This window comes from Emys orbicularis, chromosome 2, assembly GCF_028017835.1.
Source record: "Emys orbicularis isolate rEmyOrb1 chromosome 2, rEmyOrb1.hap1, whole genome shotgun sequence".
NCBI lineage: Eukaryota > Metazoa > Chordata > Testudines > Emydidae > Emys > Emys orbicularis.
Genome location: NC_088684.1, coordinates 248403161 through 248516461, shown reverse-complemented (window position 1 = coordinate 248516461; position 113301 = coordinate 248403161). Strand labels below are relative to the sequence as shown.

General features: G+C 41.3%; 1 protein-coding gene across 1 annotated transcript; it reads left to right on the top strand.

Moving 5' to 3' along the window:
* Nucleotides 1–20629: 20629 nt before the first annotated feature.
* Nucleotides 20630–103710, top strand: GLCCI1 (glucocorticoid induced 1). The gene is made up of 8 exons (XM_065398216.1): nt 20630–21146; nt 48002–48153; nt 66364–66450; nt 79305–79421; nt 83771–83923; nt 92149–92359; nt 101606–101726; nt 102841–103710. The coding sequence occupies exons 1-8, from the start codon at nt 20630–20632 to the stop codon at nt 103187–103189; spliced, it is 1707 nt and encodes a 568-aa protein (XP_065254288.1). The 3' UTR covers nt 103190–103710.
* Nucleotides 103711–113301: the final 9591 nt, after the last annotated feature.

The window sequence follows — 113301 nt, the reverse complement described above, 5'->3', positions numbered from 1 at the left end:
TTGGCTTCTTCTGCTCTGTCATTATTGTACATAACTATTGATCCTATCCTTTTCTGAGACAGAAATGTCCTTTACTGTTGTGAACATCTCATTGTTAGGATGATGGGACATTAAGGGAACAGAGAGGAGAGAACATTTCTTACCTGAGAATTTCCTTGCTTAGACCCTTCATGTCCTAGAATCAGATTCCCACAGAAGATTATTTCTGAATAGTTGCAGAATTAATGTCCATGTCTTCAGGCCTGTTATTGATAATGAAAGGCCCTGTTAAAAATGGAAATTAGTTTACTTTTATTTATAATTAAGTATTTTGATAACAAGAAGTTTAAGTATTTTGTACCCCTGAAAACTACAATTCTGGGAAAGCATGGTGGGATGATCTTCTGCCCTCAATATGATAAAAGGCCTGGTCTGTTGCCAGCCACCTAGAAGAGAGGAGAAAATCAGTCAAACACTGTTCCAAGAAAATAAATTCTCAGGTAAAACAGATTTTCCATTAATTAATACTATATACTCAAAATGCAGTGGACAACACTAAAAGATGGAATGGTTTGGAGGAAGACTAATTCCTAATGATCTGTATCTCTGAAGTGGACTCATCTGAAAAAAATTTGCATTACCGTGTGTAACTGAAAGACAATGAAACCAACCAAACAGTATTTGCAGTTTAGTGTCCTGATTTTTTTCAAAGATGCTGAGCACTCACAAGTCCCATTTATGTTAATAGAGCTGGGTTTGCTCAATACTTCTGAAAATCATGCAAAAGATTCTTGCATCTTTTTTTCACTCTAGAGGAGATCTTTTGAGATAGCGGAGCAACTCCAAAAGGGCAAAACATTCTAGCTCAAATTTTGACTTCAGCAAAGTTACTCCAAATTTACACTTGTTTAACTGCAAAATGATCAATTTATGCCAGTGTATAGAGCAGGGACACTTCTCTACCAAGGAATGAAGTTGATCACTGAGGGCTAAATTCTGCCACCTTTACTAACATTCTGTAATAGTTTGTTCCTCATACTGCACCACTGAAATCAATGGGGCTACTCAGAGTGAGTAAAAGTTGCAGAATCTGGCCAGGGATACAGTGCTCACTAATTAATGGCAGGGCTAGGATCACCGCCTATTATTAAGGTTGCCCAACTCTTCCCATGATAAGTTTTCAGTTGCTTATAACTTAGCCAAACTTTAACCATTTGGTCTGAAGTTTTCCATGCTAAGTATTTGTCTTAGGCTGAATGTGTTGAAAATTTCAGCCAAAATGGTTCCACTATTTCCAAGAATGAAGCTAAGAGAAAAGTACATTGTTTTGCCCATTTAAAAACATTCTGATTATCATTTCTTTAAAAAGCTCTCATCCCCCTCTGTCCCCTTCCTCCCCCCCCCCCCCCATTTTGGAACAGGGATTTAAAATTTGTCAAGATGGCAGCCTCTGTGTCAGGGATGTGGCTTCTGTTGTCCCCATGAAAATCTGCCCAAATTTCACTAGTTGTAAGCTTTTGAAAAATCACAATTTGCACATGCTCAATAGAGACTTAGATTTTTACAACTAAATTCCTTGAAGATTCCATGTGTATAACTATGCACCAGCCCAGGGCTGAGCAGGACTTTTTCTGCAACTGCAGTTTTGGGCTGCCACAGGCCTTGCCATATCTGGGTTTGAGCATCTGAACTTAGGAAAGAGCATTCCTTCTCTATCTGTTTTCTCAGTAACCCCCTCTTGGCCCAGGCAGCAAGGAGGATGAAGCTGCCTGGTCTAAATGCAGAGGAGACAAGAGCCAGATGTGCAGGTGAGTGGAAGGAGTAGACTAGAGGGGGAGGCAAAAACTGAGATTAGAGACTGGTGAGGGGAAAGGCAGGAGAGACCGAGACAGGTTGGGAAAGGAGATTGGGACTGAAAACCAGTGGGGCAGAGGTAGGAGGTAAGGGAGAGGCATAGGTGGGGATGGAGAATTATGATTGACTGGGCGGGGAGCTCCCGGCCCCTCCCCTGCTGTCCCCTCTCCCCCATAGTCACGCTGCCACGCGGGCAGCACTCTGGGCGGCGGGGTTGTGTGCTCCTGCCGAGCAGCGCAGCAGCATGTCTGGCTCCGACCGGGCAGCGTGGCTACCAGACATACTGCTCTGAGCAGCATGGTAAGAGAGCTGGGGCCGGGGGGTTGGATAAGGGGTGGGGGGGTCCCAGAGGGCAGTCAGGGAGCAGGGGGCAGTTGGATGGGGCGGAGGTTCTGGGAGGGGTGAGGATAGGGGATGGGGAACGGGGGAGGGGGGTTGGATAGGCATGGAGTCCCGGGGGGCCTGTCGGGGTGGGGGTGTGGATAGGGGTTGGGGCAGTCAGGGGACTGGGAGCAGGGTTGTGGATAGGGGATGGGGTCCCGGGGAGCGGTTAGGGGCGGTCAGGGGACAAGGAGCAGGGGGGGTTGGATGGGTCAGGCGTTCTGAGGGGGGCAGTCAGGGAGCAGGAAGTGGGAGGGGGCGGATAGGGGGCGGGGGCCAGGCTGTTCGGGGAGGCACAGCCTTCCTTACCCGGCCCTCCATACAGTTTTGCAAACCCAATGTGGCCCTCGGGCCAAAAAGTTTGCCCACCCCTGACTTAGATGCTTAAGCCACATGACTCCAGGAGAGGGGATCTGGTTGTGGAATGCTAGCAAAGATAGGTGCCTCCTTGCAGCCCAGACTTAAGCACCTAACTTCATGAGAGGGGGAGGGCTTAGGACATGTCCTCTTATCAGCATCTCCCATTGGCTAACTTAGGCAGCTCCCCACCAACCTTGCTGACTTTTGTGGATCGCATTCTTAGGTGCCAGAGTAGCAGCCATGTTAGTCTGTATCCGCAAAAAGAACAGGAGTACTTGTGGCACCTTAGAGACTAACAAATTTATTTGAGCATAAGCTTTCGTGGGCTACAGCCTACTTCATCGGATGCATGTAGTGGAAAATACAGTAGGAAGATATATATCTACACAGAGAACATGAAACAATGGGTGTTACTATACACACTATAAGGAGAGTGATCAGTTAAGGTGAGCTTTTATCAGCAGGAGAGAAAAAAAACCTGTAGTGGTAATGAAAATGGCCCATTTCCAGCAATTGACAAGGAGATATGAGGAACTGGGGGGCGGGGGGGAGAACTAGAGGGGGCGCGGAAATAAGCATGGGGAAATAGTTTTACTTTGTGTAATGGTCCATCCACTCCCAGTCTTTGTTCAAGCCTAATTTAATGGTGTCCAATTTGCAAATTAATTCCAATTCAGCAGTCTCTCGGAGTCTGTTTTTGAAGTTTTTTTGTTGTAATATTGCGACTTTTAGGTCTGTAATCGAGTGGCCAGGGAGATTGAAGTGTTCTCCAACTGGTTTTTGAATGTTATAATTCTTGACGTCTGATTTGTGTCCATTTATTCTTTTACGTAGAGACTGTCCGGTTTGGCCAACGTACATGGCAGAGGGGCATTGCTGGCACATGATGGCATATATCACATTGGTAGATGTGCAGGTGAACAAGCCTCTGATAGTGTGGCTGATGTGATTAGGTCCTATGATGGTATCCCCTGAATAGATATGTGGACAGAGTTGGCAACAGGCTTTGTTGCAAGGATAGGTTCCTGGGTTAGTGTTTTTGTTGTGTGGTGTGTGGTTGCTGGTGAGTATTTGCTTCAGGTTTGGGGGCTGTCTGTAAGCAAGGACTGGCCTGTCTCCCAAGATCTGTGAGAGTGATGGATCGTCCTTCAGGATAGGTTGTAGATCCTTGATGATGCACTGGAGAGGTTTTAGTTGGGGGCTGAAGGTGATGGCTAGTGGCGTTCTGTTACTTTCTTTGTTGGGCCTGTCCTGTAGTAGGTGACTTCTGGGTATTCTTCTGGCTCTGTCAATCTGTTTTTTCACTTCAGTAGGTGGGTATTGTAGTTGTAAGAACGCTTGATAGTGATCTTGTAGGTGTTTGTCTCTGTCTGAGGGGTTGGAGCAAATGCGATTGTATCGTAGACCTTGGCTGTAGACAGTGGATCGAGTTGTGTGGTGGTCTGGATGAAAGCTGGAGACATGTAGGTAAGTATAGCAGTCAGTAGGTTTCCGGTATAGGGTGGTGTTTATGTGGCCATCGTTTATTAGTACTCTAGTGTCCAGGAAGTGGATCTCTTGTGTGGACTGGTCCAGGCTGAGGTTGATGGTGGGGTGGAAATTGTTGAAATCATGATGGAATTCCTCAAGGGCTTCTTTTCCATGGGTCAGATGATGAAGATGTCATCAATGTAGCGCAAGTAGAATAGGTGCCTATCTCTCCCCATTCATTGTATAGGGAGCCTAAGTGCCTAACACAGATTTTGTGGATCACGTTGTTCCAGTGATTTTTTAGGTGCCTAAGAGTTAGTCGTTTCAATGCTCAGTTTCATCACCCAAATCCCTTTGTGGATCTGGGACTAATTCTGCCTCTGAAATACTCTGCCAACTTTTGTGGTTGTACAATCACATTTTCCTATGGTTGTTTTTTTATTTCTTCTTTGTTGCTGTGTGAAAGACCCACAAAGGAAACTGAGTGATTATAAAGAAGAAACAATGAAACTACCTAGGTTTCAGAGTAGCAGCCGTGTTAGTCTGTATCCGCAAAAATGACAGGAGTACTTGTGGCACCTTAGAGACTAACAAATTTATTAGAGCATAAGCTTTCGTGGGCTACAACCCACTTCTTCGGATGCATCCGAAGAAGTGGGTTGTAGCCCACGAAAGCTTATGCTCTAATAAATTTGTTAGTCTCTAAGGTGCCACAAGTACTCCTGTCATTTTTAATGAAACTACCTAAACTAAAAGAGATATTAAATGCTCAAAGTAAAGAGACTGAAAAAATAGAGGAATATTTTGGATCTGATATTTTAGTTACAGTAATCTCAAGTGTTACTTGGATCAGCTACATAAAGTTTTCAGACAGAAGTGTAATTAAGTTGATGTTATGTCTAATCGTTCTTTGGAACTAATCTGAAGTTGTGTTTCCTTTTGCCAGTTACTTCCTAAGGCCAAATTTTTAAAGATATTTAAGTGCCTAGAAATGCAGATAGGTACCTGTCTGCATCTTTAGACACCTAAATACCTTTAAAAATCTGGCCCTTTGCCTCTGTTGTTACCATTCCTTTACATTTTCCCACCAGACCCTTGATGCCTTTCCATTTTAATCTTTGTTTCTCTCTTAGTGGCCTCTAGTCCCCCTGCTGCTTCCTCATGGAGCCTCTATTCTGCTGCAAACCACGCCCTGAGATGTTGGCCATCTATTTACCAACCCTATATTGGAATTAGCTATCCTCACTAGTTATGATGAAGGACAAGACTTCTTCTGGTACAGACATCTTCCATGGATTTCAACTATGCTTCCTTCCCCAGTCATTCTTCCATACTCTTAAACCGTTAGTCCATGGCTGCTCAGCTCTGCCAGTATTCTCGTGTTCTGCATGCTGCTTCCATCCTCCTTTTCTACCTCTCAAAGATTTTCTGGGCCCACAGGCACCTTCACAGAAGACTGCATATGCATCTCATTTTGCTTTTCCCTTGTACTCCTACTTCCCGCTGGCCTGCTTCTTGATCCTATCAATTATATCTATTGGTGGCTCCCAAGGGAGTGGGATGCCACCAACTACTAGAGGATAAAAAACATGGAAAACAAAAATAGAACTGACAAAGTTTTCCAATATTTTGTTCCTATCGGCCTGTTTCTGAGCGAGTAATAGAAATACAGAGGCTTCTGTACATAGAAAAGCCAAAATTATTAAATGGAGAAGCCAAGTGCTACTCTAGCCAAGAAAGGACCCTAATTAGCAAATTAAAGGGGTCCAGTGTCTAAGGCACAGAAGTGCACACAAGGCTGCAGAAACCATGGTTTATAAGTATGAAAGGAGGATGTGTGTATGTATGTATTTTGTTAAATCCTAAGGCTGGTGAAAATAAAGGGAGAATTAAATGAGTTACAGGGCTTTGTTTGAAAGGCATTTTTATAAAACAAAATAACAGTAATATCCAGGCACATAAACATGAGAGCTTTAAATATTGCTACTGTCAATAACTACCCCCCTCTTCTTCCTGCCCCCAAAAAGAAAAAAAGCAGCAACCACGTAAATGTGTCAGTGAGGAATAAAAGTGATAAATAGTTTGTAAAGTGAAGTCAAGTGGAAAATTACCATGAGAAATATATCAAAAATGTGTTCAATAATCTGGTTTAAGATATCAAAAAGTCTGTTTTGACCTTCAAATGATTCTTTCCTAAATAAGAATAATAGGTTGTAAAATGTGCAAAGCTGGATAAGATTAAAGAAAACTAAAATGTTACATGTTACACATTTAGACATTAAACTGCTTGCAAGATAGGGCTTTAGAATGTAGGTTCAATTCCCACTTTTTATAAAGTTTTGTCAGCATAGCTTCCTCTAGCCAAATGACTTATTCTTTCAAAGCTGATATTTTTTCCCAAAAATATTTAATTGTTTTAACATGCCAGTAAATTTATATGCTGACATTTTGTTGACGTTGTTGAAATGCACTGCTAAAGATCATGTTCGTGTTTCCATAGTGTATTGATCGTTTTACACTCTTATTTTTTTCCCATTACAGGCTTAGTCACATGGGCCTTTAAGCAAATTAACATAAATTAATATAAATCTTCATCAGAAAGAATGATCTATGGAGATGAGTAACGGTAGTAGTGTGAATTATTACACTGTTTACAGAGATCACATCTAAAAGCAAGATTGAACCAATAGGAGTGTGCCTAGAGAAAACAACTGTAACACTATGTAGATTGAGAAACTAAATCCTTCCTCTTACCAGCTACTAGTCTTAATACACAACCATTATAATAGACCTTATTGGTCTTGGTAACACAATGTAACAGCATCAGACTGAGGAGGCAGTCTCCAGGGAAAGGAAAGAATAGGAACCTCTGAGGGAGGTGTAAGGCAGTGATGGGTCATGTTGAATTTACCTTCTACCTCCACAACTGGTAGGGTTCAGAGGCCTGAGAACAGTATTCTTTTTTTCTCTCTCCTCAGATGAGGGGGTTGGAAGCATGGGTGCCATTGCTTCATGTTCTGATTCTCTAAACCAATTCACCTGTCATTTCTAGTGTTCCTTTTTGCTCATCAACAACAAAACTTTAATTAACTACCAAAGCTAAATGCTGTTTTCATTTTCAACCTGTGCAACCCCACTGAAAACAAAGGAGTGGCACAGGTATAACTGAGTTGGAATTTAAGACTGTACATTGCACAGGTGTAACTGATGACCTAATTTGCTATGTTAAATATAAGAAATTCTATTCTATAATCTATACCTGCCTTTTAGGGCATGTCTCCAATTGAACTGGGAGGTGCATTTCCCAGCTCGCATAGATATACGCATGCTATCTCCACTCAAGCTAGCGCCTAAAACTAGTAGTGTGTTGATGGCAGCATGGGTGGCAGCTCAAGTACATACCGAGGGGGTTGGACGGTATTGTACTTGGGGCAGCTGCCTATGCCACCACCGACACACTGCTATTTTTAGGTGCTAGCTTGAGCAGAGCTGGCACAGGTATGTACATGAGCTGGGAATCGCAACTTCCAGTTCAAATGCTGACATACTCTTAGAGTTTGCAGAAAAGGGGCTTTAGCTTATGGAAGAGGGAAGTTTCCTGCTGGTCTTGATAAGGGATTAAATAGGGAATCACCATCCTGATCTTGGAAAAGTCACTCAAGTCTTTATTTGAGCAATCATCTGAGAGACAAGGTGGTTGAGGTGATATCTTTTATGCAAGCAATTTCTGTTGGTGATGGAGATAAGCTTTTAATATTACACAGAGCTCTTCAGGTCTGTGTAAGCTTGAAGGCTTGTCTGTTTTACCAACAGAAGTTGATCCAATAAAATATTACCTCACCCACCTTGTCTCTCTAATATCCTGGGACCAACATTGCAAAAATCATAGAGCACACTTAATTTGTAGAGACCTAATTGCTTGTAATTTCCTAAACTAGGAAAACAACCTTTTTTCCATTAAAATAATCTGACTTTGACCAATAGCTCTGATAACTCCTATGAGATAGGTGCTGGTTGCTGATGGATAAAGTTGCCACTATGGGCCCACATGTGTCAACAAATATATGCCACATATGTGTTTTGATGAGTAAATTCATCTAACTTGTTGTTTACAATTCATGTAAATTGGTATTGTTAATTAGCTAGAATTCTCCTGCACACTTAAATATCCATAAGGATGATGAAGTATGTATAGGACAAAATTCACTGACAAAAGAGGTGGTATTAGAGTGAAAATAAGAATAGGCTAACCAACAACCAAGTTATTCCTTTGTTACTTTCTTATAGTGCAAGCTACCCCTATGGTGTACATTAATAGTGCTGAAGGCATTTGTACTGTGATGTATTTCTAAATTGGAAGCCCCTACCAAAGCACTGGTCATGGGTCTGAGATTAGGAGGATGAACCTCCAGTTGTTCACAGTACGATGTTTTTTTCCCATAGCCTGCTTAAAGAGATGGAATTTGAGGTAACTCTTTCTAGCATGCCGGATGAGATTGGAGAAGGGCAGATGCTACACTGATCAGGGATATGACCTTCTGCAAGGCATAATAGATACCTTATGTGTCCATCCATAATGAATGTAAATCTGCTGCATGTGGGGTAGTGTATTCCTCAGCCAAGAGGTAAAAGGAGGTCTTGACATTGACCAATAAGCTGGGAAAACTAAGGCTAAAAAAACGCCGACGGGACACTATGCCAGGAGTGGGGATGTACACAGACAAACATTCCACAGGACCACTGTAGATGCTTACTGTAGGTAAGTAACTGTTCTTTACCCTTCCAAAATAGACAGTACGAGTTACCAGTGCCAAAGACACTCATGGTGTCAGCTGTAGATGTACATAATGGAGAAAATGGGTAGTCACATGTCCATATGTGGTTGATTTGGTAACGTTTATTCAAATCAGAATGCTTCTTAAATGAGATCCACTGCTGTGCATTTTACCTATGCATATAACATATTAGTCAGTACACATGGTGCACATCCAAACTCAAAAGAGTTGAACTGGGCTATATGAGTTTGAATGATCATTTTAAAAAAAAAATTCCTCAAATAAGCCATAGACTATAACAAATCTTGACTATTATATTATAGTTCTATCCTGAGACTATGTTACCCCTTTGATACAGCATACATCTGATAGATGTGAGACCTTGGAAGCATGGAAACTTCAAAAGGCTATTTTGCTGAGATGTGCCAAATGGGCCCAGGGATTATTCTTAAATGTGTGTACCTATAAATGTTATATGTATCTTTGTGAGCAAAGGATTGTATGATAACTCCATGGTGAGGGTTACTGAGCTTCCTCGAGGAACTAAAAACAGCAGGGAATAATTACTGCAATTCCTGGGACAGGCAAACCACTCCAGAGAAGTACCATCTTAAAGTGGAATTGGGGAGGGGAAATGGAACAGATCCAGGAGACAAAGGGCTTTTGGTATAAAGGGTCAGCGTGAACTGACTCAAAGATCCTCTTTTGATCCAAAAAGTGACACAAGATTGTAATCTAAAGGGCAAAACCCTGCTGGAAGGGTTTGAAAGACTGTGACCTGACAGATTCTCCATGTGGAAGATGGGTAACACCTGGTAAGTTTAGCATGCATGTAGACTATTTATTATTTTATGATATGTTTTCTCTGTAATGCTTTTGTCCTAAATAAATGTACTGTACTTTGTGAAAGTTGGCTGCTCACTGGGAAAACACTGTCATAGTCCCTGGGAGAAAGCAGAACCATGGGGTGCTGGACTAAGGTCAAATCTTCTGGGATAGTCACAGTGAACTACAAGTACTATAGTGTATATACTAAGTAAAATATAGATGGGTTTAAAAAATAGATAAGTTTGTGGAGGATAGGTCCATCAATGGCTATTAGCCAAAATGGCTAGAGATGCAACCCTATGCTATGGGTGTCCTAAACTTCTGACTGCCAGAAGCTGGGACTAGATGACAGGGGCTGGATCATTTGATAATTGCCCTGTTCTGTTCATTCTCTCTGAAGCATCTGGCTCTGGCCACTATCAGGAGACAGGATACTGGGCTAGATGAACCATTGGTCTGACCCAGTATGGATATTCTTATGTTCTTAATTGCAGGGGGACTGCAAGTCTAAATCCCGTCTGGAGGGAAAGGGACATAAGTCCCCACCAACAAAGAGGTGACAGCTGGAGGCCTGAGATCTAAAAGGGGTGCCTTTGAGCAGACTAGGGAGGGAGCAGAGATGCAGTTAAGCCCAGAACTGTGGCAACAGTTTATACACTGCCCTAAATACAGAGGATATTTCTTTTCAAATTTGCTAGGTAGTGGTGTATTGTCTTTAACAAATCAACTGACTTCCTTACCTTTCTCAAAAACCCACCCCATATGACTGCTGTAAACATCCCCCTTCTTGCCTGTGAATATTTATGAATTCTTAACACATACAATGCTCTCTTTTATTACAAATGTTTTTCTATTAAAAACTCAAACAAAACAAAAATGTCTACAAAAGCATTTTGGGAAGGTTTTGTTTTTTGGGGGGGATGGGGAAGGGAAGATGGCACTTTTCACAGTTACATCTGTGTACACAGGTGTAGACTGCGGTTATGTAAAGGAAGTGGGTGGCTTAAGGGCAAACTTAAATGTATTATAACAACTTGATCTGTACTTCTAAATTCCTTGTTTCTTTTTTGAACAGTGTTAAGACTGCTAAACTAAAATTTGGTTCTGTATTATGGTATTTGGCATGTAAAGTTGCTGGGGACACTGAGACATTACATGCTACAATTTGCTACAGGTGGGAACTGAATTTATGTGATTGCAACATACATAGCTTGATGAGTTGTGCTCTGAAATAAAGAGGACTGACACTTCATATTTCAGAGTGGCTTATATGTATTGTACCAGGAGTTTTTCTGGACCATCCGTCCTCACTCCCTCTCTTCTCTTCGAAGCAAGACAAGTCCACAACTATTAAAAGTTAAGGTCAATTAAAGGTTTGATTAATTGGTTCATTTCTTAATGTAAGAGTGTTTGCTTACTCTGAATAGCTGACACACAACTGGTCTTTAGGAGTTATGCACCCAGGACCCAGAAGAACCAACAAAGAACATGAAGATTTAGAAATCCCTAGTTTGCTATTTCCCTGAAAAAAAGCTCTTAAGCAGCCACTAGTCAGTTTTACACATCCCTTTACTTTTTACCAAGACAATAGGGTTTAGCCAGGATTAGAAAGAAGGGCACGACCCGATGCTCACAGGGCTAAATTCTCTTGATTGGACAAACTGCACTCAGCAGCAGGATTAGAAGCAAGTGGTACAAAAGTGATGTTAAGCTACTTTTACATTCTCTTGGTCTGGGGCTGTTCTAACATAAGCCCAATTGCGAGTGACCTCAAGGGGCCATTTTGATAGGCTGGGATGTGGGGATGCCCCACCAAACCCACTTTCCTCTAGAAATACTCCCAGTGTTGGGGGCTAGAGCCCTGATCCACTTTTAGCCCAGTGGGTAGAGCAATCACCTGGAACATGGGAGATCCAGGTTCAATTCCTCCCTCTGCCTGAGAGGGGACGAGAAATGGAGAATGGCCCTATAGCCTGATTGTTAGGAAACCCCTTTGGAAACCCAGGGTTCAGCCCTGGCTCCAGTGACTCTACTCTTTTTAATTATTTACACACAGCAGAAGACCTGCATCAGAATATCCCATAGTCTAGTAGTTAGAGCACTCTCCTGGGAGGCAGGAGACCCCCTATACAAATCCTTTCTCCCCCTCTGGCAGAGAGGGGGTAAGTTAACCTGGATCTCCCACATCCCAGGCAAGTGCTCTAACCACTGGGTTAAAGGTTATAAGGTGGGTAACACCACTACCACGTCCTCCTCAAGCCAGATTTTGAATGGGGCCCAATCCAGTAGGCAGCATCTAGCATCTATGGGATCGGGCCCTGCATGCAACTTAGGCAGCTTGAATGCATATTTTTCCCCAGTTCGTAAATCTCTCTGGGGCTTGGGTGGAGATATGTATCCAGATCCATAGAGAAGGCAGCGGTGCATATGTCCAGGGGCAGAAACTTAACACCTAGGAACTTTTCCTTTGAAAACGTAGGCACTGAGTGAGTTTAGATGCCTACAACGTTCAATGGGAGTTTTGTGGATCACAATGGAGCCAAAACTGGGACTTAAGCACTTAAACCTGAGACTTAGGTGCCTAAGCTTGGGGTTTAGATGCCTAAGTACCTTTGTGGATCTGGGACCAAGTTAGTTTAGGTGCCTACAAGGTTAGGTGGTAGTTGAGGGGGGATTTTGTGAATCACAGGGGAGCCTAAAACTGGGACTTAGGTGCCTAAGTACATTTGTGAATCTGGGCCTGAGAGTCGCTGTGCCAAACAGAGATTCCCTTAGCACAAGGGAAATCTTCAAAGGGCTGGATCTATGGTCTTTACATCTCTTTTGCACTGCCAGATCAGTCCAAAGCGACCTTAATGCAGCCAAGACTTTGGTGCACACAGTCCATACAGTGTGCATGCCATCATAGAGTTCTAAAACTGAGAGACACAAACTGCTCTAAGTCTATGCATGGACCTTCCACTGATGTCGATTAAAAGCATTCCAATGTCTGGATCAAAGTGATCATGACTTGAAGACTAACTCATGGTCTAGTTTGACCTTTGTCCTCATAAAGGCCATATTTACTTATTTCTTGCAGTGTGTTAATGTAGGGTATTTTCACAGCTGCAAACATACACACCTTGAAAAATTCCACAGAAGCTAATACCAAGCTAGTTGATTAAAAATTTTAACTTATATACAGTAAAGTAGGATACTTCACTCTTTGATGCTGCACTTAATTTGTACATATGGAAAACAGCTAGTCTCTCTCTCTCTATATATATATAATCAGTTAGATCTATTAATTTGTGGAGTACCTCTGTGGGAATTAATTTCTCCATCACTAGAGAAATGTAATACTCTACAGGATACTGAAGGGAACAATCCAGGTTTGGGACAGAAGGGTAGACAAGACATACTGCATCTTTTCCAGCTAGAATGTCTTTGATTCTCATTGCTGCCAATGCAGGCATTTGTAAGAAACTAATTTTATAGGTTTGTAAAAATAAAACTGATAATACCTGAATGACTTTTCACCCCTGGACTGGCATGTTGAGTCTCTAGTGTTAGAACTTTGTCACTAGTGTGGTGGTGTTTATCACACTTTTGCTGAAGAAGTGGGAAATGGCTGGAAGATGGCAGAGTAATAATAGGAAAAATGAACCTTGACTTGTATAAACACATGTATAAAACTTGCATAGTCAAAGTAAAAAAAATTGATCTTTGTGATACCTCTGCTGATTCATTCTATATTTATATAGTCATATTTATACTAGAAAATAACACTTTTGAAGCTGTCATCTCATCTTCATCTACACACACAATTTTTCCTGTGTAACTGAAGACAAAGAAGAGCTCTTTGATAGTTGTTTCAATATTAATGGGTTCTTTAAGTGCCGGGGAACACTTAAGCATCATGCCACCATTCATTAAGACTGAGGAGGATTCTAATGACTAATCAAATTAATGTAATTTTAAAATGGAGATTGTAAAAATTTTCTTTAGCTATACATTTGTAACAAAAATTATGCAGAATTAGGATTAAATTATTTCTTTTGCTACTGGCTTGTTTATAATCTAAGAACATATTTGCCTACCAAATTGCAACCCCCACCATGAATGACTTAACTCTCCCCTAAAGCCCTTCCCCACTCATGCGCCGTCCTCTTTTTCCACGTTATTGATGACTTTTTCAACAAGAAGAGTGACAAGATCAGACATGACAAACCCCCTCCTACTTCTCCTTTCACCTGCCTGTCCCCTCTCCTCCTTCCCCCTATCACTGACACTGAGGAATTTAACCTGTTTTTCTCCTCTAACCACGCCACCTTTCCCAGTGATTCCATTATGTCATCTCCTTCCCACCTCCCATACTCTTCTTAACTCTACTCTCATCAGGTCACTTCCCATCATAATAGGATAGGGAATAATCATAGTGTGCTTCTAAAAATCCCACAGTTGATCCACTGCCCTCTTCCATTACTATCTCTTCTTTTTCTTCCCCTTCACTTCTAAATTCAAATAATGTGCCATCTACAAACATCTCAAGTTCCTCTCCATCAACTCCATCTTTGGTCTATTCCTATGTGGTTTCTGCTGTCTTCACTCCACTGAAACTGCTTTCATCAAGATCTCTTTCTCTGATCAAATCTCTGGCCTGTACTCCATCTTCAGACTCAAACTCTCCATTGCCTTTGACATCAGTGATCATACTCTCACTCTGAAATCTTCTTGTTCCTTGACATTTGCAAATCTGTCTGCTCTTAGTTCTTCTATCTTTCTGATCCCTTCAACATCTCTTTCAGCAGGGTTCCTCCTCCCAGGTTTCACTTTTCATGGAGTTTCCATTGGGCTCTATCCTTGGATCTCTTCCCTTTCCCCTTGTGTCCTTTCTCTAGATTATCTCATTTGTTTACATGGCTTCGATTGTTATCTCCACACTGATGACTCACAAAGCTAACCCAACACTCCCAACCAATTGGAGGAGAGTGCAGATCTCTTTTCATCAATATAGCTCCCATTTGCTGAGGGTTTCCACTTCAGATATTTCCTCAGTCAGAAAAAAAGAAAGACTCTACCTTTATTCCATCATGGACTTTAGGAAATTGAACAATTACATCAAGAAGTTCAAATTCTGCATGCTGACACAGGTCTCTGTTATTCTTACCCTTTCCCCCAAGACCATTTCAAGGCTCCTAAAATGCATGATTTAAAATCTCAGTCAGACCAGCTCAGTAAAAATATTTTCACTTCATATCTCAGACCTCAAGGAAACCACATGTGCACATATCTGGCTGACTGGCTAGTTCAAGCTTGCACATGACAAGCCATGGAGGAATTTCTGATAGTACCATGTACCCCTTCTGACCCTAATACTATGGATAATCTGGGGAAAATATCCAGAAAATATATTTAATTGGAACAATCCTGGACCCTAAAAGCTAAGTCTTTCTTTTCAAAGAAATGACTTGTGGATATTTCCTAAACAATACTCCTTCCTGAGGGAGAGCCAAAAACCTGCGTCATCAGGTTTACTCTTAAGATTAATAGATCTCACGGTCTCCTCCATGTGACACCTTATGCTTAACTACAGATGAGACCATTACTACATTGATTGGCAATGAATAACACTCCACCTGTGGATGATGTGGCAGTACTTTATCACAGACATGTTCCTATTACACTGATATAAAGATCATATTTATGCCTTTATATCAATCTCATTGATTCCACTGCTGGTCAGAAAATTAGTTCTTCAAGTGTACTATCCCTGCACTAGGATTCACACTTCCCTAGAAAACTATTTCTAGTAACCTAAGGCCAGGTCTACACTACCGCGGTAGTTCGACAGCTGGCAATCGAACTTCCGGGTTCGATTTATCGCGTCTGGTCTGGACGCGATATATCGATCCCGGAAGCGCTCGCCGTCGACTGCGGTACTCCAGCTCGGCGAGAGGAGTACCGCGGAGTCGACGGGGAGCCTGCCTGCCGCGTGTGGACCGCGTCTGAAACGCGGTAAGTTCGAACTAAGGTATGTCGACTTCAGCTACGTTATTCACGTAGCTGAAGTTGCGTACCTTAGTTCGAATTTGGGGGTTAGTGTAGACCAGGCCTAAGATTTAATAGAAGGAATTGAGGTAGTTGGATCTGTACTGCTTTTTTATAGCCTTGGCTCAGAGTGCTTGGAGGGCTCTTATGCAGTCCCAGTGGACACAACTTTCTAGAAAGATCCTCAAGCTCGGAAATACTAGAGGTATCTATCTCATATGTGTACATATGCAAAGGCAATACAATCAAACAACTTAGTTGCTGGTAACTAACCGTTATCAGGTCTTTCCCTTGTTTGCTGATAAATATTGTCTCCTGGCACTTGAAGTTTTACTTTACAATACAGAGGCTACCTTTGCTATCATTTCTTTACTATATTGCATGCCAATTAAAAATGATCTGTAACATATAGTGCCATCCACATTCTACACGATCACAGAAGTTAGAAATGGAAAAAACCTATTCATCCAGTTAGTCTTCCCTCAGTCAATGAAGAATTGTGCCCTACAGTTTATTCTCCAGTGCTTTGTTCAATTGGTATTAAATGACTCAAGCAACAAGGTTCCCACCTCTCCCCTTGGGAGACACTAAAACTTACTTAAAGTTCCCCTCCCTTGTCTCTTTTAATGATGCCTAACATTTTCATTCTATTTAGTTTTTAAATGTAAGAAAAGGAAATTCACATACTAAAATCTAGTTTTAAATGCAATTAAGGTTGTGATGTAAACGCACAAAAGCAAGGAAACACACAGTTAAAGCAGAAAAATAGCATATGTGTTAGTCACCATGTGGTGCCATCTCAGTATTACATTTTTGAGTTAACTGTACATTCCTTTGTTTTTCCTGGTTTGTACCTTAATGTTATGTAAGTGCACTTTTATTGTATAAAAATTAGTATTAAGGCTGGTTATTAAAGTAAGTTTTATTGCTATCACACCAACAAACCACATTTACAAATAAATATTTGTTCCACAAACTAATGTATTACCTGACTGGAAATAATCATTGTCTTCCATAATTTTTTCTCAGTATTAGGGCTTTGTCTTCTAGTCCTTAACCTGTTATATATATTGAATTTCTCAAAATGGAATATGCTTGTTAAAAATACATAACTACTAGATCAACAAGAGGTAAAACACTCTTTAAAATAGTAATATATGAAAAGTTTTTTTCATACCACAATGCCTCTTTGACAACAGAGCACTCTCAGGCTTAAAGCATACACATTAGTCCAGCCACATATGAAGTGAAGACAGCATGTTCATTGACTAAGGTTTGCTCTACACTACAGATGTATTTGGTATAACTATGGTGCTCAGGGTGTGGAATATCCACACCCAAGTGATGCACTATTACTAACCTAACCCCTGGTGTAAACCACACTATGTTGATAAGCATTCCTGTTGACATAGCAATCGCCTCTTGGGGAAGTGAAGTACTTACACCAAGGGGTGCATCTTATGGAGATATACGAGGGGTCGGCAACCTACGGCACGTGAGCCAATTTTGAGTGGCACGCTGCCTGCCCGGTGAGAGGAGGAGGAGGGGCGGAGGGGCGGAGGGGCCGGAAAGCGCCACGCTGGGGGAAGAAGCGGGGGAGGGGGGAAGCTTGGCTGCCCCAGGACCAAGCTTCTGCCTCCTGCCCCGGCAGGGGAGAGCGGGGGGGGGGGTGTCCCGGCCCCCCGCCCCACTCAGCCCCCCCGACCACCGCTCTCCCCTGTGGGGGCAGGAGGCAGAAGCTTGGTCCTGCGGCAGCCAAGCTTCCCTCCTCCCCCGCTTCTTCCCACAGCTTGGTGCATTCCGGCCCCTCTGCCCCTCCTCCTCCCGCTCCCTGCCGGCGACGGCCCTTGCGAGGGGGACTGGGAGCCGGAGCAGAGCCGAGCGGCAGCGTGCTCGCTGCTCCGTAGAGCAGGCAGAGAGAGGTAGGGATGGAGCCTGGGGGAAGGGGGTGGAACAGGGCATATCCCTTCCAGCCCCCTGCCCTGAGCCGCTCAGGGCAGGGGGCTGGGAGCACCCCCACGAGCCGAGCACCCCCCACACTGCCCCCAGCCCTCTGCCCTGCCCTCGAGTCGCCCCCAACACCCAGCTTTCTGCCCTGCACCTCCACACACCCCCAGCCCTCTGCCCTGACCTCGAGTCGCCCCCAACACCCAGCCTTCTGCCCTGCACCTCCACACACACCCCAGCCCTCTGCCCTGACCTCGAGTCGCCCCAACACCCAGCCCTCTGCCCTGCACCTCCACAGACACACCAGCCCTCTGCCCTGAACCCCCCGCACACCCAGCCTTCTGCCCTGCACCTCCACACACCCCTCAGCCCTGAACCCCCCCACACTCAGCCTTCTGCCCTGCACCCCCTACACACCCCAGCCTTCTGCCCTGACCTTGAGTTGCCCCCCACACCCAGCCTTCTGCCCTGCACCTCCACACACAGCCCAGCCTTCTGCCCTAAACCCCCCACACACCCAGCCTTCTGCCCTGTACCCCCACACCCCCCTAGCCCTCTGCTCTTATCCCTGAACCCCCCACACATCCAGCCTTCTGCCCTGCACCCCCACACCCGCCAGCCTTCTGCCCTGACCCCTGAATCCCCCCCCACACCCAGCCTTCTGCCCTGCACCCTCTGCCCTGACCCCTGAACCCCCCCCAGGTCTGGGGTCCCAGCTGCCGGCCCCTTGCCAGATGGCGTCCCGGCACAGGCCCTGCTCAGCCCGCTGCAGGGCTAGGTGAACAGAACCCCAGGCTGGAAGCGGGCTGAGCAGGCTGGCGGCGTAAGATCAGCATTTTAATTTAATTTTAAATGAAGCTTCTTAAACATTTTGAAAACCTTGTTTACTTTACATACAACAATAGTTTAGTTATATAATATAGACTTAGAGAGACACACCTTCTAAAAAACGTTAACATGTATTACCCGCACGCGAAACCTTAAATTAAAGTGACTAAATGAAGACTCGGCACACCACTTCTGAAAGGTTGCCTACCCCTGAGATATACCTATATCTCATTGAGCTGGAAGGAACTCTGAAGGGTTATCGAGTCCAACACCCTGCCTTCACTAGCAGGACCAAGTACTGATTTTTACCCCAGATCCCTAAGTGGCCCCCTCAAGGATTGAACTCACAACCCTGGGTTTAACAGGCCAACGCTCAAACCACTGAGCTATCCTTCCCCTCTTCACCAATAATACAGTGATGCAGCTGAATTGGTGCAATTGTGCTGTTGAAGCACTGTATGTATAGATAAGCACTAAGCCTACGTCCATACTCCTGCTAGCTCTCATCTAGCCAGTGTGAGTATAAATAGCAGTGTAGCTGCATAGCACTGATAGCAGCAGTGGAGGCACAGCTGAGCTGGGCTGAGGATAAACCCACCTGAAACTGGTGCTATTGCAGCGATGCTGCTATGTATACTTGTGCTGGATGGATGAGAGCAAGCATGACTAGTTCTACAGGAGCAGGGCAATTACACCCCTAGATTATAGTGGAGGCTCTCCATGACCACTATTTGGCTAAGACTAATGTGACTCAAGTAGCATCCCTTTTAGGTAGCTAAGGAGTGGTATGGACACACTTTAGGATCATAGATTCATATATTATGAAGCCAGAAGGGAGCACTGCTCTGACCTCCTGCAAAATACAGGCCAGAGAACTTCCCTGAATTAATTCCTGTTTACACTACAGCATATATTTTAGTAAAACAGCCAGTCTTCATTTAAAAATTGCAAGTGGTGGAGAATCCACCACAGCCTCTCAATGGAGTTCTGTGCCAGAGGGCGGCTGTAACACAGGGCTGTAGTTGGGGGGGTGGGGGGGGATGTAAAGTAGGATAAATGGGGAGGCAGAAGTAGCCCCAGGCAAAAAGAGAAGAAAAAAAATCCAGACCCACCTTTCAAATGAGTTTCTGTTCAAGTGCAAATTTAAAAGGAGAAAACTGGGGCGCAGCTAGAGGAGAGGCCTGAGCGGGTACAGAAAAGAGGGCCTATAGAACCAATCTTAATGGAAAGGAACGAGCCACACATTTCTCACTGGCTCAGGCAGGGGCGCATAACGGCTTCACGTGTAATGCTGAGGGGAGCCTGCTCATTTGACAAAATACTACGCCATGTACACTGAGTACTATACAGCCCCCCAGGCGGCCCGGCCGGCACCCCGGGACAAGTCAGGGCTACTCTCCCTGAGTAGCTGCGGCACCGGCCCTCAAGCAGCCCTGCGCTCGCATGTGCCCGTTCAGCGCCCTCACCAGCTCGCCCTGCGCGCTGTGGCCGCAGAGGTAACAAAGACACGGAGCCAAAGGACGGGCCTGCCCGGAGGCGCGATGGGGTGGCCTAGTCACACAGGAGGGGTAACGGCCAGCCCCAGCTCTGCACGCGCCCCGGGCCTGAGGCAGCCTGCTCCCCTCGTAACCCAGCCGCCACCTCCTCGCTAGCCCACCCCACCACCGGGCAACTTAAGCCGCCCAGAACACAGCTGCCACCTCCCCACCGCCCAGAGCTGCTCTCCCTACCCCCTCCATTAAAAAGAGACCTCTGATTGGTGGACAGTGCTGCCCTTCGTGTGCCGTAGCCAATCAGAGTAGGGCTAACGGAGGCAGAGTACCCAATGGGCGCGCTGCTTGCCGCCCTTGCCCGTCGCTGCCGGGCGGCTGAGGCTACGAGTTGCCATTCGGGGGTAGGCAGGGCGGCGAAGAGAGCGGGTGGCGGTTGCTGCGGCTCGCGAGGGTAGGCGCACGGGGCTGGCTGCGGACCCCTCCCCCCTTCGCCGCGAGGGGCAGCGCTATACGATGTGAACGGCTGCAGGGCTCCGCAGCGCGCCCGACGGGCGGCGATGGCCAGAGCCTGGCGCGGGAGCAGCCGCCGTCGCCGATAGGAAGCGCTGGGGGGAGCCGGGCGGCGCGGAGAGTCGGTCGGGCCGTGAAGCGCTTGTCCCGTCCCCGCCACCCGGCGGCGAGTGCATGTGGGGAGCCGGCCGGGGGCAGCGCACGGAGCCCCTGCCGGGACTTGCGACCCCCCTGCCCGCCATGTCCTCCTCGTCCAGCTCCTCGCAGACCCCGCCCGGGCACCACCCGCCGCAGAGGATGAGGCGCGGCGCCGCCGGGTCACCCACCGCGGCCAGCGGCGCCGCCGGCAACGGTGCGGGGGGAGGCGCCGCCAGCAGCGCCGGGACCAGCCGGCTGCTGCAGCCCATCCGAGCGACCGTGCCCTACCAGCTCCTGCGGGGCAGCCAGCACAGCCCGACCCGCTCCCCTTCCGCCTCGGTGGGGAGCAACACCGGGCCGGCGGGCGGCGGAGGGGGCCGCGGCAGCAGCCCACCCAGCCCGACGCCGCCGCTGGCAGCGCCTGCCCCCCCGGGAGGCGGCGTGGCGGACCCGGGGAGGGTGAAGGGCAGGCAGCGGCGCTCGCCGGAGAGCGGTGGCAGCAGGAGGAGCAGCTCACCTGAGAGACGGAGCCCCAGCTCCCCGGTGTACAGAGGTAAAGCACCCGGGGCGGAGAGAGACCAGGGGGCCGAGGCCGAAACACCATCTCCTGCGCCTTCTCCTCCAGAGGAGGGCGTGTGAGCCCCGAAATACCCCCCGCCCGAGAGAGGGACGGGGGGGGGGGGGGGTTTGAATCACTCTCTCTGATCTACTGCAAAGAGACGAGCCATGAAATAATCCCCGAGGAGACTCGTCCCAAACCTGAAAATACCCCCATCATGAGTTTCCCCAGAGAGATGGGGAGTGAGCCCCGAAATACCCCTTCTCCCCACTTCCCAAAGAGAGATTGGGGCTGAGATCTGACCTCAAAAAAATTCTATTTCCTCTCCCTTCAAAAGGGAGCAACTGCAGGGATGAGCCCTGAAATGTCATCTCCCTTTTCAAGGGAGAGTGAGAAATCAAGCTTTAAAGCACCCTTTGCAGAGAGAGATTGGGGTTTACGGCTGAAATACCTCTCTGCGCTCCCAAATAGAGTGATGAGGACAGGCCTGTAAAATACACCCCTTTACATGCACACACAAGGAGGTGCAAACAAGGCCTGAAAGGATCACTCTCGCATACAAGAGGCGGTACAAATACAACATCTAAAGTATGACCCCCGCTGCCCTCCATGCAAAGAGGTTTAAACACAAGCTTTGATATACACACACTTGATGAGATATAGATAGGTGCTCTAAAATATCGTACCTCAGTGCACATGGGTATAAAACACCCTATAAATGCATCTTGCTGTATATGCCTGGATATAAAGAAAAGCCCTAGGATATCCCACTACCACCCCTATATATGTACACACACATGAATTGAGATGGCACAGATATAAGCTCTAAAGTAACCCCTTCCCTCTCCATGGTATTTTAAAACAAACCCAACCCCTTAAACCCTTCTCCCCCCCCCCATTTTTAATTTTAACGTTAAAATGTGAATTTTAAAATTCTCCCGTGCACATCAAAACAAAACACAAAATTCTGATAATATAGTCTAAAGAAATGCTAAAAACAAACCGCCAGACCTAAAAAATCATAAAATGCCTCAAAGAAAGAAATTAGAAAAATGATAGAAACCTTAAAAACCGCAACCTAAAATACAGCCTAAAAAGCTTTAAAATAAGTACAGACTCATTATCAACAGCTCTAACATAACCTGCTTCATGTTGTCTGTTGAATTATTAAAGGTGTTAAAGTGACTGTGGCCATCTTAGTCCCGTCTCCCCTCCTCCCCCATCACTTCAGCAGTTGAATGAATCAGACTGAATGCACTTTGTATGTTACCCTGCTGCAGTTATCAGGTATCACACATCACCTCTTCATGGGAACATTTTATATGGCTCAACACCCCCTGTACCTCTCCCTAAGTCTCTCAATCTTTATAATTTGCCACACAACTGAACATAAATGTGTTTTGGTTGTCAACATGTTTTGTAGAGTGGAATCAGTTCCCTTATCTCCGCGCCCCCCCCCCCCCCCAATATCTCTATTGGGTTTGTGGTGAATTCTTGAAGTCTATTGTAATGTTTGTGACTTGAGCCGATCTGGCTATTCAAATAGTCCTAGGATACAGGCAACTCAGTATGTAAGTATATAAACATATGACTAATAATATTAATGTATGGAGTTGGTATACTGTATACAGTATTTACCCTTATAGCGAAGACTAAATGCTTTCCATCACATCTTAGTATTTATGCCAACATTATGCAATAGATCTATGATCTTTATTTGGAAAGAGATTTGTAGGGTTACAGGGTTTTGCGTGCTTTCAAATGGAAACAGTCCTTGGGAATTTTGCTTCAGTCAAGTTGTATTTAAAAGACTGAGGTTCATTTGTTCCCTTAACTCTAGGAATTTGTATATTTTTTTTCTTATTGAGCTTCCTTTTTTTCCCTTTAGAGACATACAAGTGTACAATGTTACTCTGAATTCTGGGAAATCAAATAGGAGGTCAGCCAAAACAAAACAGACTTGATGCATATAATTAAGTGTGAACATTAAAGCTGATGACAAATATTATTATAAATCGGTTCCCAGGTCTAACTTAGTGATAAACATTGTAATGTTGCAGTGAGTGAGGGTCTGCACTTCAAATGGAGAGTGGGATGTGGGTAATTACCTGTGGTTGGAGAGAAGTACTGCAGAGCTGTTCAGTATTTCATTAGTGTATTCATGTGGGGGTTTTTTAATAAACACATTTTTGGTTGAGTAAAATTTTAATTTTACAAAGTGACATACGTGTTTGGAACTGTAAGTTGTTGTCTTTGTCTTAATAGTTCAGACTTATAAATTAGTACTGAATGACTTCTCCATCATTAAACTTGCTTGAGCCTGCCTTATGGTAAACTATGTTAGCAGCAGATAAAATTTGATACTGTTTTGTGTGTGTACTATATAAAATTATAAGTGGTCCATTGAGATCTGTCCATAATCTGTATGCACCCCAAGGAATTTGTCCCCCCTCCTTCAGGTCGAGCCAGCTGCTGTTGCAGAAACTTGACATCCTACAGCAAATCATGAATGAATGAATGAAAACAACGTGATCGCCCTAATAATGACCACTATTGCACACGTTAATAGTTTTATTTTACAGAAATACAGGCACCATTTTCTAGAAGACTAGGGTGATAAAACTGTTTTTATAGTTTTGCGAATTAAAAGGTAAAACAAAAAAAAAACATATTTACAAAATTTGGAGCGTGGAGGAGGTACCACATGGCATGAGTTTGCCTCCTCATTTCTTTGATCTACTCTGTTCTGGATCTTTAGTACATAATGTACATGAAGTAAAAATCAGTTGTAGCTTGTATGGTAGTGTCTGTACAGAGACTATAGAATGGTGTTGGAATACTACTAGAGTCATAGTGGAGGGCTTGAAACACTTCTTGTCATCAAACATGGACCATCTTACTACAGATGGTTGCACAGTTTACTCCTTTGGCTATTGTTAGCCTCTTAATCATGCCTGAGTATGACATAAGTCTTAATGAAACTATTACATTTTGTGTCATACTCTTAAAGCATTTCCCCTTTTGATGTAAACTGAAAGTTCCCACTGTTGGCATAATCCTATTTTTTGCAATGCAGAGACCGTTTTGGTTCTGGCTGTGCAGACTGACTTGCATTGTTTCAGGAGCATGCTGGTGTGGGAGACTGGCTATGCTTTTGACAGAAAAGATGTTTTTCTCTACCTAAAACACCTGGTGTTTTTCTCAGTTCCTTTCAGTATAGATGCCTTGAATTTGATCCCCCTCTAAACCATCTTGTGTGAAATACTCCAGTATTATGAGTGGGTTTCCTGAGATTTACTATTTTTTTTTTTTTTATAAACCATATTCTGTAAAACTACTTTGGGTTTGAGCCTTTTAGGGGTCAAGGCAACTGCTGCTGCTGCAGACACTGACATCACTACTGTATGAATGAAAATGGCATGCTCCATTTCTTCCTCCCGTCATCCTCTTCTCCACCCACCCTCCTTTCTCGGATGTTCAAAATGCTATTTATATTTCTAAAACAAGATAGCTTTTTTTTATGTTTAGATTTAAGATTTAACATGCCATAAAAATAACTTTGGTAGGAAAACTGTGTTTTTAAAAATGCTACCAGCATTTCTACATGATCAATATTGAAATTGCATGGCTGAGAACTTTTGAGTTTTGTATACCTCCATCAAATTACCCCCTCCCCCCCAAAAAACCCCACCCCACCCCAAAACATTGAATAAATGTACTTTTTTTTTGTTTTTGTTTTTTTGGTACACTAGAATAATCTTGGAAATGTGCTAGTTAAACTTAAGGTGAGAAAAGGAAAATACTATGTCGTTAAGGTGCATGTTTTTTATAGCTCAAACAAGTGTTTTAGAAAATAGGTATAAAGCCCTATGGCTTGTTGAATGTAAGAATAACCCAGTTTTGTGAGGTGAGGAATGTATGCCTCAACCTATTTAATGCAGAAATTGATATATAAGGCAACATGACTAGCAACAGAAGACAGTTCAGTAGAAATGATGGCTTGAATACTATTGCAGTAAGATGTCAGTTGAGTGAACAAAATAAATGTTGCAGTCTGTGTGTTCTGGAGGGGGTGTGTGTGTGTGGAGGGCTGGGGGCAGCTACCAGAATTCCCTCTAGTTGAATAAGTTTAGATCCTTTTTGCGGGGAAGCAAAGACAGTAGTTCATATTAAATGTAAAAACTTACTGAATTTATAGAATCTCACTTCCCCTGAGGTCATAATGTTATAGCTGCAGTTCAAATATAAACTCGTTTTGTAGAATTTTTGTCTGTTTTCAGATTGAACATTTTGCATTCAGAAGAAATGCCCTAATTTGAGTATGTTAATTACAGTGGTACCTACTAGAGTTGTTATAATTATCAGAAACAGAAATATCGTTCACTTATGTGGTTTGAAATGTAAATCTTTTTTTTTTCCCCCCTGAAATTTCCAAAGTCAGAGTTAGCTGCAGGGACAACTTTCAAAAAAATATTTTAATTGATTTAGCTGTTTAGGGAATTAAGCACTTTAAATATTTTTATAAACAACTCCTGGAGGTTTGCCAACACTAATAAGAGAAAGTAATAGCCAGGTGCTCCAGAGGAATAAGTGTGTTTATCATTTACTACTCCAGAAGAGTACTGTTTTGCCTATGCACATATGAAGCTTTGGTATTTAAAAAATAAAAATAAAATTAAATCTTCAAAAGATTAAACTATTTGCATGTCTCCTAGATTAAAGGCATCCAACAGTTTGACACAATGGGAGTTTATACCAAGGGTCCTGTTGTACCAAAAATCAAGACCTCTCCTTTATCTCTAACAAATTAAATATAAGGAAATAATTTTTTATGAAACTTCCTACTCTGAGTTACCCAATGTGCATGCACAATTGCAGCATTCTCTATTTTGTTTGCCCACAACAATGATCTCTCCCTCCTCTTTTACCCTACCCTCGCCCTTAAAAATTGCTTTAGTTGGAGTATAATCCATAACATGAGTGACTAAATTTGAAACAGATTCCATGAGGTGAAAGGCTGTTTAGATAGATCAAGGGTCTGGTAATCGTCTCCTTTGATAAGGATGTTTATTAGGTGTACTGTGTTAATCAGCTTGTTTGTGCTATTAAACAGGTTCCTAAAAGGCTTTTTTCAGATACCATGGCATAGAAAAATGGAAAGATTTAGGTATTTCTTCTGTCTGAAGTTGCAGGGTATTGCAGCAGCTCACAAAGATGTAAAGGAAATAGTATTTTTGTTCAGTGAGGATACCACTATAAAAGAACACCACTTTTGGTAGTACTTACACAGTGATTTATATTTTCAAGTCACTATATTAACTTTAATCTTCACCCCCATGAAGTAAGCAAGTATTATTATACATATGGGGAAACTGAAATATAAGTTGACTTGTCAACATCCACAGAACAAGTCAGTAGCAAAACTGGAATTAGGATTCTGAAGTTTCTGGTTTCCATTCTTGCCCTTTGCTGTATTCCACACAGACAAAAGCTGCACATTTAAACTGCAAAAGAAAAGATGGAAAGAATGTATAAAGTAGAATTATATGAAGAAGTCAACATGTTCAAAATATGCATTGGTATATTAACAGTATAGCAAAGTTCAGCAACCCACTAAACTTAGTAATGCATTAGGAAACTAGGAAGTAAACATTATACTGCCTTCTGCTACTGAAGTTTGAGTGGTTTGATAGGGGTTGTTGCCATCAGTAGTTGATGGCAATCAGTTTTCTAAGCAACAGTTTCATTTTACTTAGACTTGGAAAAGCCAGCCTTAACACTGCATCTGTCATGTTGCAAAGCATATGCATATAATGTTTGCGACATTAAGCAAACATTAGAAGTGCAAGCAAGCAGTCAAGGTATACCTCAGATTAGATTGTATTTATTTTCTAAAATATATGCTCTAGGAATTATTTTGGGGAAATTCTATAGCCTGTTTTATACTGGAGGTTAAGATGATCACAATGGTCCCTTCTGGCTTTAGAATCTCTGAATATGTTCAACAGGGTGGATTTAGTGATTTAAATCATGATTTAAATCACTAATCAGGAAGACTCGATTTAATCGTGGTTTTCTACATAAAAGTGCATTCTTGTTGGCTGTTATAACCTTTAATACATATTCTTCACAACTCAGAGATAGATGTAGGTTTCATTTTTAGAAGGTACACACTATACATTTTTAAACAGTGACTTATTTTGAAAACTTTCCAGATTAGTTTTACAGCTATATCAGAAAATGAATGATTGTTTGGTTATTTCATTTACCAACAGTAATTGAAGCAGATATTTATGAAGTCATTGGGAGGTGAACTATCTCCAATTCAACAGGTTAATCATTAATATTTGGAGGATTTTCTTGCCATGCTGTATTAAGAGGAGAACATCACGAGACAGACATTTACATTGTTTTATTTAACTAAAACAACAACATTAAATATTCTGGATTTTTTTCTTCAACAGCAGACATTCAATATTTTAACAAAAAAGCATATGTCCCTCACTTCTCACATTTATCTCCAGACTTCTTCTCCTTGTCCAGATCTATTCCGCCCCCAACAATCTTCTATTCATTGAACTTTTTGAAACTTTGCACTTTTAGAGAGAGGTAAGGGGTTGACTCTGTGTGCACAAATTTGCAGAGGGACAATAGAGTTGAGGTCTGTTATGTCTCACCTCTATTTAGTTATTTATTTATTTATTTAAAAACATTTTTGCTGTTAACAAGCATGTTACCTCTGGAGACACAAATCCACAGTTTGAGAACTGCAAAACCTAAGCATCTCTGATAGTATCTTCTAGACTGAGCACTAAGTCCCATTGGTTAGATCAGGGATCGGCAACCTTTCAGAAGTGGTATGTCGAGTCTTCATTTATTCACTCTAATTTAAGGTTTCGCGTGCCAGTAATACATTTTAACGTTTTTAGAAGGTCTCTTTCTGTAAGTCTGTAATATATAAATAAACTATTGTTGTATGTAAAGTAAATAAGGTTTTTAAAATGTTTAAGAAGATTAATTTAAAATTAAATTAAAATGCAGAGCCTCCCGGACTGTTCACCAGGACCCGGGCAGTGTGAGTGCCACTGAAAATCATCTTGTGTGCCACCTTTGGCACGTGTGCCATAGGTTGCCTACCCCTGGGTTAGATAGAAAGATTAACCTAAATAATCTATACAGAAGCCTGTGGAACTATTGGAACTCCTTTACAAAACTTCTTAAACATTACATGAATATATTGTCTCATACTATAGAATTAGAATTTATAATCCCTATTCCATGATGAGATATATTTGAGCTATAATGTATCTTAATTAAAACTATCTTTAAACAGCTTTTTTCCTCAAAAAGCATTTTATCAAAAAAATCCAAATTAAATTAAAAAAAAAATCTGATTTTTTTTTATAAAATTATTGATTTTTATCCACCCTGATGTTAAACCTATTTTCATTATTACCCCAGCTCAGTACTTGTTGTCTCTTCATAGTGGAGGTTGCAGTTAAGTTTCAGTTTGAAGTGATTGGTTATGTCTACAGTCGGAAAAGGTGTGTTAGCTGGGACTTACTACTTCCCATAAGTGTTTATCTTGAGCACCTAACACATGGTAAAACAGCAACTAGCCTTGACTATACTATGATTTTAACACATTGGCTAATGTGTTTAAAATACATCTTTTCCTACTGAATACAAGGTCGTTATGGTAAAGGCATACTAGCTAGATGTTTCTGCTAAAATAATGATTGATGTAAATTAAAATGTTGACATTTAAATAGCCATTGTTAGGTTTTAGTGTTAACACGTTATTGAAATGAATTAGGGTAGTTCTCATTTCTCAGAGCTATTGTTTCATGTATTCCCTCCCACGTATTCCCCAAACCAATTCTTGGGTAGAGTCAATGAGAATGAAGAATAAGGGAGGTTTATCACTATAATCCTTAGATCTCTGGCAGAAATTCTCCTAGTTCTACTGCTGATAGTATTGCCCTTCCCTGTCCCTCTTCCAGGGTTGGCAATTTCCCAGGAAAAACTAGTTTAGAACAGGGCACCGGTAAATACCAGTTTAAACTGGGAAACATAATTGAATCAGTGTCCAGCAAGTTCAGCAAGCGTAGAACAAAGCTTTTCAAACTTTGGATACATCTGTTCAAAACTGAGAAATATGCTTGGTCTAGCTACTACATCAGAGTTGGTCTTCTGTTACAGAATGCTGCATGGCCAAATGGGTCTGGACTGGTAGCTTCTGATTGCTTAATGCTTCAGGTCCAAAACTCTGCATTATTGTTTTATATAATTGAATATTTTTGACTTTTGTTTTTACAGTATTGGAAACTGGAATATGAGGCTAGGTCTACACTACAGCGGGGGGTCGACCTAAGATACACCACTTCAGCTACGTGAATAGCGTAGCTGAAGTGGCGTATTTTAGGTCGACTTACCTGGCTGTGAGGACGGCGGCAAGTCGACCGCTGCCGCACCGCCGTCGACTCCGCTACCGCCTCTTGCCGCGGTGGATTTCCGGAGTCGACGGTAGAGCCATCAGGGATCGATTTTATCGCGTCTTCGCTAGACGCGGTAAGTCGATCCCCGATAGACCGATTGCTACCCGCCGGATCGGCGGGTAGTGAAGACAAGCCCTGAGTCATGACGTGTATAATTTCCTTGTGAAAAATACCAAACCAAAATGTATACAGACATTCTGATCTCCAGGATTTCAATTACATATGTTAATATTACACCCACTGCAGATTTGCTTTTTATTTATGACCCTAAATTAAGCTACAAATGTACTGCCTTATGTAACCACAATTTGAATGTTTAACAAAAACAAAGCGTAATTTGGAGTGCATTAACTAAACGGTTTTAAAAATAGAAAAGCCTTAAACAGGTACTAACTAGTCTTTGCGGCTTGGTAGAAACTGATTTTGCCTGGTAAAAAACATATTTGGTAAATACAATGCTATCCCCGCCCTCTTCTTTCCCACATTTGCCTCCCTCTGGCTGTCAGTCTTCCTCTTGCCTCTCCTGTTACCTTGCCTCCGTGTACCTTCCACATTCTCCTGCATATCCACTTTTTTCTCCCTTTTCCTCTGCCCTCCCCCCATGTTCCCCTGCTTCTCACAGTGCCACTCCCAGTATAGCATATGGGGTCACCATCTTCCCAAGGACAGTGTGGTTTCTCTCCTATTGGAACATTGGGAGGTGGTGGCCAGCATTGTTAAAGACAAACTAAACTTCCTTCTGAAATAATGGCCATCTTAACCAAGTGGCCCCAGAGATGGTGGCCATTTTGAAAGAAGTAATTTCTTCATGCATTTCTCCGAAGATTATTCTCAAGTCTGACCAATATTCTTTCTGCAATGAAGAATAACAAAAAATGACTAATAATTGCTTTTTAAAAACTGTCCATTCTTACAGTTACTCAAGATTCAACACTCAGGTAATTTAAAATTTAAATTAAATATTTTTAAATTATGTCCTTTGAATTTTATATGTTAAATGCCACACTGAAAAGCCACCTCCATGTAGAGAAAAACAGGGATTTATGCCCCATTTTAAGTTTTTTTTTTTGTTTTTGTTTTTTGTTTTTCCAGAGTGCATCTTAAACTGGAGTCATGACCAGCTGTTCCATAATAAATATTGAAGTTTGGGAGAGCACATACTTCAAGTATCCATGTGTGCTCTTCCTGAAATATAGTGTTTGGCTATCTAAAGTCATATGAAATTTAAAAAAACCCAAAAACCTTGAAAATCATAAATTACATGAGAACACAATTTTTGAAGCTTTCAATAATATTGGAGCTATACATTACATTAGCCAGACTAAATGATATGCTAAATATTCCAATGCTTTATTTGTTTACAAGTAGATTGTTGCATGTGACCATATGATGAATTGTAACATGGTTACTGCTTATAGGGAATTTAATTTATTACAGGTTTGGTAATGGGTTAAGACCCATTTTCAGATACTGAGTAATTATACTATTTTTTTTTTGGTTTGGTTTGTCACATTCTCCATTTGATGCTAGTCTTTGCAATGCTGTCCCTGTAGTCTCATCCATACTACTCCAGTGACAGTATACCCAGTGAGAAGATGAACATTGTATTGTGCTGGTATTAATATGAATGCTAAATGACCAAGTGAACTGCGTGGTGTCATTTCCACCATGGGTTTCTAATATCATTAAATGATAAAAACCTTGGCTAATGCAGAGTGAAAGTGGCCCAGTGATAGCATGTGTCCGCCTAGAACATTGAGTTCAGCAAAACTCAAACTTCTGAAAACCAGGAAATTCAAAGTTAAGGTAAACACCCACTCAACCTTAACTCTGGTCCCCTCCTAAACCTGGTAGTAGCCACTGGCAATTATCTCAATTCACTACAGCTGCATTCAGTGTATTAAGTGTAGCTGAATTGAATGGTGGAAGAATAAGGTGCAACAGGTTGGAAGAGCTGTGACTGTGATATGAGGTGATCTGAGTCTGTCTTCCCAGGTGTGCTGTCAAAGGAAAGAGGTACATATTGCACCTTTACATTCCAGTCTGGATCATTTCAATACAGAATTGTGTAGGTTCTGTTAGTAGCAGGGCACTGGGGTTGTCTTGCCATGGGTATTGTCAGTAGGGAGGTGGGATATGAGAGCAGTATGTGGATTTAATGATGGGTAAGAGGAAGTATAGTTGTGGATGGTATTCTTTGAGTAGATATGATGGGATTGTAAAAGGGAATGAGGTAGTGGTTAAATTTTACAAGTAAGGTATTCTGTCGGCAAGTAGGCTCAGTGTTTGAGGGTAGGCCAAGTGCAGGTAGCACTTGTCCATTACAGTGAAAAGACAGAGTGGGAGTGTTATGGGCATATTGGGGCATTGCTCAAAGAGGGCAGAGTTAAGGTTTCATGGGCATTTCCCTTACATATGTATTCCTGGTTTTCAGAAGTTTGAGTTTTGCTGTACTCAGCATTCTAAAAGGGCACGAGCTATCACTGGGCAACCTTAATGCTACATTAATGAATTTTTTTTTGCCATTTAATTTCCTAGGCTTTTGTAAACAGGAAGCTATGTTTGCTGATAGGAATTAATGGTCATTTAGACAGCTGCAGACCTCCCCTTGGTTTGCAGTTGATATGCTATCATGGCTAGGTAATAATCAAGACCTAGCTTTTATATAGTGCTTTTCATCAGTAGATCTCAAAGAACTTTGTATCATTATCCCCATTTTACAGATAGGAAACTGAGGTTTAGAGGCGATATGGCTTGTCCAAGGTCACCCAGCAGGCCAGTGGCAGAGCTACGAATAGTCCAAGTCCAGTGTTTTTTCCACTTGGCCACACAGTTGCTATGTGATGTCTCAGTGCTTCTCTCTCCTCCCCCCCCCCCCCCCCGTATATTTTATTATAGTAGAATGGGGATAATGGTCATACTTTGAAATGTTTTCAATGTGTAGTTGCTAACAGACCTTTAGATGAGATTTCTCTCACTGGCCCTGTGTCCCAAAAATTTGATAGTTTTATTAGGTAGTTGTTACAGTAACTTCAAGCATGTGAGCGAAGACTGGTGTGTGCTTCTTTTTCTCCATACACTGCACCACCATTCCTTGCAATATGTCGTGTGTGCTGCCTCTTTCCAGCTCCCCCTCTCCTTCCTATCTCATTAAGCCATTAGTTGGCACTATAGAAACCATTAACATGTGATAAGTTGTTCCTTCCTGTCTCCTGGCCTATGTTGCTGCTTACACCTATCACAGGCAGTAGCTTACTGGAAGGCCATATGCTATCTTGATTATGTAGCCAGAGCTGCACACTGAACTGGACCTCTCACTACCTACTACCCATATCAAGTTGGGATTCCTATCTTTGAGGCTTCCCCAGCCATATCCTAGGTCCACCCAGTCTGTCCCCACGTCCACTGTCCCAGAGTGATTTGTATCTTAACTATTCATTTTCTGGGTTTCTGGTGTTTAAACTTGTTACCTTGATTCTCCCCACCCAGATACCAGCTAATATGGAGGGGCAGGGAGACGCTTATACACTCCAAGGAGAGCAGGATACCCCAGATCCCAGAGCAGGCAGGGAAGGAGGCTCAGACCAGTGCTGAGGGTAGTACTCCCTGAGATCCCAGCACACACAGTGAAGGGGGAAATTCAGGGCTGATTGCGGGGGGGGGGCAATATCCTCTGCTACCACTCACATTCTCCAGCCCCTCCCTTCTCCCCTCCTACTTCCCCAATCTCTCATCTGTCCCCTACCTCTTATTCCGATTTACCTTCCTCTCCTTAACACCCCTATGCCCAGCAAAAGATCCCAGATCCTCTGCACTGTTCCTTCCTACTCTTGCACCCCAGTCGCCTCTCCCAATTAGCATTCACATTTATAATATCTTTTTTTCCCAGAAATAGTTTTTCTGCTATACTCAGATTACCTTTCTCCAAAATAAATAAAAACCCAGCACCTTGACAAAAGCTGATTTTTCCCCCCCCCCCCAAATGTTGACAGTCCAGTCTCAGATTTCTGCCCACGCTGGGTTTCAGACTTGAAGTTGCAGGCTCAGGAAGTTGTTAAATGGTCCATTCATTTCATAAGAACATATGAATGATCATATGGAGTGAGACCAGTGGTCCATCTAGCCCAGTATGCTGTCTTCCAACAGCATCCAATGCCAGATACTTCAGAGGGAGTGAACAAAACAGGGCAAATATTGAGTGATTCATCCCCTGCCATCCAGTCCCAGCATCTGGCAGTCAGAGGCTTAGGGACACCCAGAGCATGGGGTTGTGTCCGTGACCATTTTCGCTAATAGCCATTGATAGACCTATTCTCCATGGACTTATCTAATTCTTTTTTGAACCCAGTTATGCTTTTGGCCTTCACAACATCCCTGGCAACAAATTCTACAGGTTGACAGTGCATTGTGTGAAGAATAGGCAGGAGTTTCAAACATAAGGAAGTACTTCATTTCAACAGGTGACCCCTGGCTCTTGTGTTATATTAAAGGATAAATAACATTTCCATATTCACTTTCTCCACATCATTCATGATTTTATAGACGTCTATCATATCCCCCTTAGTTGTCTCTCTTCCAAGATGAACAGTGCCAGTCTTTAATCTCTCCTCATATGGAAGCTGTTCCATACCCCTAATAATTTTTGTTGCCCTTCTTCTGTACCTTTTCCAATTCTAATATCTTTTTGAGATGGGGTGACCAGAACTGCGCACAGTATTCAAGGTATGAGTGTACCATGGATGTATATAATGGCATTATGATGTTTACGATCTTATTTTCTATCCCATTCCTAATGGTTCCTAACATTTTGTTAGCTTTTGTGACTGCCACTGCACATTGAGCAGATGTTTTCAGGGAACTATCCACCATGACCCGAGGATCTTTCTTGAGTGGTAACAGCTAATTTAGAGCCAATCATTTTGTATGTACAGTTGGGATTATGTTTTCCAATATGCAACTCAAATTTTAGATTGATCTTTCAAAGGGATTACCTGATCGAGGTAAATACAGTCTGAAACAATAGTGCTGAGCTGGTGAACTGCTCCATTCATGTCAGCTGCTGTTTCCTTCCTCCCCCCACCCCACCGTACCCCCAAATTCTACAGTGTTTGAGGGTATCGGTTGCCGTACACTAGAACGGGTGGAGAACCTAGAACGGGTGGAGAACCTACGGCCCATCGGCCAGATCCGGCCCGCTGCTTCATTTAATCTGGCCCGCGGCAAGTCTCTGTGTCGTGGGCTGGAAGCCCCAAGCCTTGGCGCTGCCCACGAGGCTGGAGCTGCAAGCACTGGCTCGCCCTGCTGAGGGGGGAAGCTGGGGTTGCCAGGCTGTGCACAGCTCTCGGAAGTGACTAGCATGCCCTGCAGCCCCTACGAGCAGGGGCAATCAGGGAAGCTCCACGCGCTGCCCCAGCGCCAGCTCCGCAGCTCCCGTTGGCCTGGAACTGCGGCCAGTGAGAGCTGCGGACAGCGTGCACAGCGCAGAGCCCCCTGGTCCTTCCACCTAGGGACTGGACATGGGGGGGCTGCTTCTGGAAGCAGCACAGAGCCAGGGCAGGCAGGGAGCCTGCCTTAGCCCCGCTGCGCCGCCGACTGGGAGCCGCCTGAGGTAATCACCGCCCAACCGGAACTCACACCCTGAACCCCCTGACCCAGGTTGGAACTCCCTCCCACACCCGAACTCCCTCCTGGACCTGCACCCCAACCCTCTGTCCCAGCCCTGAGCCCCTTCCTGCACCCCAAACCACTCATCCCCAGAGCCCACACCCCAGCCTGCACCCCAGCCTGGAGCCCCCTCCTGCACCCTGAACCCCTCATTTCTGGAGCCACAAGTGCCAGCTCGCCCTGCTACGGGGGGAAGCCCAAAGCCTCTCGCCCCCCCCTTTCCCCCGGGGCTGTGTGGGGCCCACAACTGATTTATTTATTTTTTTTCTTTGGGTCAGTGGCCCCGATAGAAAAAAGGTTCCCCACCCTTGCACTAGAAAATTAGATCAACCCAGCTACATCACTCAGGGGTGTGAAAAAAACCACACGCACTGAGCACCATAGGTAAGCCGGCCTAAGTCCCTGTGTAGACAGCGCTAGGTCGGCAGAAAAATTCTTTCCTATGCATAGCTCCTGCCCCTTGAGGAGGTGGATTAACTACAGTAATGGGAGAACCTAACTCTGCCAATGGGAGAGATTCTGTAGTTAATTCACCTTTACTGTAATTAATCCACCTCCCCGAGAGCTAGGCAGAGGAAATAAGTCTTCTGTTGACCTAGAGCTGTCTACTCAGAGACTCTAGGTCGGCTTAACTATGGTGCTCAGTGCGTGTGGCTTTTTCGCACTCCTGAGTAATGTAACTGCATCAGCCTAACTCTTCACTGTGGACCTCACATCTGTCTAAACTCATGCATAGGCCAGGAAGGCAGAAGGCCTGTAGGACACTGGGAAAGACTACTCCTTTGGAGGAATATCCTATGTTGTCCAGTTCATGTAGGATGGTTTGAGATGCAAGAACAGGCCCTATAGCAGGAGATCCTGAGTGAAGGCTATGAAGACAACTGAGACTTCTGGGACAACCCTACTATGTCATTCTTGACCAATTTGCAGAGAACATTCCTCCCCACATGCCCTGCCCTTCTGAATCACTCTTCTAGTATTGAAGAAGATAAAGATGGTGACGAGGTATGGCATCCCACAGCAAAAACTGGGAATAATAAACTAGTTATTAGGGCATGGTGACCCACAGCAGCACTTGGGAATGACAGCCCAATACTTATGGCACAGTGGCAGCTATTGATAACAGCCCAATATTTTTAGGTGAAATAGGAAGTCCTCATTCCTCTGTTACATCTTTCCTGGGAGCATGAGTAGGGATATACAGCTATAATTCATCTAGGGCAGCTGGAGACCAATTATTTAAAGTCAGCCTCTCCTCTGTGACTGTATACGCTGTATACTATACAGTACTCCATAAAATGACTTTGCTTCATTATGTACAATATACAATTCAGAAGTTATGTTCTTAATTCAGTTCTGTTGTTTAAATTGAGAGCTCTGATAAGGCTCAACGATTCAGAATAAATCAACATAAACCACCTCCCAACTTCAACATTCGGTACTTTGAACTGACCAAGCCTTTAACTGATCTCAATGTGCCTATGTACTCACATGCCTACAGTATCCAATGTTGCAAGTAAGAAGTGAAATGCACAAAGAGTTTGAAAAGATTTGCTTCTGGGGATTTAATGTGATATTTGCAATACTTTATCCTTGACCTATAATATTAGGTTAAGTTTCTTTTACACTTCTTCTCACCATAACATAGTTTGTACTGCCAGCAGTTCAGCAGCTAAGAAGCAGACCAATTGTCTTTATAGAATTAATTTTCTTCTTTGAGGAAACAGAGTTTTTCAGTTTATCAATTCATTTAAAGTAATTTGTTTAAAAGTAAATGTTTTAAATAATGTATTGTCTTGCACACCAACATACAACTTGAGTTGACAATGTTAGTCCTACAGCGTATGTGGATAGCACCCAAGATTAGCAACCATGAAAATTCACATACCCTCCTGAGTTGGCTCGATATCTACCACCATTAACAATTCATGTATACAGACTACTGACATTACTTTCTACAGATGTTTCAAAAATATACATTACCTTTGAGGCTGGTTGATTATATTCTTGCCCATGAGAAATTTCTGCTTTCTACATCAGCAGCTTAAATTTTTTTCTGGGAAGAAAACCAAGTGTTTGAAATGTGTTTGTACTTTTTCTCTTGGGCAAAGAGGATGACAACACAAAGAAGATTGTGCATCCGATGATTTCTTAAGAAAAACTGAGGAAGTACTGAATGAACATAAGCCAGAATGGACCAATGAGAGTAAGGTTTTACAAGAAAGAATGAGCAAGAGTATTGTGTTATCAACTGTCACAATTAAGCAGGGGCCGGCTATAAGCAGAGCAAGGCTATAAGCCTCAGAACTGAAATTTAGTTCTATGAAGATAGATTTTACCTTAAAATGGCAACTCTCCAATTATAAACCTAAATTCTATTCTACTTTCATCAGCATAGTTAGGTGACAGTTTCTTAAAAGAAAAAAAATGTCCTTAGTTGTTACACCATCCAAAGTTTATTCACTGACACTTCTGCCATAAACCTAGTTTTTATTTTTTAGTATATATTGCATAATTTCAACACGTGTCATGGGGGATAATTTTCTCAGACTGCGCTTTTAAAAAAAACAAAAAAAATATTGAATTTAGATTGAGCATTTGAGGCAATTTAGATTTGTTTTCTAACCAGAGCACAAGGGAAATTAATAGATTTGCTGCCAACTTGTGGTGTAGTTTCCAGAAAATGTTAAACGTCAGTTGAAATGCTGTATGTGGTGTAGTTGTACCTGTGTCATTCAGAGGACATTAGAGAGGCAAGGTGGGTGAGGTAATACCTTTTTATTTGACCAACTTCCGTTAGTGAGAGAGGCAAGCTTTCAACCCACCTTGTGTCTCTAATGCAAATGTTTGAAGTCTTGAATTTTGTGGTACAATAATCACTATATTAAGGATGCCTATTTTGTATAGGGTGAAATATGTTGGAAGTGTTATGTACAGGTGTGCCAGCTAAACTAGCAAAATAAAAAACTGCTAGCAGAATGGTTATAGCAACAATATATACAGGGTGTATTGAAATATCAAGGAAAGATAAAGACAGTCCGCAATTTCAGTTATCACAGTAATAACAACTACACCTCTACCTCGATATAATGCTGTCCTCGGGAGCCAAAAAATCTTACTGCGTTATAGGTGAAACTGCGTTATATCGAACTTGCTTTGATACGCCAAAGTGCCCAGCCCCGGCCCTCCTACCCCCGGAGCACAGCTTTACCACGTTGTATCTGAATTTGTGTTATATCGGGTAGCGTTATATCGGGGTAGAGGTGTAATTAATTTACAGGGAGCGCAATATCCAGCCAAACTGGATAACCGGCACCCAACTATAATATAGACAAGGGAGATTTAAGCCATACTCAAAAACCTATACCTAAAATATCAGACGGGTAGCCGTGTTAGTCTGCATCTGTAAAAAGCGACAAAGAGAACTGTGGCACCTTATAGACTAACAGAAGTATTGGAGCATAAGCTTTCGTGGGTGAATACCCACTTGCGTCTGACGAAGTGGGTATTCACCCACGAAAGTTTATGCTCCAATACTTCTGTTAGTCTATAAGGTGCCACAGTTCTTTGTCACTTTTTACTACACCTAAAATAGGAACTTTCATATTAGACCCACTCATCACCTGGAAAGGCACCAAGTTCTGCAACCACATCAACCCATGTGGCTTTCTGTCCAACAAGAACAAAACTGGATGACCTAATATTACTTGATGAAAGAACATCAGGCCAAATTTTATCACTTTAATCTCTTGGTAGCTTTATGTGCCATTTTCAGGCTGTTCAGAGTCTAAGGCAGAAATAATTGCATCAATTTATAATCTCCACTTTTGGAATATTTCTTCACAATCATAAGAACTAGAACATTTTTTCCTAATAAAATCTTAATATTTAAATTGGAGCACTATCCTGAGGATAAGTCTGCAGTCACATAACTGTACTATAAATGGACCTTGCCTTCAGCCAGCCAGCCAAGTACAGAATAATTTGGAGTCGTAACTCTCTCAGGTTGCTATAACTACTTAGGCAAATACTTGGGGGGAGGCAGAAGTCGGGCAGTAGCCATATATCAACTTGGCTATTTTTCTACTAGCTAATCTACTCCATGATTCAAACAGATATGAATGTTCATTCAAGGAAAAGGGTTATTTTGTGCAACACACAAATTTTATTTTTATTCCCATTGCAAACCAATTTAAAAAAAAATTGTCACAACCTTGTAACTGCATGTGAATTACATTGGAATGGAATAAAATTTTCCAGATAGCCTGATGACAAACCATGAATAGATTTTAAGTGCTTTATTTGCCCTGCTAATAGTTAACCTTAAGACCAGCTTTCTGTTTCAAGCTCAACTCTTGAGTGCTCTAAAACCTACACTGTTGTTTGGATTGCCTTGTAATTTGGTATGCCTCCTAGAGGGCGGGGTTCTGTTAGTGAGCAAATTTGGGGGTCATTTGACCAAGGGATTTTTAAGCTATAAATGGCTTTTCTTGAAGTTGACGTTTTGGCAATCGATTTTTGCTTACAGATAGAAATCAAATGAGGACTCCTTGCACCGGGGGGGCGACGGGACAACAGAGTGCATGGCACCCAACTCTTGGGTGAAAATCAAATTAAAGCATTATTGGGGGGAAAACTGCTTCTTTAGTTTACAGAGTCAGAAGCTTTTCACATTAAGTGATGAGCTAAAGGAATTACATTGTTCATGGGCAGTGAGAGAGGATAACAATCTGGAAAAACACCTGCTTATCACAAAAGCTCTGATGAAATATCAGAGTCAGTGAACCCAAGCACCGGGGGTTCAAATCTAAACCAGAGCAGACATTTGAAGGGAAAAAAAGTAGGTATACTGCTTCATATCAAAGGGGATTTTTATTTGAGGCAAATGTAATCACAGGGCAGCATTATATTCAAAAGGTGTTGGTTTGTTGGTTTTTTTTAACTACACAACCCGATGCTTGCTAAGAGGGGAGGATGGTTAGAGGTGAAAGATTAAAGAATAGGGGGAACGGTTGAGGGATCAAGTGATGGGGAGGTGAGATGGGATGGGTTGGGCACTGGGAAGGGAGACATGGGGTTAAGTGACAGCAGGACTGGGGGAGAGTATACATAGGGGCACCTGTTAGCCCTGCATTCCCCTCTCCCATGTGTATCATGATCTGGGGATCCCAGCCCACCTACAGAGATGTGGCACCCCCTTCATGTAAGTCAGGTTCTGGAGGGAGCTTCCTTTTCAGGGGAAGGTCTCTGAGCCCCATTCCCTACCTCCCATTTGAACTGGGATCTGGGGGTCCCCCTCACTGGTGTCTAAGCCCTGGTCTTCCCCCCACCCCGTGTGTGCACACCAGGATCTGGGCCAATTTTGAGCAGGGGGTTGACTGTCATCCTTACTTCCCCCCACCCCCATGTGAAGCAGGTTCTGGAGGGGGCTTGTCTTTCTGGGATTGTCTGAGCCCCATTCCCTCACCTCTTCATGTGATCTGGGAGTCATTGACACCCCTCAGGGGTATTTGAGCCCCACACCCTGCCCCCCCTTGTGTGCACACCAGGATCTTGTGGGGGGAAGCTGCCGTACTTCATGTGAACTGGGTTCGGGGGGGGGGTTGCCTTTCTGCGAGTATCCACAAGCCACTCCCTAACTTCTTAATGTGAGCAGAGGATCATTGCCTTCCTGCGGATGTCTGATCCCTGCTCCCCATGATCTGGGGGGGGGTCCTTTGTGCACATTACAATCTGGGGAGGCCCTGCCCCTCTATGGGGGAGGTCTGACCCCTCTCCGCCTTCTATAAGGCACATTCTAGGGGGACTTGCCCCTCTGGGTGGGGAGTTTAGAAGGTGCACACTCCAAGCATATACCAAGAACACATTGCTGAGACTAGGCTGAGAACAGGTATGTTTGACATATCAGATTCTGATGTCAAATTTGGCTTCTTATGAGAATCTGGAATTTCTGATAGAATGATCCACACCTGAGCTAAAGGCTTGGTCTGCACTCAAAAGTTAGGTTGACATAGCTACATTGGTTAGAGGTGTGAAAAATCCACGCCTCGGACCGGCATAGCTATGTCAACCTAACCACTAGTGTTGACACAGCTATGTTGATGGAAGAATGCTTCTGTCAACGTAACTACCTTTGTTTGTGGAGGTGAGGTTCCTGCACTGATGAAAAAGCCCTTCTGCTGGTGCACACTGTCTCTACGTTATGGGGTTATGGTGACCCAAGTGATGCAGCTACACTGATACAGTTTCCATAGTGCAGAGTACGCTAAGACCATTGTATCGAATCTCAACAGTAGGTCATAAATGCATTCTTTATGCAAGGCTCTGGTAGACTACTCAGTAGTATTGAGCTTCTTTAAGGAAGCAAATCTATCAAAACCAACAGTTATGCCTACTTTCCCAACCTGGGGTGTTCTCCCATTACTACAGGCTCTTGTGACCTGTCAGTTCAGACCAATGTCATCTGATTATCTGTTTCCTTTCCACAAAGACATGCTGCTTGGTTTCAGTCACATTAACAATACATCTTCAGAATCTTTGCATTTAGAAGACTTGAGCCTTCACTGTGTGTTCCACCAGGAAAAGGCGTTCTCTTCATGCCATAGAATCATTTTATAACCAATGCTAGCTCTTCTTTCTACATCTCACAGAAAATGATTCTTCCTTTGTTTTGCTCTAAACTTAAGCCCCCAAAACAGAGTGTGGCACCGTCTAGATTTGAGACTATGGAAAGATGTATCTTAATAGAACTGATCAATTCAGAAAAACATCATTCATTTACATCCCAAATGCCTGTGTCTGAAAGTATTCAGATTCTCCATAGTCTAGTGGATTGAGTGCTGTATCATTGAAACATATTCAGCTGCAGATAAACTGTTTCCAAGGGCCTATTCAATGTGTTCTGCAGTAGCCTCCTGGACAGAATGTCCATCAGCTACTATAGAGAGTCTGCAAAACTATCCCCGGTCATCCATCAGCATTGGGTTGAAAGTTTCTGCAAAACTTCTTGGCAGGAAAGTGCTGTATGTGGTGGTCACAAAATAGATTAATACTACTAATTTTAGCGATGGCGGAACTTATATCTTTCTGGTTTTGGCTCTTCTTACTAACTTCACCTTACTGGTCTTTACATCTCATTTGTCTCAAACTGGGGAGAGGTCTTCTTCATTTGAGAAGTTCTTCAGGTTCAGTATGATGGCCTCTTCAGAGAGTTAATATAATTCAATAAACCATTATTAAGTTTTACTTAATCTATGTATGAGTTTCAGGGTGGATTTGATTTAAATCAAATGGATGTAAATCATGATTTAAATCACTAGTCAGGAAGACTCAATTTAATCATGGTTTTCTACATAAATGCATTCTTGTTGGTTGTTATAACCTTAATACATATTCTTCACAACTCAGAGATAGATGTAGGTTTCATTTTTAGAAGGTACACTATACATTTTTAAACAGTGACTTATTTTGCAAACTTTTCAGATTAGTTTTACAGCTATATCAGAAAATGAATGATTGTTTGGTTATTTCATTTACCAACGGTAATTGAAGCAGATATTTATGAAGTCATTGGGAGGTGAACTATCTCCAATTCAACAGGTTAATCATTAATATTTGGAGGATTTTCTTGCCATGTGTATTAGGAGGAGAACATCACAAGACAGATATTTAAATTGTTTTATTTAACTAAAACAACAACATTATGTATTCTGGATTTTTTTCTTCAACAGCAAACATATAATATTTTAACAAAACAAGCATATGAATTTATTTTAAACATTCAAGTTTTTTAAAATCAGGTTTGTTTTTGTTAAAATAGTTTAACTAAAATAGTCGATTTTAATTTTTTTTTTTTTTTTTTTTTTTTAATATTTCATTTAACTATGACAGCCAGGTCAACATGAGAAACTTAAAATATTGGCTTCTGCAGCTAACTCAGTCATCTTCACCTTCATTTTCCTGTTTGTTCATAATCTGGAAAAGAAAAACAAGCTTTCCTGCTTTTTCAGGTCCCAAACGATTTCTCAATTTGGAATGAATTAGTCCAAAGGAAGAAAATATTCTTTCTACACCGGCAGAAGAAGCTACTGCTGTTAAAAGTGAGATTATCACTTCAATAGTCTCTGAATCCAAGTGCTTAAGTGACTTCCACCAGTTCACTGGTGTGACTTTCCCTTTTTTTTTAAAATGCTTGTAATTTAACTCTGTCATTGCATATTTCTATTTTTAAGATCTCACTCAGTTCCTTCCAAATTTCAACAGCTTCAGCAATAAAACAGCTATTTCCATGCATTTTGTTCAAGGCTACAGAAATAGGCTTCAGGGTACTCAGCATGTGTTCAACATTAGCCTTTATTTCTGGAACACTGAAGTCTTTGGCTAGGAGGTGCATCAAATGAGCACTGCAACTGTGTTTTAATAGCTTGGGACTCTCTTCTAAATTTCTTCTCATCTTGGATACATTTGCAGCATTGTCTGTGACTAAGCTGCGTATTGGACATTTGAATTTTTTTTCACATTTTGTTATAGCTTGTACTGCTCCTTCTTGTAAGTATTCTGCTGTGTGTGCATTTTCTGATGTCTTCCTTACAGAAACAATTGATACATTCCCTTCTTCTGTTGTCACACAAGCACATACAACAGGATCATTGTGGACATTGCTCCACCCATCAAGACTCAGGTTCACAATTTCAGCTTCTAGACCTTTTGCACACAGCTCAATTTCTCTTTCCTTCACTTTATCTAGCAATTTGCCTGCAACATCTGCTCTGTTGGGTGGACTGTATCCTGGTCTTAATGACTGAACCATATTAATGAAGTGTGGGTTCTCAATCATATGGAAAGGAGAGTTTGTTGCATAAACAAACTGGGCAATTTTTTCATCAATTACCTCTTTTTGTAATCTGCTGGTTCTTATCGCAAACTTGTCTATGGTTGTTTCTGGATGATGGAGATGATTTTTTTTTTCTTTCTTTTTGCTACAGGTGATATACTGTGGCTATGTGACATACACGATGTGACTGAAACACTATCATTGGCAGATAACTCTGAAACTATAGAAAATGATGGTGATCTTGAAGGTGGATAGTCTTCAGAATCCTGTATGTTGAGGATGGATTCTCCTAAACAAAATAAGTCAATGCAGTTATTTAATTATTATTACCATACTGTTCATTTAGTATTACTCATTGTATTCACTGACACTCACTACTACTTTAAAGGTGAAATTGTAAAAGGAAGATCTATTTATTTCAGCTATTTTTTTTTATCAGAACTGAATCTAAAATGATAGTATCATAGAGTAACAACTATATTTTTTGCTCAAACATGAGAATTCAAGAATAGTCCAGAAGGAAGACAAGCAGTCCTTAAGAAAGAAGTATGAAATAAAAAAGTTTACCAACCTGAAGATCCTGCATGTTCAGACGTATTCCTTTCATCATCTTCAGCACAGCTTCCTCCTGGGAAGGAACACTTACGATGTTTCATGCGGGCAGCCAGGCCTTGCATTTCTTTGTTGCACTTTTTGCATTTTGCACGCATGCTTGTCTTATCCACAGGTAGAGGAACTTAATTAAAATATTCCCAAACTGGGTCTCTTTTACGGCCTGCTGTCATTATAGGCTTTCCCTTCTAGTGAGAGAATGGTATTGTAGATCTCAAATCAATGAAGGCCACACTCAGAAAGACCTCAAGACTTCTGGAATATGCTGCTCAAACAGTTTCACTTTCGTTTCTACTGCCTGTCCCTCCCTTCTCACATTTATCTCCAGACTTCTTCTCCTTTTCCAGATCTATTCTGCCCCAACAATCCTCTATTCATTGAACTTTTTGAAACTTTGCACTTTTAGAGAGAGGTAAGGGATTGACTGTACACAAATTTGCAGAAGGACAATAGGGTTGAGGTCTGTTATTTCTCACCTCTCTATATTACTTTATTTAAAACATTTTTGCTGTTAACAAGCATGTTATCTCTGGAGACACAAATTCACAGTTTGAGAACTGCAAAACTAAGTATCTCTGATGGTATCTTCTAGACTGAGCACTGAGTCCCATTGGGTAGATAGAAAGATTAACCTAAATAATCTATACAGAAGCCTGCGGAACACCATAAAATTGGGTCCCTAATCCATGAACTCCTTTACAAAGCCTTTCTTAAACATTACATGAATATATTGTCTCATACTATAGAATTAGAATTTATAATCCCTATTCCATGATGAGATATCTTTGAGCTATAACGTATCTTTATCTTTAGATCGTTTTTCCTCAAAAAGCATTTAATAAAAAACATCTGATTTTTTTTTTATTTTTTTTTTTTAATCATTGATTTTTATCTACCCTGATGAGTTTACACTTTTTGTACAGCTTTAGAAATATTCATCTGTTGTGAGAGTAGAAGGAGTGTGACCAAGTGTGAACTGCTTCCATTATCTGCAGTGAGAGAGACAAAGGTCAACCGTCTTGTACTGGAGTAGAAGCCTGTATCAGAAGGGGAATAACCATATAACAGATTTTTTTTTCCAATTTCCATAGAGTACAAATACGTTGTTTTGAAGGAAGAATTGAAACCTTGGCTCAGTCAGCCAAAGCACTATTTATTTGAGCATGTTAATATGGACAGAGTGGAGAAATAACTCGGCCATAGTTCATTCAGGTCTTTGAAGATGGCTAGGACCTTGAAATTAAACCAGAATTCTGTTGGTAGCCAATGCAATGTTCAGTGATCTGTGGTGGTACTGATAAGTTTCTCTCTCAGGTGCTTGGCAGGCTGGTTCTTGCTCAGGGTCTAACTGATTGCCATATGTGGGATCGGGAAGGAGTATTCCCCTAGGCCAGAATGGCAGTGACTGGGTTTTTTGTTTTTGTTTGTTTTTCCCCACCTTCTGCAGTGTGGGGGTGGATCATCTGGATATTATATCTCACTTAATTCCCTGCCATTCAGGCACTGATCCATCTATCTTACTCCCTGCCTGTGGCACACAAATTTAGCCTCCTGAGGACTATAATACCTTGGTCTAATTTTATATGTTGGGGTTAGCGTGTGGGTGCTGGGTGGTGGTGGTGGCCTATGATATACAGAGGTCAGACTAGAAGATCTGATGATCCCTTTTGGCCTTAAATTCTAAGACTCTATGAAAATGTTTTGCCCTTCCTCCAGAATCACATCAGTCATGCCTGGAGCAAGCTATAGCTAGCTGCTCCTCATCTAGACCTACAATTCCCCTAGCAACACAGTGCTTGAGGGAACTGGTATATTTTAGCTGAAAGGATACTTTAGACCTTCTTTCCAAATACTGATTGCATCTGAGCCTGTGGCATCTTGTGCTCTCCCTACTTACTCTTCTAACTGAATTAGATGTGATATGATGATTCCCTGTGGTGCTCTGCCTGTCAGGGCCTTGGAAGTTAAAGGTACTCATTGATAATCACTGGGATCTCTTTGAATGGAATGAGTGGTGTTAACTTAAAGTAATTCCTTCTGCCAGATCCCAAAAATAGTGTGTGAGGGCTGGTCTAACACTACGGCGGGGATTGATGCTCTGAGATCGATCCACGAGTGGTTGATTAGCAGGTCTAGTAAAGACCTGCCAAATCAACTGCAGATTGCTCTCCAGTCGACCCTGGTACTCTACCTCCCGATGAGAAGAGTAAGGTAAGTCGACAGGAGACTTTCTCCCGTTGACCCCCCGCGATGTAGACCCCGTGGTAACTCGACCTAAGGTACGTTGACTCCAGCTACGTTATTCACGTAGCTGGAGTTGCGTAGCGTAGGTCAACTTACCGCGGTAGTGTAGACATAGCCTGAGTGGCACCTTGTGATCCACTGTGTGAAAGGCAGAGCTACTACAGATCTTAGACATCTTTCCACTGATGTGAGATCACCTCACCTGTATGTTGTGTGAGTGCTGTCAGATAGGGCATTGTCTGAAACCTAATTTAAAGGATCTATAATTTTGGAGATGTCAAGGTTGCTGAAGTTGTCCCGAATTCAGAACTTTATCAGTAACCTTTTTGTTTAAAAAAATAAAATAAAAATAAAATTACTGCTCAGATTTCAGAGGATTAGTCACACCTTACTTTCAGTTAGAGACCTGGAGGAGGAGCATTATTCCAGGAAAGGGTGGATGGAGCCACAGAAGAATATGAATAGTCTCAAAATATCCAAGGTAGTAGAAGGCTGGAAATATTGGAAGTTCTGCAGTGAAATAAAAATGGGAGCAAACTGAAATTAAGAAATAAACTTGTCACCATCATCTTATGTTTATAAAGAAGATAAGTTTATATTTTGTATATTACTCATTTAAGGTTTTCATAAGATTCTTATGGAAATCTTGAGTACCTATGATGCAAGACAATATCTGAGTACTGGGGGATGGTGGAGAAAGTTCCTTGATATTTTTCGCAAAATTTCTTCTTAGTTAGGGCTTGAAAGGCTGTCTTATTATATAGTAATCTTTTAAAAGTGGGCTACAAAAGTGGCCATTTTAAACACTACCTTAACTTAAAGGGGAAAATGGTTTTGATGTGAGGACAGTCTTCAATTTAAACAAAAACCCTTTTGCTTAAACATCTTTTTCCCATGCTTAAAGCTAAGGGTAAACTACTTAAATTATAACTTTTTGTTTTATCTGGCTTGTTATGTTTCATATCAAATCTTGAATAACCTTTTTCTTTTTTTTGCAGTGGACAGGCCAAAATCCCAGCAAGTTAGAACCTCTGGTACCATAAGGCGAACCTCTTCTTTGGACACAATAACAGGACCTTATCTCACAGGACAATGGCCTCGTGATCCCCATGTACACTACCCCTCATGCATGAAAGATAAAGCTACTCAGGTAAAATCTATAAAATCACAGGACAAAAATTGCCTGATAAATTGGTCTGTCCCTGTTTGCATTTTATTATCTTGTCCAAAAGGTCAACTAAACTTTCTGCAGTAGAACAGCCGCTTTTCTTTCAAAATCTCAGCACAAATATATAATTCTGAAAAAATTAGGGTATGAGAATGTTTTTGTAATTTGGTGGTTTGATCTTACTAATATATTGAATAATTCAGAATGTTTCTGTGCTTTTAGAAAGTAAGTTTTCAATAATCCTTCATTTTAATTAATAAGCACAAGTATATACATTTTAAAAATATAATTGAGGTGAATTTCTGTCGGTGGCAAACTAGTAAATTATGAATAGGTGCTGTATTCTTTTCTACAACCTTGATAAAGCAGTCTTCTTGCTGTTGTAATTTTTGCTACTCCTGAAAGCAGTGAATGAAAGGTGAGCTTCTAATATCTATTAATTACTTACAATATTGGTGGTAAAATGACCTGGGGAATGACCGTATGAAGACAGACCATTTCAGTGATGAGTGCAAAAGCTAATATTTTTAACTCTTGGAAAACACCACTCTTGAAACAGATTGAAAAGAGTTCTGTTAAGTATTATAAATTATTAAATTCAAGCAGAAACATAGTTTTTACTCTAATCTCTATTTAAGATTAATCAGTCACTTTACCTTTTTTGTGTTTTGGTTCTTTTTGTTTTTGTTAAAATGGGCAAGAAAAGTTGGACATTATCAGGTTCTGGGCCATGTGGCTTTTCTTGTATTTTTCAGAAATTAGACACACACATTTCATTCTATTAGATAGAGAGTGAGATAGGAGAAAGGTAACTGAGGAGTACAAGCTTATCCTTAAACTTGTAGAGTTGAACACGTTTTTAGTCAAGCAGTTTCCATTAATAGCAATGGGAATGGCATTGCTTAAGCCCAGTGTAGGAAACAGTATTTTAGTGGTGTGTATTATGAACATTTCAAAACAAGCCATAGCTTTTGATTTCTGGTTCAAGTTCATCAAGCATTTTGGACCAAGAGGATTAGTGAATACTACTGGTGCAAATGTTTTTCTAACATTCAGAGGTGCACTGGCATAGTAGATTATTCAGCCTATTTTTTCTGTCCTCCACCTGGAAATACCCTTGACTATTCAGACTAGCAAGTGGCAAATTGTGTTCAACATAGCTAAATTTAGACTTGGAGGAAAGAGCCTAAAGTAAGAACATCTGTTAAATATGCAGATGTTACATCATGCTAACGAGGAATCACAATTTACTCAGGTTAACCCAACTTCTAAATGCAGGCCTTCAAAGTCAACTTTGTAGGTCCCCAAGTTTTTACCTTTAAGACAGCGGTTCTCAAACTGTGGGTCGGGACCCCGTTTTAATGGGGTCACCAGGGCTGGGGTCAGACTTGCTGGGGCCTGGGCTGAAGATGAAACCCAAGCCCCACCACCCATGGCCAAAGCCTGAGGGGTTTAGCCCTGGGTAGCAGGGCTCAGATTACAGGCCCCCTGTCTGGGGCTGAAGCCCTGGAGCTTTGGCTTTGCGCCCCTCCCCCAGGGCATGGAGCTTGGGTTTTGGCTTCGGCCCCCGGCCGGGATGGCAGGGCTTGGGCAGGCTCGGGCTTGGTCCCCCCTTCCTGGTGTCATGTAGTCATTTTTGTTGTCAGAAGAGGGTCATGGTGCAATGCAGTTGGAGAACCCCTGCTTTAAGAGAGAAGTCTTGTTCAGCATCTGTGGAGAATGTTTAGTGTTAAATAGCTTGTACTGTGTTTGGGCTTCAAAGGACTCAGTGTCCATGATAGTGCTAGCCTGACTTCATGTCTTATATACCAGCTTACTATCCAGGCCGCTGGTTGTATGTCTGAATCCCATCACAGAATCAAGTGGGGGTTTAAGCTACTAATCCCTTTTTAGTATGAGGACTGCTGTTGCTGATGTCATTGATGAATAGGCAGTTTAAAACATCATCTTGATATTTGGTTGAATTTGAAGATGGCCAAATATTCTGCAGTACATTGTATGTTGGATGTTATAAAAGCTAACATATTAATGAGCCATCATTCCATGGGAATGGAGGCAAGAGTTAAACAAGCCTTACAAACTGTTATGAATTTACTGGACTTGCAGCCCTTGTAATTTAATGGAACAAATGGTTGTGTATTGAATTGAATTGTAATAGTTTATTTTAATTTCATATTTTGTAACTTCGAGTGCTTGTCTCTATGTGTAGTGCATTTCAGGTTGCTCATGTGCCCAGGACCAGAGAATTTTTCCCTTGGAGTGTCTGTTTGGTCCACACATGCACCCTCACTCTCCTCATGCACCTCACTGAGGACATAAAAGGCACTGCCAGACTGCCGCCATTTTAGTTTCTTCTTACAGCTTGTGGTTTAGGGTGGAGTTTCAGTGTTCTGCTGACTTCTTCAGCTTTTCCTTGTAAATAGTTCAAAAAGGTAGTCTCAGTTGTTTTAGTCTAATTAGCGAGCTAAATTGTTAGGTTTGGCTTCCTAACTTTGGGACTGTTCCCCCCTCTCCTCAGGGTGGAGATTGATTCAGTCCCCTCTTGGAAGCTGTGGGAATTTCAGTCCTGGCCTCCCTGGCCTGTGGGCTCTCCCTCAGGTTCAGGTGTCTTCCGTTCCCTCCTTTTTGGGGCTAAGGAGACTTCCTGTCAGGCTTTTCTCTCTTTGGCACAGGAGGCCCACACTCTTCCTTCTTGGGCTGTGCTTGTTAATTCAGGCCAGCTGTGGCATCCAACTGGCTCCTCCCTAGACTGATGCCACTTTTTACCATGGTCCTCCTCTCCCCTGGGTTGGGAGAGCTCTGCAGGCATCAGTGTTTCCTAGTGTCTCTGGGAGCTGCTCTCACTAGGACCTCTGACTTCTTAGGGTGGCCTAACTTATTTTGCCTTTTGGTACCTGGTGACGTTACACTGAGCTTACCAGTGAGGAAGAAAGGTCTAGCAGCTCATACCACCAAGCTTGAACAAGGATATCATTGTAAATTTGCCTGGTTTCACATTTAGGAGTCCCCCTTTCCTCTGACAGCAAAATTGTTCATTAAAAAATAGACTTCAGTGATACAGACTACTCTGCACAGAACATGGCTATGCAATTGTCCATTGTCAAGTCTCCAATGTATTCTTCTAAATTAAGAACTTGATAGCTTCTACAATCCATCAACAGACGTTTGTTCAATAAAAGATATTCCCTCACCTACCTTGTTTTTCTCATTGAACCTAATAATGAAAATTCCTTGTTTCTATCTGATTTCCTGTTTCCTTTAGACAACTTCAGGTTTCCAATGTTTAAGTTATTTTCTAGAATAAATATGAATTCAGCAACTTCCAGATTTTCCATGAAATCATGGAATGTAGATATTTCTGCATGTACTTTGCATCAAATTGTCAAAATGGCTGGTTAGTGTTTGCTAATATATTAGATACAATATGGTTGACTAAAATCATTAAGGCTTACTCCTTGTTACATAGATGCAGTGGGCCAGGTAACACAAATTTTTCTGTATTTTTGATTTTGTTTTTAAATAGAAATTGTGGTCCAACTGTTATTGAAGTGTTTCATGGGCAACTGGTGCTTCACTTCTGAAAAATAAGGCTACTAAGATGAAGTGGATTGTTGAACTTGACTCTGAATGGTTATTGAATCTGAGGGTTTGAAATATCAGATCAGTGCTGAGTGTATTTACTTCATTGGCTTTCATTTTTAAAATACTCTTTTATTGGTATCTTTTCTAAGGAAACAGGAATATCAAACACTTACTATTATTTTTCCCTTCTCATTCCTGGGCTTCCTCCCACTCCCTAAAACAGAAAAGGATAGAAGACAAGTTTTAGCCTTCTTACTGTAAACTAAACTTAACCTCTTCCAGTTGGAAGTGTCAGCCAAGCAAGGGAGGTTAACAGATCGAAGGACAAAAGTATTTTCTTCCAGGAAAAAAAGAGGAGGGGAGATTGAATGTATGAACACATAACTACAAAAGCAAGATGTCCACCAGGCAGACCAAAAGTAAAGCTAGATTTAAAAAAAATTTACTAGGAAATCCTGTATTTTGCTTTTTCAGTAGACATTATTTGTGGAGCTGAAGTAAATCATTTGATATGCTTCTATAAACCAATCCATAATTGACTAAAATAAAAAATAAAATGTATATTTTGGTTATATAAATGGTGACACTGCAGGGAGACATTACATTTTTTCTATACAGGAAGGCTCCCCCAGGAATGGTACTGGAATGAACAATGACACACATGCATCCCAAAAACGGAATGAAGACTATGCTGAGACCCTCACATGATGGAAGTGACAAAGGGATAAACTTGGATGTGTAGGGCAGTTTGATAGGGAGAGGACTGATTTCTGGGAGAACAAAAGACACGGCCCTTTTCTGGGCAGCCTATTAATACATGGCCTCTGTGAGCTTATTATCAGGCACCATAGCCTTTGTAATGTATGCTTCATCACTTGTAGTGTAGATTTCAGCAGCAATGTCTATGCAGCAGCGTTTACGCAGAGTACCAAAGAAAAGAATTTGCTTTCTTTCTTCTAAAGTAAACAGTACATTAATAACAGTAACTATAATTCAGTTGTTTCTCTCACTGTTGATGTGTTTTGATGTACTTCACATGAGTTTCTTGAGAAGGAAGAGAAAAGTAAGCGGAAACCTGCAATTCTAAAGTAAAACAGGCAGGGATCACAGCCCTTTCCATGTCCCTGATGTACTACATATGATGGTCCATGCTGGCAAAGAGAGGTGTCTTTGTCCTTGAGGACATTTGGGTACCTATTATTATAACTGGTCTGCTTGTTACGATTTTTTAAAAGAATAACATTTTGAGTTTATTTATTTCCTTAATAGATGAATAATGTCAATGTATAACAAATATAGCATCATTCCTAATCATACGTCCTTAATGTGCACTACGCTTTACAAGCTTAGCACCTTAGTGTGCGGTAAAAATGTCTGTGTCCTGTCTACACTAGTATTCCCACTGTTGCTGCACCAGTAATATTGCAACAGTGGGAGATTTTTAAAAAATGGTAGTATAGAAATTGTGCGGTGGTAGTGTAGAAAAGCCCACGCTACTTCTGTCAATATTTTTTTCCCTTCTTGTAATTCTGGAAGTCCAAATAGATTCACACTGCTTTTCAAATGATCCATCTTTAAAAATGAAATCCACTTTGCTCAGTATATGAGAGCCACTTTCTCAGTGATCTGTTCAATTTTCCATAAATCTTGAAAAGCTCTCCAGAGAACTGACGCCTGTGTTGCATTATAGTCAACATTATACATGAATGTGTATGCAGTGGTGTAGCCGTATTGGTTCCAGGATATTGGTGGGCGAGGTAATATCTTATTGGACCACTTTCTGTTCGCGCACATAGAGTGTCTCTCTTTCTCACCAATGAAATCATACAAAAAAATGATAAAAGACAAAAACATATCAGGTGTGTGAGAACACTTCACAAAACAATCACTTTATATCTGATCTCTCAGTCCTTATCCTCAAAGGAAGCCTGAACAACACATTCAAAAGACGAGCCTGGGAGCTTAAATTCATAATTTTGATAGATGCTAAACTCATGCATTGAATAGACACACTGTGTTTATGGCTTATTACAAATCTATGACATGCTAAGCCCCACTCCCCCTTCTCATGCCTGGAGGGGAGTTAACAGGTCACTTCACCTTGAATGGTCCCTTGCAATATGTGTTAAGTAGTTATGCTAAACAATCTGTTCTACCTTGTATTCAGCTGTGACTTTCTGAGTACATTTCCCAGACCTGAGGAGGAGCTCTGTGAAGCTGAAGAGTGTGTCTTTCTCAACAACAAAAGGTAGTCCAATAAAAGACATTACTTCATCCACCTTGTCTCTCTAATTATACATGAATGACTGATTAGGTATGTGGTTTATTCTTCTGTTCTTTGTTCTGTTGGTGAATTTAAAAAATGGGTTAGTCTCTTCCCAACCCCCCACTCCACACAAACTCCCCCCCCCCAACTTTTAGTATGAATGTAGAGGACACAGATAAAGAAAGAAGGCTTCTCTGCTATGCAGCAATGTGTCTATTTTGTATTTCAGTTGCTCAAGATTTCAGAGAATTTAGGATCAGCATTATAGCTGTGTCAGCATTAAACTCAGCTCTTAATCTTTTTCCTACTTGGCTGAGGAGCCTTTCCATAAAAGGGAATAGTCCATTTTTGGAACAACTTCATAAAAAAGTGTATTTTTAGAGTTTTAAAGTTAATGCCATCCCTTTCTGAAATGCAGAATTGACCAATCACTGAGCAAATACATATTCCTACTTTTCAAAATTGAATATTCTAACTAAATATCTTTATATAAATATAATGCTCAAAAGATGCCCGACTGACACTTCACTTTTTTTTTTCCTGATTGAATTTAAGGTCCTGATATACAAGGCACTTTCTTGCCTGTGATGCAGCATGATCAGAGTTTTTTGCAAAGGTAGTTTTTTACTGAGTTATTAGTTTCTGTGATTCCTATGCTAGCCAGTGTCTTACAGCCCCTACCTTTCAACTCTCCAAGACAGCTGTGCTTCATAGAAATGCTTTGAGTAGAGTTGGTTGATGCTTGCATCTCTTGGTTGTAGGAGGCCTATTCTTTCTAATGGCAGAATCCCAGTGAGGAATACTTCATAGAAGGAGATCTGATGAAGCCTGATTATGTTCAGGCCTAAATGCAAGACTTTCTTCTTTCATAAGATGTCTCCCCATTTGTCTTCCCTTATTCCTTGACGGAGGGGTCAGAGGTTAGAAGAGGGAGTGACCCCAACTGTTCCTCAGTTCCTTCTTAACCATTGAAGCTGCAGCGAACTCTGATTGCATGTCATGTCCTAGATACTTTGTCAATCTTACCTTTTTTTCTGCCTTTTCAAAACGATTTTGTTTAATTATGGCAGGTTTCTTTATTTGAAAGAACAAAGAAGAAATGGTACTTCTCTGGTATGGATATTTTCTGGATTGCGCAAGCGGGAAGGCTACCTTATGCATTCCTTCTGGCAGGGGAGGCTCCTCAAACCCAGTCAGCTAAGTCTGGCAATATGCAAATCCAGCATCTACTTTGTAGATCTGCTAGCCTAAGTGACTTTTGCCTGGCTTAAGAGTTGCCCGCATTCTTCATCTTAACCAGCTGACTGAGCCCACTCTCAAGTTGTCGTAGAGTTGTCTATGGCACAGAGGCCCTTGGATCAGCTTGGGTCAACCTAATCCAGATTCAGGGTTCTGACCACATTGGGCACCAGAGGTCCCTGGATCTTCTGTGCTCACTTAACATGGTATTGAGATCCTGGTGCCATCAACATTTCACAGAGGTCCTCAGCTTCCTCTAGGTTGACCTAATTTGGAGCCAAGATTGTGGCACTGAGGTCCCCAGAACCCCGTGGATCAATCTAACCTGATGCCAAGGTTCTGTTACATCTAGGTTGACAGAGTCCAGTGCCTAGGAACTGGCACTGTGGTCTCTTATAAACAACTTGATGAAGCAATGGGGTGTCCATTCTATATGTCAATAATCTTTCCACAGCAGTCTGTATTGTCTGAGTCTGGTGCAAACATTTTGGTCCCATTGACTGGTTTAGCACTTGCTTAAAGTAGTCAAGTGCTATTATAAGTGGGGCTGAGGATGCGGCACAATTGACTGGTGAGCCACTTACAATGTGTACCAAACTACTTCAACTATGTGTTTCTAATATTTACTGAAAACCTGTCTAGAAATCCAATATTTTGGTAGATGAGTCTATCAAAAAATAATAAATCTTTAGTCCTATCTTAGGCTTTAGTCCTATCTTAGGCCAGCACCCATCACTACAGTGCACAAGCATCTCATGTTAGATTGGCATAGCAAGTCTCTAATGGAGTTCATGGAGTCTGTGTTTTTCACCGTTGGTTTGTAGGGAGGTTCTGCTTTTTGTCTTTATGAAAGCTTAGATCTTCACCATGTGTTTGGCAACTTTAATAAAAAAAAGTGCCAAGGCTCCTAATTGGCCATTTGTCTTTAATAACTCTGAAAGCAGATAAATTCAAGTATAGGTGGCCATCCCCCTCTCCGAACTTTCCAGTCTCAAAACTGTGCCCAGGCACTGGATTTCACCCGACTTCCATGTAATTTAAAGTTTCCAGGATAAGCTGCTTGAGATAAAGGATGGCGGCAAAAGTAGGAATTAGTCGTTTGACATTTTTTCTAAGTCAGAAAAAATTGTGTCCAAATTGCTTTAAAATTCTGGATACCCAGCACAGTTGCAAAATTGGAAGTGAAAACTATTTTTTGAGGAAGGGCCAAAAATCTGACTTTTAGTAGAAAGAATTCTCAACTTTAGTTGCTTCCTTTCCATAACATAGGGGTATGTCAATGGTATCCACTTTTTAAATTCCATGACCAAAGAGCCTCACTTTAAGACTTTATGAATTTAGGAATTAGACACTTAAAATGAGACAAGGAAATTGTTTTTTGTTTGTTTGTTTGTTTAGGAATCTTTGTTGGAAGCCTATAGATAGCCACTATGTTGTTGTCTTACCCAGCCACACTGGGACACAACAATCCATCTTAGCACAAAAGAAGAACAAGTGACGAGCTTTTGCACTCTCGTGAAACACCCAGCGCAAAATTATTGATCCTGGATTTATTTTCTAAATTCTAGTCAATTGGATGATGCTTTGTCTTGAATTAGGAAGAAAGTAAGTCACCTAGCCAAAGCCATATTTTCCATTTAGGAGAATTTCAATATCTTAGGTTGTGGTCAGCATTTCTTTTATCCCATCTGTAATACAATATATGCATATATTGCCCTTCACAAATAGTCCCAGGTTTCCATACAATTCAGAACAAAAACATCAAAGAAACCTTTTCAGTTGTGATTGAAACAGAGCAGACTTATTCTGTAAATATTTATGAACTCCAGTCATTTGGCAATAGCTATTTTCTTACTGAGCTGAAATGAGTGTTTAGGCTATTGAGTTGTCTTCCACATCTTTTCCCCCCCTTCAGAAACAAGACTTTAAAAAACTGCTAGTGAAATTCAACTTTTAGGCATGATCAAATAAGGAATCTCTGCAGGATGGGAAAGGAACACTAGAATCATGATAGAAGGGTGAAATCAGCTTCATATGGGGGGGCGGGGGAAGATTGTGAAGTACATCAAAACACATCTTCACATGCACATCTCTTTACAAAGACCTAGTTATACTACCAGTCTCTTTTTTGGTTATTTTCTTGATTCTCTGAAATATTGGCACCTTTTTTAATTGGTGTTGAGAGATGACCGTGTATTTTACTCTAACTACTGTATAGCGTATTCATCTATTTATAGAACATGGGAAACCAGAATTTATAACCAAAGTAGTGGACATGATTGAACAGATGGCAACCAGTTTATTTAAATAAATTGTTCAGTGTTAGCTATTAGCATTGGATGCCACAAGGGATTTTGTTAAGGTTTAATCATAAAATATATAGATTTACTTACATCTTGATCTTCAAATATGTCTCCCTAAATATACAAAAGTGACAATTACATCAGAACAGTTGAGATTTTTTTTTTTGTATGTTTGTGCACCCAAGCTGTGTCCTGTGTGGTGAAGTATTCCTAGAGCTCCCTGCACAAAGGCTGTTTTTAATTTTGGAGCTTCAGATGTCACTGACTCCTACCAACAAGTGAGGACCTACTGTATTTGTCTCATGACCAGTTCAGATCTTTCCATCGTAGTCACCTCCGTATTCATGAATTTCTTTGTGCTTCTTGGCTGAGCAAGGTAACAGTTTGGTGCAGAGAAGTATTTTCTAGAAGTTTTCAATAATTACAAGGAACATATGAAAAGTACAGTGGTTTCACAGAGAACCCAAGCCACCAATAAGAAAATATCACTTTTTTTTTTTAAAGTTGACTTGAACAGTGTGTGACTAGTGAGAAATAGGGAAGAAGAGGAAGAGAGAAATATACTTCTCCTTTACCCTGCCACGCCTTCCAAGAGCTGATATTTTACCACACACTTGGTATAATATTTGCTTTTAATATTTGATTCTTTAACCAGTTTTTAGAAGTAAGTTGAAAAATGGCTTCTGTATGATAATGATAATTTCAAACATAGTATCAGTCACATCACAAATTCTCTATTTTAAACTATTTCCATGTAGAAGGAGAATTATGGACACCCACTGTACTTCCTTGGACTTCAGATCTGACTTGGTCTGAAACAGTGATCATGTAATGATCCTGCAATGTGATCAGATAAAACTCATGGGTTCAGGAATGTTGTTTGAAGTCTGTGAGACTACCCAGACAAAGGATTCTATGCTGCTGGATCAGACTATAGGATCAGGACACTAGCGAGTTATGTACTGTCAGTTTCAAAATATCATTGGAAGGGAAAAAAATTAAAATAAACGTTTGAAAATTTTCTTTACAAGTGGCACCTTAGATTTAAACTAGAAAAATGTTTAAATTTAGTGTAGCTTTATGTGTTTTCTTTGAGCATTACAGCATAAAAAATAGTACAGTTAGTTACACTTTGATTTAGTCAGCTTCTGTTCACTTTCGGTTTCTCATACCCAGCCTTGGTGTTTTTGTTTAAAAACACCAAACAGAAGTAAGGTGATTGGGTGCTCTCTTCAGGAAACTTATGCTGCTAAACTATGCATTGTGCAATTTGTTATTCCAAGTCATGCAGAATTCTTTTTATGCACAAATAGGCAACTGGTTAATTTAGATTATTCTTTTGAGAAGCACAAATAACACCTTCTGGAGAAATGTATTTAGAATTCTTGTAACTCTTCCCCAACAAATTATGTTCATCACATAGACTAACATAATTTGTTGGGGAAGAGACAGCATGGCTTTTGTAAAGGGAAATCATGCCTCACCAATCTACTAGAATTCTTTGAGGGGGCCAACAAGCACGTGGACAAGGGGGATACAGTGTACTTAGATTTTCAGAAAGCCTTTCATAAGGTCCCTCACCAAAGGCTCTTAAGCAAAGTAAGGTGTCATGGGATAAGAGTGAAGGTCCTCTTATGGATTGGTAACTGGTTAAAAGATAGGAAACAAAAGGTAGGAATAAATGGTTAGTTTTCAGAATGGAGAGAGGTAAACAGTGGTGTCCCCCAGAGGTCTGTAATGGGCCCAGACCTATTCAAATCATAAATGATCTGGAAAAAGGGGTAAACAGTGAGGTGGCAAAATTTGCAGATGATACAAAACTACTCAAGATAGTTAAATCCCAGGCAGACTACGAAGAGCTACAAAAGGATCTCTCAAAACTGGGTTACTGGGCAACAAAATGGCAGATGAAATTCAATGTTGATAAATGCAAAGTAATGCACATTGGAAAACATAATCCCAACTATACATATACAATGATGGGGTCTAAATTAGCTGTTACCACTCAAGAAAGAGAACTTGGAGTCATTGTGGATAGTTCTCTGAAAACATCCACTCAGTGTGCAGCGGCAGTCAAAAAAAAAAAAAAAAAAAAAAAAAAAAAGGTGAACAGAATGTTGGGAATAATTAAGAAAGGGATAAAAAATATCATATTTCCGCTATATAAATCCATGGTACGCCCACATCTTGAATACTGTGTGCAGATGTGGTTGCCCCATCTCAAAAAAAGATATATTGGAATTGGAAAAGGTTCAGAAAAGGGCAACAAAAATGATTAGGGGTATTGAACGGCTTCCGTATGAGGAGAGATTAAAAAGACTGGGACTTTTCAGTTTGGAAAAAAGACTACTAAAGGGGGATTTGTGGAGAAAGTAAATAAGGAAGTGTTATTTACTCCTCATAACACAAGAACTAGGGGTCACCCAATGAAATTAATAGGCAGCAGATTTAAAACCAACAAAAGGAAGTATTTTTTCACACAACGCACAGTCAACCTGTGAAACTCTTTGCCAGAGGATGTTGTGAAGGCCATAACAGAGTTCAAAAAAGAACTAGATAAGTTCATTGAGGATAGGTCCATCAATGGCTATTAGCCGGGCTGGACAAGGATGGTGTCCCTAGCCTCTGTTTGCCAGAAGCTGGGAATGGGCGTCAGGGGATGGATCACTTGATGATTACTTGTTCTGTTCATTCCCTCTGTGGCACCTGGCATTGGCCACTGTCAGAAGACAGGATACTGGGCTAGATGGACCTTTGGTCTGACCCAGTATGACCGTTCTTATGTCCTTAACATTCAAAAATCCAATATCAGTTTTAATAACAGCCAACATCCGCTAAAGTAATCTCACCTCTTGATGTCCCCTTGTCGTCATCCCTTTCAATTCCTCCACTGATTTCCCCCTTTTCCCTATCCTATAAAGTTTAAACTTCCTATCAGGGCCTTTCATATCTGTTCAACCTAATCTCTTACTACATCATTTCTGTCCGTCCTCTGTGCACCACCAGTGCTGCTAGCCCATTTGTTCACTTCTTCCCACAAGTTTCTCCGTGCCTTTCACCATGTCATGACCTATATGGAATGCCCTCTTTTTCTGATCTGCCAAGCTTTTATTTATTAAAATCCCTCCCTATTACTCTTTGTTATAAGTGACCTGATCATAATTTAAAAAAAATTCCAAATCTGGAAGCCTTTGCAGAATGATGATTTTGGGTATTTACACAATATATCAACACAAACAACATTTAAAGTTATTTTTTAATTCATGGTCTTTATAGATCTCCATAAAGAGAGACATATCGGATGTTGGAAATATACAGAAAATGTTGCTACTTAATACTGTTTTTAAACTACAAAAATACTAAGGAAAATGTACAGCAAATAATGATCTGTAGGAATGGGATTCAGGGATTGTGTATCCCCTGTGAAAATAATGCTGTTTTCTTTTCAAACAGATTTCTGCATGTTTGTGGGATTTTTGCAGTTTTCTGATTTCCATTGCTGATACCACATTGATGGATTTCAAATTTCAGTGCCTCATCAGTTAACTGATTTATTATAGTCTGAGAAATACAAAACTCAGAATCCTTGGCTACATGCAGTTGTATAAAATGCTCTTTTCATCATGCTCCCTGTAGGCTGGGGATGCATATATTTACCAATTTGAGTAGCAATATTTCACACAAGTATTCCCAGTGCCTTCTAGTGGACTACTGACATGATTAAAATTATTTACATGCTTAATGTTTGACTTTACAAATCTTTGGGCCAATACAAGTCCTTCTATATATAGTAGTAGTCTTTGTTCCTGTATACTCAGTTCAATAAAGTATTTTAAAAACACATGCACACTGCATAGCAGATGATCTCATTGTCACCTCATCCCCATCCTGCTGTTTGTTGTCCACACTCATAACAGCAGATCCATTACTAGCTTTTGTGGCAAGAACCATGTCTTTGAGTTGTAAAGCATATAGTGTGCATTTGGATGTTTTAAAAAACAAAAAATAAAACATTAAAGTGCTGCCAGATTCAAAAGATTATATGCTCTGGACTATGTACTGTGGTAAAAATAGCAAAAATAGTAAGAACATTTAAGTGATTGGAACTGGGCAATTTCAAACAGAACCATTGTTTTTGTTTAGTCTTGTATGTATGTGTGATGGAGCTTCACACATCCTTAGAGTACCCTGTTGCGTCGCCAGTATCCTGGGCTCTTTCTGCAGGCTGTCTGTCTCTCACTGGGTCTTCTGTGGCTCAGTCTTCTGGCCAAGTCATAAAGTCCAAATCCCTTTTGAGGTAACAGAATGGTCCAAATGAAATTCAAAAAATAAATCTTAAAACTAATAACTGCTTCTGCTTTGCCTTTTGAACAGTTGAAGTCTTCTGCGTCTGGGCTCCTTTTCCTGGCCCCTGCAGAGCTTCTCTTCCACAGCAGGATATTCTCACTTATAAGTCCTACCCTCAAGACTTCTTCCACAGGAGCCTAAGCTGGTCCCAGTGGGTTTCTTCCATCTATTGTACCCTAAGCTAGGGTTCCCCCCACAAAGTAGCCTACTCTGCTCCCTGGTGGTCTTCCTACTCCCTTCCCAGGAGCCGGACTCAAACTGTGGGCCTCTCTGGTGTAGAGGGAGACACCGGCTCCCTTTCTAGAGCTTATTGACAAGAGCTCCTCACTGTCTCCCTTCCCCAGGGACCACAATAGTTCTATTGTGACTCTTATTGTCACCTGTAAATCTTCATTCAGAGCTTGTCCCCAGAGAGGTGTATTCTAACCTCACCTCTTGTGGGTTCCTCCAGCCTGCAACAGCCAAGGGGCTTCTCTAGAGAGAACTTTTTGTCCCACCTTTCCTTCTAAGTAACTTTTTCTTGATGCTTTTCTAGCAGACTCTTTCTAGCTCAGCTGTTCCATTATTAATTATCTAAAGAGTGCCACCTGGAGTACCTGATTGCTCCCAGGTGTGGCCCATATGGTCCAGTTATACCCTAACTCTCCTGAAGGTCCATTGGCCCTTTTAAGATTAATGAATGAAGAAACACAGACCTAATTATCAGCAGTTGATGTAGAGCTCCTCCTAAGTGTCAGGTAAATTCCTTTAGTATTGTACTTTTAAGTGACTGCTCCATCACTGCTTTAAAATTTCTACTGTGCTATGCAAAGATCACCCTACTACTGTTTCCTGGCCACAATTCTTAGCTGAAAACTTTCAAAAAATTACTGCCTTTTATAAAAGCTAGATTGGCTTTCCCTTTATGATGATTTGTATCTGGTTCTGAAACACAAGCTAGATATAGTAGCTAATGCAGAGGACTGGTAGAAAAGTGTAGTTTATTTAGAATTTGGGTAAATTGCAGAGGTGATGGTGCAATCTGCACCATTTCTGATCTAAATGCAGTGAGAAGAATGTTTGGAGGTACGTATATCTGTCAGGCATGAAAAAGCAGGGCAAAATTACCATACACATTTTGGAGGAAACACCAATCTTCACAAAATTGGGTAAATTAGAACAATGGGATGGTATAATGCAAATTGGGATTGAGGAAAGCAACCAAATGTATTATCGTCGGAGGTTTTCCCCCCTCTATTTTGGTCTCCTGCGAACAATTTCTCTCAATGGAGACTTGAACGGTGGACCTTCATATCCCAAAATAGCAGCTCACTCCACCTTTTTAACTTGAGAAGGATATTGCAGAATTGTGTTATCCTGTCCTTTCCACTCTCATTTAGTTTAACCCAGCTGCCATATTATCTTGTTTTAAACCAGGGATCGGCAGCCTTTGGCACGCGGCTCGCTAGGGTAAGCACCCTGGCGGGCTGGGTCGGTTTGTTTACCTGCCACGTCCGCAGGTTCGGCCGATCGTGGCTCCCGCTGCCGCTTCCCGCCAGCCCCATTGGCTTGGAGCAGCGAACCGCGGCCAGTGAGAGCCGCAATTGGCCGAACCTGCGGACGCGGCAGGTAAACAAATCAGCCCAGCCCGCCAGGGTGCTTACCCTGGCGAGCCGCGTGCCAAAGGTTGCCGATCCCTGGTTTAAACTAAGATTGTAAACTCTTTGGAGCAAGGACCATCTCTTATCTCTATAGATAACACAAGAGGGCCCTGATCTTGTTTGGAGGTGTAGATGCTACTGTAATACTGCTGCTGATCCCTTATCTGTTGTTACCACATTCTCTTTAAGCAGAAGACATCTGTAAAAACATGGTTAGTTAGCTCCTGCTTCTGGCCTGAACTGCAACATCCTTGCTGTTGTGACTCATTGTGGTCTGATGTTGCTGTTACTTTATTTTGCTATTTAATATTCTTGACAATTCTATAAATGAGGAAATTAGGTGTAATTGTAGGACAAGGATGTTAATGTTAAGCTGCCATGAATATACACTTTTTGTAGAATTGAAAACAAAATGAAACTTGAAAAGGCTACCCAACAAGTAATACAAATAGAAAAAATACTCTTTGAAACAGGATGTTTTTAAGGCCTTCCTTCCCACACAGTTTTTGTGAGATGTGTTTAACAGTGTTTGGGGAGTAATAGATATGTTACCACTTTAGTTTACGTATATTTGCAAAAACAGAAGTCCTGTTTGTTTGTTTGTTTGTTTTAAAGGTTAGTCTTTGTTTGAATAGGATATACATATGAGTCTATGCCCATAGTATTTTGGGATGACAGAGCGCACACGTATTTTTACAAAAATATTAATGTTTGACATGAGGTTAAGACAGAGTTGAAAGCAGCAACGTAACAGTTCTGAGGGAGAGATGCTGGCGGGCTGAAGATATTCAAAGAACTGCATGTTATTTTAAGCCTTCAGAACCTGAATTTTCTTTTTACCTGTGTGAATATTGATTCTCTTGGAGTCAAATATGGTGTTGCCTGACTTAAATGCTGTATTTGAGGAATCACTGTAGTGTAGTGTTGCAAGCAAAGGACCCGGTCCTGTACACTCCTTCACACACAAGTAAATTGATGCAATAGTCCTGTTAAGCTTACCGAGACTACTTATGTAAAGATACTCACATTAATAACTGTTTGAAAGGCTGTGACCTGATTTAGCAGTATATCCACAGAAGAACTTTGAGGCAACTTAGGGGCACAGAGGGCTAGGATTTTAGCAGAAAATAAGGTCAGAGGCAGACTGAAGAGAATGCTAGACCTATGATTCTGAAGTCAGTGAGTTGTTTGTTGTTTTCTGTGTCTCTGTCTTTGGTTATTAAACCAGTTGTAGCGCAAGTAAAGTGTTCCAGCCTTTCTGTATCCACATTTCACATTGCTGCTGCTGGAGTTCTTAAAAGTAAATGTAAATTTTAAACTCTGCAGCTGTTGCTTTTGCTGTCAATTACTCTTTGTTCAAGATAATAACAGACTGTGTGCATATAGTAAATGAAAATAGACTGGGGTAGACTACTGATTCTTTTTCCACTCACTTCTCACCAGTAAAAAAATGTACTAACTCCAGAGCTTTGTCTACATTAGTTGTCAGTTCTGCTTCCCCCACCAATTAAATCAGGAGTGCAGAGGGGGGAAGGACTTGATCCTGTTCCCCAATTTCTCTATTTAGACCCCTGCTGCTGCTGCCTCGGACTCACATAAAAACGTTTAAGCAGGAGGGCTTCCTGTTTCTGCCGCCTCATGGGGCAGTGTCTCTTTTTTTTTTTTTTTTTTTTTTTTTTTTTTTTTAGAATTCATTTTGTACTGTTTGGCCTTCATCTTTTATAATGTGAGGATTAGGTTTACAATATTTTTATATAGTTAACAGAATTTACATTTCTATTGCTTTCTAATCTAACTGTCTAAAGTGTTGTGAAAGCCATATATTCCAGGGTTGTTTTTTTTAAATTGGAGCAACTTGTGCTGGTGGATTGTCTTTTTCATTATTTCTTGTAATCCTGTAGAAATTCTGCTAGCTCTTTGAACAGTGATGAAAAATAGAAAATACACCAGATTCCTTTCAGTCTTTTTGCTTTAAAATTGCTGGGGTTGGTGGTTGGGGAGAGGTAAGGTCCCAGTCCTGCAAACATACATGAGTAATTTTATGTACATAAGTAGTTCCCTAAACTCAGAGGACCTACTTATGTGCAAAGATGCATGCAAGAGTGTTTCTCTGTAGAATCAGAGCCTTATTTTGTAGTAAGAGAGAGGTCATGAAATACTGTCTGAGTGACTAACCTATTTGTATGACAGGCTTGAAAACCTGCCTTAACTCTAATATTTCCACATTTTCCAATGTGTAAATAACCACCTTAACTTTCGCTTATTTGGCTTTCAGGTAATTGTTTTTTAAATTACAGTGTTCTGTTGTTCTCCCATTTAAGTTATTGATACATATTTACAACCTTAAATTAAAATTAATAGACTATTGTGACCACACTGCAGCAAAGCATTTTAACTCCACATAATAAAAAGAAAGTGTCTGTTAGAAAAATTATAACTTCTGTAACTGCCATTCTGTGCTGAGCTGACCTTGATGGGAGGTCATGAATGAATGAAATAAAGGTGATGAAATGGAAGGACTTGATGGGAGGTGCAGTTACTGTTGAAGGGAGAAAATGTTTAGAATTGTCTATATTTTCACTCACTAACTTCATATGCATTGAGAACATTCTCACTACATGTATGTCGGTTTTTGAAGTATGCATTTACATGCATGTGCAGACAGTATACTGAATGTTTCAATACATTGCTGGAAGATGAGACCAGTACATTGTGCAGAAAGTTTGTCTCTTACATGGTGAATTCAGTATATTAATATAAAATAGCAGCTAGAAGTTGAACTAAAAACCTCACATTTGCTGTTTGTTTTCTTTAGACACCTAGCTGTTGGGCAGAAGAGGGATCAGAAAAGAGATCGCATCAGCGTTCAGCATCGTGGGGGAGTGCTGATCAACTAAAAGAGGTAAATAGTTTTACATGAAGTAGGTACTCGACAGGCCAAAATTGTAATGCATTTTTAAAAAAAGTTTCACGCTAGTATTTTGGAGCCTGGAAAGTCTGTGTGTGCACACCATCACCCATGCAGGTTCAGCCCCTAGTTCAAGACAGAGTGACTTTAGGGCTGCTTTATTTTGTGCCAGCTGAACCATCTCTCCCCAGCTCAACCTTTTGGCCCTGGAGGAGGAGCAGGAGTGGCTGGTGTAGAGACAGATTTGCCACTTAGTACTTTCACTGAATAGGGAAAATTCCTATTTCCCTATTCCGGAGAGTAGCCTCCCAGAGAGTAGTTATCAGTGGTTCACAGTCATGCTGGAAGGGCATAATGAGTGGGGTCCCGCAGGGATCAGTTCTGGGTCTGGTTCTGTTCAATATCTTCATCAATGATTTAGATAATGGCATAGAGAGTATACTTATGAACTTTGCGGACAATACCAAGCTGGGAGGGGTTGCAAGTGCTTTGGAGGATAGGATTAAAATTCAAAATGATCTGGACAAACTGGAGAAATGGTCTGAAGTAAATAGGATGAAATTCAGTAAGGACAAATTCAAAGTACTCCAATTAGGAAGAAACAATCAGCTGCACACACATAAAATGGGAAATGACTGCCTCAGAAGGGATCTGGGGGTCCTAGTGGACCACAAGCTAAATATGAGTCAACAGTGTAACATTGTTGAAAAAAAAAGCAAACATCTTTCTGGGGTTGATTTAGCAGGAGTGTTGTAAGCAAGACACGAGAAGTAATTCTTCCGCTCTACTCAGTGATAATTAGGCTTCAGTTGGAGTATTGTGTCCAGTTCTGGGCCCACATTTCAGGAAAGATGTGGACAAATTGGAGAAAATCTAGAGAAGAGCAACAAAAATAATTAAAGGTCTAGAAAACATGACTTACGAAGAAAGATTGAAAAAATTGGGTTTGTTTAGTCTGGTGAAGAGAAGACTGAGAAAGGACATGATAACAGTTTTAAAGTACATAAAAGGTTATTAAAAGGAGAAGGGAGAAAAATTGTTCTTCTTAACTTCTGAGGACAGGACAAGAAACAATGGGCTTAAATTGCAGCAAGGGAGGTTTAGGTTGGACATTAGGAAAAAATTCCTAACTGTTAGGGTGGTTAAGCACTGGAATAAATTGTCTAGGAAGGTTGTGGAATCTCCTTAAAAATCTTAAGTGATGAGCAGGTTAGATAAACACCTGTCAGGGATGGTCTAGATAATACTTAGTCCTGCCGTGAGTGCAGGGGACTGAACTAAATGATCTCTCGAGGTCCCTTCCAGTCCTATGATTCATACAACGAATGAGGTATATTACTTTTTAAGAGCTCAAGAAGTGGAGCAAATTAAGTCATGGCTGGTCATGATTTTTGAGGCTTGGTGAGGAAGAGGCTAAGTGATTGAAATCAGGAAATAGATGCAGCATTAAAATGTCCATGGGGATGGATATATTAATTAATTGAAGTAAAGCTTTGTGAGTTGTCTCGTTGTGCTTAAGTTTGGGTTATATTTCATTTAAAAAAACAACCTTACTGTAAACCAATGTTAAGATTGCAAAGTTTAGTACTCAAAAGTTAGAAAATACAAGAATTAAGGTTGTCTGAACAGTGTTTGTTTACACAATTACAATTTTTTTCCACAGGACCCCTGCCTCATTCAGTGCACAAGATGGATAGTGCTCACTGAATTAGCAGCTGTTCAATATTTTGTGTTATCCTTATTGTTTAATGTGTGGTTGTAGGTGTTTTTTATTGCACACTATTCAACTTTTGCCCTGAATACAGAATCATTAATTTCTTGGGGGCTTTTCTGTGGTGTTCATCACTACAGTATCTGTGCTTCATAAACTTTAATTTATTTTCACAACAACCTTGCATGGAGGGTGTGTGAGATATTATCACCATTTTACAGACTGAGGTATAGACAGATGAAGGTTGAAAGTGTATACTAACATTGGGAGTCCGGCTTGAAATGACTAGGACCTGATATTTCAACTAGCACTTTAGATGTTCAAACCACAGTTCCCATTGACTTCAGTTGTAGCTGTGAATGTTCAGCACTTCTGCAAATCAGACCCCTGTGGTCTCAAGTTTCACACCGGAAAACAAAGATTACAAAATTATTGACTCCCTGTGAAAAAATTTGTTTTAAGTGACTTGCCTAGCATCACAAGGGAAATCTCTGGCAGATCCAGGTCTGGAATCCAGTTCTCCAGGTCAGCCTTCAGCTGCCTTAGGCATGAGACCACTTTTCTCTTTGTGACATTCTTTACCTAATTAGCTTCCCACCTTCTGATTTCTGTAACAAAGGAGGCGTGAGTCCTACAGAAGACAGCCTCTTTACACTACACAACCCTGATTCATCTTCAGAGATTGGTCATCATTAGGGTTAGAACCTTTAGATGCATAACAGATCTTTGCCACTTGAGCCAACAATAACTGATGGTTCTCCTTCAAGTGCTGGTTCCTGTGTGTATTCCACACATGGGTACGCATGCAGTCCATGCACCTCAGACGAGAGAATTTGCAAGTAGCGTCCATTGGGCCACACCTGTGCCCTGGCACTCCTCATGCTTAGTATCGAGGGTATAAGGAGAGGTGTGGACCATAGGCGCCAACTTTTTCGGGCGCCGGTGGATGCTCAATCTCCAGCCCGACTCCGCCCCTGCCCCCATTTCAACCCCTTCACCAAAGTTCCCACCCCAACTCTGCCCCCTCCCTGCCCCTATTGGACTCCTTCCCCAAATCCCCACCCCGTCCCCGCCTCTTCCTCGAGAGCACCACGTTCCCCCTCCTCCCTCTCCCTCCCAGCACTTGCGAGCGCTGGGAGCTAGGGGGAGAAGCGGAGCCGCGGCGCGCTCAGGGGAGGAGGCGGATGTGAGAGAGCTGCCGCTGGGTGCAGAACACCCACCAATTTTTCACCGTGGGTGGTCCAGTCCCGGAGCAGCCACGGAGTCGGCGCCTATGGTGTGGACTGACAGCCTCTCCAGTTCCTCTTACTGCTTGAATCAGAATCCTCTATGTCCAAAGCTTCTTTGTCTTTCTACCTATAAGTACTTTTGTACATAGTATTAGAGATTACTGTTTTTAGTGCTTTAGGAGTTCTACAGTTAATGTAGAGTAGTTTTCCTCATCTCGGGGACCCTTCCCATTTTTCCTACCTTGGGAGAAGGACTATGTGCAGAATCCAGGATTTAAGAACTGTGTCTCCTGCCTCCGCTCTTTCTCAGTCAGCAGTGACCATCAGCGATGCCTTAACTGCCCTGGGGAGGTTCACATCTCTTCCAAGTGTGGCATTTGTCGCTCCTTTCCTCTCTTAACCTGAGAGAGATGATTGCTTCAATTGAGGGAGTATCTCTTGCAGAAGGTCATGAGACCCTAGGGGACCCCCCAGTACAGCAGCTGCCATCTGCAAGCAGCGCTCCTCCAAGCACAAACTCTGGAGCAGAGGCCAAAGCTGTTTAGTCCAAGGAATGGTTGCCTTGCATGAGAGTAAGAGGCACTCTCATAGGAACCAGAGCAGATTCCCTTCTAGGTTTGCTCCTAAAAGAAAGGATCCCTCCCTGACTCTGTCCCCGTTTTGTGAGTCTTTGTGTACAAGTCCTAAAGACTTAGGTCTGCCTAAACCTCCCACCCACAAGGGTAAGGTGTGAAAGAGAGAGGATCTGTCGATATTGGCTCCAGCTCATGAACCAAAGGATCAGCACCCACTGGCCTCAACAGAGAGCTCCAAGTTGGACTCCTCTTCGACAGCACTTGACTCACTTTTGTAAGGATTTGTTGACCACCATGTCCATGGACACACCGGATCAGTTCTGACTACTTGGCACCCTGCACTCTGGGACAGACTGACACTTATAACTTTCTGGAGGATATTTGCACCTTTCCTTACCTTCAATCCCCTCTTTTTTTTTTCTGGATCTCGTCCTCCTAAGGGACATCTTGACACCAGGACAGAAACCCACCTTAATGAAAAGGAGCTACTCCCCTACTCTGTCCATAAATTGGCATCTTCATCTGCTGTTACTGATGACACCCCTGATGTAGCCAGAATCTCCCTTCTCGTTGGATGAATCCAACGTCTCAGACAAGTCATCACCTCCACATACAGAGGCTAGCGGTTGGCCTGAACAGAGTCTCTAGGACAGTGGCTCTCAAACTTTTTTACTGATGACCCCTTTCACATAGCAAGTCTCTGAGTGCAACCACCCCCTTATAAATTAAAAACACTTTTTTATATATTTAACATCATTATAAATGCTGGAGGCAAAGCGGAGTTTGGGGTGGAGGTTGACAGCTCGCGACCCCAGTAGGGTTCCCAACCCCCAGTTTGAGAACCCCTGCTCTAGGATGTCTCGGACCCATCCTCCAGCCAGACACAATTATCTGGGAAACCGATGGTACCCAATGCCTTGGGGTCCCCCCTTATATAACTAATCCATGGGATCCCTACTTCCCTAAGGACAGATTCCAGGCCATGAACAGCCTGATAAGAGAAGTCGCCCACAGACCAGGTCTCTGGCTGCATCATCCTTTGCTGTCAGTTAGCTCATCTGCCTCCCCTGCACAGGATATGGGCCCATACCATGAGAACACAGGGAATCTCAGTAGTTTCCTTTTCAAGAAGTGCCTATACTGGACATTTGTAGGGCAGCAACCTCCATTTTTCTGCAAGTGCTGATCCCGATGTGTATTCCATGCATAGGTGACTGGTAAGCAGCATTCACAGGTGCAGGAGTGCGGGAGGGTGTTAAGATGCAGGTGCTATAGATGTCTGTAATTCTGCATCTGCAGAAGAGGCTTGGACTAAAGCATAATGCTTTGTGAAGGTATAGACGGAACTCTAGGTTACTTACCTGTAACTGGAGGCTCTTTGAGATGTGTGGTCCCTATTTGTATTCCACTACCTGCCTTCCTTCTCCTCTGCTTCGGATCATTTCTGGATTCACAGTAGAGAAGGAACTAGAGATGCAGTCGGTCTGCACCACCCCTTACGACCTTGGTACTAAGGGCTGGTCTACACTGGGGGGGGGGGAGGGTCGATCTAAGATACGCAACTTCAGCTACGTGAATAGCATAGCTGAAGTCAAAGTATCTTAGATCGACTTACCTGGGGTCCACATTGCGCGGGATCGACAGCCGCGGCTCCCCCGTCGACTCCGCTACCGCCGCTCGCTCCGGTGGAGTTCTGGAGTCGACGGGGAGCGCGTTCGGGGATCGATATATCACGTCTTAATGGGATATATCGATCCCCGATAAATCGATCGCTACCCGCCGATACGGTGGGTAGTGAAGACGTACCCTAAGTATGAGGAGCAACATGGTGCAGGCATGGACCAACGGATGTTACTTGCCAGTTCTCTGATCTCAGATGCATGGAGCAAATGCGTACCCACATGTAGAATACAGAAAAGGACCACACATCTTGTAGGACCTCCAGTTACAGGTAACTAACCTCCATCAGTAGCAGGTTGTCATCCTCTTATGCGGACAACTCACTGGGAGGAGGTGAGACATACCTGTTGACCATGGATTTCAGATATTTGCTGACAACAGGAATGGTGAGACTCATGAATCTTGGGTTCCATTCCAGTTTCTGAAAGGGAGTGTGTTCTCCTGGTTACAGATCCTTCTGACCTTGTTTCCCTCCAAGCCTGATCCCTTCTTCACGTGTACCCACCACCCTGTATCTGTCCTTTCTTTTCTTTTTGCCCCCACCCCCAGCTCCCTATCCAGTCTCCTTGCCCAGCTAGTCCTAGTTTCCTTGTCTGGGCTCCCTAAGCTCCTCAAACCAGTTCTGTTTCTCCCCCCACCCCACCAGGCTCTTTTCCCAGCCAGTCCCAGGCTCTCACTTCCCCCCCACCCCTAGTCTCTCCAGGCCTCTACATAGCCAGTCTGTCAGTTTCCAGTTCCACAGCCAGTCTGTCTGGTTCCTAGTTTGCTCCCCCCTTTTTTCCTCTCCTTGGCTTGAAGTTCCAGGGTCTTTGCCCAGCCAGTCCCATTCTCTGTCTCCCAACAAGAGTTGGCTCTTGCCCCCCTCTGAATATAAGCCACCTACGTCCTCCTTCCATCCTGCTTGGGGGCCAGCAGCGGGGGCACAGAGCACAGAAGAGACAATCTCCCTGCTCTCAGTTCCTGTGCTCAGTGTCACAGGAAATGTCTACTCTGCAATTAGACACCTGTGGCTGGCCCATGCCAGCTAACTGGGGCTCACAGGGCTTGGACTGCAGGGCTGTTTAACTGCTGTGTAGACTTCCGGGCTTAGGCTGCAGCCCGAGTTCTGGGACACTCCCACCTCGCAGGATCCTAGAGCAGGGGTCGGCAACCTACGGCACGCGTGCCAAACACGGCACGTGAGCTGATTCTGAATGGCACGCTGCCTGCCGGTGAGAGGAGGAGGGGCGGAGGGGCCGGAAAGCACCCCGCTGGGGAAGAAGCAGGAGAGGAGGGAAGCTTGGCTGCGGCAGGACCAAGCTTCTGCCTCCTGCCCCAGCAGGGGAGAGCGGTGGGGGGGGTGTCCCGGCCCCCCGCCCCACTCAGCCCCCCGGCCCACCGCTCTCCCCTGCGGGGGCAGGAGGCAGAAGCTTGGTCCTGCGGCAGCCAAGTTTCCCTCCTCCCCTGCTTTTTCCCACAGCTTGGTGCATTCCGGCCCCTCTGCCCCTCCTCCTTCCTCTCCCTGCCAGGATGGCCCTTGCGAGGGGGAGGGGGAAGAGCGGCAGGCTGCACACAGCTCCGTAGAGCAGGCAGAGAGAGGTAGGGACGGGCCTGGGGGAAGGGGGTGGAACAGGGCATATCCCTTCCAGCCCCCTGCCCAGAGCCGCTCAGGGCAGGGGGCTGGGAGCACCCCCACGAGCTGAGCACCCCAGCCTTCTGCCCTGCACCCCCCCCACACACCCTCCAGCCCTCTGCCCTGACCTCCCCCCAACACCCACCCAGCCTTCTGCCCTGCACCCCCCACACTCCCCAGCCCTCTGCCCTGACCTCGAGTCGCCCCCAACACCCAGCCCTCTGCCCTGCACTTCCACCCCCCCCCCAGCCCTCTGCCCTGACCTCCCCCCAACACCCAGCCTTCTGCCCTGCACCTCCACACACACCCCAGCCCTCTGCCCTGATCTCGAGTCGCCCTGCTCAGCCCACTGCAGGCCTAGGTGAACAGAACCCCAGGCTGGCAGTGGGCTGAGCAGGCTGGCGGCGTAAGATCAGCATTTTAATTTAATTTTAAATGAAGCTTCTTAAACATTTTGAAAACCTTGTTTACTTTACATACAACAATACTTTAGTTATATAATATAGACTTAGAGAGACACACCTTCTAAAAAACGTTAACATGTATTACCGGCACGCGAAACCTTAAATTAAAGAGAATAAATGAAGACTCGGCACACCGCTTCTGAAAGGTTGCCTACCCCTGTCCTAGAGCCTGGGCTCCAGACCAAGCCCAGAAATATACACTGCAATGAAACAGCTCCACAGCCTGAGCCCAGTCAGTTAGCATGGGCCAGCTGCCGGTTTTTAATTGCAGTAGATATACCCCCTGTGGCCTGCAGTTGCTGGGAGCAGCAGTTACAGGGAAAATCCTTCTCAGCCCCTACAGCACTAAGCTGGAGCATGCCCAGTACAGATAGAATCTTAGAGAACTTAACTGCCAAATTCTGACAAGTATAAACTGAGATTTTTATTTTATTTTTTCAAAAGTTTGTAACTTGACTGAATTTGGGTAGTTGGATAAACGGAACATTTGGTTGGGCCAGAAACACATCTCTGACATTGTTTCCTGCACCCCTTATTAATTTCAAGCTCCTGCTCCAAAGCATGGAGGCATGCAAGAGCTTCTCAGTGAAACAGTTGTCCCCTAATTCCATTCTTTGAAACAGCTGTATCATTTTTGCTGCAACTTTGGTTAAAATAAAATAAGCCTTTTTTGGCAGGGAAAATATCAGCTGAAATGGTTAGTTTGACAAAGTTATAAGTACCGAAAACAAGGACTGCAGCAATGGAGAGAAGTGTGAACCCTGCTAGGCAACTGTATTTCTGTTATGAGTAACATATGTAAAACTACCTTGTATTTGGGTTTTTGAACTGTGTTCCCAATGTGCTTAACCTCTTTGGCAGTCAACAAACTGTTCACATTTTCCATGCTTTGAACGGACAGTTTGTTTTTTTCATTGCTTTTCGTTCCAACAATGATTCCACTAATTCATACCACTTTTAGTTGGCAGGCATTGTGAACTAAGCAAATATTTGTAGGCATATTTTATAATTAGTTTTGTAGAGTATACAGTATGTGCTGTCCTATTTTTAAATTTCATTAGTATAGTTAAAATAAAATACAGTTGCTGAAAAGAACTAACCAGGAAAAAATAATCATGATTGAATACTTGCACTAAGCTTAGGGAATATTTTATTTAAAGGTACACTGAAAGCTTTTAAAATAATAGAATATGTAGGCTCAAGGTTCCAAATAAATTGTCTCCTAAAAATAACAATTTATAACTAAATCAGATGGTTGAAAATCACTCTGCTCTTGAGTCGCCTATTGTGGTCATCTGCCTGGGTTCCCAGAACTGTGAACCACTGTACCTCCTCAGCCTCCGCAACTGAGAAATTTGCAGCTGCAAAGCTATGTGTCAGCTCCCTGAGACACTAGCTTGTCTGTCATGCTGGCAAAATTTTCAGCATTCTGCCAGTCCAAATCTTGCCCAGCAGGTAACAATCAGTAAACTCCAGTTCCTGAGTTCCTCAGAGACAACTTTCTGCAGTGCTCAATTCCTCTTATTGTAGCACCCACAAAACCTTACTGAATTTGATGCTCCTTCTAAGGGATAGTGCACAGCAGTTTATTAATTTAACTGGGGTTGACAAACCTTCCACTTCAATCAAAGTACAGTAACTCCTTGCTTAACGTTGTAGTTATGTTCCTGAAAAATGCTACTTTAAGCAAAACGATGTTGAGCGAATCCAATTTCTCCATAAGAATGAATGTAAATGGGGGGGGAAATGTTTTTCGCCAGACAGACTATATTTTTTGATTTTATATAATACACACACACACACACACACACACACACACACAAAATAAGTTTTAAACAATTTAATACTGTACACAGCAATGATGATTGTGAAGCTTGGTTGAGGTGGTGGAGTCAGAGGGTGGGATATTCCCCAGGGAATGCCTTACTGCTAAATGATGAATTAGCACTCAGCTGAGCCCTCAAGGGTTAAATGTAGCATCACACTCTACAAGGCAGCATGAATGGGAGGGGAGACAGAATGGCAGAGAGAGACAGAGACATACACCGTGTGTGTGAGAGAGACGCACATTGCTCCTTTAAGTACTCTGACCCCACAGAGTACTTAAAGGCAGCCAGCACATCCCTCAGCCCACGCCACTCAGCCAGCACATCCCTCAGCCCACGCCACTTCCCGCAGCCCCCATTGGCCTGGAGCGGCGAACCGCAGCCAGTGGGAGCTGCAATCGGCCAAACCTGCGGACGCGTCAGGTAAACAAACTGGCCCGGCCCGCCAGGGGCTTTCCCTGAACAAGCGGCGGACCAGCTTTGATTACCACTGCTCTAATTGATCAGCAACGTAACAACGTTAACCGGGACAACTTTAAGTGAGGCGTTCCTGTACTGAGATGATGTATGGTAAAAGTATAACAAGCTTATTAACATAAGGATGTAAGTTTAGTGATACCAAGTATAAGCAATAAGGATAGAAATGATTGCAAACAAGCAAAAGTAAAAAATATGTTTCTAAAACTCAACAAACTGGATCTTTTATTCTGAGATGTTTGTCTGACCTCCACAATTCTTACAGCATGGCTGGCCCGTTCTTTAGCCAGGACCCAACACATGGAGCTCAAAGCACTTGGTTTCTTTGACTCTTCAGGTAAAGGATGATTTAGGGGTTCATTCCCTTTCTTTGTATAGTCCAGTAAAACTTTTAAATGTGTTCTTCTGAAGTGTATCCCTAGATAAAGTTCCTTTCTCCTGTTTGGTGTAGACACCATGCTGGCTTCTCTCCTTTTTGTGTTTTTTGTTTTGTTTTTTACAATGCAAATGATCTTCCTCCAGTCTCTGATATCCATTGTCTTTTGGCCACACCTGACTTTATTTACATTGGAGACACACTCAAGCAGGCAGAGCCACATTCTTCTGTCTTGGGGGTGGGGGGGGAAGCTGGTTTGCCTACTTGGTCTGTTTATAGACTCCAAAACACAATATCACCTTAGCCCATAATTTTACATATAGCATTAATACATACACTTCACAATGACTTTAATCACCAGTGTGTCACCAGTTCACATATACCTTACATGATACCTTTTAGACATTAGATTTAGATTATGACAACAGTGAGTTGGGGTACACTGCACTGGTCAGGGCAGCTGAAACTTACTATTAGATACCAGGGAGCCCCTTGCCTTCTGACATTGGGGTGCTCTAGGGTCACGCTTACCATGACACCTGAGCTAAATTTCTGTTTTTCCCCCCCCCTATAGCAACACTTGAGGAATATCACCATCCGCTCAGTGCAGTGCTGTAGGTGAAGCTTTCTGTTCTGTTTTGGGTACAGTGAGGCAGTCAGTTATTGCAAGACACCCCCAAGCCTGAACTCACATTTTGAATGCTTGAGGGCACTTTTTCTTTTCTCCTCCTTAAAGATTGATCTTTTTGGATTCAAAAAGGATCCTTTTCTTTTTAGCCAATTCTCTATACCTTGTCATTATAATAATGAAGGCTGTTTAATCAGGAGTTAGTGATTGTTTTCAGTGTGGTTTTTTGTTTGTTTGTTTATTTGGGGATGTTGGGTTAAAAAAATTGTGACTAGAGCATGGGGGTTTCTGGTATGTTTATGTCTGTGGTTGTTGAACATAATATTTCTTCAATTTTTTAACACTGTACCAAATTGAGGAATCTTTGCCTAATTAAATTTCCTTAATTCATCTCAAGACCCTGTCAAAAATGTTGTGACATTGGGATGAAGCCCTTGGTAGGGTAATCAATCAGGTATACTTGGTTTTAATTCATTTTCTGTGAAAATGAGCAAATAAACTTTCTTTGAAGAGGACAACATTTCTAAAGTGGCCAAATAATATTGAAATTATGAAGAATTTCCCATATGATCATAGTGATAGTACTTTCAGCTTATATCAAAGCAATCAGTGAAATTTGATTATATTTCAACTTTCCAAATAGTGGTGGGCCCAGGACTTTTGTACTGGCACAATTTTGAAAAAATAATGCAGCCTGCAAGCTTCTCTGTAACAAAAAATGACATCTTCTCTTTATTCAGTTTTTCTCCCCCCTCAATTATTTTATAATAATAATAATAATTAATACTATATGGAGATATCTGATCTCCTAGAACTGGAAGGGACCCCGAAAGGTCATCGAGTCCAGCCCCTTGCCTTTACTAGCAGGACCAAGGATTTTGCCCCAGATTTTGTCCCAGATCCCTAAGGGACCCCCTCAAGGATTGAACTCACAACCCTGGGTTTAGCAGGCCAATGCTCAAACCCCTCTCGCTCTGTCAATCTGTTTCCTCACTTCCCCAGGTGGGTATTGTAGTTTTAAGTGGGTAGGTGAGTTTCTGTGGTTTGCAATGTACAGGAGGTCAGACTAGATGATCATGATGGTCCCTTCTGACCTTAGTCTTAATTGTAGTCTGCTCCCTTTTTTTTTTTTTGTTTTTGTTTAATTTATATGCTCCCTTTTTGTTTCTGGTGATTTGTGCAGTAATCTTTCTGTTTTGTGTATTGTTAGTAAATGCTGTAAATAGAATTTTCTTCAAAAAGTCATATTTATGGGAATATCCTCCAAATCACCTTCTGGTAGCATGTTACCCAAGAAGGAATCTGTGTAGTACAATAGAAACTGCTCTGCCTTACTTCAGCTACGCAGACAGGAGAGTGTTTGAATTTAGCATGTTGAAACCATTGTCTCATCTCATGGATTCAGGGAGATTGAACACCAAGAGTGCAAAATGATGTGTCCCATACAATGGAAGATAAGTCTTAGCACACAAACACAAAGTCTTTAAAGATTAGATGTGTTTAAAAGATTCACTGTATTCAATCAGAAGTTATTGGGCTAGATGCAGGGATCCTTGGGTGAAATTCTGTAACGTGTTATGCAGCAGGTCAGAGTAAATGACCAATAATGGTCATGGTCCCTTTTCACCTTAAAATGTGTGAATCTTTGAATAGGCAGCACTGTATAGTTTGTTTTTGTTTTGTTTTTGTTTTAAATCATCAGCACTTTGCCAAAGAGAATTGGTCTGCGTGGGGCAGTTTTAAAATAGCATTGTAAAATGGGCTAAAGGTGTGTTAGACAGCTTTTCTGAAATGAAGCAATGCATGTTAGTTGTCAGATTTTGAAGACTTTTGTCAGTAATGGTGGGAAATATCAATGATAAACATGGTTCTGTTTAGGACCAGGGAAATCTACAAAGTCTGTAAATTATTTTCTCTGATGTCAAACCAGTTGAGAAGGAACAAAATATGACAAAAGGCCAGAGTCCGGAGGAATGATTGTGGTTTGCATCTATTATTAGGGTTTATTTTGCACCTGAGAAAATTCAGCATTTAAATCGAGTTTGCCTTCAAATTCAGATTGTTGATTAGGCAAGTATTTTGAAAAAGAATGTAATGTATAGGCCAAATGATTGATGCCTGTGCTGCAAGAAGCACCAGACTTGTTCCTTTATAAAATGCTCTAGAAAATATTTGATTTTCTTTTGTCCATGATACTGCTTGATATAAGTAAAGATATAAGCAGTTACCTGTGTCACATCTCATCTTACCTTGATTTTATGTCTTTCCAGCAGATTGCCAAATTGAGGCAGCAGCTCCAACGCAGCAAACAGAGCAGTCGTCACAGTAAAGAAAAAGAACGTCAGTCACCGCTCCATGGCAACCATATAGCAATCAGTCAGACTCAGGTAAGCAGTTCACTGCTAGTATCAGCAACCTTTTTTTTTTTTTTTTTTTTTTTTTTTTAAACAGAATTTAGAGAATAGCCTTCTGTTTCTTTCCATTTCTCCTTTGATTTCCTTCCCATGTTTTAAGTCATGTTGAAATGCTTAACACAGATTGATGTCATGGGTGCTACTGAGATTTTATCCCAAAGTCACAATCATATAATAAAAATAGAACTGTGCCAAGAAAGCAACTTATGCCTCCTGTAAATGTTGAAAGATACCCTTTAAAAACTCTTCTCAAAAATACCCCTGCAGTCAGACATAGCATCAGCAAAAGGCTTCAGTGGTTGAGCTGGGACTACTTGTTATCTCCTTATGTCCATCTGACCACTGCCAGTTAACATCCTGGGAACACTGGCTGTCTCTCACCCCCAAGGAATGCCACTGCTGCCAGTGCAGCAGCTGGGTTCTGGGAGGGCAAACTGGTCTTACCTACGCTTGTCCTTTTCTCCATTGGATCACTGTCACTGAGATGTTTGGGATCTCTGGGTCCAGTGGCAGTCTACTTCCACATACCTCCATAATTTGAGGATGTTAAAAGATCCCCAGAAACTTACTCATCACCATGGCTAGCTGCAACATTAGCAAGGACACATCTTCACAGCAACAGAGAAGGTTAAGGGTGACTTGATCACAGCTTGTAAGTAGCTATATGTGGAACAAAATTTTGATAAGAGGGTTTTCAATCTAGCAAATGAAGATGTAACAAGATTCAGTGACTGGAAGTTGAAGCTAGACAAATTCAGACTGGGAAATAAGGCAGAGGGTTTTTTTAGCAGTATGGATTGGAACAATTTACCAAGGGTTGTGGTGGATTCTCCATCACTGGCAATTTTAAAATTTAGATTGGATGTTTTTCAGCAAGTTGCACTCTAGTGCAAACAAGATTAATTCAGGGAAGTTCTATAGCCTGTGTTATGCAGGTGATCAGATTAGATGATCACAGTGGTTCCTTCTGGCCTTATAGTTAGAGCCCTGTGTAAATCACAATTTTTATTTTTAGAAAATTCACTACAGTGTAAATGATAAAGTATTTGATTTCATGGAGATTGTAGGAAATGAATTTTACAACTAAATTTAGTCAATTTGAAGGATGGACTGACCTTTAGAAGTAACACTAGTGAGTTTAAAAGATGGAATGAAACTGACTAACATTACTTATAAGTAACACACTACTAGCTGCATTTGTTCTCACCACTACTAAGTGCCCCTTTCCAATCCTCCTATCCTCTGGACCATTGCTCCATCTCTTCTCCCCTCCCGCCCTTTGCGCTTCTATATTCCTTCCCCTTAGACAAGCATCTAAATTGCGTTCATCCCATAAAAAATAAGTACAGGCAGTTTCAGTTTTTCAGTGTAAAAAATTCTTCTTCTTTTTCTTTGTTTTAATCCCATCAAATGGGATCTGCTGTACAAGTCCTCTCCCTCCAAAGTGCTATGCTCAATGCCATATTCTCTATCACACCACATACTAACATGTCTTCCTTTATAACATCCCACCACTTCTTGGGCAACCTCTCTGTCTTTTTCCTTCTGTCTTGATCTGGAGGACTGTCTTACCACATAGTAGTTAGAACTGTGCTTTACATGACCAAAACATCTGAGCCTGTACTCCCTCATTTTATTTTCATTTATGAATGTTACATTGAGCATGTACCTGTCCGTTATATTATTTGTTGAATAGTATGAATGTCACATTGCTCTAACGTACTCATTCTTTACGTGGTCTTTCTTGCTTACACCAGTCATCCATGTCAACATTTGCATTTTTGTGGAACAGATCATTTGTTCATGTTTCTTCTTTGTTGTCCAATACTCAGCACTATACATTAAAACTGGACAAACTGCTGTTTTATAGACTTTTCCTTTTAATCTTATTGGTATCTTCCTGTCACATACTAAACCACTTATCTCTCTCCATTTGAGGTAGGCATTTATTATCCTAGCTCTAATTTCATCCTTCATTTCCCCTGATTCAGGAACCCAGATACTTGAAACTGTGTTTTTGGTATTCTCTGCCCATTTAGTTTCAAGAATAATTTTTCAGTGTTCACATTATTAAAATTACATACTCTGTTTTTCCTCTGCTTATTTTGAGCACGTTTCTCCAACACATCTCTCCATTTATCAGGATTTATCAGTGTACAAAATAACCATTTAAAAAAAAGTCAATTGATAGTCAAGTTCTTGCTTGGACTAGAAATGTGTGCATTTTTTGTCGTCCCCTTCTTCCTTCCCGTTGTTTGTGTCCTCACTTGTTATGGTATGTCCAGATTTAGATTGACAAGGTGGATGAGCTAACATCTTTTATTGGACCAACTGCTGTTGATGAATGAGACAACCTTTTGGCTTACACAGCTTTTCTTCAGGTCTGGGTTCGGTGTAAACTCGAAAGCTTGTCTCTTTCACAACAGAAATTGGTCCAATAAAATATATTACTTCACCCTCCTTGTCTCTCTAATACAGGGGTTCTCAAACTGGGGTCAGGACCCCTTGGGGGGTCGCGAGGTTATTACGTGGGGGGTCACCAGCTGTCAGCCTCTACCCTAAACCCCACTTTGCCTCCAGCATTTATAACGGTATTAAATATATAAAAAAGTGTTTTTAATTTATAAGGGGCGGTCGCACTCAGAGGCTTGCTTTGTGAAAGGGGTCACCAGTACAAAAGTTTGAGAACCACTGCTCTAATATCCTGGAACCAACATGGCTTCAACATCCCTGCAAACAAATTTAGGCTGGAAGCTTTTTGGGAATAGGGACTGTTTCTTTCTTGTCTGTAAAATGCCCTACACAATTATGGTGTTGTATAAATAAATGTTTCTCTTTCCTTGTTCCTTAATACTTGTGAAATGTACATGGAAACAAGATCTTGGTTTTTTAGTATATCTGTTCTTTAGGGTGTCTCAAGAAATCATAAGTGTGAGTTTAATATGTCATTTCCAAAGCAATCAATAGTGATGGCACAAACACGCATTAATGTGAAGAGCATAAAGCAAAAACTAACGAACTTCTAAACAGCATTTTAAATGCTAATGTTCTTAGTGTTGCCAAAATAAACTGGAGATTGGTGGGAAAGCGAACAAAAGAAATACAAGCATAATTCTGAATTTAAAAAAAACCAAAACCCAAACATAATCTCAAATGCAACTTTAATCTTACAATTATAAATTAATGTTTCTGTAGCCATACTAACTCTTCTGTCTTGTCTGCCTGAATTGCAAGTCTTCTATGAGATATGTAGTAATAAAGTGCTACATGCTGCGAGAGCATAGAAAAGGGTGCAGTAAAAGCATAAAACAGTACACAGTGCAATTTAGTCTTACTGTAGAAGTATAAATAGTTTTATTCCTGTTCATTATATTATTTGCTGAATACTGTGAATGTCACATTGCTCAGTATTCACTGATCACATAATGAAAGTACCTAATGTTGTGGTAACATTAATTTCCAGCCTTTAATTCACTTGTTTAAATCAAGAAGTTAATATGCCTTTCCTCAAAACCATACCTGTGTTTATTTGAATGCCTGATCTTCAAATGACTAAGTGGATTCTCTTCTGATTTTGAGGTAAAAGCAATATCTGGAACAAACATGGGAAAACGGTGTAGTTCTGAAAATAAAGGTTTAGAATGAAAGTTTCATTTTACCTTTACTATAAACCAGTCAAAAAAGAAAAAAAAAAAACCTGCATAAAGAGACTGTTAAGGTTGCATGGCTAGGCACTCAGATGTCAGGAAATGCCAGTTAAACATGAGCATGCATTTGGGCCAGTATACAAAATAAACCAGCAGTGTCTATAGAGTAAGCATATACATGATATGGGGAAATTACAAAGAAGTGGTCTGACTGGATTTGTTTTTTTTCTTTACATTTTTCTTTTTACTTCTTCTATCTATTTGAAGGCTTTATGTTTATCAGAGGTTTTTCTCCCTTTGCATTCTGCATGCCACACCTTTGCATTCCCTAGAAATTATACAGGCCAAGTATTGAAAAGCACTGCAGTAAAATATTTCATATAAAATTCTGTTCACTTTACAAGAAAAAATAGTGAGTGGCATTAAATGTATGTAATCTTTAATTTCTGTCTTTCTAGTTTCTTAGTGGTAAGTACATTTTTAAATATTTAGTTAACAAACTAAAGATGAAAATGAGCTTCTCTAGATTTTAAAATTAGTGCATGATTCTTTAATTCACTGTCTATAGATTTTTAAAATATGATAATGACCTCACTAATACTGACCCAATGTTTCATCTTACAAAACTCTCCAATTTTAAAGCCTATATAATATTTTATCTCATTGACCTTGTAGGCTTCTATCTCCAGATCAGTCCCTATGCCACTGTCAAATATTTCAGTGCCAAAATCAACTGTTTCACGTGTGCCGTGCAATGTAGAAGGAATAAGCCCTGAATTAGAAAAAGTATTCATTAAAGAAACCAGTGGAAAAGAAGAAGTATCCAAGGTAAGGTTTACGTTTTTGGGGTGTTTTTACATTTTTAATGGTCAGAATTTAGTAACGTGTTGTGAGAATCTTCGAAATGACTGAAGCAACATAGCTTTACATCTAGGGTTGGCTTGAAAAATTTCCGTTAACTTTTTCTATGGAAAAATTGAGGTTTTGGCTAAATAGTTTTTTTGTGAAAAATATCTGCTTTCCACAGAACATTTCAGTTTCATCAAAACCCCAAATATGTCAGCTAAAACCTAAATATTTTCATTTCATGCTGCTGTGGTACTCCATGAGAGTTGTAGTTCAATTGCCTTTATGTCTGAATTCTCTTTTGCGGGCTAGACTCCTGAACTGGACTTCATCCCCTTGGTCTTTCACCTGTCCTCACTAAGAGGGGAGACTGTGTGGTGCATCATGAGAGATGTAGACCAGCTAGGGATACTGCTTATAGAAGAGAATGGGAGCAAACTACAAATACATGGGGCATACCGCTGCAGCATTTCAGAATTGAATTATTTCTGTTAAAGGACAAATATTTCAGTTTTGGTTCTCCATCGAGGGAGAAAAATATTTTCCAACTGGCTCTAGGCATGGCAAAACTTAGTACAGTAAAAGCTTGTGTTATCTGGCACTTTACCAACCTGAAAGCTCTAGAAACTGGCATTTCAGGGCGCCGAATCCAGGCGGCACTCACCTCGGGCGGTTCCCCGCAAGCAGTGACATGTCCCTGCTGCTCCTAGGCGGAGGAACAGCCACAGGAGTTCCGTGCGCTGCCCCCTGCCCCACCCCGAGTGCTGGCCCCACAGCTCCCATTGGCCGGGGACCACAGCCAATGAGAACTGCGGGGGCGGCGCCTGTGGGCAGAGGCAGCACCCAGAGCCGCCTGGCCGCATCTCCGCCTAGGAGCAGCAGGGACATGTCGCCGCTTGCAGGGAACTACCCGAGGTGAGTGCCGCCTGGATCCGGCACAATGAAACCCCTCCCACAACTCCACCCTCTGCCCCGAGCCCCCTACCGCACCCAAACTCCCTCCCAGAGTCTGCACCCCTTCCTGAGCCCCCTCCTGCAAGCAAACTCCCTCCCTCTTATTAACTGGAATTTTTGACTTACTGGCACCCCTCATTCCCCCAACATGCCGGATAACAAAGCTTTTACTGTATCTGCTTTTGCAAAAGGTCATACAGTGGCTTTACGTACATGAGTTTTGAGGTGCCAAAACCTGGTATTTATGGTCCTTCATTATGGTGATAAACACAAAAAGTAGTAAAGTAATCCTACCTTCTCCAGAGGCTTATTCAAGGCTGTTCATATATTTTGCATTAAATCTGGTCTTCCAAGTCTTGCGTTTTCTATTTAGAAGTGGCCAATATTTTGACAGTATTAAAAAAATACCAAAAATAATACACATATTGTCTTTGTGTTATCTCCTAGAGTGTATATTACTGTGCCACTGCCGATGGTTAGAGCTGTTAAAGTCAGAGGTCATTATCAATTTGTCTGATAAATACATTATTCTTGGACTCTAACATCTTATTACTGTACATGTTGGGCTTTATACTGTAAGTTGTTTGAATGCTCTGCCTCTGATCCAGCAAAGCAGTTAAGCACATAAATGTTTGCTGGATTGGGGCCAGAGAACTCAGCAGTGACTCTATCTTCCAAAGGCCTTGCCAGATCTAGGGTTTCTTTTCATGTCCTAAGAATCATAAGTTAGAAATATGACCTTAGGTCTAGTACAGCCTTTTGCCAGTGGAGATTTGTTTAGTATTACACAAGACACTTCCTTGTGCTTTGTAAAGTCTAATTTAAAATGTCCCAAGAGACAGAACCTCCATCACTTTCATGCAGATATTACTCCACAGCTTAATAGACCTCACTGTTGGGAAGTTTTTACTAATATAAATACTTAAAATGAAGAGAAAAATATAAATTATCCCATTTCTTCTAGTTTTATCCCTTTATATTATCTGAAATAACTCTTCTCCCTCTTCATTTGTGAACTTCAAAGTAATCATTTAAAATAATAGCCTTGACTGCCTTTGGGAGAAGTTGGTCTACTGGCTTATTTTGCTATTATAAGAAACTAGGTGTACAAATATTTCTAGAATATTATCTTCACTCCACTGTCCAATATAGTTATCTAGTCAAGTAATGCATATTTAACTCTTAATATTTGCTTGTATGTCAAGCCCTCCAGCTCCCTAATACATTTTGTTGCTGTACTGTGAACCTCTTCCAATTTGTCAATGTCTTTTTTTCTTGTAATGAAGGTACTAAAACCGAACAAAATATTGTAAGTGCAGTTGCACCAGAGCCATATTGAGGGTGATTATTATTTTCTTGCTCCACCGCATCTGTATTTGCTGCTCAGAATTGCATTGTTCCTTTTGTCTGCAATAATGCATTGCAAATTCATGTCTACGTGGTTGTCCATTATCATTCCTAAGTTTATATGAGCATTACTGCTTTCAAGAATTCTCTCTCCTGTTGAATAACTATATTTTGGATTCTTTTTCCCTAAATGTTATAAAATGCATTTTATTTTTTGCAGTTTCTGATTTTTTTTATATGTCCTCTTATATTGTTTTTGTCATTTTTCCCCATCTCTTGCCAATTTATCTGTGGATTTTGTCAACAAGCTCTTTATTCTGTTTTTTTTAGATCATTAATAAACTTTAAATAAGACTGGGTACAATGAAGGACCAAATTAAGCCCTGGGGTACATGGGTGCAGCTCCATTGACTTCAGCTGAATTATCCTTACATCAGAGCTGAAATTTAATCCACAGATTCAGTTGGTAATCTATTAAACTTCTCCCCCAATTTGATACTTTGATATTTATCATTATATTCTGTTTACAGTCTTTCAGAAAGCCTTTTCAATCCACATGAATCAGTTTGAATTAATTAAGACTTGTGTTTGCGGGACACGCTTTACCAGCACACAAATATATTGTTTCCTGCTTTCCTTGTGCTAACTTAATTTTGTAAGCATATTTTTAAAAAATGAACAGTTATGTTAGTTTGCAAGATATATTCCGTTTCACCCCATGCTGCTTATTGCTTTTGAGTCTCTAGAAGCTAGAAATATTTTCTCTCATTATTTATTCCACTTTTTTTTACAAGGGATAGAAGTTAGACTTGCAGGATAGTAATTGCTAGGATATTTTCACTACGTATTTATACTTCTAAAAAATAATTGTTAAAGGCACAGTAACTTTATTAGTTAATTCCCTTACTATTCTAGTTGAATATAGTTTGGATGGCTAACTTGGATATTTTCAGATATTCCCTTTCCTTCTGTTTAGTAATGTGTATATTTTAATGACCCTCCGCTTTGCTTAAATATCCTAACTCTTCCTTTTTTCTTGTTAAAAACAGTTAAATATTAGCCATTTCTGAGTCCTTGTTAATATTATCCCATCCTTATTTATTAATGGACTTAATTTCTTTCTACTACTGATTCCTTTCTTAATGCACATATGAAAGCCCTCTATATTCCTCTTAGCTGCTGTTGGTTCTCTTTCCCCGCCCCCTTTTGGCTAGCACTAACCCATTCTCCTTTTTGCTGTCTGTTTTGCCAGGAAGCCTTAGTTGTATTCTTCTTTGGTTGCTCTCCCTTTGTTCATACTATAAATGGAATGATCAGTTTCTTCCTGACAGAGGCGGCTCTAAGTTTTTTGCTGCCCCAAGCTCTGAGAGCGCAACTGCCCAAGCAAAATAAATAAATAAATAAAATGGCCAGAATGCCGCCCCTGGAATTGTGCCGCCCCAAGCACATGCTTGCTTTGCCTAGAGCCGGTCCTGCTTCCTGAAGCCATGTGTATGGATTTGGAGGCTGGATTTTGTCGTCTTAGTCTGCAGTAGGTCTACAATACAAAGTGTTTATGGTGGCTGGAGTGGAGTATTGAATTTCATTTAGATGGAAAGCACGAACAACCTCTCATGTTTGATGTATGGAAAATCAGAGGTGTCCAGTTACAGGGCATTTTTCTGCTTGTTCAACCAATAGACAAATGCCCAGCAGCTGGACATTGTTTTTCTGTACATTACGTATAAATGAACATATCTGACCCAAAACCTTTATATAAAAGTTCTTAAAATTAGAACATTTTAGCTGTATAAAGATGTGACACTATTAAAAAAAAAAAAAGCCATCCTAGAAAAGATTAGCCTTTTAAATGTTCACTTTAACCATGTATTTTGTTTAAATTCCTAATACTTGTGTAACAAGAGAGTAAACTAGTTTGTGTGTGTGTCCCTCTGTCCAAGGATTCAATCCTGTATTAAGATATGACTGTTTTCTAAACTCCATAAGTGTGAAAGATCCTTGCAGTATCCCTACATCTCCTGTTTGAATATTCACTGGTTTCATTTATTCTTATTCCAAGGGACTCTTGGAATGCACAGTAGATTTTTGCTTTCACTGGTCTTGACTATGTCTGCTTCTACTACAATGTTGCTCAGCTTCACTGCTATTATAAGGGCAAAGGCAATTTGTATCTTATCTCTGCATGGTGGTTTTAAATAGAAAAAGTTCTAACTTTGAGACAGGACTATTTATTTCCTAAACAGCTATAAGATATGTGGAAACTAGATCTCTTGTGCCTATTATGGGTATACTGCATCTCAGTAACATTACTAATGTTCAGAATGTAAGTGGCTTCCTTCTTAAAGAATTAAGACTACCACTGAGTGTAGTTTATTGGTGAATTTTAATGGAGTACCTTGAGAAGGGTATGCTGCTGTCAGATTGGCCATGTCTTTATCTTTGCTTAAGGGACTTTTTGCAAGAAAGAGAGGGAGACAAATAGCTGTCAATGTCATACCATCTTCTGGGCTCTTACAAAAACACTCACAATACAAAAATGTTCATGTAATTTTCCATGAATTTATCATTATAAGTAGTAAAAGCAGCTGTTGTGAATTAATTATTTCATTTCTTCAGTTTAAAATTGTGAAGACCTCAATTTTTAACATACTCCATAAACTATAGGTATGTCTCATGGAAAGTAATTTTGAAACACCCATTTTAAGTTGTTAAAAGCTGTTCAGGCTATTTAAAATATTTTGATTTTTATTTGCTGGAATTTAAAAACTTTGTACAAGAAACAACATTAAAGTGAAAGTTTACAGTTAGTATTTTTACAGTTTTTTTTTTTAATTGCATTCCTCAGTACAGTAAAAAGGCTTGGATTTTATATGAAGGGGAAGTAGAATTCTGCAGAAGAAAAGTAGTCTCTGAAATTTTCTAAGTAGTGAACACCATTTAACTTACATAGAATAGTGTCTGTCTAAGAATGAAAACTTTTATTTTCCATAATCTTAGCTTCATGGCAAGGTGAAATATTTTGTATGTGATACACTTCCTGACTGCACAGTGGCATTTTTGCCCATCAAAATTTAAGTATTTAAAACTACTGACTTATTAAAGCTATTCCTGTTTGAGGTGTGATTTTTTTTTTTTTTTTTTCCTTTTTACATACACCTCTACCCCGATAAAACGCTGTCCTCGGGAGCCAAAAAATCTTACCGTGTTATAGGTGAAACCGCGTTATATCGAACTTGCTTTCATCCGCCGGAGTGCACAGTCCCGCCCCCCCGGAGCGCTGCTTTACCGCGTTATATCAGAATTCGTGTTATATTGGGTTGCGTTATATCGGGGTAGAGGTATACTTGTTAATCTTCTTTATAGTGAAATCTAATTCCTGATTAGTGTTAAATGTTCATCTTTAGAGGAGTAAGATGAAATGATGTTTTCTCGATAATTCAGAGAACAATTGATCGTTGTTGCTAAATGAAGCATCTACATTTGGTCTGTTAACGATCATTATAAAGAAAATGTGTTCTGATTGGGCCCTGAAGGTGTTCGTTTCTTGTGTTCAGACATCATGCTGTGGCATGCTGTGTTGGACGTTTACCAAGCACTTATTGTTGGTGAAAGTTTGACCATTTATGTTTAGAGGTTTCTTCCCTGAGAAGCAGTGTCCCATATATATAAAAAGAAAGCTGCAATCAAATCATATAAAAACAGTTTCAGTTAACAGTCTCAGTTTCATATGATTTGATTGCAGCTTTCTTTTTTCCATTCACAATGGCATGTGAAAAGAAAAGTGAAATTTAAGCTAGGTAGTCATAATTTTTACCCATGTTATCGGTAGCTTTAGGAAGTTTTTACTGTGAAATATTTAGTTTATATAATATTACATACAAAAAATACATTGAAAGAACATTATTAAGGTTATAAAGTGAAAGCACTCAGAAGTTAGGAAATGCCAGAATTAATGCTGTCTGTGCCACAGAGCGCCTATGTGGTGCTAAGCAAGTCACTTGTTCAAAGTAAAAGTCCTCTAGAATTTTTTAACAAGGGCAAAACAATGTATTTTCCCCTAGCCTCATTCTCAGAAATGGCTGAACCATTTTGGCGAAAATAAAATTTTAAAAAATCTCTTTCCTAGGCCTCGCCTAAATGAAAATAAAATTGATGTGTTTATTTATTGGTTTTATTTGTTCCCCCTCTCCTGTTTTTAAGTGCAATATAATTCAGATTTGTAGAGCCCTGCGTGGATACACAAATGTGTATCCACATCTGATCCACGGTCTGCAAAAATTATCTGTGGATTTGCAGGGCTCTACACTGGGGGCCGGGCTGAGGCTCCAAGGCATCCCTCCTGCCGGAGCCCGGTCGGAGAGAGCCACGTGAGCAGCTGCGGGAAGCCTGCACAGAATCGTGGACCCTCCACCTGCCCTTGGTCAGGTGGGGAGCCTGGGGGACGGGGACACGGCTGGGGACTGCTCTCAGTCCCTCCCCCTGCACCGCGGGCAGGTGGAGGGTCTGCCACGGCTCCCCGGCTGGGCTCCATGCTGGCCTGGGAGGGGGGAGACCTGGGGGCTGCTCAGGCCCCCCACCCAGGGCAGGTGGAGGGTCTGCCGCAGCTCCCCACAGCTGCCCTTCCGGCTCTTATTGTGGCCGGGCTGTGGCTCTAAGCTGCCTCCCTCCTCAGCCAGAGCTGTGCTGGCAGCTGTGAGACGCCATGCTGGACTCTCCACCTACCCTGGGTGGGGGGCCTGAGCAGCCCCTGCCAAATGGCCCAGCCCCCCGCCCAGTATCCCTGCCCCCCAAGCTCACCACCCAGGGCTGGTGGAGAGACCCAGGGTCCCCACACCTGCCAGCACGGCTCTCCTGGACTCGGCTCTAGCCAAGGGGCGGGTCTGAGCTGCAGCCTGGCCACAGTAAGAGCCAGGCGGGCAACTGTGCGGAGCGCGGCAGACCCGCCACCTGCCCCAGGCAGGGAGCCCGAGCAGCCTCCGGCCCGTGTCCCTGCCCCTCTGTCGGCCCAGTATCCCTGCCCTCTAGCCTCTCTGCCCAGGACAGGTGGAGGGACCCAGGCTCTTCACAGCTGTCTGCGCGGCTCTTCCTGACCCAGCTCCTGCCGGGGGTGGGGTATGTGTGGACCCTCCCCCGCCCAGTGTCCCTACCCCTCCCAACTCCCCCGCAGATATAAAGCGGATACCTGCGGGTTTGCAGGGCTCTACAGATTTGACTGGAGATGTTGAGAGAACACTGTTCTCAAAGACAAAACTATATACCCAGGGGGAAGAATAGCAAATGGGGGAGTACACCGACCTGGTTTGTCACTGTCACCAAAAGGGGAGTGGGTGGGAGGGGCTTAAACAGTGGACCAGAGAATGGTAAGCCACAGTTGAAAATTTTATATATTTTTGAAACTAGGCGTGTAACATACTATTATATTTTCATCTTTCATTGTGCTCTCTCACCAAAACTAGTTACACCAAAGCATAAAATCTTATCTGTTGGAGATCTTTGTTAAGGTGATTTTTTTTTCCTTTTGTAACAATAGTAACTTACTTAACTACACTAGTGCAATTTCCAATAGTTATCTCTGTTAAACAAAATTGAGAAGTTAAGCAGTTATTTAACATTTTGTATTGTTACTTTTAAAAATACCTTAGTATTTATTTAAGCAGAATAAATCTTAGCACACTAAGATAAACTGAAATGCATCTAGTCCTGAAACTTGTATAAGAAATATAGTTGCAGTTGTCCTAGAGCAAAAGAGTTAATGTGTATTTTATCATTCTTTCCTTTTTAAATAACATGCTTGGTTTAGAACAGATCTTTGTAGTCAAGACCCGAATCTTCAATGGGAGCTTTGCAGGCTGACGGCTTTTAGAATCGGCCCTTCCTATGTAATCTAAGCATTGTTTCTGTTGCAGCCTTTGGATATTCCTGATGGTCGAAGAGCACCCTTGCCTGCTCATTATCGTAGCAGTAGCACGCGTAGCATTGATACACAGACTCCCTCTGTCCAAGAGCGTAGCAGCAGCTGCAGCAGCCACTCACCATGTGTCTCTCCCTTTTGCCCTCCGGAATCTCAGGATGGGAGTCCTTGCTCAACAGAAGATTTGCTATATGACCGTGATAAAGGTGAGAGTTGAACAGTCCATTTGAGCATGTGGGCACTGGGATAGCATGTGATGTCCTGCATTTACTACTACCTTCATTTTACTCATTACATCAATTTTTTTTATGTTTTGTTTGGTTGTTGTAGTGGGATTGCAGATGAGGATTCATCTTAAAATTGGTTTTGTTTGTGTACATATGTTTTCCCCTCTTGTTTGTGAAATTTCACAAACATCTTCCATAAATCTGTCAGAGGAGCACAGCAGAGGTCATAAGTACGTATGAAGGGTATAGCATGAAGAATACAGAAAGCAACATGTATATGTTCAAAAAAGTGTTTCATAAAGGAGTATGTAGAATCTGTATTCATCATATGAGTGGGTTACTTGCTGATCAAAATAGTGAATTTGACTGTTTATGAACCTTGTTCAAAATATGATTTTGCATTTTTCTAACATTACATTTGTAACTAAACTACTGCTTCTCACTGGAAATAGTTGGAACTTGCTGATGAAGAACTGAATTTGTATTTGGCTGCATTGCATAACCAAACAGGATTTCTGAATGACTTCTTAGTTAAATTTTACATTAAAACCACTGTCAATAGCTTTCACTTTTCTCTGTCGAGGTTGTAAATGGCAGTGGAACTTGGTAGGGTTCCAGTATTTGAAAGAGTTAACAGATAAATTATGTAGTACACAAAGATGTAAGTAGCAATACTGTACACTGTAGTATCATTAGCCTTCGTAGTAGTAGTAGCAGCACACATGCTGGAGAGAAAATGTCTTGTGTGAATGGGGAATCCCAGCATTCATAAACTTAATTTCCAGTACCTACAGAGTGACAGAATAGTTGTTTAGTTTCAGTTAAATATCTAATTTGTTTTGTGACTGGCCAGTTTCATTTGTTGTTTTTTGTTCCCCAGGTTATGCTTTTAGTAGTTTGTCTTTTGTTTCCTGATCATCTACTACTTCTACAGATTGGAATTTTGCTCAGAGTATGAGTTGGCTCACTAAACAGGAGATCTATTGCATATGTGGTACCATTGTTCTGTCAATTTAAAATATTTCTGTAAACCTGAGTAAAAATTGTAAAATGCCCCTATTTGACTGACCAAAGAGACTGATTGATTGTTTGATCAGGAATTTTAATTTAGAGGTAGCGTGTTCTTGATGCATTATTTCAATAGCTATGAATTGTCTAGGAAAGTGTCCAAAGTATTGTGGTGTTGCTCCTTTTCAGTCCATTCTTGCTATAGATTTAAAATAAAAAACAAAACTTATTTCAGTTAGATATAAGTAAGAATTGTTAACTCAAGAAAATCTCAGTTTGAGAACAGAGTTTCCTATACAGCATTAACAAATTTAGGCTTCTATCTAAACATTGATTTTTATTGAGATAACTAACATGTTTACAGTTAAGCACATGCATAAATGTTTGTAGAATTACTAAAAATGTCTAAATTGCCCTGATGTGTATGTGTTTGGAAGAATCATCAACTAGCCTAGTAGCTTTAGCATCAGGACTGTGTCACAAGAGCCCTCTGTTTAGGAGCAACTTTGGGTGTCACTCCTGGGATGAAGTTTTAGCATTTTCACAAATCTGATATGTGGATTTTGGGCAATAATGTTTGCTAATTGAATGGCTCAATGACTTCTGGGTGACTAATCAAAGTCTAAATGGGCTAAAGAGACTCCATTTTGGTCGGAGGACAACGTGCGTCTGTGAAAGGGTCAGGCAATGGATTCCACAGAGATAATTTGTATAAGGTTTCTGAATGTCTTAAGTAAAAACTCATTTTCTTTTTGTAACTAAGATTTTTGGAATCGATTCACTAGTGTGCTAAGTACAGCACGATGCTGGGTGGTGCAGTTAAGGTTTTACACTCTTTCCGGTGTATATTCTCTGCTTATTTTTTTATTAATACACCTTTTAGTATTATATAATCTGGATAGAATAAGATTGTCTTTTTATGGGGAATACTGACTGTTCTTGGTCCTGAAGAAGGTTAGCTGTCTGTCTTTAATTCAGGAAGAAGGGAATTAATTATAGAACTGTTTATCATCTAGAAAAGATCAGACTCACATAAAAAGTCTTGGTACAATGCAGGAGTTGGCCTGGCTCCAAAATCAGCAGAGGGCGAAAATAGATAAACTGCCCATTAGTGAAAAGGGTTATCTGCAAGTTTTGTGTTGCTTTGTCCAGGTCAAATCACTAAATAGACTGCCACCATCAAAAACATTCACAGTTTAAAAAAATTAGTCAACTCACAGGTAAGTTTGTTCAAATGTATTTCCTCAAAACACATACACTAAAAAGCAAAAAAAAAAAAGATTCAATTTGTAGTTAGGAATGCACAAATCTAAACTTGACAACAAATGAAATGAGTATTAACATTCTAAAGGAAAATCTTTTATTTGTGTGGAAGTATAATACAATGAGTGGGTTTTTAAAAAAATATTTTTAAGAATGTGGGCTTTCAAGATTTTTTTTTTTTTTTAAGTTATATGTCTTGGATATCTCCTGGTTAGAAAATTAAGACTAGAACTGAAATATTTTGTTTCAAATTTGAATTGCTTGTCACGTGTCAGGTCTTCTATTTTTTGAGGAAGTTGACAGTTACTTATTTGGACTTAGTTTTGCTACTGAGCTTCAAAAGTAGCAGTGGCATTTGCTCTGTCCGTGGATCTTAGGACTGGCTGTAATACTAGGTTTTTACTGATTGTGAGCCTTAGTGTATATGCATATAGCATTGGCGACAAACATGCTAGTTTGTAAAGTTATACAGTCAGTAATATCTGCATGCCTGGTATAATAAAAATATGACCAAATAGCTTAATTATCATTATGAAAATACGAAGACAAAGGTTTTATATTTAATTAATATGCAAATTAAGCTTGCTCTGTTTCCCACACTCTACTTTTGACATTATGATGTGAGGACATGTAAACAAGAAAAACAACTGTAGCATGTGTTGGGAAACCTAAGCAATTAGCGCTGATTTAGAAGTGATACTGTAGCCAGAAATAGGCCTTTGCCCTTAGTTCAGTATAGTAGGGTGGGAATAGGACTGGTTCAGGAAGGAAGGGATATCTGTTCTGGATAGACGCATCAGACTAAATTGATTAAAATTAGCTGCTTCTTTTCCTCCCTCCCTCCCCCCCACCACCACCAAAAAAGTTCAATCACAGCACAACCAAGGCCATGGTTATTTTTAGTAAATTTATAACCAGTTTCTGTAGACATAGTTTAGTAACTCTATGGCATTGCTAATGAACAGCATTAATTGTTGGCGCTAGAAAAATGGATGCAGTGACTTTCACAATTTCAGATTCAAGGATTCTTACATGATATTAAAATTCAACTGTCAGATGAACAACATACCGTATGTCCTTCTTTGCAGTCAGACATTTTAAGGCTTGAAAAGCTTACTAGTACATGCAAACAAAATGTAGGTATTTTAAATCCCAGATGATGTATTCTGTTTCTTCCCCAATTTGGGCCTCGTTTTCCCTTCAAGTTAAAAAACTTGTTTTGATTTACTATTGAAAAATATAATTAACAGCATTAAGCTGCTCCCGAATGTTTTTCTGAATAGAAAATGAAAGTTAATAGTTAATCGAGCCACATGAGCAGTAAGGGGAGCCAACCCACTGTCCAGACACAGCACTGCTTTACATTTCTAAAGCATCTTTTCTTTCTTGTGTAAAGCTGTGCTTTGGCCACAGGCCCTCATTTGCTGCTCTTTGAACCAGATCAGCTGTTTAGATTACATTTCTATAAGGAGCTACTTAATCTAATGAATTTTTCAATAGAAAAGGAAAGTAAACTCTGGTGAGGGGAACCATAACAGTTTCTGCAATGGGAGAGTGATTCTAAACAGCATTGGTGAGAGCATGTGAGGAGAAAATTTAATGGCAACTGTTTTAAAAATTGGTTAGCCTATAGTATGGTAAGAGGCATCTTCAATGCATTAAGGCTACCAACTCTACAAAGTTTGCATTATTGGGATGCAGAGCTGTGACACTGGTGTGACCCTAGTGCACGTAGGATTGACTTTTGAGACCCTGTCTTCTGGAGGAATATTTGAGCTCTCTAAACCTATCCTGTTAAAATTGTAATGTAGAATCTGGTTTCTCATCGGGGAGTCAACCAGTCAAAGATTCGGTTAAAATATATTTTTTATACGCAGATTACCTCCATAGTGGTCCCTTGCCTAGCAATCTAGCATAGTAACTCTTAAGTTGCTAAATACTTGATATGCTGCAGTTCCTCTAGAATTTGTTTTAGCAACATTTGTGTTTCGGGGAAGAGTAATATTGAGGTAATTCTAGTCTCATGGACAAAGGAAAAGAAAAGATAATGATGAGTACACAGGGAAGAAAGTAGGACAGGATAATTTTATACTTGGGGCAGGAGAGGTAAATTAGACAAAAACAATCCTAATGTATAACCAGCCTGCTTTAAAATATATTTTATATAGGGAAAATACCTTTATGATGTATAACCTTTTCTTGAATGATTTAGTGATAATTATTCACTTTTAAGTACTACCTGGAAGCTGCAGAATGGTGCTGTAAACTGGGTGCCCCAAGCAACATGCGGATAGAGGTGCCATTTTTTCAGTGAAATTTACTAAAAGTCCCATTGCATTTTCACAAAGACTTAATGTCCGGGCTAAATTCCAGTTTGAGTAACTATATTCTGTCTACCTGGATTGTATAGTCTGCACCCAAAGTTTCAATTTTATATAGTATTCTGATAAACCTCCTGGGCTAAATGTTTTCGTGTTCTGTACACTGTTACTTAGTTTGTATATTCCATCCCAGTGTTAGCTGCACTACAGTGATGGCTGTTCAAAGGACTCCTTTATATATGGAGCTGTATCCTGCAATCCTGTCTTGGCCAAAACTCCCATTTAATTCTCTTTTAGTGGGAGATTTGGCTAAATAAGGACTGCAGGATCTGGCTCATGGTTTGTAAAGGTTTTATAAAGTGCATGGAGAGACTACAAGCAGAAAGGCACTTTTCTGTATAAATAAAGAATACCATTTGTTTTTTAATTGGAAAGGCTTTTTTAACCTATCAAAACAAAGAGTAATCCTGAGGGTCATTAGCAGAGTTTTTTGTTTTCCAATTGCCCATTTGCCACTCAAAATTAGTAGTTAAACTTTGCAGGTTACCGCTTACATCTGTCCCTTTTGTGTAAGTACTGTCACAGGACGGTATTATCATTGTTGAAACATATCTAGATTAAAAAACATTTTGTTACATATTTAATCTGTGTGTTTTTATTAGTGAAAATAATCATATTGTTTAATAGTTGGTTAAATCATAAACATTTTCTAAATCATAAGCATAAAACTGCATTCAAAATGTCTAAATTTTAAGTTTACAGTTGTATAACTCCTGCCAGACAAAACTGTTTGCCAAGGCAATCTTCATTGTAGTAATGTGAAAAAACTGAATTTAAGTGTTACATCTTACTGTTTCCTATTAATCTTCTGTCACTGCCGCCTTAATGAAATGTGATTCGTTCATTTACTAAAATTGTAGGCTTTTAACTGCCAACACTGCAGATTCAGCCCAATACATGAAAAAATTAAGCAGTGTTCACCATTCCTCATGTAACTTCATCAGCAGTAAGTCTTCTGGTACTGGAAATGTAACTGACAATGTTGTTGATACTGTTCCAAAGAGAGCAGAATTGAGCTTGCTCTTCTGTGGCGTTGTTGGCTTTGCAGCACTGACAATATTAAAAACTTGTGTCGATAAACTAAGCATATGTTACTCAAAACGGGAAAGATACAAAGATACATCTGAACCATATTTTGCAGCAGCAAAATCAGTGTTGACAACTAACAGTCCTATGAAAAATGGAGGGGAAATATGATTTGAAACTTTCAGTCACCATGCAAGCTATTTAGTGGTATTTAAAAAACATTTTAGAAATTTCAAAAAGTTATCCGTGTTACACGTGCTTGACGGTACAGAGGCAGAGCAGCCATTCAGAGTAGCTAAGAAGTGACATGAGGAATCTGGAAACTTGATCTGGTTAAGATCCGATACGGAGGTACAGTATGCTTGTTTCGTTGACGTATGCTTGTAGAGCACACCCCACTAGCTGTTGAATGGAGATAAAATAATGACTTCTTTGAAAGAAACCATGCATCCCTGCCTCCCAAAGGGATGGTGTTTGGAAAGAAATATTTGCAGGTTTATTAAAATACACATTACTTATTTTTTTAATATTAGAATTACAGTTGAGGTTTCTGAACTTTATTATCTACTTCACTAAAAACTTTACCATATGAGATTCTGGCACTACTGAAGACCAGTTTAAGAAACTGTAAAGACTGTCCTTCCTGCTTTAAATACTCTATAATTACAGGGTTGTGATTTTGTTTCCACTGCCCTGGAAAAAAAACTTATTAAGGTTTTATGAAATGAAGCACAAAGCACATACTGTGTGATTCACTTCATAAGCATATGTATTCTTCAGACATCAAAATCACACATTCTGTCCAAAATGAAAGGCTTGCTATTCTGTAAGTAACACACACACCCATTAGCTTGTGTTAGCTTGTTAATCATCCCCCTACTTCATATCTACCCTTAGATATTAATACACTTTTACCAATTTACTTACTTACTTTGTCCTATAACAGTTTCAAGCAAACAAATCCAAACATGCTAAAAATTTGATCAATTGATGAGCTGGCTAAACAGGATTGTAGATCTTCTTAAAATTGACTAAATTCTGAATTCAACTGTTATCTCTCTTAGGTTTACGTCTACAGTTTTCCATTGATTGGTGCAATGAACAGTAATACAGTCTCATTTCCAAACAGATTTTAGGTGGAAACCTGGATCTTCAATTTTAAATGCTAGAAGAGGAGGAATGAACACAGGATTACATTCCATCACCCACATTTCAGTCTACTCTTCCTGTTCTGGGTTCAACATATGACCTTTTTATATGGGTCAGCCATGCTGGCCAAGTATTGGAAAGATTCTAAAAGGATCTTGACACTGTCAACTTGACAAATCATACTACTGTTTGGAAGCTTTTTACCTATCTTGTTACAGGTAACACCTAATATCCTGTAACTAAAAAGTCCATTCTGACTGTTGAGGGAGAAACAGTGAAACAGGCTGTGCAGAAGTGCTGTTAAGGAAGTAAAGAAACTGGAAAAAAATTTCCTCAAATCAGTTGCAGTACTGTTAAAGGGAAGTGTGGCTAAGTTGGTAGTGTCCGTTAAAAATGAAATAGTGATCTATCAAAACACCTAACATTTAAATTCAGTATCTTATATTTATGAGCGATGATTATATCGGAACTTTTGCAGACTCTTTTGTGGGTTCTCAAAGTGGACTTAAAATGAATTCACTGAGTTTCTGCATGGGATATGGGGAGTCTGTGCTAGTGGATCACAGTGCAAGATTGTGGCCTCAGTTAGTAGATTTTCCCTTGTTGTTTCTGCTGGTCTTTCATACAACAGGGGAAAATAAACCATTCAAAAATAGGAAAATGTGTATGTGAACCCACAGAAATTGTCTGGGGAACTCAGACAGGTACAGAAATGGAAATTACTCTTAGGGTGGGATTCGCAAGCAGGACTTCGGTGCCCTTCAGCCTATTGAAATTCAAAATCCTGAGGTAAGTGCCCAGGCTCTCTGTACAATGTGTGGGGAGAGCAAGATGCCGTAAAAAGGGATTTACAAAAGCCAGTGTGCTGAGTGGGGAGCTGCCTAAACTAGCCAGTGGGAACTGCTGAGGAGAAGGGGTCTGGCCTAAGCCCTGCCCCTCCCAGGGAGTTAGGTGCCTATCTCTGGGCCAGAGGAAAGCATCTTCTTCCGCTTGGGATTCACAGCCGTGAACCCTCTCCTGGAGTTAAGTGCCAAAGCCAAGTTAGTGTTTTGTCTTCAAAAATATTTGTGGTGGGGCCCTCTTATAGCCTTTAGTGTAGTGGTTAGGCCCTCAGCCAAGACGTCAGAAACTTCCATTCTGCCTGATCTGTAGCAGGGACTTGATCTTGAATCTCTCACCTCCCAGGTGAGTCTCCTAATCACTTTTGAATCTCATCCTTAACTCCTTTTTTGAAACTGACTAGATTTCAAGTTGGCATTGTCTCTTTAACTATGACATTCCATTTTCATGATGAACCAGGATGGGGAATGTTAGCTCTGCCTCCCATGCTACCAGTATCACAAAGACCACTTAACAGCAAGGTGGATGTCTCCCCAAGAAATTCCTCAAATTCCAGTGGGAAATATATTAACATATTAATATTTAAAACATTTTAATTTCTCACTGCAATAAAAGCTTTTTATGCTAGATGTTGTTAAACAGCCAAGATGAGAAAAATAGGTAATTTTCTTTTTAATCAGACAACATGAACCCTTTGAGTTCCCCCCCATATATTAAACATCATCCTGTTGCATCTACCAGACTATTTCAATATGAGTCTTTACTTTCTGACAAATCAGAGAGACAGAAAAACCTGCTCAGTATCTCAGGTATATCAGCTCTATATGGTTCACTTTTATAATAGGAACAGTAAAATTGTGAAGAAAATAAGAGGTTAATAAAAAACACCCATATCATACAGTTGGTGCTTAGAAGGAAGAGTACAAAGAATGTTAAAAACTTTACTTTATTATAGGTACTTAAAAGCTAAATTATGCAGCCAGATTATGCAGGCAAGGTTGGAGGGAGGAATCCGTATCTGTATTACAAACCTGTTTCATTTTCTTTAACTCCTGTGCTACTCAGGAGGCTATTGAGGGCAATGTTTCTGCTAACGACTGTAGGTTTTTAATAAAGTATATGCTGTATACATTCATTTTCAATTACCATGTTTATGCAATGAGAAGGCATACAGAACTTCACATTATCATAACCACTTGTAATTCTTCTGCATGTGCTATACATATTCTCCTGTTCATTTACATTTTTTGAAATACATAATAAAGAACTTATTTGTTTCCAGGATTACAGCTCTGCTTTATTCAATCTGCAGTGTTCTGGATAAAAATATCCTCCTATTATGTGCTGTTGTATGGTAGATTACTGCTGCACTGAAGCTTTTATTCAGAAGAAATGTGCTATACAAGGGTGTTAGAAATAGTCTGCAATAAAGGAAGCATTGTGGTAGAGGCGAACTGGCATTAGAGGCTAAGTTGTGAAAAAGGCATCTTGTTTGGAAATCAAATTTAATGAAAAAGCACTCTCAATCACTAGTAATATAACTGCTTTAAATTTTCAGACAGTGGGAGTAGCTCACCGTTGCCCAAGTATGCCTCATCTCCCAAACCAAACAACAGCTACATGTTCAAACGAGAGCCCCCAGAGGGATGTGAGCGAGTGAAGGTCTTTGAGGAAATGTCGTAAGTAATGCCTTTTATATCAGCTGGTATCTGCAAAGCAGTAAACCTTTTTACTGAACCTATTCAATTGCAGATGAATAAACTACTCCAGCTGATGAGTTTTGCAGGAGCAAGCTGTTCTTAGAGAGTTTGAACAGGCAAAAAAGTTGAAGTGTTCATTTTGGCTTGAAGGGGAATGGAGTATTTTATGCTTGAACTTTTTAATGTGTTTATAAAAGACAAACAAGAAAAGAGACACAAAGAAAACATAGAATACTTAGTTTTAAAATAGTATGTCCAGCATTTATAAATCCCTTTTCTTTATAATCCTATCAGTTTGTGTTCATTTTATAAAATGTTCCTGGCTTAAAAGAAAATGCTGGGAGCAGGCAGTTTTTGTCAGTCAGTATTGAGCTATATTTTGACATGTGTAAAACATATATATACAAAATGAAAGGGAATGTGTATAAAGTAGATACAGACTTAGCAACTTTACGATAGAGGGTTTGCCTAGTAGTTTTGGGGTACCACTGTGTGCTACTGTGCAAGAGACCAGAATTTAAACTCTTGGCCTTCACCTCTTTTTCCCTAGACCAGCAGTACTGTGGCTATGCTGTAGGTTGCATACACGTAGCTCCTGTGGATGGAAGGAGCCAGGAGGGCATGTTCTGCTCCAGTAGCATTCCCTGCTGGCTAAGGAGCAGTGTTGTTGGGTTCTGGAGGAAGACTCTAAACCAATATCTGGATTTGAGGAAAGGAGAAGTTTATCTTATGGAGTTTCTCAAAAAAGGGATTTAATACTCCTAAATATATGCTGCTGTTTCAATATTTTTGTCAAACTAAAATTTCTAAGTTCATCATCATGATATTTTTCCATGTGCATACGTACTGTAGATTTTATTGCGGAAAGCTGCATGTTGTCCAATGGTATCCAGTCACTTTTGTTATAAATACTGTTTTAATGCTGTGGATCAAACAGTTAACTGACTACCAATATGGAAGATGTTTGCCCCTTTATGTCCAATTAACCCCATTCCTTGTCATTCACATCTTAGCAATTTGTAGAACTACAAAACCTGTTCACATAGTAAACTTTTTCAGTTTGTCAGGTATATAATAATTTGTCTCGTTGTAGGTCTCGTCAGCCTGTCTCAGCCCCGCTCTTTTCATGCCCTGACAAAAACAAGGTTAATTTCATCCCAACCGGATCAGCTTTCTGTCCTGTAAAACTTCTGGGTCCCCTACTACCTGCTTCTGACCTGACTCTCAAGAACTCTCCAAACTCTGGTCAAAGCACAGCTTTGAGCACTCTGACTGTTGAGCAGCTTTCATCTCGGGTCTCCTTCTCATCTCTGTCAGACGACACCAGCACAATGGACTCTACAGAGGTCTCAGTACAACAGCCATCCCAACAGCAGCAGCCGCTTTTGCAGGAACTTCAGACTGAAGAACTCTCCTCTCCTCAGAGCTATGTGATAATCTAGACCAAGGTGGAGCAGGCCTCTGCCCTGAAACAAGGACTGGGGAGTCTATACTAATACATCTGCATGGAGTGGCAACCTTTTCAGAACAAAACAAATACTTATCAGCATCTTAAAAATATCTCAACGCTGTTCTTGGCAGGGACAGAACTCATATTCAGCATTTTTTTGTGAAAAAGCAGTAATGCTTGCAAAAACCGTGTATCATTAAGCATTTAAGTGGAGACTATGCATTTCATAGTATGACCAGATTAGTACTGTGTCTTGTGTTCTGTTTCAAATTCTACAGTATAAATAAGCTCTGTATCAAAAAAGTTGCCTGTCTGAATAGAAAATGTCTTGCTGTGTTGTGTCCTATGGAAAATACTGTACTTCAGGATTATGTTTACAATTGATCCAGGTGTTTATGTTTCTAACTTCTGTAATACATACAATGCAAAAAAAAATTAAAAATGGCCACAACAGTTGCACAGTGCCCGCCCTATGGCCTAGCTTCAGGTACTTCTCTCGAAGTCTAAACTCAGGTAACTTGGAATGTATATCATATTGGGATATAAAATATTTTACAGCTAAAAAGCTAAAGAGGGAACATCACTCTTTTGCCTTTCCTTATTTTATGCATTAATATTTCCTCATTACATTCCACTTTCTTGGAATAAGTGCATTCAAATCCAGGAGAATGATGACCCTGGACATGGGTGAACATGAGGAGAACCAGCAAATCGGTGATGTACAACATCACTTTGTCATGTGGTTACAAGTAAAACAACTGTTGCATTTACTGTCATTTCAATATATGTAAAATGTGGCATTTAAAGGTTTCAGGTGTTGCTCAGTTAATGACTGTTAAGCTGTTGCAAATAAAGTGTTCAGTACTAGGCTGTACATAAGAAACATTCCATGTTTTGTGTGAAAGGATTTTAAAAGACAAGAATGTTTTTGTTTAATTTCAGAAAATTCATTGAGGTTTCACAGGGGTTGGTGGGGATTTCCTCTCATGTTTATGTTGGCAGTTAAGGATGTTAAGGCAGTTAAGCTACTGTTACCATCTAAGAGTCGAATTAATGTTTAGTTTCTCTTCTGGAAATGTTCATTCATTTGCTGGTTGGAAATTAGGTTTCTCGGATTTTATCAAGCAACATGAGCAGCATTCTATTTGCATAGTGAATAATTCTACTTTTGGACTAAAATCCAAAGGGAGCAACTGGATGTTTTAAAGGAGGCGAGAAGCAATAGTTTGCCTAATCAGAGCTTCTCATAGTACCCTCATTTACTTAAATTACTACTGTATAAAGCTTTCGCAGTTAAAATGTGTGTAAGAAACCCTAGTAAAATAGTTTTGGGCTTGCAGGCTGGTCACCTTCTCAAAAATAGTACATAGCAAGAACTGTTTCCTAATATTCTTACTGTGCTGGAACTGCAAAAGCATTGCTTTCAAAGATAATTTCCTGTGATACAAAGAGGAGCCCAAAGGCAGAATAAACTTGATGTTCTTGCTCCGTTGGTTTCAGCTCAGTGGAATTAGGTTTATGTTGTCTGCTCAAGAGAATGTGGTTTACCTTTTCCCAGGAATTGAAGAGATTAGCCACCTGCAGCTACTGCAGCATTTAAATTCATGCCATTGCTTTTTTTTTTCTTTTGAAGAGGAATTGTGGGAAAAGACTAAGATAGCACCACCAAAAACTACTGGCAAAATTGGGGGGAAATATCCTGCCATTGTGTATTCTTTTGAGATAAAGAAGCCCAGTTCCCTTCCTGTTTCTGAACGTTTTGTTCGTATTCTGTTTCAAGGTGTAAACCTGCAGCTTGTAAAACAGTCAGTGCTCTGACTGTAGGGTGGAGCTGCAAAGAGAGTGTAAGAGGGGAGGTCTGTTTTTATTTTTACCATTTTCGCATGAAGAACCTTTTTGAAGCCCTCACACAGCAACAGCCATCTTGAACCCTACTAATCTCAGGCCTTGGTGAAAACACTATATATTTTGTAGCTTTAGTTAAAGGAAAAAAATTAACCTGTTCTGTGATGTAAGTGCAAATTTGTTCTAATGTTTTACATTCTAGATTAACATTGCAATATGGTGACCTTTCTATGCTCTGGTAGTGTCCAAATATGAATCTGTAGTTTCAGTTGTTGGTGTTAGGATTCCAGAAAGATTTAAAAAAAAAGTGATTTTTAGATCCATGATGAACTCTGATGTACTGTATTTACAGTGACATTACATGCTCATTTAATTTTCCATGAGAAACTAAATATTAATTGTGTTGCACATTTGTTCTTAGCGTATTTGAAGGTTTTGAACCAAATGTGTTAAAGTTAATGCTTTGCCATGTAAATTTCCCAGCAGTTGTTGATCTCAAATGTATCGTACATCCAGCTGTAGAAATTTGTCAAATATTGTTTAAAGTTTTGTACATAGCTGTACTGTTATTTCTAGCCACTGTGCTGAACAGTATTCGAGTTATCACACAATATTGCTTTGCACAAGGAAATGTGTGGCTTTTGTTTTGTATTTTTTCAGTATAGAAGTTCCTGTGTCTTATTTAAATAAAGTTATTAGTAAAAATTTAAGGACACAATAGTAGTGGTTCATGTATTTGGCTTGGAAATGCTATGTGAAACACTAAAGAATTAAGTTATTTAGTATTATTCCAAGTATTTCTATAACAACAACGATCCATACTAAGTGAGTAGCCTATCTCTACCACTGGTGTTTCAACCTGTTATGGTTCTAGTTGACATGGAAGTAATCTCATACATATTGGTTTTGCTCAACATTTGCTCCAGGGGATACAAAGCAACTAAAAATACTAGTTAATTTCTGCAAATTGTAATGAAATATTTAAAAAAAAAAAAAACCATTAGAAACACCCTGCTTATCCACTGCCAAGTTTACAATATGCATAATGTTCAGACGTATCTATTCATATTTATGAAAGCTATTTAGATGTTTCATAGGAGGCTAAACTAGAAGAGCCTTTAAGAAAGGATGTGCTAGAAACCTACTGATATAAAGCCACCAGCAACTAGATAATCTTGGTTTCATGCCATTTTGTTGGAGTCAAATAGTTGTTTTTTGATTTGAAAAACAACTTTCCATATACAAAAAATTGAGTATGTAAGTTCACTGTTCACTAAACTGCCATAGAAATAAGAAAATTTCAAATCATCTTGAGAAATTATTAACTGGAGAGCTAAATGAATATTTAGTTAAAAATACTTTCTCATTGTGGTAAATTAGATTTTTCAACTTGAAAATTTTTAAAATCCTCAACTATGTGCTTAGTATGTTAATTGAAATTCATAATGGCTGAAGGGGTAGAAATACAAAAAAAATCCCATGCTACTATGGAACATCTATATCTTCAAGAGCTTCAGTACCGCATTTGGATCAGAGACATCTGTTTCAACGGCAACTGCTTCAGAGCAGATCTGTACTGCCAAAAAGCCTCTGATGCAGGACTCTGGAACCCCCAAATTAGACTTTCCCTAGGTAATGTAGCTTCCTGACTCCTTTCTGTTTGCTGATTAGTCCCTGTTGCAAATCAGGCAGAGTGTAGATTCAAACCTAGTTGTGCCCTAACAATCAGGCTCTTGGCTATTGTAACCCAGTGGAGTGCACAGCCTCCAGCTGTATGCTTAGGCCGATTTCACAAAGTAGAGGGAGATTTAGCTACCTAAAAATGGCATCCACACAAGCCACCATGCTGAGTGAGTAGCCACCTAAGATAGCCATGAGGAAATGCTGGGGAGAGGAGCCTAAGCCATTTTTTTGAGGGGGGGGAACATTAAAAAAAACTGGGTGGATAGAGAGGGGGCCCTGCGAGGAGGAGGATGACTTTGAGTAGTTCCAGTTGTGTATTCCACTCAGCTGTGTGTGCACCCAATGACTGAAACAGGAGAACTTTGTTTTAGCAGTACTGTAGGAGCAGCACTTGTGCCATGTGGCTCCCCTGGCTATTTAAGGGCAGTGCCGCCTCAACCCTCTTCAGTTCCTTCTCACTGTCCATGGCTAGTGTTGGAGTGTTGTGTGTGGTAGAATAGCATAAGGTAAACCATCACAGTCTGACTGGATTTTGTTGTATATAGTTTAGAATAGGTATCCTGGGTGATGACATCACCAGAGTTTAAAAACTGTCCATATGGGGGGGGTGGCTATCCCCCGTAGTGACCCCACATGCACTGTTTGTTGTGCATGGGAGAAGGGCACATTAAAGAATGGTCTCCATCTGCAAATTGTTCAAGAGGAAAATGCAGGGGAAGGTTGAATCCTGTTGTAGAGCTAGCCCAGAATTCCTACGGGATATGAGGCTTTAAACCAAAATTTTCACAGATTGTCACTGCAGGAGAGGTTTCACAGCTGAGTGGCCTAAGCAGGTGGGAGAGCTGGGTTCAAGTTTCTATTCCAAATCAGTGGGGATGCAAGCCTGAAACTCATATAGCCTACCTTACTGACCCAACCACACATGTGCTCCGAATTCATCTCGAGGCTTGGGCCCCAGGGGAGAGAGGGGCTGGGGAAACACCATCTTGGGGAGAGGGGGTCTCTGGCTTGTACATGGGCACTGAGCAGCTTATTAACTGAAGGATGGCATCAGGACTTACTGAAGCGGGCGTTAGGTATGTCTACAGGCAGGCAGACACCTAGACATCTACAGGGTTAGATCAGATGGCAGCTGAGCAGTGGGTTTGAGAAGGTCAGTGGTATCAAAATGTTAGACTGACTTAAGCACCCAAGTACCTTTGTGGCTGTAGCCTTCAGAGTATAGCTGTAGGGGAAAAATAAACACCTCAAAAACTTGATGTGAGGGTACTGTGAGCAGCATCCTCCTTGAGGCTGCAGAGAGCATGAACGAGTACTGCGGAGCTGTGACATGCCCCAGTGGTGTTAAAGAGTAGTAACTTAGCTACCAATAATAATGCTTTAAGTGTAAACAATAACAATTTAATTGGCTCATCAATCCATGTAAGGTGAGCGGAGGACCATATTATGATCTGCACAATTGAGTCCAAGTGACAGCTCATTGTGGTGCCATAACTGTTTGGGTAAGAGAGTAGCACTACATTTTCTTCCTCCACTCAGGAAAGCACCCGGTTTTGGGCCCAATTGTATATTTGAACCCCCCAATAGGGGGAGCCAAACCCAAGGAGTCCAACAGCATGTATGTTCCACTGAGCGTAGTTTGACTTCAGTTGCATGGGGCTTGTAATAGAAACACTAACTGTTTGTTTCCTAATTTGGCCCCTCTCCCTCGCAGGGATACTTGGGGAGAGGGGAGGGGGGCAAGGCTCAGATTTTTAACGGGAGTTAGGTGTTGTCAAAATACCTTTAAAAATCGGGGCCCAAGTATTTTAACCAGGAGATAATATATGCTGTATTCCCAAATAAATATCAGACACACACGTAGAATACCCCAAGTTATCAGTAGTGTTCATGATAGAAGAGTTTGATCAAGATTTGTACTCCAGGATGCCCTATCTGATAGCTAGCTCTAATTTTCATATATTTTGTTGGTGTAGTGCAAGGATTGGCAACCTTTGGCACGTGACCCATCAAGGAAATCCGCTGGCGGCCCGGAACGGTTTGTTTACCTGCAGTGTCCATAGGTTCAGCCGATCGCAGCTCCCATTGGCTGCAGTTCGCCATTCGAGGCCAATGGGGTCTGTGGTAAGCGGCGGCCAGCGCGTCCCATGCCGTTTCCCAGGGAGCTGCGATAGGCCGAACCTGTGGACAATGTAGGTAAACAAACCATCCCGGCCCACCAGTGGCTTTTCCTGATGAGCCGCGTGCCAAAGGTTGCCGATCCCTGGTGTATTGTCAGGCCGCATCAGCACCCTGGCATTTCACCAGAAGTAAATAGTCTTGGAAGTTGGTTGCTCAGATTCCGCCTCCCTACGTGGTCATTTATTAAAAAGCCATTTGCCAATCAACGAGAATGAGGTTGGGAAGGCAGGGTGGCCTATAGTCTACAGCAAGCAAGGCTGGTTTTCAGTGGAGGCTGAACCTGGCCTTCACTTGTACACACACAATTTGGGCCACGCACATTAAGAGCTCTGCAAGCAGTTGAAAGAGTCCAATATCTGCATACACAGACCATAGGATATTTGGCTTGGAGCTGTAAATGCTGTTGGGCACCTAGGAAATTATAGGAACACCACTGCAATCTGCTAAGCTTGAGTTCAGTACCTAGGCTCCTATACACATGGGGAGAGCTAGGAGCCTGAGCAGCCACAAAAGCTGGCATCCTAGGCAACTCCCTGCCTAAACCAGCCAACTGGAGATGCCGATGAGATGTGTGTATCTCAAGCCCATCCCTCCCCTCAAGATAGGCACCTAAAGCTGGGCTGCAGGGAGATGCCTCTCTCAGCTAGCCATCCACACATGGGAACCCCTCTCCCAGAATCAGTCTGCTTAGGCATCTAAGGCAGTTCTTGTGCGAATGAGTGAGGCAGGGACCTAACACCCACAAAATAGGAGGCGGTGGTAGCAGCATTATAACTTTTAGCTCAAGTGTGTGCAACTCAGCTTCAATTGCCCTGGGGGAGGATTTGAACAGGCCTGTGTGCTAACCACTGAGTTGCTAAATTGGCATGGGGGTCAGAGAATGATTGAAAATACCCACCTTATAGTGATAGACTCAAGCAGCTCAATCTGTTTAGCTTAACAAAGTGAAGGTAAAGGGGTGACTTGATCACAGTCTGTAAGTTCCTACATGAGGAACCAATATTTAACAGCAGCTCTTCAATCTGGCAGAGAACGGCTGGGAACTGAAACTATACAAATGCTGTGTAGAACTAAGGCGTAAGAGTGAGCATAATTAACCAATAGAACTTACCAATGATCGTGGTGTATGCTCAGTCAAGAATGGATGTTTTTCTAAAAGATATGTGCTGGGAATTGTTTTGGGAAATTCAATGGCTTGTGTCATACAGGAGGTTAAGTGTGATACAGAGGCCCACGGGTGCCAACCAACGGAGGGTTCACTGTTCTTTACAAGCAACTACTGTCTCAGCCCTGACAACTCACTTCACCTTCTACAAAACTTTCATAGTATTTAGCTATAAAGGGTAGCACAGGAGGTCGCTGCTGAAAGCTGCTAATTTATCAATCCTCATCATTGTGAGATGTGTGTATGAGGGCTAGGTAATGTAACTATATAGAAAATTATGCCCTCTGGGGATCATGTCTCAAAGACGGCCCACTCAAGCAGGAGCGAGTTGTCACCCCTGCCTAGCCTTTCATGTAATGTATTGCTCGATTGTCTACCTTTGCACCAACCCAGAACAGGCAATGGAAAGCCATCAAAGACAAACTCTTACATATTGAAACTGCTTGGACGTGAAAAGGAACGATATGCCAGTGAGGGGCATGCCCTGTCTGTGACTAAAGACAAAAAACCTGATTCAGTATGTTACAGGGTGGAGCAAGACACTCTGCATCCATTCACTGCGGTGGTACCTTGAGGAGAGGGGGCTTCGTGAAATAGTGGGTCCCAACTCCCTTAGGCTAGGTCTACACTGCAGCGGGGGTCCGACCTAAGATACGCAACTTCAGCTACGTGAATACCGTAGCTGAAGTTGCGTATTTTAGGTCGGCTTACCTGGCGGTGAGGACGCGGGAAAGTCGACCGCTGACGCGCTGCCGCCGCCTCCGCTGCCGCCTCCTGCCGAGGTGGATTTCCGGAGTCGACGGCAGAGCGATCAGGGATGGATTTTACCGCATCTTCACTAGACGCGGTAAGTCGATCCCCGATAGACCGATTGCTACCCGCCAGATCGGCGGGTAGTGAAGACAAAGCCTGAGGCTAGAAAACACTGCAAAAAGTAGATTTTTACCCCAAAATCCACTCTTACTAGCAAGCATTTTATAATTTTTTTTGGTACATAGCCCATTTGTTTCCATCACTCACACTTGTTTTTATTTTAATCTCTGTTCTTTCTTAAACACATTTCCTTTTGTTTCATTATAATTGAAACTCACGGTCTGAGTGGGATACAGGAGCGGTGAGCTAAGGTAAAAGTGATAGGTGGAGATTTTGGGAATGGAAAAGATGAGATTTCTGTGGGTATCCAGTGATGAGGGACTAGATATCACAGGGGAACACTTTGAAGGGATTTGGGGGCTGGGTGCATCTATTGTCAACCTGCAGGACAAAGGCCGGGCTGGTGTAGCCCAGAGGCTGACGGGTTGGTGGCATTAGGGAGCTCACACAAGCAAAACTCCCTCGTGCTGGAGGCAGGTGGCAATAAGGTGACTGTCAGTATTGGGTGCTCCAAGAAGCATCGTCAGCCTAGATAATCACAGTGGTCCCTTCTGGCCTTTGAATCATGGGACAGTCAAGTACAGGGCTTCTTCAGTCTCTCCTAAGCGGTTTCATTTTAGATAAGAGTTATTGAAGCAGGACTGCACCCTCCACCTCGTAGCTCTTTGCTGTGACCACAAGGCTATGGAGTCATTCTCATTCTGTCTCTGCCCCAACGACTCCATTTATCCAGAGCGCAACAGCTTCAACAAGACAGAATGAGGAAGCCCCACATCAGACTATCCTGTAGCCCAGGGATCGTAGCACTCACCTGAGAGGTGTGGGAAGCCCCTGTTCAAATCTCAAGCAGAGGAAGGAACTGAACGTGGGTCTTGCACATCTGAGTGCATGGGGCTAAGGTTATAAAGTGGGCAGCACCTCTTCCTCCCAGGTTTTCAATGGAAACCACTCTGGTAGGTGGTCTCTGAGCACATCTACTGGGTTAGGCCCCACACAGATCTTTCGCAGACAAATGCCTGTCATTCCCCAATTCATGGATTGCTCTGGGGCCTAGGCAGGAGATGGATGCTTAGAGTGAGGCTGTAGTGCACATGCTCAGAAGCAGAATCTTAAGTGCCTAGGGCACTTTTATTGCAAAAACATAGATGCTGAGAGAGTTTAGGTGCCTACAGGGTGAGCCAGCAGCAGAGTGGGAGTTGGTGGATGGCAGTGAAGCCTGAAAACAGGACTGGTCTGGAGGTCTTACTGTACCACTTCGGGCATGCTCACATTTGCTTACTCATAAAAGGGTAGCCTGGGGTTTGAGTAGGCCCAATGGTGCCATCGATATGTACACTTCTCTGTATATACAATGCGCCATACAGCAGAAAACGGAATCATATGAGCAGCATTACGCTAGTTCAGATGTAGGTTTTGATCATTTAAATTAATAAAAAATTACATGTCAATTTTTCTTCATGAGCTGTTCAATTGCCAAGATGCACATTTTAAATCCCCTGAAGCAGCTGTTCTTAGACTTGTAGAAACCCAGGCTCACTGAAATCAATTACGTCAACTTTTAATAAACTTTCTGATAAAGACAGTTAATCAATTACCATTGTTTTCATTTTGCCACAGGGTCTGCGCAGCATTTATTTTAAAAAAATGTACTAAAGTCAGAATATGCTACCAGAGCGAACCACAGTAAATCACGATGAACACTAGGCTGCATAAGACAATCAATCTGTAATTTTAACAGAATGATTAACTAGCCTATTGTCCCACTTACAGCTGAGCCTGTACATGCAGGGCACAGTAAAATCCTGTGACCATGGCACTCTGGCTTTGAATGACACTGAAACCTGACAAATGCTGTAGACCTCACAATTATTACAGAAGTACTGTTTGTAACACAATGTGAGGTTTTATCTACACGACTCCTATTTTCAGGGTGTTATTACTCCAGCTCAAGTATTAGGCTATGGTTACACTGGCGCTTTACAGCGCTGCAACTCTCTCACTCAAGGGTATGAAAAAACACCCCCCTGAGCGCAGCAAGTTACAGCGCTGTAAAGCGCCAGTGTAAACAGTGCTGCAGCGCTGGGAGCTAAGCTAATCCCCTCATGGAGGTGGAGTACCTGCAGCGCTGGGAGAGTTCTCCCAGGGCTGGCGCCGCGACCACACTTGCACTTCAAAGCGCTGCCGCGGGAGCGCTCCCGCGGCAGCGCTTTGGAGTTTCGAGTGTAGCCAAGCCCGTAGACTTGAATAAATGTTCATTATGAAGTCCATGTGTAGAACTGATTATCAACTGCTTTTCTTTTTAAAAATAAATTTTAAATACCTCTAGCTCTTTTTAAATTTAAAAGTATAAAAAAAAT

Bases quoted from the DNA above. Each gene is read 5' to 3' on its own strand.
- GLCCI1 (XM_065398216.1), top strand. From the start codon at position 20,630: ATGTGGGGAGCCGGCCGGGGGCAGCGCACGGAGCCCCTGCCGGGACTT. The intron at 48,154-66,363 runs GTAAAATCTATA...TGTTTTCTTTAG, and splicing joins TGAAAGATAAAGCTACTCAG to ACACCTAGCTGTTGGGCAGA. The intron at 101,727-102,840 runs GTAAGTAATGCC...GTCTCGTTGTAG, and splicing joins AAGGTCTTTGAGGAAATGTC to GTCTCGTCAGCCTGTCTCAG.